The sequence below is a fragment of the Melospiza georgiana genome, chromosome 1, assembly GCF_028018845.1.
Source record: "Melospiza georgiana isolate bMelGeo1 chromosome 1, bMelGeo1.pri, whole genome shotgun sequence".
Lineage (NCBI taxonomy): Eukaryota > Metazoa > Chordata > Aves > Passeriformes > Passerellidae > Melospiza > Melospiza georgiana.
In genome coordinates, this window is record NC_080430.1 from 50,202,668 (window position 1) to 50,346,846 (window position 144,179).

At 39.0% G+C, this 144,179-nt stretch overlaps 3 protein-coding genes across 7 annotated transcripts in view; 1 reads left to right on the forward strand and 2 right to left on the reverse strand.

The window, feature by feature from the left end:
• The first annotated feature begins 19,352 nt into the window (after positions 1-19,352).
• EZH2 (enhancer of zeste 2 polycomb repressive complex 2 subunit) lies at positions 19,353-49,782 on the forward strand. Of its 4 annotated transcripts, none has more exons than XM_058022860.1 (19): positions 19,353-19,621; positions 20,111-20,239; positions 23,046-23,162; positions 25,217-25,355; positions 27,521-27,664; positions 28,220-28,322; positions 28,935-29,098; positions 35,640-35,731; positions 36,661-36,901; positions 37,979-38,148; positions 38,528-38,622; positions 44,198-44,238; positions 45,421-45,546; positions 45,910-46,088; positions 46,937-47,032; positions 47,617-47,698; positions 48,441-48,521; positions 48,634-48,718; positions 49,441-49,782. In XM_058022860.1, exons 1-19 carry the CDS (start codon positions 19,505-19,507, stop codon positions 49,499-49,501), a joined length of 2,262 nt encoding a protein of 753 aa, XP_057878843.1. In that variant the 5' UTR covers positions 19,353-19,504; the 3' UTR covers positions 49,502-49,782. The 4 variants fall into 4 exon arrangements, with proteins under 4 accessions (XP_057878843.1, XP_057878850.1, XP_057878858.1 ...); XM_058022867.1 differs by having other exon boundaries at positions 25,217-25,337; XM_058022875.1 differs by having other exon boundaries at positions 20,111-20,212.
• A 1,911-nt stretch (positions 49,783-51,693) lies between these two features.
• CUL1 (cullin 1) lies at positions 51,694-103,800 on the reverse strand. Of its 2 annotated transcripts, XM_058030133.1 has the most exons (22): positions 103,750-103,800; positions 88,574-88,866; positions 76,173-76,347; positions 75,325-75,492; positions 74,177-74,227; positions 73,173-73,263; positions 72,314-72,477; positions 68,906-69,068; positions 65,193-65,323; positions 62,347-62,454; positions 62,138-62,244; positions 60,954-61,002; positions 60,426-60,557; positions 59,773-59,890; positions 58,773-58,849; positions 57,887-58,018; positions 56,993-57,085; positions 55,785-55,832; positions 55,607-55,689; positions 54,047-54,152; positions 53,204-53,317; positions 51,694-52,327 (listed from the first exon to the last, which is right to left on the reverse strand). In XM_058030133.1, the coding sequence occupies exons 2-22, from the start codon at positions 88,711-88,713 to the stop codon at positions 52,247-52,249; spliced, it is 2,331 nt and encodes a 776-aa protein (XP_057886116.1). In that variant the 5' UTR covers positions 88,714-88,866; positions 103,750-103,800; the 3' UTR covers positions 51,694-52,246. The 2 variants fall into 2 exon arrangements, with proteins under 2 accessions (XP_057886116.1, XP_057886106.1); XM_058030123.1 differs by lacking the exon at positions 51,694-52,327 and having other exon boundaries at positions 53,105-53,317.
• Positions 103,801-138,377: 34,577 nt separating this feature from the next.
• The window catches only part of CNTNAP2 (contactin associated protein 2), a 1,020,353-nt gene continuing 1,014,551 nt past the window's right edge, over positions 138,378-144,179 (reverse strand). Inside the window, exon 24 of the mRNA XM_058040331.1 lies at positions 138,378-144,179. This exon is cut by the window's right edge and continues 4,800 nt beyond it. The gene's annotated coding sequence lies outside the window, so the exon portion shown is untranslated.

Consider the following 144,179-nt stretch of genomic DNA (forward strand, 5'->3'; position numbering starts at 1 on the left):
TTTATTGGAGCAAGAGAAAAGTTTTTCATTTTTAAAGCTGGAAGTTCAGATTCTTGTTCTCTCTGATGAGAAGCATTTAACAGTTTGGAGAAGCTACTTTAGTTGTAGCAGGATAGGTTTGTCTTTGCTTAAGTCTAGCAACTCCAGTTTCAGCTATTGTGAGTTTGGTTCTTACTAATACAGATTTCAGTGAAGAGTTTTTACCAGCACGTTTAGTGTAATCTTCACATCTAAGTGGGGATTTTTCTCAAAGATAGGTTAATATTTTTTTAGGGCTGGCACATTCAGATTCTTTACCCAATTCATAAAAATGTAAAGGTCATTCTTTGTCCCCAATGTCTATATCAAATTGAGAGTCTGGGGAATGTTTTTTTTTTGTGGCAACAATAAAGCATCTGCAGAAGGGTGAGTATTACTTGTACATAGTATAGTAGAACTAGTCTCACTAGTGATTATTAAAATGTGAATATTTGAAAGCTACTAAGTCTTTAGAAAACACACTGCCAGTATTTTAGGAGATGTGGCTCAAAAGTTTTCTGTGATGCGTTGAATGTTTTTAAGAGCTAGTACTTTACAAAGTACTGGATAAAAAAGTCACATTTCTTGTTCAGGAGTTTCCTTTACAAGAAAAAAAAAAGGAAAAATATTTTTTTCCTTCCTCCACCTCCATGAGAAATGAAAGTAACAATTAAAGTTAAACAACCTGTGCAGAAATCTGTGACAGTCGAATGTTCCGTGAGATGCCAACTGCTATTTTTGTCTGGAACTTTGGAAGGATTCAAGACTTTAAGTTAGAAGAAAAATTGGGAAAAACTTTCAGGTTCTTTCAGAGATTTTTTTAATATGTAATTCACCTTGAAAAGTGGCAGACACTGGAAATCTGCACCTTCAAATAGTCAGAGAATGTCACCTCTCAGTTTAAAATGAGCTGAAGTGGTATGTGTAAGCTTAGGCCAGAGACTTGAAATTCAAGCTCAACTTTTTTCCCCCCTGCTGTGTTTTTTTCCTTTCTTCCTAAAACTGCCAACAAGCTGAAATATGGTGATTTCTTTGAAGACATGCTTTCAAATTGGTTTGTGTTTGTTCTGTAACACTGCAACCTTCATGGGTGAGATGTAAATGTTCCTGTGCTCCTTCTTACCTGCAAGGAAACTTTGGCTTAGGGAGAAGGGAATTTTTGTAGTGTATTAATTGTGTGCATGGGCTGTATTAGATATGGAGAGAGTGCAAACCCCCATCTGTAAAGAGGCTTATGTCAGAATAAACTACATCTAGAATCCAGTGCAGGCCAACGGTGCTCCCAGGAAAGCTGGTGCCCTCTAAAATTCCTCTTGCAATTAGTCAAAAGAAGTGTTCTGTCTCATTCACGAGACAGTTCAGCTTCTGTAGCTGTAGAGATCATGGATGCCTTTTAGTAAGTTCACAGCTGTAATGGTAAAACTGAATAGCAATTTTAGATGATGGTTCTATATTCATGTGATTGAACAGTGAGAGTTGTTTTTAAAAATGGCTGCAATCCTGACAGAAGGCACATTTAATAAATGTCTGCTTTTCGTTTTGTTTGAGGATAAGTGCTGTGGAAAAACTGTAGTGTTGTCTGTAATCTGGAAGTTCTGTAATTTTTCTGTTAATACTTACAGATGGATCTTAGGTGACTTGAGGAAAAGTATCTGTGAAGCTTTAGGGGGAATAACGTTTTCCCCAGCAGGGATGCTGAAAAATCTCAGGAACAGAACCAGAACCTGGCCTTTGCTAAGCAAGGAAGTTCACTGAGTCGATAAAGTAATTTTGGCAGTATTACTTATCCAAGCAAAATTCACTTTACCCGAACCCGATATTTTAAAGAGTGAAGGAAATGCATATGGTGAATACAATTCTTAATGATTTGATGGAGGCGTTTGCATAACACTTACATTAACGAATGAGACCACTGTTAACAGGAGCTGTAGGACAGTAACAGGAGGTTTATTTTAAAGTTGAAGCTGCTTCCAGCCTTCTGTTCCTTCCGTCAGCAAGGTCCATGGGGAGCTGTGCTGGGCCTGTTGAGGTGGTGTCTGATTGAAGACAGCGTCTGTAAATGTATCTCTCTATAAATGTATCTACACATTTAACACCTAAGTGTATGACTTGTACGACTGTTCTGGAGTGGCTAAGTCAGTCTTTAAATGCATGAGTTACTCCTGCACTGACATAGTTTAAGGAATCATTTTAGTTAAAGTAGCTCTATGTCTGCGAGGAGAACAGTGAGGCAAACTAAAATCTTGTAAAAATGTACCCAAACCAGCAAAACCTTGTATGAATTGTATGCAGAAAAGAGAGGGGTGCTTCACAGGGGAATGGTGACAACACTTGTTACAAGTTAGTCAAAAGCTCAGGTTTATTTTTTAGCTGAGTATATGCCCAAGGGTTTTGTTGAGCTAAAGATTAGAAGGAAAACAATGTACAGAATTACTAAGCAGGTATTCTATCTGTTCTCACAGAGATCAGTTAAAGACTTTGGGATGATAGTGTGTAGGTCTATTTATGGATGAGGTGAAACTAAAAATAAAATTTATTGAGAGCTGGTTCTATTGTGCTCCAAGCAAGAAACAGGGAAGTTTTAGAAAACATGCTGCTTTCTGTAACTGATAGTAATAGGCAGTTTGGTTATACACCTAGATTTCCACTAAGATTGAGTCAGGCTGTGGACTTGGTTCTGAATTCAAAGGTAAAGTAATACTACTAAACTTGAGTAGAGGCAACTATTAAGAAGAAGAGTGAAAGGTGTAATTTGCATATAAAATTGACAAATTAAGCTTTCTTAAAAATACTAAAAAATAAAGGAATTTTAAAATATATAATTATTTAGCCACATGTTTGTAAATTGATTGCAATTTTAAAATATTGGGAGAGAAGAGGATGTCTATTAATGTCCTTGCTGTGTCCACAAAAAAAACCCAATAATCAAACAACACTCACCCTCAAATTAGTGTGGGTCATGCTCTTATTTAAGAAAGCTTTTGACTACCTGGCTGAAGCTTGGACATAGGATTTTTCATTTATTGTGCCTCTACTCTGTTTGTAAAAACTGCTGTTGACTTGGAATGATTTATAATGCATTCTCTGCTTCCTATCTAGTGGTAAAATCAGTAGTACTCTTAAAGTAAGAAGGCCATTTGGACATTTAGATACATACTGTGCGTGATCTGAATGCTGTGGATAAAAATAACAGTGTAACGATGTGAGGGGATCAGCACAGTGTTGTCATTTGCTTGAAAATGTGATGTAGTACTTCCAAAGCTTCTAATTGGGGTATATATATGTGATTTCAGTAGCAAATGAGGTAAAACTGGTGTCTTACTGTGTGCAAATAAAGACTTCCTTGATACACAATTACAGAATACTCCAGAATTTGCTATTAGTTTTCTTTTTTTGTATATACATATGGTGCCTGCTTGAATAACATTGTGTGTGTAATTATGCCAGCAAAGTAGTACAAATTGCAGTTCACATCCTAGGCCTTTTTGGATATGAACTGAAAATAAATCTTTACAGGAGGGTATGATTTCTTTATATTTTTAAATTGTTTTTTTGATCTAGAACCAGGCCTATTTCCCTTGTCAGTTATTTGTTGTATCTGGCTCCTTTCCATTCTGCCTTTTACATGGTTAGTTCAGTTTTTCCTGCCATGCATTCTCTATTCACAGCCTGCACGTTCGGTTTAAATCCCAAAGCCATCAGATGTAATTTAAAGAAACAAAGTATTTGAAAGGAAGGAAACTCAAATCTTATAACTCATATATAATTTTAATTTTTTGAAATGTGTGCTGGTTTCCTTTCTGTGTTTCTTAGCATGAGTGGATCTGGCAAACTTTATATTTTTGGTGTGTAGTCTGATTTCGTTTTTACTAATAAGAAAAAATTCTAGAGCTGGAATTAATTTTGCTGCTTCTGTAAGAAGTCGTATGGATGTGTGTTACAGAGACTTGATTTACCCGTGGAACTGTACCATGGCAAATTAAAGGATTGAAGTCGGTATTGTTGTCTCTTTTTTAGTGTTACAGTATATAACCAGGACAGTGTAAATTGTGTCCTTTGTGATAACTTCTTCCTGTTGTATGGCCACTAGTTTGTGCCACGTTTCTAGTGAGTATTTATTACCAGTGTGTTTAGTGCAAAGCTAAATCCAGTAAGTACTGGGGGAAGAGGTCGACAGACATTGTTTTATTCTTAACCTAGTTTAACTATTCATGGTGGTTAAACTATGTTAAGAATAAAACAATGTATGTACACGGTTGCTTTGAAGTGGGGAGATACAAGGTCCCAAGACCTTATTTAGTATTTGCAGTTCTCTTCCACAGCCTAAGGGAGATGTTTTCTTTTTCACTGAAGGGTGGTGGAGGTTTTGGGGGTTGCATGTTGGGTTTTTTTCCTTTTACCTTTTTTCTGTGTTTTTTTCCAAGATAAACTGTTTCTAATTCATTTTCTGTTTTAAGTCAAGCTTCTGGAAAAGTAGTATCTGTGGGTTTTTTTCCTTTTTAAGCAACATCTAATATAATGTGCAGGTGGATTTATTGCTGTATACCTAACAGAATAAGAATGCCATACATTAAACCCAGTTATTTTGGGAAATTTTAAATTATTGTTTTTAAAATAACTCTTACGGTTACTTTCATCATTTGAAGCTCGTTTTGGAATTATACAGGCAAATAGCAAATACTAGTTCAGCTTCAATTTGCCAGACTGCTCTACAGTAAATTCTGTGTACGTGGAAGTATAATGTCTTTCAAAGTTAAGCTTTTAGGCTATTTGCCTAAGCAGGGAAGGAGTATGGAATAACTATTGAACCCGAATTGTTGTGCATCAGGGTTTTTCCTGTGGTGTGTGCGTGTTGCTTTTGCAAGTATGGGTTGAACAGAAGAACCTGTGGCTATTTTAGTTTATAGAGTACAAAAGGTGTGTCCACAAAACAAGTTCAGGTGGAATAGACTATGCTCTTCAAATTCTCATCATAAATTATTTTGCCTGTGGAGACATGTCTTAAGTGTTCCTAGCAAATGTTACTTTTTCTGCCAGATTTATCCAGGATATCAAAAAGCTAAATTTTTAAGAGTTGGAGGTGTTAGGCAACAGAGGTTAATTGGAATGTGTGTGGGAGTCATCTAACTCCTCTGGGTGTCTGTGAATGAGTGTGAAAAGAGAAATTCTGGAGGTATGCATTTGAGCAACTCAAAGGTGAAGCTCAAGTTTTATACATAAAAACTCTTTCTCCTGACAAATAGCCAGGCTTGGTTTGCTGTGAGGAACGTGGGGTGGTTTTAATTGTGACTTATAAAAAATATGATCAAATTTGGGCTTGAAACTTTTTGTTGCTGCGGTGCTGCTTGGAGTTTTAAAATGTTTTATTTGTTTTTTTGAGCCAAATAATCTTACTCATCCATGCAAATGTTAGAAATATTTATAGATGCAGATATCCAAGTGAAAAGCAAGTAGTTGCATTACCTGGTGCATGGTGTAAGGCTCACGTTGCCCAAAGTGAAGTGAGATATCTTACTGCCAATTTGGTTAAGTCTTTAATATAAAATATTTGGTTATGGTCTCCCTGTTTTCTCTTTCCCCTCCCCCCACCCGAGTGGACAAGTACTTGAACTTCTTGTTTTTATTTCCAAACCGGTATTTTTCTAAAAGTATCAAATGTTGAAATACGCTGGAAGAAAGTGGTAATGGAGGGAATTCAGAAGTTTTTTTCTTTTAAATGGGTTACTCTTACTCTTTAAGTGGTATTCAGTAATGATTTAATGTCTGTTTTTACTTCTCTAAATCCTGAAGTGGGGACACAGAAAGATTTTTTTGAAGGGAAGAATAGCTTTGAAAGTTGCAGGCTTGCTTATACAGATAGAACACTCCAGTATGGATTTATGCTTTTCTTTTAAGGACTATCTGAAAACAAATTATGTTCTGTTACTTTTTGTATTCTGCTGTTGGATTTATTTAGGGAAATGTATTGAAAAACTAATTATTTGTATTGAAATCTTGTTTTCTTATAAACAGACATAACATTTTTGTTTTTCTCTACTGAAGAGAATGAAACTGGGAAGAATCCATACCAGCGTTTCTTAAAGAGTAAATGTTCTAAATGAAGAACTCCCACAAAATGAGATAATGTCAAAATAAATCTGAAGACAGTGTGCTATTTGGAAAAAAGAAGTCATCAAATTGATGCTCTTCTTCCTTGTCTCAGAGAAAATCTGAAATAAACTTGATTTCTAGACCAGTGCTGTTGTGGGATCTTGCTCAGGCACTTCATGTTTAATCAACCTATAATTAGTTACAAAAACTTTCAAAATTAATGGGGGTTTTGTCATGATCAGATGAGTTCTTGTGGGTTTTCCTAATGATTGTTATTTGAATTTCTGAAGCAGATTGTTTAAGATTATTTTGTATGTTAAGGAACATGAATTTGATTATTTTCTGAAATGCTTCTGGAAGATCAAGAGTTACTTGTAAACTCTGAGCTGCGAAGTTTTTAACATGCTGGCAGATAGAGTAAGGGGTGTTGAATACTGGCAGTTGCTTTGCTTTATTAGTTTTCTAATGCAGAAAAATAGAAGATTCTCAGTTAAAAAGAGCAAGAAGATAAATTAAGATTTTTCATGTTTTTCCAGGAAGCAAAAGGGAGTGAAGGACCATTTCTTTCTATTTAATATCCAAGAGCTTATTGAAGCTTCATTCTTTCCTTTCTTTCTTCCTTGTCTGAAGGAGTTTTTAGTATCTGCCTGGTCAGTATATAGTAATGACAGAAACTCCTGAGAGGATTTTAATGCAACATAGTGTTAAACTGTGTTAGGGGAGAAAGCAGGAAACAAAATGCTGTAGCAGGCAAACTAACATTTATAATTAGAAAAAATCAGATGGGGAGCATCACTGAGGAAAATGTGAATTCTGTGAGCCCTCGAGCTGACATGTTTCCCTCCTGTCTTGTGTGTCAGTAAAACTGAACTACTCTGACTTAATAGGTGAGGAGAGCACTTACAAAAATAAGTGGTATGAACTGAGCACATCCAGAAACTGATCTGCAGACCTAGGCATTTAGTACTGTCACAAGGAGCTGAAAATTGGAAGGCCTAAGGCCATGGCTCAGTGTCCTTAGGTGGGGCCAGAATGGCTGGATGCTCACTTTCTGCAGTCAAAAGCAGCAAGATATTTTCAGCCAGAGAACTTTCTTGCCTCTGTCAATGGCTGCAAAAACGCTCCTGCTGTCAGGAGGGAAATGATAGCACAGGTGCAAGTAAAAGGGCTTCTTTTTGTAGCAATGCCAGCATAAAGTAGGGGTGATGCTTGAAAGTCAGAGCTGGCAGGTTTTGTCTGATATGTTTGGGCAGTAATGAGGAGCTGTGTTTGGAGAGATTACTTCAACTGTTAAAAACAGACTGGAAACAGTAATTGATGAAGGAAAGTATGTGTTATGATCTAGGCAAGCCTAAGTCAGGAGTTAAATACGTGGAGGGCAAACAGGTGCTCCTACCAAATCTGAGCTAATATCTAAGAGAGGAGCATTCTCTAGCTGTACACATCTAGGTGTACAGTGCAGGATTGTAGCTGCTGTAAAATGCTGTATGTAATTGTGTTACATGCTGGAGCAGAGAGCAGTGACAGCGAGTCTTTGGAATGGTGGTTGGCTGCAGTGGCATTGCTTGGTAGGGGCTGCTCTCTGTTGGCACATCAGTGTCTGCAGCCCTAAGTGGTGTTTCTCCCTAGTAATTTGCTTTTTAATGACTTTCCCAATCTCTTTAAGGTTTTTATTTTTCATAGAATATATGTCCATGCTGAAGTTTTTCATTGTGCCAGAGCACTCGTAGTCCTTCATGAAACTGTTGCAGAACATATATGTAACTTAGTGGACAGTAAACCATGTCACATTTGATTCATGTTTACCATTTGCATCAGAAGTTCTTGTAGAGTATGTATGCAGAAGGGTTCATCAGCCTTGTTATCACAAGAAGGCTAAAAATCAACCATTTAGAGGAAATTCTGACATGCTGCTTAGCTCAGATTCAAGGTATTACCTATGTTATAATATTTTAATAACCCCTCCAGTGGTAACTAGTTTTGGTTTGGGAAATAATCCTGCAAGTAAAAATATAGTCATTAACATAGTTAATAAGTTAGTTTCATGGCAGTACTACTGCAAATAAGTAGTTTAATTGGATTAAATATGCCATGAAACTGTACTCTTCGTTCACTGAGATAGCCACTTGTACACAGCTGTAAGAGAAAAGGCTGTGCATAGTCATTTTGTGTATCATAGATGAAGGCAGCACGTCATGACCAGGTGTGAAATTGCCACAAAATGGGGATTTTTTTTTTTTCTATAAGCCTGTTTTAAAATTAGCTGAAATTCTTACTCAAAAGATACAGGAAATCATCTCATTAGTATCCTGAAATATGAATTGGTGGCTATTAACTTAAAGAGCTAGTGGGGTAGTAACAAGGCCCCAAAAAACACTGTGTTTGGGAAGAAATAATTGAGGTGGCACACATTTAATCATATTTTGGGGAAGCAAATCATAGAATAGTTGCTTATTGTGAATGGGTCTACCACTTGACTTACTTAGTGATTTCTTCTAGAATATGTGTAAGGAAAAAAAAATGTGGAAAAAAGCCAAAACAAACCCTGAACCAGAAGACAACCAACCATTTACTATACCAGGGTAGAGATCAGCCTTCTGATCTTAAGTATGTCAAGTGAAAACTAAGGCTGTAGTCACTTAAATGGCAGAAAGTAAAAGGTCTAAAAAAAGTGACACTTCAAAGGCACAAAGATTGGTCTGTAAGAGAAGCAGAGCCCCATTAGGACATGAACACAACTAATTTGAAAATAACAGCCCTTATATGTGGTCTTTTATTTATTTTAAACATAATGTTCAGTTTAAGCATTCTAGTTAGACTGCTTTCTTAATTAGTGAAGAGTTTTCCAATCTTTTTAAATTACAGTTTCAGAGAGAGAGCTGAAAGTTCTAACTGTACTGTTAACCAGATAAGGCATCTTTGAAATGAACCAACACATGGAATAGTAGTGGGAAGGAGTGTGTGAACTAGCTAATTGATGGAGTTTTTTTTAATGTTTCTACTGATTATAAGAATCAGTGATTGTACACCAAACCCAAGAGTTTAGTCTAATTAAGCTCTTAAGCATTTTAATTCACAAATTATTGTTCCTTTAATGGTAGTGTTTTTCACATTGTGTCTGTAACAGATTGAAATACTGAGAGTGTTAGTGCTCATTGTTTTCATCTTTTGAATATTAACTGAAATTTAAGAGGCAAACAAACTCCCTGGCGTGAGCTTTAGAAATAGTGTGGTCCTGGTTTTGAGATGGTGGGCCCAGCTGAGAGATATATTGACTTGTAGAATGGTCTTAGATCTAGAAGTCCTCTGAAATAATATTTTCCAGACCACTTTTAAAATGTTTTCAAGAGTGGAGATTCTGACACCTCTGTTTAATACATTTCTATGCTGGACCACACTCACTGGGAAGAATTTTCTTGCTATATTAAAATGAAATCCCTTACTGAGTCCTGTCTGTTGTCTCTTGTATTTTCATTTTAGCATAGATTAGCATGTTTCAGTAGAAGAGCTAGAACAGTGCTCAAATTCTGCGATTGTCTGGGTTTAGCTCTGATTTGTATAAGAAAGCAAGTTATCCAGGGAGTTAATTCCATTATGTAGTGGTTGAAATTCTCGGAGTGACTTGTTCAATTTTGATAAGGCCCAGAAACAGACAGAAGCATGACACATTCTTAAGAGTGTGCTCAGGAGTTTGGGGAGCTTACATGTGATATTCTGAAAGAATATTTGTAGGAATAAATAGAATGTGCCTTGAAGCCTTTGCCTTGTGCTAATACTCGTTGAGTGGCTGTAGTGGGATGTGGAATGTATGTGGCAGAACACAATTGAAGGAACCTACACCAGCTTTTCATCTGTCTTGCACTGGCAAGTGATGTAGACAAGCTGGCTGCTATTGTTTGCCACTGACTGCATCTTTTCAGAGCAATCTTTCGTTGATCAAGAGATAGCAGGAAGCAGCTTCTTGAAAGCTACTCCTGCAGAAGTAGTTAACGCATTAACTGCATTGATTGTGCAAAGTGCTGTAAAGAACAAAAAACTACCCAGTGTGAATGATATGTTTTACATGGTGTGGAAGACAAATCTTCTAGTCTAAGACAAGTGGATGATACGTTGGAATGGTTTGCTTGCTTTGAAGAGGAGAGGTTTTTTTCTGCTTTCCCTTGACTCTGGTTTCATGGTTCCGCTTCTTCCTTGCCAGTTTGGATATTTATGATGCCAGCATGAACAGCTTTGGTCCAGTTAGAAAACTGTGCTTTTGAGTGCAGAAAATAGGTAATTTGAAGTAACTGATCAGCACAATCAAACTTACCATATTTGCTATGTAAAATCTGTCTGAGATGCTGAGGTAGTGTAGACAGACAATGGAGAGAGGAAATAAATGCCATTTTAAGGTCCCACTTCCTTTTCTGCTTCTAGTTGAGCAGTACACTAGGATGTATTTGTTACCGGCTTCCAAAAGCAAACAGGTAAGTGTATGTACTGTTTAGTTTTGCTTGAAATGTTGTTCTTCAAAGTGAAATTCTGTTAGGTAATTACTAATAAGCTAGTAACCATTGTTTATACAGGAAGGAAAAAGTACACTGGCCTTGGATTTAACAGCAATTTCAGTGGAGGCAAAATCTTCAGGTTGGTGGTACATAACCCCACAATATTGTAGTGACAGAGTATTGTAAAAGGGATTCTACTAACTGAAGTGTATTTTAGTGTTGCAAATAGTAATTACAAGTAAATAGCTGTCACAATAATAGGAGCTTACTTGTAATGAGACTGCTTATAATAAAAGCAGGACTATTTATAGCAGCAGACCACCTGCTTTTGGAGCTGCCATATTACCTGGAAAGCCTATAGCCAGCATCAGTCTGTGTTGGTGTGAGGGCTGACACTAAAATGTCTTGGATGTGGTTGTTACCCATGCTGCAGAACAGGTTTTTAATTCTGCTTGCAAGCCGGGGGTTTTCTGCTAATTTGAGGAGGAAAAAGGAAATATTCTGAATTTTCACAGTCATTGTTCCTCAGTTTGGGACTGTTGATGTTCTCTTCCTTCCATCAGATTAGTTAGTTAATAGTTTTGTCTTTGATAATAGCCTGTAGAAGTTTCCATCTCCTGAGTGATCAAGAACATTCTTGCAGAACATGTGATCTTGTCAGAACCGATCATGAGTGCTTTGTTAACCTACACCATCCACAACCACTGATGTCTGTCAGAGTGAGGAAAACGAGATGAAATGTTTGGAGTTACCTGCTTAGGTCAGTTAAGTGATCCTTTTCTTTTAGATACTCCCAAAGAGAACCTGTACTGGTTAAGCCTTTGTAGGTAGGTACAAGCTGCTGGCCTTTATCTGCCCAAAGAGTGGCACGGCTGGCATGGATGGCTTAATAAATGCTTCCTGTTTCTGTTTTTTAAGAGTAATTTTTCTGTCCCAGTAAAACTGAGTATCAGAGGGATGGCATGGTTTCACAAACGCTTGTGTTGAAGCCTGAGCTGTTGCCCTCTCCTGTTTTAGTTCCTTGCATCTTGTTTCTGCCCCTATGTTGCCCCTCTGTCCCTCATGTGGATTCAAGAATTCATGGCTTGAACACATTGAACAAATCCGTGGCTGCTGAACAAACCAGCATGTGGAGCTGGTTTTGTTGGAAAAATGTATTTAAAAACCAAGTATGCTCATTTTCTGGACTGTTCAGACATATTTTTTTTTTCCCTGCCTGACCTAGTTTGATTACAGAATCATAAGCACTTAAGCACTCACAGCAGAGAAGGCTGTGTAGAAGTTGCAATGAGTGACCATTGATACAGTGGACAGATGATGTCTTTTCCAGGTCAAACTGACACCAAATAGCATTTGAGGAAGTTGAACTGATGGTAGCATTTGATGTAAGTTATTTCTTGAAATTTAAACTGCCTTTAATGACATAGTACTTCAGCATATGGAATAACAACATGATATAAATTTAATACATAAGCATATTTAGGTATTTCCTATTTAAAAATAGGTTGAACTGTACTACAGACTTAAAATACCACATTTCTGTGATATAAAATAGTGAAAACACACTACAGTTTACTCCCATCTATTTCTCTGATTATTTCTGTAAAAGATTAAATGTGCTGTAGTTATTTTTGTAAAATATTTATTAATAAACTGTATTAATCCTTCCTATGTTGTATTTCAGAGATTTTTCTTACTTGGTCTAGTTTGGGCTCTGAAATACCCAAGTTGACAGTGGCCTTGGGAATATTTTTCTTCCCATGGAAATGAGAATGTGGTATTTTACATAGATAAGTTTGAAAGAAAACCATGTTTTGTTTTGCTTTAGAAAATCCAGAAAGCAGAGTGGCAACTATAAAACTTCTGGTCATATCTTTTTTTGTGTTTGCTGTAATAGCACAGGTAAAAAGCCCTTTGAGTTTCTGTGAGTGTCATTTCCCCCTCACCCACCTACAGCTTGCATAACTTAATGTGGAAAGACTTAGCAGCTCTGAAATCACAACTGAACAGTTTTTCTTATTTAATCCAAAAAAAGAATATTGGGATTTGAACATTTTTTTTTTCTATGAATCTCGCTGTGCTATTAAAAAAGTTTGATATAAATGTAGAAGACAGATCTGGTAGATGAAAGCATTAATTTATAATTTATTTTCAAGTTAGTTGTTTTTTTTTTTAAGTCTGGCTATATGTATGTGTTTTATTGGTTTGTTGTTTTTTGTTTTTTTTTTTTTTCAGGTGCTTGGTAGATGTAGTTAGAGTGTTGGAAACTGTTTACTCTGGAAAGATTTAGGATAGGTTCATGGACTGTATTATCTTGTTTTGGCATTTAGGGTACTTGAAACAGAATACTAAAAGGAAATTTTTAAGTTTCTAAGCAGTAAAGTTTAGTTTAACATATCTGAAAAATAGCTAGCTGCATTTGAACAATCATTTTATTGTGTTGTGCTGTGTAAAATCCTGTAACAAAAAGATTATATTAGTACTTTATGAGGTGGTTTGGTAAAGTTAAAAACTTCAGGTCTTAAGCTTAACTCATTGAATTTTGATACTTGAAATGCATTCTTAATGGGGGTATTTGGATTTTTTCCTTTTTTCTAGCAAGTACTGAATTTTTCTGCAGGCTTGTGGAAAAATGTTGTTAATCCCTTCTGTTGCTAAAATTCTGCATTTTTGGGTTGAATGTGAAAATTCAACCCAAATGTCCTAAATTCTGCTGCCCAAGTAAAATTTTTTTCTGGTTTGTGAATAAGCATAGAAGGGTGTGATGGGGTGTGGTTGGTTTTCTTTGGTTTGTTTTTTTTCCCTTTACGTTCTTTAGTTGCTTGAAAGAGTTATGTATTGGCTTCAGGTAGGGTTTATTATATAATAATTTGTCCATTAGTAAGATTGCATAAGCTCAGGCTGAAAGACTTGTATGCTGTCTGGATCTGATAACAGCTTACAGCTAAAGAGCATGCCTGCCACTCCAGAGCACGCTGATGTATGAAACCAGTGCCCGTTTGTGGTTTCACTGCCTGCTCTAGTTTTTCTCTACTGTTGGCCTGATTTTCTCTAAAATTCTTCCTGCTTTATAGTTGTGCAGAGGATGCCACAGCTGTGGATGGGATCGTGAAACTCATCTGTGTTTCTGAAAACAAGTGTAATCGTGAGTTTTTGTTTATCCTTAGTCAGTTGTATCGAGTTAATGAGCTGTACTGGGGTGAAAAATAAAGAGTTAGGAAGGGTGGGATGATGGTGAGGTGCCATTGCTGCTGAGGAAGTTACTTTGTGAGGACCTTCATGATATAGTGTTGACTGTAAGTGAGTGAGGGTGTAGCATTTGAAATGCCAGCTCCTGGAGCCAGTGCAGGCTTTTCCAGCCAGTGGCAGTAGGTCACTGTGCACAGGGCTCCAGTGGGCAGTGCCAAAGGAGAGCTGGAAGGGAGATGAAGCAGCACTGTGGTGTCATCCATTGGGCTGGCTCCTGCACTTAAATACATTCCTTTGGACCTCAGCTTCTGAGTGTGGATGCTTTTTTGGCTTTGTGGGAGATAGAAACAGTACTTCTCCCCTGCCTGCCCATGCCCCATCTGAATTATTTTATACCTTCATTACTCCAGGCATCAAACAACCCCATAATTACTTAATTCATTATTCTATTTGCATCAGATTTCAAATACAGTTTCTCCACTGGGTTTTATGTTCTCCTCCAACCTCAGTGTCCCCTCACCTCCTGCACTGAAACTGGTGGTTAAGAGTGCTCTGAAGTACTGTATTATATTACCATATATTTAAAGTATGTAAATAACCTTATGAGTGTAGATTAATTCACAAAAAAGAACTTGTAAATTATACTGTACTGTGCAAAATATGTTTTGATTCATAAATATCTCCAAATAGGGATCCTGAGTAGTGGGAAGATAATGTAATATTCCTACAGTTTAAAATACTGTGTAATATTAAGCACAATTACAAACTAATAGTGTTTTTTTAAAAGGGCAGGCCCCCTCATTTGTTCTCCCATGCTTCTTAGTTGAAATTTTTCATTAATTTATCTTTTCCCCTGAAATTTGGCGTGGTAGCCAGAGGAGCTTAAATATAGTTTTTGACAGCTGTATGACTGTTTGAATAGACTGCCTAATTTAGAGAATTATCTGTGTGCTTGTCTGTCACTGATGGATATTGCCAAAATGATCAAAGAAAAATAGGACGTTGTTTTTAAATAAGGCTATTTCTATGTTCTGTAGGCAAAACAGGAGCAATTTGAGCTGAAATTGTTCTACACTTCTTTGTCTCATTGTGAATCCTAGATGTATTGTATACAATTTGTCTGCTGAAAGTAAAAGTTGTCTGATCTAAGCTTATAGGCATGAATTTTCTTAAAAACTTACTGTAAAGATGTGGGTCTTGTACAGAATTATGAAATGCTCAGCAGGGCTTCTTTAAAAAACAAATGTATATGCTTTAGGATGCTCCCATTTTTTGGTTTTCATTTCCAGCTATGCAAGTATGAGTGGAAACTGAAAAGAACACCTATGTCTTTGTTTCTATTTTCTTGTAGGTTTTTCTTTTAAATTTGTGTTTAGCTGGCTTTAGTAAGTCTCATTCCTAGTACCCCCTTATTGTTCTCCTTAAGAGAACAATTGTTATATTTTGTACATTGTGGGGGTCTGGAATAGCATTGGTCCTCTTGTTAGTATAATTCTCTCCTTTTTTGTCATGGCATTGGGGTGATTTTCCAGTTGGAATGAGACAGCCCACAGCATTCTCTCTTCTGCAGAGAGGGTCCAGGGAGTTATGGCAGTGTTTCCTTCCTTACTGTGAGCGATGCCAGGTGAGATCTCTCCGGGTTAGCTGAGGTTGTGCATGGAAGTCATGGAGCACTTTGGGAGAAGAGCTTTCTCTAGAAACAGTATCACTGCTGTGGAGTTGTGCTTGCTTTCTTTGTATCTCTTCTGCAGAGGCAATACTCTGCCCGTAAATAACTTACTTGGCTGCTACATAGTTTTTTTCTTTTCTTTTTTTTTGGATAGAACTTCTCAGGACTTGGCTCTTTGGCGGTTAGATGGTTTCTCTGGACCATTTTAATCAAAAGGATTTAAAAAAAATGGGAAAGAATAAGATTTTAAAACAATACAAACAACTGATGGGATTCAGAAGGGGAAATGGGAACGGAGAAGAGGGACAAGGCCTAAGGGCTCTCAGAGTCGGACCATTGCGCTAAGATAATCAGTATCATGTTTTATTTATTAAATGGAAACTGTTTCAAACTGTGCTGTCTTTAGACAGACTTAACTATTCTCAGACAGATGGGATTTAGCTTGTGCCACTTCGGCTCCCGTAGGGAGTATTCTGAAACTTTATGTGGAAAGTTGGCTAGTTCTGACAAATTGATCTTAACATTCACTAGCTTCTCTGCTCTGCAGTCCTAGCCGGGACTCCCACACAGTGTAGTTTAAGGAAAATGTGAAAGGTTTTTGTCTTACCTAGCAAAGTGGGAATGGTGTAGTCTGTTCCAGTTCAGAGTAGTTTCACCAGTTCCACTGGTGTTTATGTGCACAAGAAAGCGATTTGGGAGAGGTTCGTCTTGCACACAGGCTCTAGGCAAGCAGACCACTAGTGGGCTTGAGACAGCAGCTACAACCCTGAACTTGCCCCAGAGATTATGTTGGTGTTTCCCTGAAGTCTTTTAATTCTCCAAATTACTTTTGCTTTTGGGGATGGGAAGTAGGTATAGAACCCTGCTTTCATATTTCTTGGCTTTTGTTCCCCAACACTGGCTGTCCTTGCCTGTGAAACTTCTTATCCCTGTTTCTCAGGTCTAGCTTCTTAAATTTAAAGTTTTGGGGACAACTGATGTGAGAAATCATCGATGGCATTTGTCTGTAGTCCTAATGTGAAGATTATCAATAGCAGCATGAGAATTAACTCTGTGAATATGCTCTTCCTGCCCTGCCCCCTGCCTTGGTTTATTTTTATTCTGTATTTTCTTCTGAGATTTGGGACACAAAACCAATTGTCTCCTACCACAGTACATGTGTTAGCAACACAGTAATTCTACTTTGGTTATGTTAGACTGCCAAAAACATACAAACATGGTTCACTTGGTTCTCTGCTGCTCAGAGACCGGTAATATATTAATTTTGACAATCCCTGAACATTTTTTACAAACATGCATCCAAGACACTTTTTTCCCTCCTAGATATCATTTTTCTATACTCTCTGTGCATATGCTTCTTTCCACCAAGTGCTTTTTCTCTTATTATGTACTTACCATTTAAGATGTAGTTTCTAATTTGTTTATACACATTGGACTTTAATGTATAATGTATATCCCACTGACTGTTGCACATTACCATTTTGGCTTTATGTAGGAGAACTTTTTCTTCCTGTAACTTGATGTAAGCAACAGTGCAGATTTTTTCATTTTCTATCACATGTTATTTGGTGCCTTGACCATTAGATTGTCTGTGCTGTACCCCAGATACCAACTTGAAACTAGTGCAAGAGGAGAGTATTCTTAAAAGTTATGTGTGTTTTAAGATGAATAACCTGAGTGTAAGTTAGGCTGTTTTGAAAGGAAGTACTAATCTTAATAAGTATTACTTTGTTACCATTTTAATACAACAGGTAGCAATGATGTTCATTACTGGGAAATTGAATAGATTGGTTTTGTTTTTTTAAATGGGGTTGTATTTCTCTCAGGTCTTTTTGGGACTGTACTTAAGTTGTGTGAAAGAAAGATGGAAATTCTGTTGGGTTTGTCTGTTTGTTGTTTTTTAATCCAATTATATGTGACTTCTGTATAGATCTGCTTCTGATGAGCAGGACTTATCTGGCAATCTAATTTCAGTTAAGAAAGCTTTTTTTTAAAGCTGGAGCCATTTGTTATTATCCAGGAAACTAGAATAAGAAGAGCTGTGGTTGGGGCAGTATTAGAGTAAGTAAATGTAATTTGTGTTTCAGTTTTATGGCCTATATTATTTCAGTATCATCAGCTGAGCTTTCATTTATCTTTTGAGTTCATTGATGTTTTTTCCATGTCTTTTGGCTAAATCGTAACTGAAGCAATTTTGATGTTCTGTACTGTTACAAATTGAGGTTGTCTGTTATTTAATGGTACTTATTTGATGTCTAATTTATTTCCAGTTAACGGGTTGTTTTTCAGTATCTTTATTTTGCCTAGTTTAGTATATGATTCAGTGTTTTTTCTATACTTCATAATGCTTTTATGCTGCTCTTTAATCAGTATCATAGTGCACTTTGAATCACTGATTATCTTGTCTGTGTTCAAACATGAATGGCCTAGGATTATTTTTTTAAGTATAATTTTATTTTTTTATCTTTTGTAACCGCTAGGTTTGTGGTGAATGAGGTACAGGTGGGTTTTACTTGCTGTCTTGTGCATGGGAGCAGGATAACTGTGTTTGATGCTTTGTTCTAGATTTATCTCCCCGTGGTGAGATAAATGTCCTCACCCTCTGTCTAGTCAGGTGCATCATGTAATTATTTGTATCCTGTGTCTTCTTTCCTCAAAGGATGTTTTCCATTATTTGGGTTGGAAATTCTGCTATGTGTTTGTCAATTATTTTTTCATCCTAAATCTAAAACCCCAGCATTTTTTATTGCAAAATATTAGTTCAAATCTTATTAAGTCTTGCATGAAAATGGGTTCAGGCTTTTATAGACTTACTACCTTTTTGTTCACTGTAAATGAATGCATAGTCTTGAGAATAAACAGGTTCTGTATTGATTTCTCCCTCTCATCATCATCATCATGAAGTCTGGTAGAACTCAACTCTGACCTCCACAGAACTGCTGAAGATAGAGCAGTGAGCTTCCAGTAACTTGGACAAAGCAGTGCTTATGACTGTTAGGGGAGCTCTAGTGTGTGCCATGAAGGTAGCACTGGGCATTGCATTTGAGGCCAAAGATGACACCTCTATTCATGTTGACATGCCTTGATAACTGGAAGGGCTGGAATTGTTTCTGCCCAAACTGATCATGCTTGTTTGAGAATGTTTTAGCCCTGGGCAACTGGATGGTTCAGCCTTTCAGTCCATGTGAGTGATATTTTGAGCTATTCAGTGAAATATTGTAGGTTTTACAATGCAGCTCTTGAGAAGAAGCCAGTCTTTGATGTAGTGGTTTGGTTTCAGGATGCTGTCAAAATAGTCATTGCCAGCATAGCTGTAGCATACGGTCCTTGATTTTGAAAAATACGGAGCAGATTGGCATATTCTAACAAGGCATTTGGATTATAACATAAAAATACAACTTCATTGCCAACAGTCCCGTAATGTAAAAATGAACCACTTGGCACTAGGAGGATGATCAGTAAAGTGGAATCAGTGGGCAGCTTGTGGTCTTATAGAATACTTGAGAAAAGAGCAAAGTCTCTTATTCTGACTGTTTCAGAACTCGTTGCCTGAATTTCTACAATTTTTTCATGCTTGAGTGACTGACTGGGGGGGACTGAGTACTCCTTGGGTACCTCTGTACTTGAGGTCAACTCCAGAAGTCTGTTGTAGGAGTTGGTGAGTTAGTAAAGACGACCCTTCCTGCGAGGAGGAAAAGGTTTGTCCGCTGTGAACATGGTTCTCCAGAAGTTAATTTACAAGGCTGCTTGGAATCTGGATTTGTTCCCCTTCACCCTTTTAAATCCATCAGATACCTTTTTGTATAGAGGCATTAGAAGTGCAAATGTGAAGGGTCTACTGATTTGCAATTAAAATTACTGTTTTCTGGTGCCTATCACTTAGATATGTTTTCCTTTTTTTCTCTTGGAATGGGATGGTATTGCAAGTGTGTGATTGAAAGGAATTAGATAGGAAAGATATGAAAGGAATGTTGCTTTCCTATCTAATTTCTGTAAGCAGTGGTGTCAGATTTGGTAATACAAACATGCTGGTGTCTCTTGTAGGATAATCATGGGTCAAACCGGAAAAAAATCTGAGAAGGGACCAATTTGTTGGAGAAAACGTGTAAAATCAGAATATATGAGACTGAGGCAGCTCAAGAGGTTCCGACGTGCCGATGAAGTAAAGGTAATTTATCTTTTGCTTCTATTGCTTATTAAGTTTTACAAGTATTGATTATTTTCTGTAGTATGTGTCCTACAGTTAACACTTGCTATAACAATTTCATTGACTACTTTGTCAACCTACTGAGAGCTTGTCTTCACTCTGTGGTCTTATAAACATGTATGATACATTTATATGTGATTGGGTCAGGAATGTTAAGTATCAGAAGAGGTTGTGGAGAGCTAATATGGCAACTTCTTTAGCTGCATACTCTTTCAAATTTAGAATTTAGTTCTATGCTAAATGTGTGACTCTCTAGTTGTGAGAACATAGTACGAATTGAAGAAAGAGATAATGAACTATATTGAACTTCACTGATTTTAAACTAAATTTGTATGTTTTGAGCACTTTTGTTTGTCTTAACATGTCTGGTTAAATGTCAGAATGCCTTAAGATGCTAGCAGATGAATTTAGAGTCTTTGATTTATTTATAATGTTGTGGTTAATTTTTAGAGTATGTTTAATTCTAATCGTCAGAAGATACTGGAAAGAACTGAAATCTTAAATCAAGAATGGAAACAACGTAGGATACAGCCTGTCCACATCATGACTTCTGTGAGCTCATTGCGCGGGACCAGGGAGGTTGGTTAACATGTGTTGTGGTAATTCCACTTACAAGGTTGTTAGCACGTTTTCATTTTATTACTGCAAAGTTGGCTGTTCTTTATATTTTTTTTTTCAGCATGATATGACTTGGCAGCTCAATGTGTTTTGTATGAGTGTCTTAACGGATTTATTTGTTGTGTACTTTGATCATATGACTTCTACAAAGGAATAAATATGTAGCAGGCTACCTGGCTTTGAATGACACAAAAAAGTTAAACTTCTTTACTTCTGATAATGATTGGACCATACCTCAGCATCCTTTAATAAAACTGTTCTGTCTCCGTGGTACTGGGAGTTTACTCTTGCTCCTGTTTGAGTTAGATTAATGAATTTTTGTGTTGCACAAGCAGACTGGGTGCTAAATTTGGGAAAAGCATTTCCATAGTTGTGGCATAATTTGAGCTAAATGCCTAAACCTAAAATGGTTTCCACAGAATTGGTAAGGTTGAAAGGGACCACTGGATGTCATCCAGTGCAGCTTTCCTGGTCAAGCAGAGTCATCCTAGAGCTTGTTACTCAGGATTGTGTTCTGTGTTGTGGTAACTTCAACAGTGATTAAATCCCATTCCAGCTCTCTATATTCATCCCAGCTTAATTTACCTTATTTTAAAGTTGCTCTTTAGGCACTTCTTCACACTTAAAAAGTTTAAAGGTGTTTGTAATAATCTGAAAAATGAATTCTTTTCAGTAGCAGGAGAATGAAAAGACTTTTCCGTGAATAGGTTAAAAAAAAGCAAACCAAAGAACTTCATCTGCAAATAAACTTGCAGTTTCTTTTCCTTAAAATTTCAGTGGAGAACTGGGGAGTGGGAGTGTGTCACAGAGGTGCATTTGTGTGCATGCATGTTCAAATGCAAGGAGGAGAGGACCTTGGTGTGTTATCTTTTAAATGTGCTTGAATATGCAATTGCTCATGTACAGCTCTATAGCTATTGTGTGGAATCAGAACTGATAATAATTGACACAGGTACACATCCAATTTTAACTTTTTTTTGTTAGTAGAAGGTTTTTCTTTTTTCTTTTCTTTCAAGAGTGGTGTTCACTATTCTTTATGTTAATTTCCTGCCTGTATTGATAGAGCACACTAATTACTACATTCAATCCAGTCTCTGTCTCATGAATCAGAACTCTAATGCTTCATTTAAGGTTGCCATAATTTATAGTGAGAGAAGTGAGATGAAAAAAATGCTGGGGACTTTAAAATATTACTTTAAAATCTTCTTTTCTTAATATACTGAATTTCTTCAGAGTTGTGTAAGACACTGGCTAGAAATAGAAAGGTTGTGTGAGAGCCTTCCTGTGTTTGGTGAAGAGTGCAGGGCATTGCTGGTGACAGTGACAGTCAGCATCAAGTGGAGACCACCACATGCCCTGTGCAGGCCCACCAGACATCAACCTGAGTTCCATACCAGGACAACAGAGCAGTGTAACTGAGGCTTAGTACCAAACTGAGGCACTTTGACGTAGCCCATTTGTCAGCCTGAGACTTCTAGTTCCAAAGATAAAAGTAATTAATTCTTCTACTTTTGTATTTTGCTTTAAAAATACATGAAAAATATGCTAGGTGGCTGCTAGCTAGAAAATTAAACATTAACCTGAAATGGGAACGAAGCAGTAGCATAGGATGGTGTCTAGAATATTAATATACACAGCAGAAATCTAATTTCATTTGCTGCAGATTAAAAAGAAAAGAAATAAATCTGGCTTGTGTCATTCTGCCGGGGTACTGTCTCTGTATATTGTTTGTTACATTACTTTGTGTATTTCTTTAGAAATGTGAAGCTCTGTTCATCTTTCCTTTCTGGAAAGGAGAAAGATCTTTTGTCTCCACTTCCTTTTTTCCTTTCAGGTAGCTATGATAGCTGTTCTAAACTTTGTTTTACCTACCTCCAAATCTTCTCTGTTGTACTTCCCCAAGCTTTTTCTGTTCCTGTCTGCTTTTACTTGTAACTTTTTTCCCAGAGCTCTTCATACTGCAGTCCAAGTATTTGAGAAAAGTTGATCTCTGTTTGTTAGCCGTTGATTATTAGATGCAAGAATAACCTAATTGTTGTCTGTATTTCTATGGATTGTTTATCCTTTGAAGGCTACATAAATCTCTGAATATCCAAAACAGAAGTCCTGTAGCTGAAAAATTCATTGGTGTATCCAGAGTTACATACAAAGAGTTAATTTTCATTTTTCCTTTGCAAGCAGTGAGCATAATGAAAGACTTGAGGATAGGATAAACAGACAATAATTGGGAAACAAGGCAGGAATTAAAAAGACATATGGAGTTTTTATTTATATAAGGTGTCTTGCTAGCATTAAAGTAAAATCTTATTTATTTTTATAACATAAATAATACATGATTTCTGCAGTGTATTGACCTGAAGCCAGGGGAATTCACTTGCCCCTCAGATGGTCTGAGTGAATACACTAACATCAGTGTAGCAGCAGCAACAGGTACTAAATCTGTTTTGAGATACCAAACCTAATTTGTATTGTAGGTCGAATAGTCTGAGTAAAATACTATCACAGCCACTTAATAATAAGTGGAAGAATGCCATCATGATCTATTAATGAATGTATTGACATAGAAATAATTATTGAGGTTCTTTTCTCTTGCTAAAACCATTTTTCCTATTATGCCTCGAAAAATGGATGTATTTTTCAAAGGTTGATATGGCTCATTTTGAGAAACTCTTTGAATTTTGTACATTGTAGAGTGTTCTGTGATTTATATTTGTTTGGTTTTTTCCTGACGTTGCTGTGTAAGTGTAACTTCAACTTCTTATTTCAGTGCTCTGTTACCAGTGACATTGATTTTCCAAAACAAGTCATCCCACTGAAGACTCTCAATGCTGTTGCTTCTGTGCCTATAATGTACTCTTGGTCTCCCCTTCAACAGAACTTTATGGTAAGTTTAAACAAGTGTAGGGATAAGAAAGGTATGGAGAAAAGGGAGGTGTTAATTTTAGAAGTATGCCAGCTAAATCTATTGCCAATTACCTTCCCTACTTGAGGTATTGCTAATAGGGCAGTGATCATCAGAAATAAGCTCCTCTAAATAAAATAAATAGAAAGGTAACTTTGCCAATTGAATCTCTGTCCTCAATGTACCTAAGTATCTCCAAAATCTTGCTTTAAAGTTTATTTATCTTTGCTGTAAAAAAGTTTATTTAACTCAGGTGACCTATTGTCTTTTGTGACCATTAACAAATGTAGTTTTATTTGAACGTATCAAATTAGTGTAGTGAGAAATGTTTTCTGAGGGATATGAATGCTTTACTGTAAGGCAATCAACCAACATATTTGTAACAGAATAGTAATTATTGTGGAATAAAGGGAACTAAGTCACAGAATCACAGAATTTTCAAGACTGGAAGAGACCTATAAGATCATCTAGTCCAGCCGATGTTCTAACTGTTCAACTAGATCATGGCAGCAAGTGCCACATCCAGTCTTTTTTTGAATTCTTCAAGGGATGATGCCTCCACCACCTCACTGGGTAAATGATTCCAGTTTCTGACCACTCTTTCTGTGAAGTATTTCCTTCTTACTTCTAACTTGCATCTAGCTTGACGCAACTTGAGACTGTGTCCTCTTGTTCTATCCGTTGTCGCCCGGAGAAAGAGGCCGACCCCCAGCTCAGCACAGGCACCCTTCAGGAAGTTGTAGAGAGTGATGAGGTCACCCCTTAGTCTCCTTTTCTCCAGGCTGAACAACCCCAGCTCCCTCAGTCACTCTTCATATGGCTTGTGTTCCAAGCCCTTTATTAGTTTCGTTGCCCTCCTCTGGACACGCTCAAGTAACTCGACGTCCCTCCTAAAGTGAGGGGCCCAGAACTGGATGCAATACTCCAAGTGAGGCCTCACCAGTGCCGAGTACAGGGGAAGAATGACCTCTCTGTTCCTGCTGGCCACTCCATTTCTGATACTGGCCACGATGGCATTGGCCCTCTTGGCTACCTGGGCACACTGCTGGCTCATATTCAATCGACTGTCAACTATTTCAAGTCCTGAAATAGTCTCCCCAATCTTGGTCATTCTCATATCTGAGTATGCCTTTTTTTTTTTTCAGATTAATTTCACTGTGTGCAGAAGCCATAGCATTAGATTTCTGATATAGGTATTTGACTTTTTGAAAAGCTTAGCTTATTGCAAGTCTTTGTCACACTATTTTGTATGTGACCACCTTTGCTGACTAGTTATTTTGGTAATAATTATTATGAAGTGGTTTAAACAACAGTTTTTTGTCAGTGTGCATACACAGTTTTTTCACACCTTTTTCTCCTTGCTTTCAATTCAATAGTGTTTGGATATTTTGGATGGGTACAGAGTCATGATCAGCAGGAAAATTTATTTTTTTAACAATAGAAGGTTCTTTTGTAGTATTGGAAGATGCAGCTGAGTATCAAAGTTCATAAATTCTATTGATAAAACATGGGAGTATTAATGCATTTAGTCTATATGCCATCAAGAAAAGGGACAGTGGAGTTCAGATTAAATTTTCAGGCATGTTTCTCTGTTTGCTCTTTAGGCAACTTTAATTTAGAGTCTTTTTGTACCATATTTTCTTTTCTCTGGCCAAACAATGAAAGGGTGGTTCCCATTGTGCTTTCCTACATTACTGTAAGAGAGAGCTGAGAGAGGACAAATGAATTTACCAAATGCAAGCTTCCCAAAGCCAGATAACTTAATGAGTTTCCATATTAGAAACTTCTCGGAAATGCTCTGCTAACCTTAAGATTAGGAGCTAGTGTTAATATTTTGAGCCAGCCACCAAGAATGCAAAAAATTGTTGAAAGTCATTGAGAGTTTTGTTTTGTTTTTCTAGTTAATGGTAAATGTGCTAAAGCAGTGAAGCTATTTTACTGTTGTAGGCAGATTCCTCTAGATAGTGAAAAACAACGCAGAAATGGTCACTTGACAACACAATTTAAAGTGGTTTGATTATCACTATTGTTCCTAGGTAGAGGATGAAACTGTTTTACATAACATTCCGTATATGGGAGATGAAGTGCTTGACCAGGATGGTACTTTTATTGAAGAACTGATCAAGAATTATGATGGGAAAGTGCATGGAGACAGAGGTGAGCCCAAACACTCAGGTATACTAATCATTTCTTCCTATATAAATTATTGCTATAGTGTTGCTTAAGGCCTGATGTGTGATTGTTGCAGAAGTTGTAGAGATACTACTGTATTGTGTAAACATTGGGTATAACAGGCTTCCTTATTTAAATGTTTTGTTCTGCATTTTCATTAGGCTGAAAAGTTTTAAGCAGTAGTGTGGAGAAATTAAGCACATTAACTTTTTCCTTATGCCATACAGTGATTGTTGGCATTCAGTTTTGTGCTCAGAGCATTGGAATATGATATTGTGATGTATGTATGTATCCTGCTTAGCAGAAAGTGGCAGGATGATTATGCAAAACTCTGATAATGACAACATTTGCAAATGTGATTCAACAGAGTAACCTCTTGTAGGTTTGCGGGGTTTTATTTCCTTCTTTTCTTTAAGAACTTGGTAGCTATTTAAAAACCCCCTCTCTGTAAATCAGCTTATAGAGAAAAGTTGTATCCTTCTGTTGGTACAGAAGCATTACATGTATTTATTCTGAGGTGTAGTTTATCTGTTCTCCTGTGTGGGAGCTGGGCTACCTGCAGTGTAATATCTGTCCCTCACTTTGCTAAAGTCTCAGTGAAGTGGTGACTTTTCACTTGCTCTGGGCTCCCTCAGAACTGGCTTATACAAGCCTCAACTTCCCTTGTAGAGCCTTCTCTTGACTACTGTGATTCCCCCTTCTCAGAGATATTACCCACACACTCCACCCTTCTCTCAAACAGAGAATTAACTTCTTAAAATGAATCATATTCCTGTTAATGCTGATGCATTTGAGAAAGAGAACCACACTTTTTGAGTTGATTGTGTACCGTTCATGAAGTTAAACCTGTGCTTCAATAATAAATGCTACTCAGCCCTACTAGACTTGTTAATGTCCTCAGTATAGCTAGTGCCTTTGTATTTCATAAAAAACATGGAATGTTTCATGGGTTTTGGCCTTTGGATATTTTTAAACATTTCCTGATTGCTGATTTCCCTGTCAGAGCACTGGTTATGTCAAAATGATGACATTACTACTAAATGTCTTCTATTATTGATTTAATTTATTATTAAATGAGTTTAGCTTTAAAATTAATCCTGTTTGAGCATCCTGAGATGCAAGTTTATGATGGCAATTACTGTTATTATGGGTTCTCCATAATATGTAAAATATGTTAGAGGTAAAGAGACTAAAAGAAGTCTCCCAATAACTACTATTGTGTGACTGTAATTAAATGTAAATACTGTGGGAATCTCTAATCCAGAGGCATTCCCATGTAAGAGTCAGAATTCTAAACTAGCTCTGTAATTGCACTTTTGGGAGACAATTTATACTAAGCTGTGTCTGTATATTAAGAGTCTGTTTAAAACATCTGAGTGGTATTTTCATTGTCTTCATAGTAATAAAAGTCTTATTTTCTGTCAAGTTATTTTGACATGCAAACCCAGTCCAGGTTCAAAAGGACGGTAATAAGCACTACAGTTCCCACACAGTTCATGTTTGTTGCCTTTTTTTCTTTTTTTGTAAAAATAGTCTCTTGTCAGCACTAACTATGATTTTTCCTTTGTACAGAAATGTTTTGCAATCTGAATGTCAAAACAGAATATAATCTAATAAATAGATATATAAAATTCAGTTTTCTCTTGAAGTTTTTGTATATAAATGTATTCTTTTTTTATCACCCAGTTAGGGGGGGTCTATTGTGGGAAGTAGATGCTAAGGAACAATCAACCAAAAATCTCTCTGGAGATTCCTTAGCTGACTAAGGATTAGTTTATAGACTGTTAGCATGCGTTTCCAGACTGGCTTAACCCTAACCATGTTGGAACTGGGATTCTGGCATAACATCTCTTAAATAATGTAGCTGGTAGTATTTTTTTATCTTACAAGGAAGAGAGCTTTATATATGTACGTAGCACATGGAGTTGGGAAAAAACAAAAGTGATAATTTTTCTTCTTTCATTCCCTCTTGTTAGTCTAAGGAATGAATAATGAGCTTTTTTTAACTGGTCTTGGTTTATACACTGCTATTTAAGAGGGGAAAACTACGAAATTGCTTTTCATAAATGACAGCCTTTGCCTTAGTTTAATTAAAATGTAGGGAGTATTAAAAATACCTGATATACACCTTGTGTTTTTTGTTTATTCCCACTTTTGCTGGATTTCAGAATGTGGATTTATCAATGATGAAATATTTGTTGAGTTGGTCAATGCCCTTGGTCAATATAGTGATGATGAAGATGATGATGATGGAGATGACAATCCTGATGAAAGAGATGACAAGCAAAAAGATCGGGAAGGTAACAGGATGGGTATGTCTGTCTGCAGACTTTAGAAATGAAACCTAAAACATTTTGTTTAACCATTCAATAAATTTGTTCAAACCCATCTTCCTATGTGATAAGGTTTAAGGTGTAAAGTAGCATAATTTTCATAATTTCCTTTGTCATTTAGTTCAAAATTTCTATTGAGAACACCACGAGAGGCACTTTTGCCAATTTTTGTTCATTGGCATACTGAGACAGTCAAATGCACCCAAAATCAGTCAGGTATCTGTCTAATAAATGCTTTGGTACTCCTCAGTAAATGATGTATCATTATTCTAAAGCAGGCAGAGTTCTGAATTTCCATCTCCATCTGCTGGTGAAATAATGGTTTCTCTGAATTTTACTAGTAGATTTTTCTCATGAGGAAAGATCACTTAACACAGTTAAAATTGTAAGTGATTTGTAAATAAAAATATTTATTTCCTTTTTACATAAGAATTTTGGTGAACACCTCCTTTCTCTGAACACCTTCTTGAGGTAGCAAAGAAGCAGAAATATATTTATTTTTTTTGTTTTCCAAATTTTTTGCTTCCTTGACAGAGAAAGAAACCCACCCACCTCGGAGATTTCCTTCTGACAAGATATTTGAAGCCATTTCCTCAATGTTTCCAGACAAGGGTACAGCAGAAGAATTGAAAGAGAAGTAAGAATGTATTTCTTACAGTATATTGCTGTGTTGCTTTATGAATCAAAGATTCCTTATAAAATAAATCCTTCAGTAAATATTGGTTGATTAGGAATGGTTCCCCTTGCAGCTAGTTCTGTGGCATTTGTGTAACTTCTGCAGGTGACACTGAAAGGGATTTGGCTCTTTCCCCCAGGTCAAACAATACAGAAGTTTTGTTTATTAGCCTTCCCTTTAAAATACTGAACTGTGGGTCCTTATATGTCTCTAATCTGTTATTTTTTGAGGTGGTAAAATAAAAGCTACTGCTAAAAAAACAATCTTATCTCCATTGTGGATGATACTATGATGATGATACTGTGATGATGATACTACTCCTTTTTAATAATACTATGTACAGGGTCTTGTTGGTCTGAAAACAAATGCATTATTTCCTAGTCAATTTGTATGAATGAGTATGGAATTAATAATTTGTTATGTCACTAACAGATTGTTGGCCTTTTTAGCTGACACATTTCTTAGGGGTTTTTGAAGTTGTCATTGAAAATGCAGAGTGGTACTGGAATAAAAACCACTTTTGTTTAAAAAAAATTATATTCAATAAATAACTTCTATTATTTTGCTTTAAAGATACAAAGAACTCACTGAGCAGCAGCTTCCTGGAGCTCTTCCTCCTGAGTGCACACCGAACATAGATGGACCAAATGCTAAATCTGTTCAGAGGGAGCAAAGCCTGCACTCCTTTCACACACTCTTCTGTAGGCGCTGTTTTAAATACGATTGCTTCTTGCATCGTAAGTACCTTTCAAGTGTGCTCCTAAATGTCTGTCTTTCTTTTTTGTAAGTCAGGAGACTTAAAAGTACCATAAGATCCCATGCAGAAGGAAGGAAAGAGAAGAAATAATAAAAGCAGGAATATCCCTAAAGTTGATGAAAACAGCTTGTCCAGGTTGACATTATTTTGCAGTGGAAATTATACCTCAGAAAACTGAATGGACCTGTGTGGGTAGTTTGTTATCCCTTCTGCATTTAGGACTTTGTATAGAATTCCTGACTTGGACTAAATCTGTAACATCACTTCTCTTTTTATATAGTCTGCAGGAAAATGTCTTTGTTTTCTACTATTGTTTGTGTTACGCTTTCTCAGTTTGTGCATGGAGAAAGGGATGTATTTTTCTATTAAAAAAATTGGTTATTTATCAGACTTGCTTAATTTTCCACTAGGGAGAGTGAGCACTCATGAACAGTTTTCTCTTTTATTCTGCCATGTTACTTTTTAGCCACATTAGTTGTACTTGGTTATTTGAAGAATTGTTTCAGAGTTGAGTTTTAGAAATTGTGATGTCTTTTTCCCAGAACTGCTTTCATGTTGCCCCATTGTTTTGGGCCAACAAGCTGACAAGAGCTTAACAGTGATGTTGGCTTTCACTTGCAAAGTGTGAAGAGATTCTGAAGTGCTACTTGAGACAATTTTTCTGGACAGAGCTAAATGTAAAGGGGAAACTAACAGCCAATACGAACTGGTTTCAACTTGTAACAGTAAACTGTGATGCCCTCTATACCAAATTAATTTTTGCTTTTGACTTAGCTGTTCATTTGCATGTTCCACTGTGAGTGCTCATGCATGTTCATTTGGGAATCCTTGTGCTTTGTCAGCAGCTCCTCATCCAGCACACATGCAATCTGCCTGTGTTTGTACTCCACACTGAAGGCTTTGCACAGTGCTGCTGCTTTTTCATATCCCTTGGTTGCCTTTCACTTTGAGGAGGAATTGGAGTTGTTCTCAGATGGTGAGGAGGGGAGAAGCTTTTCACTTTCCCGGTTCCTTTAGTACTTGAGCATTTTGGAGTTAGGTCTGTTAGTTTCACTTTCTCCTTATATTCTGTTGACAGGCCTTGCTAGAAAATACAAAATAAAAAATAAAAGGAAGCTGTTACTTCTGCATAATGTTCAAGAACAGTAAGTTTTTGGAGTAAGCTGCTGCCTTGACCCAGCCAGCTTCAACACAGTGTGTTCTGCAAAGCTGTAGGTCTTGTGATGTCTTAGTTGCCTGGACACTGATTCCAAGAAGTGCTGTGTGTAGTCTGTAGGACAGGGAAGTGAAGCTGTGTGCTGATTGTTGGCAATCAGTTTGTCTGGCAGGGGTTTTAGGAGTTCTTGACCCTCTCAATAGTCTAGCAGAGAGATTGGGTGCCAATTTTGATTAAGTCAACAAAAAGCATTGTCTGGACATAGTGAGGACAGGCTTACTCTAGCAGCACCTCTGAAGACTTCAGATGTTTCTGCTGCGGTGATTTTAGGCATTATTCTCAATGATTTTATAAATTTTTAGTTTTTCAGTAGGGATGGTTGCTCCTCTAAAGCACACACACATTTCACTACTCTATTTCGTTAATCTATGTAGATTTGCCTCTCATGGTCATTTTTGCAGACTGATAGAAATACAACTGAAAGGTTTTGCTGACTACCTGTTGGGTACCTGCTATTTTACCAGACCACAGTTTTGAGGCACCAATTCTGAGAGACTTTTTTTAATAAAAGTGCTGTGAAGAATGTGTTCACAGTCTTGGACTTTTTGTCAAGTTCTTGGGTGAGAATGTCCACAGCTGTGTCACTGCTTGAAGGACCTCAGCTCTCATACCAGCAGCATCCTTTAAGCCAGAAGCCCTGTGCCTTCTTTCTCTGTGTTCATAATCTTGAGATAGAAGACAAAGTGTTTATACTAAAATATTGCCTAAGTTCTTGTTGCTGGTGACTTTTGATATGTCCCTTAAGCAAGTTGCAGTTCTTTCCAAAGTGGTGTATGTCCAAGGCTTTATTTAAACTGTTCCTCCTACTTTAAAGAGCCCAAACTTTAAATCATCCCTTCAGGATTTCAGGGCCATGACAGAAAGAGGGGTGCATAGCACTTTCACTGTGGAAGCATTTAGGACTTACCTTTGTGTCAGGTGTAGGGTACAATGAGTGGCTATGACAGTGCTCTTTGTGACAGCCTGTGCAGCTCATTAGTTGTCCCTGATGATGATGTAGCAGTTGTCCCTGATGATGATGTGTTTGATACATAACCACTGCAAAGAGATCTCTGACCTTCACTGTGTGGGCTCAACGCTGGACCCTGAATGTCATAAACTGATGCTTCAGTTGCCACTTCCTGAAAACATACCCAAATTCCACTGCAACAATGACTGCTCACTGCTTTGGATGCATTGCTTCCTTTTCCTTTTGTTTGTAGTTACACCAAGGAAAGAGGATTGTTTGCTGTCTGCGTGTCTGTCTGTCTGCGTGTCTGTCTAGAGCACAGAATTTTTTTGTTAAAAACCGAGAGAGTCAGTTGTTTGGCCTCTTTGTTTTCTGTGAAATTTTAAGACTGTTGGTCAAAATTCACCCAGCTCATAGCTTGGAATAAGTAACTCATCAAAAAAAAAAAAAAAAAAGAATGCTTTGGTTATTGGAAGGCTGCACTACCAATTTTCAGTGTCTCTGCAACAATTTAACTTTTATCACATTTCTACAGTTGCCTCTATGTTCTGTTTCATGCACTTGCCAAGTGCTGTGGGATGATGTCCTGGCTTCTGCAGATGACATTTTTGATGAATTACTTTGGTAATGTGATGGGCTACAGTGATCACATTGGTACTTTGAAAGGTGTAAATTTCTGGAGAAGGAATAGAGAACTAAAAGATAATACAGGAATTCTATTAGGTCTGCTTTTGCTTTTTGTATTTCCCCCTCTTAGGTTCCATTTTTGTTAAGATTAGTTAACAATTAGTTATTTTGTGGAGTTTCCAATCTTTGTTCTAGAGCATTTGAGTTAAATATAGGAAAAGTTATCATTAGATTTTTAACATGTCAAGTCCCCTTGACGACCTGGCAATCCCTTTATGTGCAGGTGATGACATAACTGAAAAAACTTGTGTACTTGTGGACTTCATTTGCTGACAGCAAGGAATTATGCCTAAATGTCTGGACTAACAAAGAATTTAGAAGAAGGAAAAATATCAGGTAGGGAGAATTTCCCAAATAGCTTGACTATGAAGCAAATGTACATTTCAGGCTAAACTGTTGCCTGTGTACTTTCACATTATTGAAAATGAGAGTTGAGCCTATTGGGGATGAGACAGATAATAAATCTCAAAGACAGAAAACATGCTCAGAGACACCATTTTAGAATGATTTCTCTTAAGGAAATCATTAAAGAAATGCAGACTTTAGGTGTTAGGAAATTCTACAAAATTTTCTGTGATTTTTCTTTTGAAAAAGATTACTACTGATATTTTTAAATATCATAATGCAGTGATACAAATAGTTTTATTCTTGTTCTGGGTCCTTTCTTTATAACAACCCTCCCAAAAAATACCTCACAATAGAGGTGGTAGATTTTGACTGTAGTTGTCCTTACTGTACCATGTTGGGTGTTTTTTAAATAGTTGAACAAAGATATGATTCTAATTTTAAGTATCATATGTAGTCTATTTTTGAGGTCTCATGAGTTAAAAAATAAAAATAAAGGTTGGTTTGTTTCATTCTATTACAAGTTAAGCATTTCTTCATTTTCTGAAGGAAAACAGTTTTTAAAAAACCACTCATTTTAGGACCTTGCACAAATTAATTTGTGAGAGAAATTATTGTATCTGCAAGTGACATGTAAAAAGAATAGATTTGATTTCTGTACATTGCAGCAATCTGGTATAGATCATGGCTAGCAAATGTCTAAGTGTTCTTTTGCATTGCTGAAAAATTATTTTCCTTGTGGTATGAAGAGAAGGTAAAACAGTTAAGTGGAAAAAAATCTTGAATGAAATGGTATACTGTGCAAATTTAAAGATGCAGTGTTGAAAAACATGAGAGTTTTCCCCTTCACTTTCGGGTAAATGGCTCCCATCATCTCATTGTTTCTTAAAAGATGGAAAAGAGTGAAATAACTTGGCATTAAATTGCATGGTTTCTTGTTACTGTAACAAAGTGTAACATATTTTACCTACAGAATACATGAACACTTGAAGGATATGTGAAACATGAGAAGTGGCGTGGCAATGAAAGCTTTTAACTAATCTGGAGGAAGAAAGAGCACTAATGGCAACAATATACATAAATTACATTCCTATACTTGTTGTAAATAATTTTCCCATATCAATATGCCCATATATAGCAAATTAAAGCTTTTTTGTGTTTCCAGATTTATAAAATATAACATATTTGTCTGGAGAATGGGATGCAATATTTACTTATTGTTACTTTTATTTTATTTGTACCATTTTAAGAAAGCCTTGCAAGAGTACACTGCTTTCCTGGGGGGTTCCCACCTGCTGCTATCATTAATACAGGCACAATATTATAGAAATTATGATTTGATTTTTCAACTCACCCCCCTTTATGGGAGGGAAACATGAAGTGTTTCCAAAGTTCCAAGATGGAACTGGTCACCCTTCCCACTGCTGCCAAAGCAGGTGTTTTGCAGAGCTATGCTGCACACCAGGCCACTGAAATGAAGTTTGCTTTTGATAGCCTTGTCTGGGAAGACATGAGCTCTGCCCACATGCTTTAACAGGGATGGAAGTGCATTTAAAAAGTGGAGTCTTTAAAGCTCAGTGGACATAGAGAGAGAAGCCTCCAGCGTGATCTGGAAATAAAATGAATAGCAAATGGCTTAATGAAGGAGATGTGTGCAGTGGTGGTGTAGAACAGCCCTTTTAGATTAATATGGGGAGGAGGGGAGGGATTTCTTCTTTAATTTTGAACATATTTGCCCTTTTTATTCACTGAATTTTTATAACCTTCACTGTAAGTTACAGTTACCCAACTGCAGATGCTGTAAAACTGCAGCATAAGTGCTTCTGCATAGTTTGGAAATTGCACTTTTGAAGTTGAGCATCTTTTCTGGGCCTTTGTGGAGCATTAGCAAACAGCTAGCACTGAGTATTCTCTTCTTTTTAAAATTTCAGTCCATTCTTCATTTCTGTTCCTTGCAGTTCTGTATGCCACTGTTTACACATTTAGAAGGAAAAAGTATTGATATCTATCTCTCTCTCTCCCTCTCTCTCTGAAAATCAAAGTATTTTTTCCTTGAGCACAGACAAGTTGTTTTTAAAAAGACAATTGCAGAAAACTAATGATAGTATCTCAAAAAGCTCCTAATACAATGTGGGAGCATGAATGTATGAGTTTTGATGAGAGTCTAGTGGCAGGTTTTCCAGGCTTCAGAAGAGCTCTGTAAGGGGTACAGAGAAGCTCCCAAGACTTCCAGAAAGCTGTGAGAAGTCAGTCTCCCTGAAAACACCCTGCTGGGAGACAGGGGTTGCCAGTGAGGGGAGCTGGCTCTGGCAAAGAGAGTGGGTAGGAAACTGCCCTCCTGTTACCAAGGTGCTGGTGTTGCATGTGTACCATACCCAGCTCTGCTCCCCTCTGAGTCACTGTTCTGCAGCTCTTTCAGAGCTGTACAGACTCCCTCAGATACAGGAGCAGACGCTTCTCTGCAAGGTGCAGACTTGGCTCACTTATCCAGTGACTGTGCAATGCTAACTTGTTTTTACCCTGCAGCTGGGATACAGGAACTGAATTCTTATATCCTGCCAGCTTAGCTGGAGTGCTGATAAACTAATAGAGCAAAAATGCTTATGTGTCCTTCTCACTGATGAAAATGTAAAGTGGGTCCTATTACCTTTCCAAAGGGTGCATTTTTTGACAAGATAGAAATATAACAACTGAATTTTGCACATTGAAGTGATGATCATTAATAGGAGAAGCCCTGAATAATTCTGCTTAACATAACAACAAAGTAAAGTCTGTTCTTTTGTTGGAAAGGGTGATACACCAAATCTTCCTTGATACACGAAACAAATGTGATGACTGTCTTTGTTGATGAAAAGGGCAGAATGGCTTTCAAGTGGAAGAGGATAGATGTACATTTGATGTAAGGAAGATATTCTTCACCATGAGAGAAGTGAGACAGTGGAACTGGTTGGCCAGAGAAGCTGTGGCTGCCTCATCCCTGACAATGTTCAAGGCAAGGCTAGATGGGGTTTAATCAGCCTGGTCTAGTGGAAAGTGTCCCTGCCCATAGCAGAGAGGAGTTGATTTTTGAGGTCCCTTCCAACCCAAACTATTCCATGATATGTGAAACTTACCTGTGTGCTGTCTCTGTGTATTTAAGTGGTAAGTCATATGTCACTACATTGGATTTATTTTATTATTTATTTATTTGTTTATTCTCTTTATTAGTATTTTATTCTGGTTTTAGTAAAGTCTTGCTAACTTTGTGTTTTGGTTAGAGTTTGAGGTTACATATTTAATATATTTTATATGAAAACTAAAAAATGTGATGTTTTGATTCAACAGCATTCCATGCAACTCCCAATACTTATAAGCGAAAGAATACAGAAACAGCATTAGATAATAAGCCTTGTGGACCTCACTGTTACCAGCATCTGGTAAGATAATTTTATATGTCACAATTCACTGAGTGCTAGTGCTGGCTGCAGTATAGGGGGATGCTTAAACTAAGGGCATGCTGGATCTAGGATAGTGCATCTGCTTGTGGGCCATTTGCAGTCAAGTATGTTACCTTCAGCTGCTGCAAGAGAAAGAGTTTAACTTTCAATCATCTTAAGTAGGAATACTTGTAGGTGTAGCCTGAGATATTTGTAGGGAAAAAATATTACTATCCCCTAATAATGGTCTTGCTGCTATTCTGTCCAGTCCAGTCAAGGAACTGCAGACTTCACTCTTGTAAATTGTATCACAACTCAAAATTATAAAGGTTTTTTTAGTTTGCCAAAGGCTAATTTCCTTTTGGGACTTGTGTTCCTAAGAAGCACTAGGATGGAAATAAATAAAATGAAATCTTTAGTAATATAATTTCAAATCTCTCTCATAATTCCCCTAAATGTTTTAGTATGAGAAACTATGCAATTGTCCCATCTGAAAACTTGCTACATTTTATCGTTCCCCTTTTCACCAGAAAGCAAGTTACCAATGCTTGCATTTTAAAAAATGCAGAGCACAAATTGTCGAAGTGCCATGTGCAAGAAGAGTTCTTGTGTTTTTATGGGTGTTTTCTGTGGGAAATTCAAATTTATTTCTGTCGTCTGGGAAAATAGAAATTTACTACTGAATTATTTTTCTCTTGGCAGCCAAAGTAAAAGGTGAACCAAAATACTGACATGAGTGCTTTGTAAGTGCAGATGTTTTTCATGGTAGCATCAAAAGTACTCGTGTTCACGGCTGGCGTGCCTTTAACTGGAACTTTGGTGCACGTAGAACAGTGGGAAGTTCCTCAGGATGCAAACAGGAGGTGTTCTCTCACAAGTGGAACCCCTTCTGGGTTTCTGTGCTGTAAACTGTGCTGTTTTGTGTCCAGGAGGGCGCGAAGGAGTTTGCGGCCGCGCTGACGGCGGAGCGCATCAAGACGCCGCCCAAGCGCCCCGGCGGGCGGCGGCGGGGCCGGCTGCCCAACAACACCAGCAGGCCCAGCACGCCCACCATCAACGTGCTGGAGTCCAAGGACACCGACAGCGACCGCGAGGCCGGCACCGAAACCGGCGGGGAGAACAACGACAAGGAGGAGGAAGAAAAGAAAGATGAAACTTCCAGTTCCTCTGGTAAGGCTGGTCAGTGCTGCTTCCTTCCATGAGCCGCCGTGCTTGAGAGGGTGAACAGAACCAAAACTACAAAAAAACCAATGATACAAAAATAAAAAAGCCAAAACAAGTCAAGCCGTGCAATCCTAGAAAATGTGTGTTTGGAATGTATGGAACTGAGTGAGAAGACAGAATAATATGAGTGTCTTGGCTTGGAAAGACAGGTGCCTGCTAAGGAAGGCAGGAGCCTCCCCTGAAATGGAGAAAATGAACCCTCCCTCCTCTAAATTGCTATAAATTTTAAATTAAGAGGCTCTCAGGCAACAAAAATTATGGGAGCAGGAAATAACAGTTCTTTAATAGGGAAGGAAAGGATAAAATAAACAATGCAGTAAAACAAAAACAACACTGATAGAGTCAGAAACACAACCTGACACCCTGTTGGTCAGGGTGCTGGTAGCAGTCCAGTTGGAATTGTGGCTGCAGTCCTCCTGCAGTGTCAGGTGTGGTTCTGTTGGAGCAGGTATCCTGTAGAAGGGTGTAGTTTTCCTTGAAGATCCAGTGGAAGAGGCAGCTGTTCCTCTGGGAAATCCAGTGGAGAATCTGTGCTGGTGTTCCAGAATCTCCAGATTATATCCAGGTAGGAATGCTTGGCTCCTCCCTCTGGGCAGAGCATCTCACAAGGGGGATGCTATAGTTCTTATCAGTCATGCAGTGACATTCAATAGCTTGTTATCAGCAGATGTCCCCTCCCCAGGGAGGAGTGATTGTGGTCACTCAGAGAGAGGCAAAGAAAGCTGCCCACCTGACAAAAGACAATTGCCATACAGATGGTAATAGAATACATCTTGCCTTGCAGTCTGGAACAATGAGTTTAATCAAACTGTAAGAGAAAGTCTGCATTGTCTCAATTTACATATAGGCCATTAGTTTGAGTAGCTGCTGTTAGCTTCTGTATGAGGCATGTGAAAATGTTTGTTTTTTCTGGCACTTGGGAAGCAACAAAAAACCTGGGATATTTTTTAACTGCAGTTAATCATAATGTGAAGGGCAAAGTAAATTTTGATACATAGCCTTACTCTCAATTATTTGTTACAGAAGCAAATTCTAGGTGTCAAACACCAATAAAGATGAAGCCAAATATTGAGCCTCCAGAGAACGTGGAATGGAGTGGTGCAGAAGCTTCAATGTTTAGAGTTCTTATTGGCACCTACTATGACAACTTCTGTGCAATTGCCAGACTGATTGGGACCAAAACGTGCAGACAGGTAAGCAGGGAAGATACTTGCTAAGGGTCAAAGTGATTTACTTTTAAAGTTAAAGTATACAAATACTAGTATTGATTACTAAAAGGGAAAATAATTAATTTTCTTGCTTTTCCCAAGAATGCTATGATCCAGAATTCATACCACAAATACATAGAAGTTAGTTTTAAAAACTGTTTTAAAATTAAATTTACAGGAGGTTTAAATTAGAGTATCAGTTCTTAAATGACAAAAATAATCAACTTTAAATGTATTGAAAAGAGACTATGACTGGATATAATCTGTAAGTTGTTGGTTGGAGGAAATCATACTAACTTAGAATATGAGCAACTTTGTACTAGTGAGAGATTTATCGTGGATGTGTTATGGTATCTCTTGTTAGGTGTATGAGTTTAGAGTAAAGGAATCTAGTATTATTGCACCAGTCCCTGCTGAAGATGTTGATACTCCTCCCAGAAAGAAGAAAAGGAAACACAGGTAAATCTGTTACTAAATACCCTTAGCATAACAATAAACTGGAGATACAGGGGTTCAGAACGGAAAGTATTTTGAAAGAAAATTGTGCAACTCTTCTTTTGCTTCGAAAACCCAAAGTTGCAGCAATAAATCAAAGTGGTGTTTTAGTTTTAGACAAAATCTTACTGCACTGCCAACTATAACCTTCCTCTTCTCTTCTTTCCCTTTCCTTTCTAAGTTCTTTAACAGCCAGGTGTATTGATGCAAGTTTTCAAAACTCTGTTTGGATTAGAAATCACCTATGCAGCTTGTTGCAACATTCAACATAATGTAGAATAATTATTTTTTACAACAATAAACGTTAAATTCAGGAGTGTTTCAATAGGATTGAGTAATGATTATATGATATTTTAAAAATAAAACTGATGTTTTTTTAATGATGAAATGTATTCTAGCAAGCTTCAGATAGCAAGCTAGTAGGATTGCCTTCTTTTTCTTTAGGAGGGACTATTCCTTTGTTGCACCCCAGTTTCATTAGCACCTAGAACACCAACTAAAGAGCTAGGTTAACAAGTTATTATTTGAGGTGAAGCTGCAATGAAGAACAAATTATTATCTGACACAATTTCTGTTGAAATTGCAAAACTTTGTGGCTATTGTCTGTCAATGAAATGCATTTTTCTTTTAGAATTCTGAATTGGAGAATGCAGCTCTGCATTGATTATTTTTATTTTGAGAGATAACACAAGAGATTAAAAGCTGACTGAAAATTAGCAAAAACATTTCTTTAGCAAGCAATAAGCACACATTTTCCCATATAATTTCCTATTTCTCCCTTTAACTTCCCTTATTCTCCCTCAAGTTTGTCCTTCCAGTTCTTGTCCCATCAATTCTTGTTGTTTCTGTCTTAGCTTGTCTACTTATTATTTCCAGGCCTAGTGAAATTCCTGAACTGGTTCAAAGCTCCTGTTGACGTGGAGTAGAATATTTCTGCTTTGTAGGGTAGAGGCAGGCAACGTGAGCTGGGAAAAGACTGAGTGAGCATCTGGAAAAGATTTTGTTCTCAGCAAAAGCTATTGATTTTTATGCCTTGGCACAGTTTTCAAGTGTTTGGGCATTTGGTGGGCTTGGCTGTTTAAATTTAGGTTATTAGCCATGGTGCAAGTTTGGAATATGTAGCTGAAAATTGGCTTGCTGTCAGATTGACACAAATTGCTATAAGAATGGTGCCACCACATCTACTTAAAAGAACAGCTAAAAGGTTCAAATGTATTTTTGCAGCTGAAATGGATTGTATGATTACCAGGCTGACATTGTTTTGGAAGAATTCTCAGAGTTTTTTTAGTTTAGGAGTTTTATTTCCCAAGTAAATGAAAGCACGCTCCATTGCATGGGGTTTCTTGACTTTATTTGCTTTTTTATTAGTTGCCAATATAAAAACTTTATTGGTAGCAATTTAGTTTTGAAATGTCCTCTAAGTCTTTAAACTCTCATTGAAGGAAGGAGATAATTTTACAAATATAATGTCCGAGAATATGTGGCAATCAAGCTGTCTCCATCCTTCTATGGCAGTAGCCTTTTTAAAAAGGAAAGCAGTTTAGCCTGCTTACATCCTGCTGTTGAAGTTCTCCTGCAATCAGCAATTGGGACAACCATCTGGAAATCTTCCTCTGTTTCTTATCTTCCCTTTTCCCCTTTAACCTTTTCCCCTTTAACCTTTTCCCCTTTAACCTTTTCCCCTTTAACCTTTTCCCTTTTCCCTTGCAGGGCTCTTACCTGTCTGCAGGTTGTCCATGTGTGCATGTGGCTTTGAGCTAAAGCAGCATCACCAGAGAGAAAAGCAGCAGCAAAAAGCTGCTTTTGCTGGCCTCTTGTAACCAATCTGAGAGCAGATAAAGTCTTTGCTTGCACAATTTTGCCTATTTCCCATATCATCTTGGTGCTCTATGAGCATACTGAGCAACTAGCTGGCGAGACTGCACCCCTCTTGGATAATGAAATGTCTTGTCTCCCTCCTTGCTGTGACATTTTTGTTGAGATAGCTGTAATAAGGCTGATCAGGGGGAGAAGACAACTTCTAATATAGCTATTTTTTGGAGAACCAGTAAGTGTCAAAGCCTGGCCTGTGTATAAGATTAAGCTGTTATTTTGAGAAAACTCTTTGATGAGAAGTGAGTGCTTTGCATAGAAGCCAGTAAAAAACCTGAATGAAGAAAGAATTCTGAAAAGCATGGGTGTATGCTGGAGGAGAGTGTACTTCAGTGCTGTTCATTCTTTCATGTGTATATTTTTCTTCCATTGCTGGGAGCTGAGTTGAGTTTGCTTTAACTAATCAGCACTCCTTCCTCTATTTTGGTACTGATTTTAAAGCTGCTTCTTTATTATTTTGGTTTTCCTCTTTGCCCTCATCCCCTATTCAGAGGCCACTTAGTAATTTTATGTGAAAATATTTTATTTTTTCCCCCCACTTTCTCATTTTCCTTCTCCTTCTGCTGGACTGCTGTTCACTGCATGTGTTTGAATAGCTTATGTAGTTCTGCCAAGAGTTCAGGATGCCTTTTTGTAGGGATTTAAAGTCTCAGTGTTATCAGGCAAAAGGTGCACTAAGGCATTGGCACAGATATTCTGATGTGCTGCCTGGTTGGAAGGCTGAGTCTTGGAGTGCTGGGGAGGCTGTGGATAAGGTGATCTGGGAGACTGAAGTCTTTGAGTGATGCCAGAAAATCAAACACTGCAAAGACTCAACTACATATTTGACATAATTGGCATGTATTTTGAATTTTTAATGCTCTTTCTGATAGCAGAATATTCCTGTGCAAAGCAAGAGATGCTGGAGCAGCTTCTTCCAAAGGGTGTTTTTAGTGCTGGCTTGGCTGCCACTGCTGCTGCCCGGAGCCACTGGCAAAGTTTAGAGGTCTAGTAGGTTGTTAGGAGAGAGGAACAGTATCTTTGACAGCTGCTGTCATGATGCTTCTGGGAACGCTTGTTTTCTAAGCTGGCTCTCCTGCAGATGTCAGCAACCAAATGCACAAATCCACTGGCTTGCTTGGGAACTTGCTATGGAGTTTCCAGTTGGCTTTTTGTAATGAAGCTTCAAGTTGTGAGTGCTGTCTCAACTTTGTCCTTTCCTTGCCTTTGCTTTCTGCTGCATGGGACCAGGCCTTGCCTTTTGCTCCTGTTTGAGATGCAGATTTATATAGAGCAGATACAAAAATGACTCTGCCTTTAGTGTAGTGCTTGCTCAGGCTCCAGCTTTGTGTGCTAACCGGGGGAACTCGAGCACTTTGTGGCAGTTTTTTGGAAGTTACAAGGCAGTGAATACTCTTGGATAGTGCCAGTCCAAACTCCTGTTGGTCAGTGCTGGCAGCCTGTTGTCTTGTGTCACTGCCCACAGGTTCTGCTGCCACTGTGTCTCCAGCCCCCCTCTTCCTCCTGTGACAGAAGTCTCTCCAGAAGAGGGACAGAGCACATGGATGCCTTTCCCCTTGTGACTGCCCCTGGAGTTTTCCTTCTGCTTTGACTTGTTACTATTAATGCTTTCTTGATGTGTATGCACATTTGTGTGCTTTTAAAGTATTAGGAGAGTGCTTACCTTAGGAGAAAAAGTGAAGCTGCTAATTGCTAATGAAAGAGTATTTTAACAATACTCTGGCCACAGAATGCTTTTAAGAGTTTGCTGTGCTGGTAGGTTCTTATTATCTTGGAGTGACAGACAAGTTTCTGTGAAAGACTTGTTCAAAAATATGGTATGTTACATTTTCCAAATACCAGGCAGACAAGAAAGAAAGTAGTTTGGTGTGCATAAGAGTAATTTAAGTCAAAATTGCACTCCTTTCAGTCATATGGGAAGTGTCCTCTTGCAGGGTCAATGTCTCATAATTCATAAATATATGTTGGTAGCCTTTTCTTCTAGAGTGAATCACTCTTAATAGGAATGTCATCTATTTATTACAGTACTCTGTAATTCTGGGTTTCTTCTTTCCTCTCAGCCTTAGTTACTTGGACAAGTCTGCCTTTGTGGGTTTCTAACTTGTATGGGCTCCTTCAGTGCTTGTAAGAAAATTGGTTATTGAGTTAAATCTCATAGTAATGCTTTAGAAGGGCAATTTTATAGAGAATCTTATTTATCTGAAGCTGTTGGAGGGCACTGCACACCATTTAGTTGAAGTAAAAGCTGCTATGCTTTTATGAAAGAAGTAGCAGCTAAAAAGTCCTATTTAAGTAGTTACAGTGGGAGATATTTTTTCAGAGTGCAAACTTCTGAGGAGTGTTGCATTCACTGAAAGGCAGAATAGCTTTTGTAGGGTTCTGTGCTGGGGATCTTTTAGTACCTGTGCTCATGAGTGTTTTGGGCAGCTCAGTAAATCTGCAGAAAGTGAGGTTGCTTGATGCAGCTGGCAATGTATTATTTGGCCAGGGAATGAGGCTTCTCCCATATTGTCTTCATGTTGTTACATGATATACTAAGGAAGTCCAAGAAGTATAAACTTTAAAAATCCTTAATCTAATTTTTTTGTTATGTATGTTCACTAAAATAAAAGTCGTAACTAAAATGCATAGAATTAAGTTAAAAATGAAACAATGGATTTCTCCTTTAATTTTAAGGCTACTGAAATGAAAAGTCTGGTTTTCCTTTTGGTACTAAAGGTCCAGACAGGTGCTTTTGCTTGATTGTTTCTGACAGACCATTTATGGAATAGCTGACATTCCCTGGCCAAAGAGCTTGCAATCTGAAATGGATACAAAATAAAGGGGCAAATGTAACTTGGAAGAACTTTCAAGTACAGTGAATGCTAACCAAAAAGCAAGTTACTCTTAAAAAAACACAGCAAAGCAACAAACACAAACAATAAAATCCACCACACAACAAGAACACCACTTCTGGCAAAGATGTGCTTGGCTGAGCTGCCTGAGAAAGGGGACACTGAAGGAAAACTAAGGACATGAGAGAAAGGAGTGTGGGCTGTGAGGCAGAAGGGGAAAGGCTCAGTGCAGCACCACCAGCCAGGACAGCTGGGGAAAAATGTCCAGCCAGAAGGAATACTGAGGTGTCCCATCAGTGTGGCTGTGCCAGGCAGGCACTCTGTCCTGTCGGGTACTTGGAGCTCCTCAGGTGAAGGGTGGGACCTGGCTGTGATCTGTAGGAGACGCCCAGAGTGGTGCTGGGGCCAAGCCCTGTGCAGCTGCCCCATTTCTGTGCCCCTGTTCAGGCATGCCCCTCCACATCTGCAGCTTCATACCCTTCCCTTGCTGCTGCTCCTGCCTGCCAGAAGCAGCTCCAGCACCTGCTCTTGGCAGGGCTTCCTTCAGGGGCAGCTGAGTTCCAGCATCTCTGGCTGGGCTGGGTGGGGACAGCTCCTCTGAGCAATGCTGGGGCTGCAGGAATGGTGGGGAGAGGGGGAGCAGCTGCAGAGCTCTGATCTTGGCCAGCCCCAGACTGGGACAGGTTCTGCTGCAGCCCCTCTGACTCGTGTGCACTTAGCAGCTGTTCATGTCTCCAGAAACTTTCCCATCTTAAGCAAGATGCAGCTGCCTTTCCCAGCCCACTGCAGGAGGAGTTCCTGTCAACCTTCTTGTTTGTTTTGTGTTTTTGCAGGTTGTGGGCTGCTCATTGCAGAAAGATACAGCTGAAAAAGGGTTAGCATCTTTCCATTCAATTTATGTCCTGAACTTTTAAGATTCTACTATTGCTTTTTTCTGTTTTGGTTGTTTCTGGGGGGGGGGCTGGTTATTTGTTTTGTTTTTTTTTTTAATGTTAGGCAATTATGTATATTCCATGGGGAGCCAGAAATTTTAGGAGAATGAAAATTAAAAACGTAAACTCTCACTTACATGTATTGTAGGGACAAAAGGTACTCTTTGGGTTAAATAGCTGGGAGAGCTCTGTATAATTCCATAAAAAGGAAAGGAAGCTGAGTTTACTGTCTTTTCAGTATGGCTTCATTGAAGCACAGGTAAAAATGGTATTAAGGGTAAGAGCTGCAGTAAAAAGTGCCTTTTTTTTGTAAGCCAGTTTAATTTAGAAATAGTTCTCTGGAAAGTTGTTGAGAATCGTTGGGACTTCTGGCAACATAAATAATTGATCTGTTTGTCTCTCTCATTTTTTGTTGCTGATTGCTAGCTTGAGCATTTTTATAAATTTACAAATTCATGCAAACTCAAAACAAGCTCAAGAGTATTAATAGCAAAAATAATTTATATAGAACCAAATTCTCCTAGCTACTGTATAGGTAAAGCTCTAGACTTGTCCCTGGTAGTTCCTTTCTTGCTTAGAAGACTTCAGCATTATCTGTACTGGAAAATTGACTTGGGAAAACACAGTGGTATAGTAATCATAATAATAATAATAATAATGATAATAATGATAATAATGGAATTACATTGCCAGTGGTACCTGTTTGAAAGTTGACTGCTGTTCCACATAAAAATTGCTTTCAGTATTTAAGCAAATTTACTTTGCTGAATAATATCAGTGCTATTCCAAAACATGTTCAGACAGGAAATGATACCATTGTGGTTTTGTTTCTCGGTTTTCCACATAAGCAGCTTTCAGCTCTGAGTACTCAAAGCAGCTGAGCAGTGGCAGAATGAGGTGCACTAGGAAGGCAGCTAATGGTGTAAAACACCTCACTAATATTACAGTTCTGGTTTTGTGTCTTTTGGGTTTTCAACTCCACTTGTCGTGGTTTGGGTTTTTTGTTCATGTTTGGGCTTTCTTAGTTAAATGACTAAAATGGCATTTCTAGCTTAGAGTGAGGGGAACTGTATGTTGTTTGTCTGCAACTTTCAACTTTACAAAATGTTGCTATTTTTATTCAGATGGGTCATCGAATCACGTTTACAACTATCAGCCATGTGATCACCCACGTCAGCCTTGTGATAGCTCATGCCCATGTGTAATTGCTCAAAACTTCTGTGAGAAGTTTTGTCAGTGCAGCTCAGAATGTAAGTAAAACATTTAAAAGTTATCCATAAACTTTTCTCACTGTCCACCATGAGCTCTGTACTACCAGTCTGTCTGTGCTGCAGGCAGTTACAGGAGCAGCAAATTGTGTCCAACAGTGTGAGCATGTTCACTTTAATTTGGCCCTTGTAATTGGCCCTTGCATGAAGTCAGAAACAGCCTTCAGAGCTGAAATTGAGGAGGAGTTATTAAAATCAGGGAAGGAAAGAATTTGCAGTACTCCTGAAAGCAGATATCAGTGGCTGTGTTACCAATATTCTGATACACTCTAATCTGCACAGTCTTAGTTTTACACTGTATATTTTCATATTTGCTGTTTTTCTTTTCCACCCATTCCTTTGTAGGCCAAAATCGTTTTCCTGGGTGTCGTTGTAAAGCACAGTGCAACACCAAGCAGTGCCCCTGTTACCTGGCTGTCCGTGAGTGTGACCCTGACCTCTGCCTCACCTGTGGAGCAGCTGACCACTGGGACAGCAAAAATGTTTCTTGCAAGAACTGCAGCATTCAGAGAGGATCCAAAAAAGTACGTCCAGAGTTACACAGCTGCAGGCCTGTTGGCTGGGGCTAGAGGTGTTCTTATATTTTCAAGCCAGAGAATGGAATTTCTTTGCCTTCATACTTTCAAACTGGAAAAGAAATAAAACCCCAAACCAAACAGCAAGGAAAGGAGTGGTAACTTGTTAGCTTGCTCTTGTGCTGCTGTTAAGTCTATTTACATTTTGTCATGTACCAATTAGTGTGTTCTGTGCAGCAGAGCAGCAGAATATCTCCTTTTCCCTGTTCAGGCTTTGCTTCTTAATTGCAAATAGGCTGCTGTTTTAAGGAGCTCAACAGTCTTTCCCCAGATCAGCATAAAGAAGTTTATCCCAGAGTTTCTTTCTTCAGTTGTTGATTCTAAGGTATAAACTTGTATGCAGTCTACTAAAGTCTTGAAAGCCCATTCAGTTCTGGCAAATAAATCAATAAGCCAAAGTTTATTTCTACTCTCGAATGTCTTCTCACAAAATAGTTGATTACTGAGCTAATGAGTGATGGGCTCCTGGCTGCAGACCTTTTGAGGCTGAAGTCTTTAGTAAATGAATTTTTATGTAACCCCCTCATTTCAAGGTGTCTTGGGGTGGTTAAACTAAAATTTTTTGTAGTTTTCAAATACTTGGTCATTTTTCTTTTACATATGTCTTCTGATTCACAAGCTGTAATTTTAGTGTGTGTTTGATCATTAGAAGACTCTGGATTTGTCTGCATTCCTGGAGTTCCAACATGCATTTCACTAAGTGATACAACTAAGTGATACAAAACAAAATGGAAAGAAAAACTGAACTCAAATCTAAGTCAGGCATATCAAAACTTCTTGGTATTTCTATTCCACAGCACTTACTATTGGCACCTTCAGATGTGGCAGGCTGGGGAATTTTTATCAAAGATCCTGTACAGAAGAATGAATTCATCTCTGAATACTGTGGTGAGGTAAGGATGGAGAACACTGGATATGAGCTTAGTTGGTGAAGTTCTGCACTGACAGGGACCAACCATGGGTGCCATTGTCTGTGACCTGGTACAGGCTGTGACTGCTGTCACTCCTCAGATCCCAGGAGCTACACAATTGAAATGTCACAAAACTTTTGAAACAGGTTCTTGTGAGAAGGAGGGGCTGGAATGTCCTTTTTATCTTAGATGGAATTTCAGTTCAGACATGCTTGGAATTTGGTGGCAAATTATTTAGTATTGTACTGAAAGTCAGTAGGAGCTTTTGCTAAGCTGTATTCTGCAGCAATAAAACCCTGAGTCCGGTATGCAGCCCTGATTTTGAGAGGAGAAGCAATTCTTGCTTTTCTTCTGCTCTGAAAGAGTTTGTGTGCTAAAAGCAAAGCATGGATGTTTGCTAAGTGCAGAATGCTTGCTGTAAACAACACTTTAGGAATACTTTAAATCCCAGAGAATAGAAAAACTCCCACCTGTCTTTCAAAAGGCTGGGGAGGGGCTGACATTAAGCTGCTGTGGTTACACAGTGGAGGAGTGCTTCTCTCTTTTACAAGTGGTGTTTCTTTCAGATTATCTCTCAGGATGAGGCAGACAGAAGAGGAAAAGTGTACGACAAATACATGTGCAGCTTTCTGTTTAACTTGAATAATGGTATGTATGCATTAGTTGCAACCCTTGGCAGCATAAGTAAAGTGTGTATGCTTAGCATTTTGTTCAGCCCTGTTCTTCTGCAGCCAGCAGGTAACAATGAGAACTTATTTCCACACATCTTTCTCTATCAGTGTGTGGATTCATCCTGCTGATAGCTAGTCTTTGGGATTTTTTTCTCTAAATGCTGGTCAGCTAGATGTAGTGATGAGCCTGTTGTACAAGAGGAGTAGAACTTCATGGAGTAAAATTATGTGCAGACATTAAGTAGACTAAAGAATGTAAAAAGCGTTGTCTGAAGTAATTTTACTGAATTAAATAATCAGTAATTTATGATGGTAATTGTGTTGGGGGAAAAAAAGCCACATATGGTATGTAACTTACAGACTGCACTGTGTCAAGCATAAAATACTGGAAAATAGTTGAAATGAGGAAAAAAACCCTGCTGCTTTATGTTAGTGTTGGCTTAGCATATTTATGGAGCTTGTCCTTGTGGAATAAAGGTAGAGAAGCTTTAGTGAGAAGCCAAGGTGGTGCCACTGTGGCAGGAGGTAAAGGAAAAGCACCATGTGGAACAGCAGAGTTCAGCTGTTGTAGGGTGGTGGGCCAGCTCTTCCATGGGGAAGATGTGCAGTCTTCTCCAGCTGCTAAGATCCAAGCACACTAGGTGTTAAAATCACAAATGTGTTTGTAGGTGACCCATCCAACATTTGTGGGGTTTGTTGTTTTTTTCTGCCCCCCCTAGATTTTGTGGTTGATGCAACACGCAAGGGCAACAAAATTAGATTTGCAAACCATTCAGTAAATCCCAACTGCTATGCAAAAGGTAAGTTTCACATTTACTTGCTTTTCATCAATGTATGAAATACTGTGAGATATTTCTTTAACATGCATTTTATCAGTATTTGTACTAACATAGCTAATTTCTTTTAAAACAGTTATGATGGTTAATGGTGATCACAGAATAGGAATATTTGCTAAAAGAGCCATTCAGACTGGTGAAGAACTGTTCTTTGACTACAGGTGGGTAGATGGATTTCAGGTGGGATTAGCTTTCAGTATCTGCACAGCTCAGAGTTAATTCCTGTGCCTGCCTGGGCCCTGCAGCTGAGAAGCAGCACTCCCCACACTGCTTTTGTCAAGCCAGATGCCATAGCAAGACTGATTTGAGCAATGCAGCTGGTTAAGAGCCTGCAAACTTGGAAAAGCAGCTTGTGTAGAGAAAAGTGTAGTGACAAATGGGGACAGACTTTCTCTGGTTGGGTTACCTTGGTAGCAGCACAAGTTAACTCCCCCATCATTCAGAAATAGGCAAGAATTTCAGAGAATGAAATTTCAGAATTCCTACAGACAAATGCTTGCTAAGAATGTGTCCTTACTGTCCCCTACAATCATCTTACTTGGCAAAAACTAAGCTGTCCACTGGCAATACTGTGTAGGTCAGTCTGGAGAAATGCAGTTGCTTTCCAGTACTGAAAATGAACATCAGGACTGTGAGAGTCAAGGTGAAAAAGAATGGAATTTTAGTGATTTGTCTCCTTTGATCAAACACATCTGAAAGTAGTTTCTTGTGGGTCAGCAGTGTTATGCACCTGCAAATTCACACAAGGAGGAAACACCCCAGCTGGTGAGGAAATGTTGGGAAATATGAGTATTCCAGGCTGTGGTGCCATTCTGTCAGAACAATGAAGCTGAAATGTTCCATGATACTGGCTTTTTGTGATTTTGGTTTTTTTTAATTTCAGATATAGCCAAGCTGATGCCCTTAAGTATGTGGGCATTGAAAGAGAAATGGAAATCCCTTGACACCAGCTACCTCTTCTTTTAAACAAACAGCTGCCTTATCTTCAGGAATTTCTAGTACTGTGGGCAATTTTAGAAAAATACAAATGATGCAATTTGAAATTCTGTATTTGCAAAGTACTGTAACAGTAATTTATAGTAATGAATTTTAAAAAAACCAACTTTTTATTGCCTTCTCACCAGCTGCAAAGTGTTTTGTACCTAGGAACTTTTGCAATAATGTGGTGTGGTACATTTTTCAACCTTGAATAAAGGATACTTGAACTTCTTCATTTTTACTGGAATTGAGTTGGAATTTTGTGTCAGCCCCTTGAGAAAGCAATGTGAATTTAACGTGTAACTTCTGTGCAAAGGCAGCTCCATACTTGTCTCCTTCTGTTACTCTGGGTTTAAGATCAGTGTGAAGATGGAAACAGTGTGGATGGCAGTCAGGTGATTGGTGCTGCAGTGCCTGAGTGAGACAGGGGTGGTCTTGCAGTTTCTCAGCTCCCTTGGATGCAGCCACATCCAAGTTCTCTGGAGGAATGGTTGCAGCCCAGAAACTCCTGCAATTGCCAGAGTAGCTGTGATTTCTGTGACAAACACTGCTTTCAAGACAAAGCTGTGGCACAAGGTGCCCTCACTGTGGCTTCTCTGAAGCACCAAAGTGAATGATAAATACAACAGTAACTACACCTGTGTTAAAGAGTTAAGAGATGCAGAAGAGAAATGCACAGTTTTCATCCAGAAACATTTGCACTGCAGTTAGATAGTACAGGGCTACCACATTTATTTCTTACTTGCCTAGTGGATGGAACTCTAGCTTGTGATGTAGAATACAATGCTCAGGTCACATCAGCTGGAGTGGGAGGGCAGGCACAGGGTGGCATTATTGCCACACTGAGTCCATGAATTCCTGTCCATGGTGACCAGTTACCTGCTGCACTGAGGGGGCTCCAAGCCTGGGGCTGAGTTCAGCTCTTCCTGTTTCCACACTCCATGTACAGCAGGCAGCTGCCACATGCCCTCCACCTTGGTGGTGGCCCAAGTAAGAACTAAGAGCTGATGAGGAAAAGAACAGTCCAAAAGTAAAAACCTGATTTTCTCCCTCGGGTAGAGCACAGCTCCTGCTCTGAAGGATGCACAGTACACAAAGCACTGCTTTAACCACCCAAGGGCTTTGAAAGGCAGCTCAGAGCAGGTGATTTCAGGCCTTCCAACTAAGAAAGGAGTTCAGGCTGCTTCTTTGTCATTATAGCACACACATCCTGCTAAAGAAATCTATTAGCCCTGAACTTTCTGCAAGAAGGGTTTACAAAAACAAAACAGCATCTTAGGGGAAAAAAAAAAAAGAGGCATCACTAGTTCCATTCTTCTAAATTTCCAAAAGCAACTTTGAGCAGCAAGATGCTTCTATTGCCCCAATGGCAGTCTTTAGTTCTTTCAGAACAGAAATAGCAAGCATACAAAATCTCAAGTGCAGATGACACCCCTCTCCTAGTACTGCTCAGGTTTTTTTTTTAACCCAGAGTTCAACTGTAACCATTTCCCTCAAGAGAGAAACATTAGCAACACAAAACCTGGCTCCTTTCCTGCGAGAAGAAACAGTGAACAAAATCACAGTTTGCATCAAGGGTAAAATGGCTACAGAAGTTCTTTTCACGATGAAGATTAGAAAATATAGATTACCAATAGTGAGAGCTGGGAGGATGGCAGCATTGTGCTTGTAGCATATGGAATGCCAATACTCATTTCATAAAATGTTGTGAGAAGAATGGAATGAGGCCTGGTCAATCAAGGTATGTCTAGTAACACTTAGAAGTATTTTAATTCCCATCACAGGTTAGATTTAATGGGAATTTTTCTTCAGGAACACACTCAATTTTCTGCTCCACTCCAGTCAAAGAAATGGGCAGCCTAAACTTCCTTTGTTCTCGGCAGCATTTATGCAAGGGTGATGTACTTTATAGCACAAAGAGCAATATTAAAACCAGCTCCAAGTTCAGATGACCAAGCATTGCCACAAATATTTTGAGCATTTTCTGTTCTGCATATCTTGTGAAATCATCACAAATTTCTTTTATTTTCAAAGCACAGACATTTCCTCTTCAAAAAGAAGTAACATGCACAGATAATGACAGATGACAGTACCTTCGTAGAACAAGATGTTCTTAAAGCACCAGAAAATGGGGAGGAAAAGCAAGACGAATTTCTAATAGCTTTCATAACCATTATACCTTTTATTTACATTTAGAAAGATAAGTCATGAAACTTAAAACAATAAAACCAAATGCAACTTGTACAGAAATCTTTTAAATTTTTTTTATTATTTATCACACATTAAAAAATGAAACACACTATACAAATGGTTTTTCATAGCAGATTACACATGGGTCCATTCAGACTCGCTCTCCAAGTGCTGCCAACATGTATAAGTGCTGCCTGTGATGGCAGCTGTTTATCATATAGCCAATGTATTGATTTAAATGCAGTAGCATGCAACCCTTAAATGAGAAGGGTCTGATTCCTTTCTGTTCTTAAATTAGGTTAAATGGCATTGGTGTCCATATTTACATACTTGAAATGTATCAATCCTGAGCAGTTCTGATGTAAATCTGAGACTGGCTGATGGAGTCCTGGTCTCAGTCATTAAAAAGGGAGGTCCAAATGGCAGCAGGGTGGCTGCTATGAAGTTCTGTCGCTTTCATTCTTTCCATCACATACCTACTTGCCGAGTGTCACACAGTCAGGTCATTGCTAATAAAAATGCTAAGCCAAGTAACTGTAGGTGTCCTTCTCACCATCTACACGTTCCAAGTATTCCTTCTCAATGAGGATGTCGATGCATTTCTGTGGGAGGAACAGAACAGAGGTAAGCTGTGGGACACAGGCATAAAAGCCCCTCTGGGGATGTTCCAAACTTTGATTTTGACCCCCCAAGGGAGTTCCCTGGCAAACAGGATGGGAATAGGCAAAGGACACAAACCACAGCAGTTCACTCTCTTCTTTGTGACCACATCCAAGCGGAAGGCTTTGCTAATCCACTAAACTGAACTGCACTTACTGGATGTCATTCCAGGGGTGTGATTGGGAAATCATCAGCATGCTGAACAACTTCATAGTAAGACAGCAAATAAAGAACTACACCAAGGTGCAGAGAGCTTATGTAAGGTCATGAAAGAGCAGCAGCAGCAGTGAGGGACTCTCTGTGTAACTGCCCTGGTGCCAGTTTATGCAACTGCTCTCACTGCCTGTCCTTTGCCTCACCTACCCCTTGGTTGTGGATATAAAAACTGCTGGTGAGCTCACTTAAACTGATGAAGAAGTTAATATACATAAATGAATAATTAATATAATCAATATAATTATGAGTAAATAATTAAATACAATGCCCCTTTCCCCAACATTTTTACTGTAAAGGAAAGCAGGAAACAGGAACAAAAGGTAAGCCTGGATCAAGGGCAATGGTAAGCTGACACTGATGTAAAAAGACACAATCCAGCGACTATTTCACCACCACTGCCAACAACGTGAAACACGGATAGTACCCTAAGAGAAATGCAATGTGTCTTCTTAAAATATTTCCTACTTGCAACTCCAAAAAATCTGTCCTTGCCCATCCCATCTCCATAGCTTTCCTTTTTAATTCAGAAGCAAGTGTTTTGTCTGTGTAGATATCCTCCTCACCTCCTGGAATCCAGGTTCAGAGATGTGGGTCTCACATACCTTAATTACAGGAACTCGTGGCTTGAACCTTGAGGACAGCTGTGTTAGCACTTCTCCAAGCAGTTGCTGGTGTTTTAGAACCTTCCTCATTTTCATGATTCTCACAATAGCAGCCTGCACAGCAAAGTTGGGAAGGTGTGTTTAGGAGCACAGTACCTGTCCCTCTGTGGAAAGCCATTTCACTCCCCTAGGTGATGTCTGCCCCTGCAGAAGCACCACCACCACCACCTCGAGCACCAGACAGGAGAAGCTTTGCCCAGTGTCAGCCACTCACACAGACTTCAAGGACTCAGAGTCTCCACAGCACACAGGCATCAAAAGTGGTTTTGACACATGAATTTTTAGAACTGTGCTTACAGTCAGTCAGTCATAATAATAATAGCACCAACTGGTAACAAGAGCCACACAAAACTGCTTGTGTAGCAAAAAGTCTTCTTTATATATTTAACCTTACTGTGACACTGTCTTAGTGGTACTTCTGTATTTCCTTCCCCTGCCTCTCAAGTGGATTCCAAATGAACTGATGTAAAACCAATGCTGATTTCATACTACCTGGGTATTATTATTTTTTTACTATTCAGTTTTCATCAAGGACAAGGTCTGGTGAATGTGTATTCAACGAAGCCAAACACTCATCAACATCAGGTAGGAAGAGTGCCTTCCTCCAGTTTCTACTACAGACGCAAATCACCTTTAAGAATATTTTAAATACATTTTTTTGAACTCTAATGTAGTTAGAGCATGTTGTCTTCTAGTAAAAATTAGGAAAACCCTACAGTAAGCTTCATAAATTATTACACACATGTGATTGAGTTCATGACAGCATTCTGCAATAAAACTCACCTGAATCAGTAGTTTCCTGTCTTCCTCTATATTTTTGTGTGTAGTTTCTTGCTCCTGCTTCTGTTCAGTCTTCATTGGCACATTGATGTTTACCCTTAATTTTTTGCTGTAAAGAAAAGCAGAAGTTAATGAACAATTAGACTGTTTAAAAACCTAAGAAACAGAAAAAACATCAAACAAAACCCAACTCCAAAATAAAAGCCACAGCACCATGATTACTTTACAACAATACAGGACTTTGGCTCTTCTGAAAACCTGAGATGCTCTTATTCAAGTTAAAAAAGATTAAAATAAAAATAAAGAATGCCCACAACCAACCAATGAAACAAACTAACTTTCTGGTATCTCACAGCTTACTGAATCCATCCTAGTGATCTGTGTAACTAGCACTGTACAGTTACACTGTATTCAAAATATTTCTGTGTGTGGTAAGAAGTTTGGAGTCAGTGAAGGGGACAAAGGAAGGCAATGGAAACAGAATCTGATTTACAAAATTTCTGATTTACAGACAGGATTCTGACTATAATGTGGAGAAATCTGTTTGTTCTGTGGAACTGAGCTCTGCCTTTCTTTCACAGGCTCCCTGGCACTGACAGCTGTGCTGAGGTGAGCCCACTGCCACACGTGGCCACTCAAGACAAGGTCCTGTGTCACAAGTGGGGAGCAAACCTCAGCACCAGAGCACCAGGGAGCACAGGGCTCTGCTCAGCCTGTTTGTTAGCTGCACTGTTATTTATTTAGCACAGTGCTCTCCATCATAAATAGAGAAGCAGCTGCTGCACAATGCAGCAACCCTGAGCTGTTTCCATCACTGCATTAATGCAACAGACCATGAATTCTCAAACCTTTAATTTGGTAAAGGGGGATAGAAAGCAGATAAAGGGTGAAGTACAAGGAAAGGTTTTAAAATGTTTCTTTCACCTGAGACCTTATCTTCACGAAGCACTGAACTCCTCACTGAATTTATGTGTGTTTATATCTATGCTCTGGTAAGCATGATAAGAAGTACCACAGTGCTGTAAACAGCTTAAAATACAACACTGCTTAAAGTAAGTAATAAAACCTACTGAAAATTGTGTTTATTAAGTCTTCAAATCACTGTATACACCGTGGTTATAAAACAAGCCTGATCTTCTCATGTTAGCAGTAGTGGATGAACATTTATGCCTTTGACCTTTGTGGGTCACTGGACACTACTGTAACCTTATAAAATATCATGGATTTGCTGAGTGCTTGTGAGTAACATCTTGGCAAAATGGCAGCACTTGAATGAACTACTCAAGAACTGGACAAAAATTGAGGAACAAAAAGGACATATGAAAATACATCAGGCCTTGACTTTTTAATGACTTTATGACAAAGTCAAAGCCTAAGAGCTGAAATCACACCCATCTCCCACCACTCATGAGCCCTCTCCCTTAATGCTGGTACATATTGGATCTACATTTGAATTGGCACTTGAACCCCAAAGCTTTCATCCCAAGTATATTAGGTTTCACCCAGATTTTGAAAGCAGAGGAGGATGCTACTCATTACATCTAAGTGATTCATGCTGCTTACTTTTTGTAACCAAGATACAGTTTTATTAAAGTATCTGGTTTTAACTCCACTTCATCAACATTTGCATTTTCATCTTCCAAAACCTGCAATAAATAAACAAACAAGTAAATAAATAAATAAATAGTCTAACATATTTCACTGTATGTTAAGCAGGTCATGAGAAAGCAAGAGTACTTACAAGCAATTTTGATTTCAACAGTATCTGTAGAACTTGTGCCAAGATATCCTACAAAATTATAGAAAACATTATCAGTACAGATAGACAGCACCTTTGTCTAACTTAAAAACTTGAACAAGAATGAACATATTTAGACTAAGAACTAATGAGTGCAGAACACTGCAAAATGAGGGGGCAAGAAAAAGCAGTAAGAAATAACACCCAAAAAGGACATTGCTTTATGACGTATCCCCCCTTGTGGTTGGTCAAATATAATAAAATTCTTGAGAAATACTAATTCCAAACAAGAGATCTTTCCAGTTGCTGCTTTAGGAACTATTTTGAAAGCAGACTTATATGCCTAAGAAATAATTTTTCCCAAACCATGCAAATATATATACCATGGCAAGCTTAAACTTCAGAAAGCAAGCACTCTCTGCTTTCTGATTAACATATTTTTGTTTTAACAGGGATCAGTTCTGGTTGCTGTTGCTGGTTGCTCACTCAGAAGGCTACTGGCAATATTTTGTGCAGGCCTGCAAAGCTGCTCTTTTACTACAGTCTGTAATAAATGGCAACCCCCTAAGACTTCTGGGTTGCTGTAATCCATCAGCAACAATAATTTCTAGGTATGCATTTCTAGAAGTAAAGATCCTACTGAAGAGGAATACCTAACTTTCCAGAAGTCAGAGCAGACTTGATTCAAACCTACTGCTAAAGGTCAAATAAATGTCAAATTGTGGGCCATAAAGCCTGCTTGGGAAGAAAAGGAGGGAACCTTTTCCACAGGAGAGAGCTGGTCAATGAACTGCAGATTTACTATGTTCATGTAAAAAAGCCTTGAGATATAAAAGAATGACAGATGCATAGATCAATCATTTAAGGAAAATGCTGGTTTTGCTAAAATGTTGTCTTTTAACATTACAATGTATGCATTGAAACACTGAAAACTTCTACCCAGAGCTCAGCAGGAAGCTAGACAATTCACTCCAGTCATGAGCAGGAATGTACATGCACTAAGACTCATCAGAAGACCAGGCAGTTATGACTACAGGAAAGTAAACCAGGAAAGTGAATTGACCAAGAATAGAGCACATCTGTCTCCTTTGGGACAGAAGCTGGTTCTGGCTCCAAACATGTGTAATCCAAATTTCTTATGATAGCAGGAAGAGCCCTGAAGACCAAAACACTTGCTCACAAGAGTGTGGTAAAACATGGAAAGTCACTACCATTTTTATTTGAGTACTGTCTGTCAGCTGCTGCACAGTGTAGGCATCTTCTGTGTTGTACTGCAGTAAAATTGCCATCTGGAATGTGGATGCCTGACAAATCCAAAAACAAAGAACACAGGGGAGAGGGGGGAAATCAAAAAATGAGAACTTACAAACACTTTCTGAATTTGAACAGCCTGAAACACACCAGCTAAACACACACACTGGAATATTTGGACAACAGAGAATACCCAAGTGGTGCTAATTACAAAAAAAGAATCAAATGTTGCTTTTACAACCAGAACTCCCCCTTCCAGCATTATCTAAACAAAAACCCCAGGATTAGAATCATTTAGCATGCTTCAGACACTCCATCAAATTGTCTATTATGGCATCAAAGCATTATCCTTGTATTTGCCAATATAGTTTTAAGTTGTTTTCCTCTGTCACTCCAACTCTTGCCCATTTAATCTGCACTATACCCAATACAGACTGCTGAATTCATCCTCACAACCCTCCCAACTCCAGCAGAATAATGAAACCATATTTATACACCATGCAGCTCTCAGTAACTGATCCATCTCTATCATCACAGGGTTAATCTATGATGACAAGGTCAAAGTCTGACACTATCTTGTTTCTTCTCCCATCTACTTTTTGAGAGAAAGCAGACAGGAAAGTATAAGCAGCATGAGATCCTAGGCAAAGAGGCTGCATTTATCTCAGAAAATGCATTTCAGTACCTGTTTAAACCACAGGTGATGTGTTCCATTTCCTAAGTCAATTTTAAACACAGATCTTTAGTATCAGTATAGTAAATAAAATAAATATATATAAAGGTTCTACTGGCTGCATGCACTCCTCTGAAAACAGCCATCACCAAGTGTTTCTATTGGTATGACTTGTCCTTACCTGTAATGTGTATCTATTTTTGAAACAGTTGGTAACCAATTCCCCTTTGGACAGCTGATACAACCATGTTAATTTTCTTCCACTGTGACGACTGGCATAAAATGCAGTAAATCTCTGATAGCTCCGTTCTAACTGTATAAAAACATGAGTAACAAACAAACAAATAAATAAATAAAGTATTATCTACCTTCCTTTACCATTACTAGAACATGTTATGGAATCAGATCTGATCACCCTCAACCACCATGTTGTCTAAATAGCCTGAATGGAAACTCAAAGTATTCAAATTTGGCAGACTGGATGAAAAATTTCTCTCTGTTATAAATTTCTCCTTTAAAATATCATTAACAGTACAAATGTAAACAGCATTTAAGGTTCATTCTTCCCTTTATGAAACATTAAGCATGGCTAGAAAAGCAATTTGTTTTAACCACCTTCATCCTCCAGGAAACAGCATTAAATTTATTTCTCATGTTAAATATTCATGTCTTTTTTCTGGATAAGCACTCAGCAGAAAACTGATTATAATATCTAAAGATTTTACTGGGCAAAGCTGAAGCAATGGTATGAAAAGGTTTCTTAAATTACACAAACCCAGAAAAATGTACTAACAAAGATTTGCTTTAGTTGCTGTTGAATATTTTGAAGAAAGATTCATTAACCAGGGAGTTTTCATGGGAAAGATACGAAAACACAGATTTCACACAGCTCCCTCCTACTACCTTATCCAATTATCTTGTGCCAAATATCCTCAGGCCAAATAGGCAAATATCAGAGACATTTACAGTCCTCTCTGATACACAGCAGAATGGAAGGAGACAGCCTTGTAAAATAATTTCTCTCAGGATCATTCCATGCTCAGATAATCCAAGAGCAAGTGCCTCACCTCAGATGGCAGAGCAAATGTGCAGGACTGCTGGAACGGCCACGATCCAGAGCTCAGCACCTGGATGCTGAAATCCACTGGAAGACAGGAGAAGAGGATCAGCTGCATTATCCCACTTTCTCCTAACTCCCTCTTCACACACAGTCCCAGTTCTTACACAGACATGTTTCTGATTCATGGTCAAACTAACACGGTAAAAAATCATTAAGCACTATTTTATTTTTGTCAGAGCATAACCAAAGCTGTTCATGAGAGATGTCCTTGCAGTTGGAGAGCTTTAGATTTACTGTTACAGGCACTCAATCTTCTCTTATTTGGAGAAGTTATTATTCTGTTTCTATCCCTACAAAATGTGTTACAATTTTCCCACTTCGATGTTAAAAGAGAAAGTGTTCATCATCACTCCACAATACACAACTGCAAGAACAGACCTTCACACCTATACTTGTAAGGTATTTTGGTCAAGTCAAAATACAAACAATACAAAAACTAAGTAAAATTTAAACCCGATGATACCCAACTCTAATTGTAATCCAAGAAATATTTATCAACTCTTGACAGAATTTGGTTCAACGTGCTTCAGTTGAAAAGGAAAGCATAAAAAGGTGACAGGGGCATCTAACAACCTGGAAAACAACATCCTTAATACTTTCACATAAGTCTAAGTATTAAACAGTTAAAAATCAAAACTGTTTAAAGAAAAACATCTCTCCAATCAAGCATAAGAAAAGGGAAAAAAAAGACGAGACAGTATTCAACTTAATTTAGTTATGTACCTAAAGGTGAGCTCTAAAATCAGGAGGAGGCTACTCAGAAAACACATAAAGAGCTACTGGAAGACAAAGAACAGACCTAGAATTTAAACATCCCAGCTATCATGGTCAGCACTCTAATTTGTGGCAATATGAGTAAGTCATATATTTCCCTCACACGCTTAGTTCTGCAGCAATAAGAGGAAGCTAAACTATGCAATAGTAACTTAGGTAAAGGTGCTACTTACAATCTAATGGTTCTGAATTGGTCAGGTGCTTTTTAAACTGCTCATTCAAATCCTTGCTTACACCAATGTCTTGGAACATCCGCTGCAGCTTGGAGGTATACTCAAAACCACAAGCTTGCTGCATTTAAAAGCACAGATACGTCAGCAAGACATATATTGGACATTGGCTAATGAAAAGAACAAAGGGTTGGAACTTATTTCCTAAACAGAAGATGAACAAAGTTCCATATTTCCCTTCCTTAAAGTGCCCATCCCCCCTGGAATATGAGCTTTACCTGCCATTGAAAACTGACAAAAATTTTGTTTAAAGATTAAGCAAAACACAATGAAAGACTACTCAAAGGGTAGTCAACTGTATTTTGCTTAACTCTGCCTAAATATGGTTAATGAATTATGGTTAATGAGTACTTTTCAGTACTCATTCCCTTGAATAATTAAATCTGTGTCATTCATTTGGCTAAGAATAATAAAGCTTAGCTCCATCAGGCATGCACTAGAAGTTCCTATGATTTAAAAAAACAAACAAAAAACCATAGGTTGTGTATTTTTCTGTGTATAAAAATAAACAAATGAAAGGATGCATGTCAATGCTTTCCAAAACAGTGTGAAGATCTGCAAGGCAATAAATCACGGGACAGTCATGGAATACTCACTTTTAGTTTGGAGATCATGCTTGCCTCAGCATCATCACTAGCACTGTTTTGATGCACAAGTCTCTTTGCCAGCATTTTAGCATAGAATTTTTGAAACACATCTTTATCCTCAATGTACTTGAAGACAACCATCTGGAAAAGCCAAGATAATTTGTAAGGGAAAAATATTTAAACATTTGTCTTGAAAAAGATGTAGCAGGAACTACTTGATTTGCACCTAAATTTTAAAGATTGGGAGGGTTTTTTTTGGCTTTTTTGAGAGAGGGTGGAGGAACTGGTGGTGCTTGCTTTAAATATGAATACTATTTTAAAACAAGAACTGTATATTCCACATGTAGAGCATATTACATATATGTGAATATATAATGATATAAAAAGATGTCATGGAAATGATACATTTTATATGCATATATGGATTAAGCAAAAGCCTAACTTCAATATAGCCACTTTAAATCTGTCATAAAGAGTTTTTTAATAAACAAAATAAAATAACTTTTTATATTTTGTATGTATTTATAGACATCTTACCACTTGATTGAGTGTATCTTCCAATTCTGCTTCTTCTGGATTCTTTGAGCTGTAATTAAAGAAGTGCCATTTTTAATGAGTCCGAAACCAGTAGAATTAAACCAACATATGGATGCATATGGAAGCTTCAGAAATCAAAGAATGCAAACTTGAGTAGTTCTGGGATCAAAGGCTCTTTGAAGAGAAAACAATGCAATGAAGTGAACAGTTCACTGCTCCACCTGTCAGCAATTCTGAGGTTCCCAAATGTCACAGGCTGAAGTCTTGGACCATGACTTGCTTGGGACTTGCTGGTAGCCTGGTATTTTTCAGGATTTATGAGCTTAAACATGGACCTCTCTCTTCCTGCTGCTAGATGCTATCTTTATTTCTTATCTTGGGTAGTACAGTGAGAAGAAAACAGCTCACAGAGCTAGGACTTGACTGGGTAAAAGTTCAGGTGGCACCACATTGCCACATTGTCTTCCTCCATATCATGTTTGCCCACCAGGCAGACCCCAAATCTACCCTGCACACAGTCAGTATTTGTAAAGGAGAAAATAAACCCTTTGCTGAATGAAGGAGGAGATGGGAAAGAGAAAAGTGAGCAAGTTCTCCCATTTTTGGGTTGTTTGGTGGTGGCTTTTTTCCCTCTGCCAAAACGACTAGAAATGGAACAAAACTGACACCAATCCAGTATGAACTGAACTGATACCAACTCAGGGTATGAGCTGCTGAATCATTTAAAGCCAAATACCTTGAATTAAAATATGAACTATGAAAGGTTAGAAAGCAGTTTTTCTCCTCAATTTCTGCCCAGATAGAAGAAGGTATAGAAAAAACAAAAGGAGGGAAGCAACAGTTTTAATGGAAAAAGGGAATGTGCATCTCTTTACAAGATACAACGCAATTTAAGTTTTTCAGTTAAAAAAACCCTACCTCCTTCAGTTTTACTGAAAAACAAAAACTTAAGATTCCTATAAGGCAAGAAAGGTTTGCTTATTTCCTCCACTTTTCCTTAAAAAAAATACCAAACAACACAACCTTCAGGAATGGTCCCACCGAAATTTTTGTATCCAGAATTTGATAAAATTAATTTCTTGCAAAGTCAAATTGTGCTTCTGAAGACAGTATAAAACTTCATAGGCTACAACCTTTAAAAATAAAAGCCAGCATGAAATAATCATTTGTCTTTGAGGACATACCTTTTCTTTAGTAAAGAGTCACAGTATCGTGCCAGTAGCTCTGGGGATTTACTGGATGATTGAGCCATTTTTGTTACTGCATTATTATTTATAAATCGACCACAAGCCTATAAATCACAAAAGACAGTGAAATTTTGGGACACAATTTTTTTTATTTTGCATGGAAAAAAAACCAAACAAGTCCAGCATCTGCCACTACATGCACTTACTTTGTCTAGTGCAGCCACGAAGCCAGCGTCATTGTTGAATGCAGACATGACTAAAGCGTTGTACTTCTTATGGACATCCAACACTGTCTGTACATACATTTTTGGATCCTGCAATAAGGAGAGACTGGATTTTGCAACCTGCTGACTTTCTGCTTTCTACTTCCTCCAAAATGGAGCTATTCACTGATCCCAGAGAATTTGTGTAGAGAAAGTCTATGATGTATTAGAAACATTTTGAAGGTAAACCAGTACCCAGACTAGTTCAGGTCTTATGTCCAGGACTGACTCATGTTACTGCAAGCTTTCATTTACAGCAACCAAAGTGCAGAGTGTACCACATCACACAAAAGACAACAAAGTATTTACTCAACCCTGAAAACATTTTCAAAGACTTAAACTTATTTCAAGTCACTCTTGAGAGAGATGGACAATTATAAAGTGGCAGCTGCTATAGAGGAAAATCTCTGTAGTAAGAATGTGACTGGTGTATATCCAGTAGGTACAACTTAGTACAGACACCTCAGTCATTGGCAGCTCTTAAAAACTATGTGCTCAGCACCCAGTGGCAGCCAGATGCCAATAAACATCAAGCTTACTGTACTCAGACTAAGCTCTTTGTGCAGTTACTGATCTTTGCTTCTTAATAAAGACAGACTGGAGTCAAGGAGTAGGGACAATGATGGGCAAGTAAATCATCAGGCACACAGGACAGCTACTACACAACAGGCTGGAAGTCTTCCAGCCTGTTGTGTAGTAGCCTAAAAAAGGCTCGAAGTCTTCAATTTGGAGATCAGAAGGTTTTGTTGGCTAGAAGTGGAGGAATATGGCAGGGTTTTATCAGGATCCTGAAAAACATTTCCTGTTGTCACTGAAGACAGACACAGGCTACCATGGACCACCACTCTCATGCCATGCTTGAGACGAAGAACTGAGATTATTGAGAGCTTCTGAGATAAGGAATGCAAGTGGATTTGAAGGACATTCAGAAAAGTACTGATTACAAGGACTAAAAAAACCAACAAACAAAAGGCACAAAGAGCAGCCAATTTTCTGACTGAAAAGCAGTCTTGTTAATACAGTAAACAGAGACTAGAGCACAACTCCTTCTGCACTGAAGTCTAAAACAGGTGAAATGAGACAGGCTGGTATGACTATTTCTCTGCACTGACTACAGAGAAAGTGAGAAGCATTTGTTCACTTGATTATCTGTTTAGATGCAGTACAGGTAAATGAGGTTGGGAAGAATCAATCCTAAGTGTGACAGAGGACTAACAATGCCATGATGAACAGCAATACAGTGGTGTGTGGGATATTGCAAGAAAAGGCAAGACGGTTCCCAAGGGTAACAGCCAGAGATACTGCTGTGAAAATGAAGAACAAATGTGTGGAATAAGGAATGAAAGAGAAAGAAGTGGAAATAAGAAAAAGTGTCAGAGGCTGGAAGAGTTTTGTAAATGGTTGGAGTCAACTAATACATGCAAATCTTGGACCTCCTCTCTCTGAAAGATGAAATAATTCCTGGAGAAAGAGCTTTCATTTTTTCTGGTGGCCTAATTCTTCAAGGCCTAAGCAGGAAAAAACATCAAGAGTGAGTACCACTAGGGGATGTGCAAAGCATGGAGTAGATCTGATCTCAAAATTCACAGAGACACCTACAAATGAAACTGAAGATTCCTGAACTTGCTTCAAGATTACTTTATGATTCATAAAAGATCAACACTGCTAAAAAGCTGTGCACTTGAAACGACAGAAATGAATAACAGACACTATACCCTTCAATACAGATTACTGCTTTAGTATGAAGCTATTTTAAGAACTTCTCAGGAAAGCAGTAAGTTAAAATAAACTTTGTCAAAAATCAAAGTCAATCATAGAATCATAGTGTTTAGGGACCCACAAGGATCACCAAAGTCCAACCCCTGGCTCTGCACAGGATCACCCTGAGAATCACAGTAATGATGGTATTATCAGTGACAATGCCTGAGAGCATTTGCAAAGTGCTTCTTGAATTCCACTTTAAATAAAATTTGGCAGAATCTATATTCTATCCTGATCTTGCTTTGTGCAGTGTTTCACTCTTTCTTTTCCCCTGGAAAACATCATATTGTGCATAGAGCAGAAGGCTGGCAAAGGGTTTAAACAACTTCATGTTGCCAAGATGCAACCCTAATCAATACAGAATCAAGTTTGAAATTACAGTTATGGGATAAAAATTGAAAAAGCAGCCTTTCCAAAGATCTGATCTCCTCCTTATATTGTGACCTTTCCAACCATTTCAGTTCCTTCTTCTTCTTCTATTTCTCATGCTTTTCCAAACAGAATAAAGACATTATCAAAAAACTCAAACCAACAGAAACTTTCTCTAGATAGTCCCATCCAAGTCAGAATTCCTTAAGATGATGAAATAAATGACAGTTGACTGGAGATAATGCTTCTTGAAACAGTGGACTTTCAGGTGCACTTGTATTGTAAGTGTTGGGTGCTGTATTTGCACAGTCAACTTTCCAAGCAGCATGACAGAGAGCAAAATCTCAGAAGGAAACTCACCTTCCCTCTCAAAACCAAACCAAAACCAAACCAAAACCAAACCAAAAATCCCCACAACCCACCCAAACCAAATGAAAACAAAAAACACACCCCAAAGACCCCCAAAATTTAAAGAGTAGAAACAGAGCGATGCAAATTTTGTTTTAAACCTTCTACTAACATATGAGAATTGCCAAGTCCTTACAAATTAAATTAGTGAGAGGGAAAACAAACAAACTGGAAGTTGTATCAGGAAGCATTCACTGTCCCCTAATGTAAAAGCGGCAGCACACAGAGACTTGTTTTGATGGGATACTTGCATTTAGTGCAGCTTCTCCACATTTCTCAATTGCAGCTAGACCCTGATTATGAATGTGAGTTTCCAAAAGTTTTTTCAGCTCTCCAAGGCCATCCTGGATTCGAGATACAAGGTTATACATGCGACCCAAGTCTGTAAAAGACAAAAAAAAAAAAGGAAAGCTAACATCTCCCATCTGTACTGCCTATTACCTCAATTTCTCATTTACAAGCTGTCAATAGGAGCTAAACATCCATTGTCAACAAAAACACATATGCAACTGCTCCTGTTAAAAGCCAGAAAAAACAACAGTAAACAATTGTACAGCAAATCTTTGCACTTACCTGGAAAGCTAACACTAGTTAAAGAGAAAACAACCTGTTATACTAGGATCTACTTTTTACCTTCACAATGCAACAAATCTCAAGAATAAAAACCTAGCATTTGAATGGTAGAAAAATTACTTCTGATTTTTAGTTTTTGCAGTTTTAAAGCAATGATTTAAAAATGGTGTTAAACCTCTCTTATTTAAGTAACATTTTGAGGTGCTGCCATGAATTTGAGACTCTTATTAATGTTACTGCTGGCTGTGCTACGAGTATAACACTTTCCAGCTGACCACTGTTCTTTAAATCTTATTCTGAACAGGTCAGTTCTCAGATATCTAACATTACTTGTAGCCCTTTGCATATTAACACTCTTACTTTGGGCAGCATCAGTGGTAACAGTTGGGAATTTAATGCAAAATGTTGATACAACCTTAGCAGGTAAACTGAAACATTATAAATCAAATTTCCTTCAATAAAGCACTGTCAGTAAAAGACATCTCTTCAAAAAAGGAACAACTTTAAATGACTGATTACCAGTAGTAATAATTGTATCTAAAAGAAAAAGAGGTTTTGAAAAGCATTACAATAGAACCAATGAAGGTAAAACTGCATGTCATTTCACATATGTTAGGGCTTCATATTAAAATCTCACCAGTTTTCAGCCAAGACTTTCCAAATCAATTAGCAATTTTGGAAAGTCTAATACTGAAGAGAATTTTGGTTTTTATTATTTAGTTTCAAAGGATAGATACTTTGTATTTTCTGAGAGTAGAATTCTTCCAAAAAAAAAGCAAACATTGAATTGGCCATAAACCAGGTCCACAAACCTGCCAGTCACCTCTTGCAATCTTGGCCTCACTGAACAGGCACTCCAGTCAAACAGTAAACAATCAAGATTATTTACTGTAAACTAAGGAGGATATTTCACCTTGTGGAACACATGGAAAGGTTGATAGCTCTTCCCAGGTGCAAGGACTTCTCTGAAGGGCTTGTGAGCAATTTATTACACCAGAGGATTATCAGATTAAACAAAACAGAGCAATCAATGAGCTGGTGCTCTACCTAACTCTGAAACACAACACAGAGTTTGATACCTTCTAATACTGAAGGGATGACAGTTCAGTTAGGTTTCTGTATAACACTTTCCTTTCCTTAAAACTTTGTCAAACTTAATCTTGCAGATTTGAAAATGAAACCTTTTTTTTTTTCTCTGTGAAAAACCATGATTGCAACCTGATGTTAACTTTTATAAGAACATATGAATAACTCACAGAATTTTAGAAAAAAGGTAGGAAACTAATGCCATGCATAGATACAACAAGCTGCTGCTGTATTTACCCACAAACAAGTGTTCACAGGTTGGTTTACAAGAATGTCTGTGTTAGGGGAAATAAGGCAGAGATGCTACAAAGTCTCATGGAAGATTTGCATGGTAACTCCACCTACATCATTACAGCCTTCTCCCAATAAACCAAATTAATTCCTACAGGTATTCTACTGATGTGAGTATGTAACACATGAAGAATGTGTCCCACAACCTTTATAACCAGTTTATGCATTAATTGCACAATGGATTAAAAAGTTACAGAACACCAACAGGAGTGGCCTGTAATATGATAATCTCAAACACAGTTTGCATGGAAGGACCTCAAAACCAGTGCATTTTCCTTTCAAGAGCAAAACAATAAATATTTTAATAAAGAGCAACCTTTTATTGTAAGTTTAGGATAGTCAAATATAATATGGCTATGCTAGTATATCACAAATTGGAGAATGAACTGATTGCTGTGATTAAAGAGTGAATTATCAGACTGTCACTGAAAATATATTTTCTAATCTTGAAACCTCATGAATCTTAAAAAGGGCAAGGGAACTGCTACAATTTCCATAAGTGAAGCTTGATAACAGAAGAAAAAATATTTTGAAAAAGAAGAGAAAAATTAAGCATTTTAGAGAAAGTCTAGTTAATCTTAGAAATAATCCACATGAAACTCAACCCAAAGATACAGAACTAGACAGTGCCCAAGACACAAGATACTTCTTTTCCTTTTTACTCTGACAAACGTATGGAATTGCATCACTATGGTAAGTGATTGTACTAAGGGCTCACATAACCCATGAGCTTGATAAAGTAGGAGGAAAGAATAAAAGTCTGTGAAGGTGTCCTATGCTCAGAAAAAAATTTTTTGTTCTATTGCTATTTCATTTGTCAAAAGTAATTTATTAAGTCATTTCACAAACCAACATCCATTAAAATCTCTTCTAACTATGGAGTAAATATTTATAAACACAAACAACATCTGACAAATACTAGTACAGATTATTTACATTTGAATCAGCTAACTTCTGACCTACTAATCATGCTCAATTGCCCTTTTTGATTTCAAAGCATCTTTTCATTATCAACATGACTATTATAGATAGTAATAATTTGTAGTTGCTATTTTAAGAACAATATACAATGAGACAGAGTCATAGTTACAATTTAAAACTCTCAAATGAACAATTTTATCGTTAGTAACTTAACCACAGCATCTCTTTCATTCTGCCCCTTTCAGAAGAGCTATACTGCCATACTCAGACTTGAAATACAGATTTAATTAGTTCCCCAACTGGGAAATCAGAATCATGATTCATCCTTATCGTCTGCATGATCCACAGGAATTAGTTCTGGCTGTTATTTTGTGCTCTCTATAAACTCCTGAAGAAACTAATACAAACCAACACAACTGACAATTCCGTAGAGATACCTAAACTCTGATAATCTTCACTTATTTCAGAGGAAGTGTTGAAGAAGTCCTTATTCTATGGGTTCTCTATGACAATATATTAAGGACCATTTTCACAGCCAAAATTAACTCATCAATTAATAATTTCCACTCTTTCCTTGTGCTCCATATGCAATATTATGTATTTTATATATATTCTATTTTAAAAGCTACTTATTTGCATCTCTTCCTCTTTTAACATTTCTGATACATACTTCTGAACATTTTGGATTTTAAAATTCTCAGTGCTGACTCAGGAAGATCCACAGATTAAACTGAAAGAGCTGGAAAGAGCACTAGTCTGTTTTTCACCTCCCACCTCTCCCACACAAGATTCAGCTCCTGCTGGAAAAATGGCTCAAGTGCTCTTGAAACTATTCCAGCTATGTTAAGAGAAATCAAACTGTTTGATTGTGCTGTTCTGCTTTAATATCTGGGATTGGGGTAGGGTCCTTGAAGCAGTATCATCAGCCATCCTGATTTCATTAAAACCTGCTTGTCCATCAGTTTAGTGACTATCTTCCCTCTTAATCTAATTCCTGAACACAAGACATTTAGCTAGCACCAGATTTTACATTATTCACAATTCATCAGGGAGGAGAGCTCTAAGCCTAAAGGCAGCATTTGAAACTCTTTACCTTCATTTTTGTCAGCGTCCAACAAATTCTGAAACTCTGTATGAAATATCTCCAGATGTTTTTCGATGAGTACTTGCTCACACTTTCGTGCTAACTCATCTTGTGTGCTCTCATGGAGATATACCTGAACTCTACGCTGCTCCTCAAGAAGGCGAGCTTCAGCCTACGGAAACACAGAGATAAACATGAAACCTACAGGGAAGGCAGAACATGAATCCAACAGCAGAAAACAGGTGACTGTTCAGTCAATTCTTCTAGAAAACAACAACAAGAAGCAAACTTCTCTCTAGTCTGGTGTTGTGAACCACCTACTTTAGCAGTTATTTTTCCAGGAATCATAATATACATTTGGAATCGATGTTTATGTTGATGAAAATACAATGTGCTGTTTAAATGGTGGGGGAGAATCACAGCAAAACTGTTTTCCTCTTGCTCGTGAATAAGGAGTTTACAGATGGAAATCTGCTGTCAGAAAAAGAGAAAGCTTCTGACATGAGATGCTGGCAGTTTCAGGATCAGCAAGCTCTCCAGCTACAGAGGTAGTTTTGTTTAAGACAAACATGAATGTATTTCACGGCTCCACAAAACTAAAAGGCAGGAAACTACAATTTAACACTATGCCCATGACAAATTTATTTGAATAGCCTCATCTACATTCTTACACAGAAAAGCTTCCCAATAAACTACAGTCATTTAAATTATACTTGCATTTAATTTGGCATATGAAATGCTACATATGCGTATCTTCCTGGCAAACTAAAATTCTAAATGTCACTCAAGGAACAGAACTTATACTGAAATGTAAAATTGAAATTGTTTACATAACAGTTACCTCTATTTAATTTGCAAAAGTGTTAAGGATTCACATTACAAACCATTTGTAACTGCAGCACATTATTAGGGATAAAGGGTGTATGCCTTCTTATCAGCCCGAATTATTTAAATTAACAACATCATCAAGAAAATGGAATTAAGTTAATTCATTGTCTTAATATGCCAGAGTAACAAGTAAGCATGAAAGATCATATTCTGGACAATAAAAAAGGAACAGCTACACTGCAAGTGCACTGCACCATGCATAGACAGCTTTAAATCATCTAAGTCACTGTTAGCTTCACTTGTTCTGCAATGATTTTACACTTAGGTCTTGTGAAATGGTCCTGGATTACTGTTTCCTAGAACTAAACCAGTACTGATCAAAAAATAGGAAATGAAATCAGTAACTTGAGAAGTGATACAAGCTCCAGCTCCAGAGTACTTGCCAGTTTCTTACCAGTAAGGAATAACAACTTCCTTACTTAGAGGAAATAGCAGCAAATCTTTCTTATGAACACTGGAACTACTTAGCCTGTATTTAACCAATTCTGTATTTCTGTAGTTCAGGAAATTCCACCACTTCTGATGTTGCTTCTTAAAATATCCTTACACTTTCGCTTTTAATGTTAACAGTCAACTCTCATTGTGAGCTCTTCTATGAAAAGAAATATTTACTCTAACTTCATGTTTCCTTATACACTCTGTTTTATTTGGTGTTCGTATACCTCCATTTTCCTTTTAAAATCACATTTCAGAAACAAGGGAAAAATAATTAGTTCACACAACAGTATCTTTACTTTTTCAACTATAAAGATTAAAAGTTCAGTGGAACACTATATTTCAAGGAACAGTCTTAAAAAATACTGACCTTTTTCCCTACATCACATCAGGCTATGCCAACTTTACTCATGAGTTCTGGCCTGAGAAGAAAAATTCACAATCCTTCTAAACTCAGTAAGTCTGCCTACACAACCACATATGCAAATCCCAGCTCTAGTTAAGATTTCATTCATTATTCTACAAGACACTACCACAATTCTCCTGTAACAGGGTAACAGTCATGCTATGCTGGTATGCCCTAGGGTACTCCCAAGGTTTCTTTTTTTTTATTTTGCAATGCTATTTATCACCAGACAGAACTCAAAGTACAGTGCTCCAGTGAAAATGTCAAGTAAGTGTACTAACAGCAGATTACTCTGTTCACAGTTCATGCTTCCAGCAGATTACTTGTAAGATCTTACAGCCACTAGTGTGTAAGGAGATGCCAAGAGTGACGAAATGGCTTCTATGCATCTCCAATATATTAATTTGAGCAGATACATAAGGCTACATGCTTTCCTGCTGAACAGCTTTCCCCTGCTGTCTGCTAACTTTGTATGTGCTTTCAGCTTCAAGCAAAGTAAATTGCTGTTTTGTGGATTTCTGAAGCCTTGAGGATTGTTTGGGGTACTTATCAGTTATTTCTACTTGCCTGTAATCTCTAGTTCTTGAAATAGCAATGACCTTCAGACAGCTTCCTACTGCCCTGTACCAAGGAAGTCTGGATGAGCCAGTCATTCAGGTTCTGAATGACTGAAATTCCTCTTTATACATACATTAGGATGAAAGTTAAAACAAGAACTTGAAAGGGAAGTAGCAAAAAATAATTAATTCAACAACAGAAAAGTAAACATAGGTTGGTCTGGTAATTATTGGGAAACTACTAAAGGCACAATTCCTTTTACTGTGTTATTTCTAGGACCTCCCCTCCAATCTCTTTTTTTTCTTTCTTTTTGGGTAACTAATTGACTTTAATGCCAAGAGTTAAGAAAGGATGTGTTCTGTGGTAAAAAGCATTACGCAAAGAATATTGCAGGGAGGGATGTGTACCTGCACATTACATACGTGAAAAGTTCTCTTATTTTTTAACTAAACTGAAAGGGAATAAAAAAGCAGCAATTCAGGAAGTGAAGAAAAGTACTGGGAATAAAATACATGAAGCAGCACTTCTCCAAGGTGGAAGATGACCTATCTACTACCGGGTCAGTAGGACCGACCTAATAACCTGGCCAGAAATAGCCAATGTTTATCCTGCTTGCCCTTAGTTGCCCTGTCTGGGATCCCCAAAACTAGAGACAAGTTAAGAATTTAAATCTGGCCTCTGTTGATGAGAAGTACTTTGTAGGGGTTCATGACACTAAAATATTTTGAGAGAATTAAAGTTAATTAATGATGTATTTCCTTAGCCAGCTTGCTCAGGAAGGTACTTCAATAAAAGCGTCAACACCCTGTTCCTTGTACAGGAATGGTAAACTTGTGGTATTAAAGCAGAATTATTGTTTTGGTGTCTTGAAGTCTAAAAAAATCTGAAATTATTTTAACTTAATCTTCTGTTTTGACTGTTCAGAAAGTTCCACTGAAAGGTGGTAAGGAGACAAACTTCAGACCAGATAAACAGAGAAGCAACCCACTACAGGGAAAATTAGCTGTTTCTGTAAAATAACCATCATTTTAAGAAACTGACAATAAAAGCCTAGAATTTATATTCCTTTGCCTCTAAAAAATATCTGTATCCAGAAAAATAAAAATCACAAAGCAGATTAAGTAATTTACCTTCTTCATGTACTCTGTGACTGGGTTCTGTTGCAAGAATTCAGTACTTTCTCGTGTATAAAATCTCTCTGTGTCAGCAAGAAACTGAGATTCAAAGGATTCTTTATAGACAGTTAATGTAGGTCCTTTTGCAAATGCATCATCTTCATTCAGCCCCAGTTCCACTAAAGGAAAAAAACACAATCAAACAAAAAAGACCAAGAAATAAAAAAATTGGTTGTAATGGTCTCCTGCAAATAAACAAGGACACTCCTAACTTAGATAAAAGCAATCAATTGGGACTGCATCAGCCACCAAAAAAGTACATTGATTTTGCATTTTAAAACTATCAGCACAAGACATTACTAATGTCAACTACACTTTTAGATACATTTCTTAAATGTAGGATTGTAGGGTTTGGAAAACTTCACCATTTCAAATGCTAGTTCAAATTCTCCTTTCATTTTTCCCTCTTACGAGTTCCAGATTACATGCTTTTGCTTTTATTGATGAAACTAGTCAGTAATTTGGATGGCAATGCTCTCAGTATTATACAAAAGGGAAAAATCAACCCCACTCTGCTATGCAAACTACCATCCTTCCCCACTTCCAGATTTAGCTCCTTAATAACTGATCTGTAAATGATGAACACTCTTGTCTATCAGTTGCACTCTCAAGTTTCACAAATACAGTATAATCATCTGTTATGGTATAAAGTATCAGTCAAATGTGAAGTTAAACAATACAGAACTGCATTTACATTACTGTAAAAAAGTCTTTACTGGACATATGAAGAGGTGGGATATTCTGGGCTCTGATAAGGTACACAAATTTATTTATTTTTAAGAAAGTAACAGAATCTTAAAGAAATCACATTTACCATAGGATTGTACAACTCCACTGATCAGCCTTGTATTGATAGTTTCACCATTTCTTTCCTTTTCAATCAATTTCAACACTGCATTTGTTACCTTAGAAAACAGGGATTAAAAGTTAAGTCAAGCACAGAGAAAGCAGCTGGTAGATCAAGCACCATACTTAATTAGGAGTCTATTTCCATGTTCAAGAAAAGTCAGGTACCTTGAGAACAACATTTAAGTGAACATAAAGTTCCTACAGAGAATGATACTCCTTTAAGTTATACAACATAATTACAGTCTGATTAGTGGTAAGGTGTAGATGTATATTAAGTTGCTTAGTATTCTTTTTCTTTAATTTCAAAAGAACACCTTCAAAGCCAAACTTCTCTTTTTGTTTATATGTGAAATACAAAACACTGTAGCAAGACCTGAGCTAACCACCTGTTCTTTGGACAAGTAATCTGCTGCAACCACTTCATCATGAACTACTGATAAGAAGTGAAATCAACCTACACATGTACCTAAGAATTGTGATGGAATGCCTGGTTTTGTATTGTGCTGATTCACTAATTTTAAACACTTAGCTGACCTGAGCCTCCCAGGCATCAGTGTAAATTTAACAACTCACAGTAAAATCCCAGCCTGTCCCTATTTGCTCCCATCCAATCTTCACTCCCAAACCTTAAGACATGACTGTCATCAGCCTGTACTCCTGCCTAGCTTAGTACCACTGAAATGGCTACTTCAAGTCCCCTTAGCTTTAAAAAAAAAAAGCCAAGGGTCCTCTCAGCAGAGAGATAACAGAACAGTCTTGGTATCAAGGTTTAATCACACACACAAAGGCTTATTCCTTCAAATATCTATCTTTTTTTAGTATCACAAAGGAGAAGCAGAAGGCTCCATTTTATTTTCCAGGTCTGCGCACGCCCCCATCCCCCCAGGCTCCCTGAAGCAGTTACTTACAATATATGAAATTAACCCTATAAAATAACACTATAGTTGTAATATATTAATATACACATACCTGCTTATTTAATGGCCTGAATAAACAGTCTCTCCAGGTCACCAAGGCAAGCTAGAAGTAAAAGAAGGGAGAAGGAAGATGGAATGAAGAAAATATTTACATATATACATATACATGTAGGGTAATTCCCTTTAAGGAAAGCTGGTGTAGTATGCAAACTAATGAGAACTTCTAAAACTCTATTTTGGCACACACATTTCTCAAGCAATGAGACTGTTTCACATTAAAATTACAACTGGGTTTACCACTACCTTTACTATGTTGTTCCTTTTTCTAGCAGAGGATCCACTGCCAGCTCTGGAAACTAACAAAAGTGTGTTTAACAAAGTCACTAACAAGACTGACTTTGAAAACACACAGCTTTTTTTGTTGGCAGTTTCCAAGCTGACATAGTCCCTTAGCATTAGGCTACTAAAGTCAAGAGGAAAGGAAGTAAGGATATCAACTGTTTTTCTACCATATGCAGAATTACGAAGTGAAGCAGGAAAATAGAACAGCACTTTCCTAATGCTTTACCAGTAAGGACAATAATTATCCTATATTTAAAAAAAAATCTTTTAGTTATCTGGGATACAGAAGTACTGTTAAGTTCTTATTTATATTACTTCACACTGCAAAAAAATTATCAAGATCACATATCAATCTTTCAGAACTGCACCAAAATAACTTACACTACAAACCAAATGTTGTCTGAATCTTAGCAGCTTGGATGCAAAAAAATTTGTAGAAATGTCTTGAATTCAGAAAAAAAATATTATTTACTGCTTCATTTGGTGTTTGAAAAGCTTAGCTGAATTTTAAGTGGGATGACAAGGCCATGCTGAGGCACACAGATAACACCAAGCAGCAAATTCAGACATTTCAAGCATTCAGACAACCCTCAACAGCCTACTGCTGAAGTTCCAATACATACAGGCAGATTAAACATAAAAATAATACAAGGCAGATCAAACATCTCACAGATGCAGACATTGGAATTTTTACAAATCTACTGAGGTAGGAGTAGGGAAAGAAGGGAGAATGCCACCTTGTCCACTTCTACAGAATGTCTATGAACCTCCTACAAGATTCAAGGAGTGATCTATAGAATGATAATGCAAACATGGCAGATGGAATGGACAAATCACTCAGTTCAAAAAGCTACTTACTGAATAAATTTCATATATTCCTTTACGACCTTCATCACACTCACGACGAACCCAATGTCGATTGAGGTAGGCACATATCCCATTCAATACTTTGCTTGAAAACCTATAATCTTCCCACTGTTGAGTGTAGAATTTCAGCACACTCTCATCCATCAAATCTTCACCATCCTGAAATGACAAGTTTGTTAGTGCTGTTGTGTCATTTTAAGCTACAACCAAGACATATCAGGGTATACAAACTGACTCTGTAATAAACCCACACCATGCAATGTATTTACAGGAAACACACTGCTAATACATTTAGTTCTACATTAGTAAAGCACAAAGCCAGTATGAGATTTTGAAATTAAAAGGCTGGGAAAAAAATGCATAGCACAGATGAAGCTCCAGAAGACACCCGTGTCCCTCTGGATGCAAGACAACATCCAGCTCTATTAGTAGTTTATTTATTAAACTAAAATAAAGGCTACCATCATGCATTTTCAACATGACACGCACCCATTTTTTCAGCATTCCTAATATGCTGGTTAATTGCTTGGAAAGCCTAGCTATTCTTGTTCAAGTGCAGGACAGCTTCAGATGTCATGTAACATTATTTCCATAAAACACAGGAATGTTGTTTTGGCTTGAAGAGGAAAAGCAGCTCACAGGTGCAAGCTTAGGGACTGATCTAGGTCTGAGGTAAGGCCAACAAAACATCCTAATGGCTACGGAGACAAAAGCACCTTTTAAGATAATCCAGTTTACTTCTAGTGGCTGCATACACCTCTAGTCTTATTGATATAGCTTTTCTTCTCACCCCAGTTCATGTTACTACAAGTGCAGATCGATCTCATACCCCATCTTACCTTAAGGAGATTAGTCAAGTAGTTCTTCAGAAATTCTTTTAGCCGTTTGTACAATTCCAAGCCAACAAACTGAGCACCTCCAGGTGTCTGGCCCTTTTTTGATTTAGAAGGAGGTACTCCAGCTCCCCGTGCTTGATTAGATTGGTGTACACTGGTACAGTAGTTATAAACATGACTGACAGGAAAGTTAAGGAATACATTTGCCATCATAAGGTTAAAAATAAAATTAAAAAACAATGCTAATTTTAATAAGCTATTATTTATACAACTGTGAATTATTTAAACATAATGCATTACAAGATGCACTAGCCTACATCAAATCAAATCACAGCTAAGAAAATTAAGTAATTTTCAGCAGAATTATCTGCAGAAAAATTCTGTCAGACTGAGAGCACTGCAAGTACTGATCCCAACGTTAAATTAATTTAACGCTTACTTAACAAGACCATCAAGAAAACAAAGCAGTGGAATTTGCCGATAAGATTATTTAAATGGAATTTATTTGATCTACTATATTGGTCTTCTATAAATACATAAGCTTTCATTTGAACTGAAAGCAATTTCAATACTAGCCTCAAGCAACACTCAGTAGTTGAAAACACAAGAGAATACTTTTGCATTCTTTCAAATACTAGTCTCTATAAAAGATTTGGCCACTTAAGATTGGCACACAGGACGAACCTGGAAAACAGTAATGGTGAGACACACACATTTAAATGCACACCATAAGATGAGAGTAACTAAAATCCAATTATAGGCTACAAGCTAATCCCAAAATTTTAGTGTAAAATCACAGTTATAGAATTGTTTAGATCAGAAAAGACTTCTGAGTCCAACCATTAATATAGCACCACCAAGTCCACCACTAAGCCTTTTCCCTAATCACCCTAAGGGTCTTTATATACCTCCAGAGACACTGATTCCACCACCTATCTGGGCACATCATTCCAATGCAGGACAACACTTACAGTAAAGAAAGTTTTCCTAATATCCAATCTACATCTCCTCTGATGCAACTTAGGGCCATTTCCTCTTGTTCTGTTGCTTATTACATGGGTGAAGGGCATGACCCTCACCTTGCTACAGCCTCCTTGCAGGTAGTTGTAGAGAGCAACGAGGTCCCTCCGAGCCTCCTTTTCTCCAGGCTAAACACCCCCAGCTCCCTCAGCCTCTCCTCATCAGCCTTGAGTTCCAGACCTTCCCCCAGCTCTGCTGCCCCTCTCCGAACGCACTCCAGCCCCTCAATGTCCTTCCTGTTGGGAGAAGCCCAGAACTGGACACTGGATTTGAGGTGCTAAGTATAGCAGGACCATCACTGCCCTGGTGCTGCTGGCCACACTATTGCTGATACAGGCCAGGATGCCATTGGCCTTTTTGGCCACCTGGGTGCATGCTGGCTCATGTCCACAGCTGGTAGAGCAGCACCCCCAGGTGCTTTTCCATGGAGCAGCTTTGCAGCCACTCTTCCCCCAAGCTGCAGCACTGCCTGGGTTGTGGCTGAAGTGCAGGACCCAGCACTTGGCTTTGCTGAACCTCGGGCCTCAGCTCACTGGTCCTGCCTCTCTGGGCACCCTTGCAGAGCAGATCCCCCACACACTCCAGCAGATCAGCATCCTCAGCCAAGTCTGTGTGCCTTGCCAAATCACTGAGGGTGCACTTGATCCCCTCGTCTCAGGCACTGCTGAACAGAACTGGCTCCAGCCCTTGGAAAGAAGGTTTGTGACTGCCTGCCTGCTTGCTGCCTTGCTGCATGCATTCATACAAATGCACTTGGTTGGGCTGTTGATCCCACCATCTTTTTTTTTGGCTAGAAGCCCTAGTTCCTATGTGACCAGGTGATTCTGTGGTTTCTAACATAGGGTACCTTTTTCCTTGCCGCCACGCGGATCTCCATTGCTTACCTCCACTGAGATATCAGACTGAAGGACCTCACTAGCATACCATCCCTCAAACACTGGCATGCTGCCTCCCTGTTTTATCCCTTTTCTTTTCAAACCTCTCTACAGAAGACCTGGTAACTCTGGTACCTGCAAAGATACGTTTCCCTTTTTGAGACAGGTGTACAATGTCTGTCACCAGCAGGTCTGATGTCATATAAACCCAGCACTAGGTTGTTTAAAAAAAAAATAAAATTGCCACTGACACCAGGCTCAGAGCCAAGTATTGATCTGCCAGCTCTTCCTGTTTATTCCTTCATCATTTCTTGGAACTAGAAAGAGAAAGATGTGAAAACTACTTCAGCTTCTGATCTCTTAACCAGTCATCCCAAGTCCCTGAAGTCTCTTCATTACCTTTAGAGTTCTTGTTGCAACTTCACTGCTGTCTATCTGAAAAGTCTGAGAATTGTCCCAGGGTAGGAAGTCTGCTCTTTACATCTTTAAGCCAGGTATCAGAGATGCAGAAGATGACCCTAGCAAGTGGCAGCAATATTTTTTCCTCTTATACTACTACAGTCTGGCAGACTTCTTGTAACTGTTAATGTATAGCATTTCAAGAACACATTCTGTTCTCTGATCTAAAAAACTCAAATATTCAGGATTCTTCCAAAGTAATAAGTGGAAGTCATATTGTCCCAAACACTTCAAATAAGAAGGCATCCTTAAAGAAGCTGCATTCTACAAGCAAGCAAAATAAACCAGCTAAGTACCACCTGAACTCATTGAGAACTCAGATCTGACAATAAAAATCACCCTAGTGACTCACAAACAACAATCAGCCAAAAGGAATGAAGCTACTGAGCACTCACTCCTCTACTGCCAGTCCAAGGACAGGCTTTTGAGTCACATCCTTGTTAGAAAACAGTGTATTAACCAATCCAGAATGTTTAATTTGGCTTTGTGTTTTCACTAAGTTGGAAAAGACCTTCAAGATCCAGTCCTACCCATGTCCTAACACCTCAACTAAACCATGGCACCCAATACCACATCCAGGAATGGTGACCCCACCACCACCCAGCTTTAACCACTAGACAGGTTTTCTCCATAGCACACCATGAACTAGGAAATTCATATGTTGCAGAGACTTGACTTTTATCTTTCCCTTCACAAAGCCCAGCACAATAAAATGGCAAGACATCAGCATAAATAAATATCAAGAAAATGATAAACCACAAATATATGATGCATTATAGTCATTATAAACAGATTTGCTTCTAAGTGGTAAAGCTCAAGAATTGTCTCCAAATATCCAGTTAACTTCCTTGCAATAATTTTATAAAACACTTCATAGACAAAACACACCCTTAAACTGGGTTTAATGATCAGAGTATCCTGCATGCCACCAGGAACAAAGCTCAGGGTCTTCACATCAAACTGCATGGAAAGCATGCTCACAGTCTATATTTACATGCTTGTTTAGAAAGTCATTGCATTCTGTGCAAAGAAGTAATGCTCTTTGCCTAAGATTAACCCTTTTTGAAAATATACAGTGTATGTTTATTTCTTATCTGTTACCTCATCCAGATGCCAACTAAGTAAATTTCTCACTATGTCAACCAACAACATAAAGACTTCATTTGTATTGAATTGAAGCAATTCAACTTTTAATCAGCCTCTTATCTCTATCAGCCACTAATTTCCTGAACATTAATGATTTCTTCCACCTTCTAATCATTTGTTTGGTCAAATTCCCTGGCACTGCTGCTACTTTTACTATCTACACTTTGATTTCAGAATTCTCTGTTCAAGTGAAGAACAAGACACAGCACAACCATTTTCGTCTAGATATGCAACTTACTTTCTTGCCACAAACAAAAAAAGCAGGTTTACCTGACAGGTTAATTTTAAAATAGCTAATACATAAATTTCTCTAAATTGTTTATGGAAAACCTCTCCTGATACTAGGAAATTAGGGCTGATTCATAAATACCCCCTTGACAGTCCTGTCGTCTCCTTCCCCTCTCTTATCCCAAATGGCTTTGAGCAAGCCTGAAAATAGGAAGACTGTCCAGATGATGGGTAATTCTTGCAGTTTTGAGAGTACTGCCTGACAAAAACATTTTATTCATCTCTACAAACAATCAAAACAGCCTTCAAAAAAATAAAAGGCCAAGATTAGAAGACATAAGCCTTTTTCTTACCCTATATATTTTACTGTTAAACCCAGGATTCATTGTAAAGTAAACACAGAGACTGAGACCTTTTGTCCATGTCTGACAGTAATCACCTCAGAGCTGCAACAAAAGTAATTCCAGTAATGCTCATCTTTACCTTTTATTCTGGCTTGAGATTTGCTAGTCAAAGGGTCCATCCAAGACAGCACTGTTGAAGTGCTCTAGTTTCATAGTTCCATACAAGTCAAACTGAAGTTAGTTTGCAAGTGTAACTCTTTGACATATTCTACATAAAGCATGCTCTCTCACACTTTGTTTACAATCTGTCCCCCCATCTGCTAGAGCCAGCAACTGACAGAAAGACTGACATATTCAAAACAAAATCAGATTTGTGCTGCTTACAGCAAAGTGTATGACAGTCCATCTGAGAATCACAAGGGGAATGCTATGAAAAGAATTCCTAGCTGCAGAAAGCAATAAATAAATCCCTCAATGCATGGTGGGCTGGAAGCTACATACATACGCAAACAGCTACCAGGAAACATTTTTGGGGGTGTTTGCACTATTCTGTATGGCAATTTGCATACCATAACAAGCAGAGAACTTAATTCATCAATAGAAAATTTTGAACCAGAGTGAAGCTGTGCTGATCCTCAAGCTTCAGGCTGCTAAACTTCAGATTTGGCCCAGCAGACAAACCACCTACAGGAGGAAGAGATCAACATCAATTTCCTCTAACCTCTACATCTTCCATAAAGTGAAGGAGAAATTTAATTTAGTTGTCTAAAATAAATTTGAGGTAGAAAACTGCAAGAAAGTTTATAAAATAATTCAGCATTGTGCTGTTGCAAGATGAAAAATCTTTTTCAGAACTTTATTCTCCTCCAAAAGTCTTCAAAACAAAATATAGCCAAAGACAAATTAATTTTACCACCTCTGTCACCAATATAATTTACACTACTTTTGACAGCCTTGGCTCTGTTTCTAAAGATAGGCAACAGGAAAAAAAAATCCCGTGCTGCCACACCCTAATGGATTTAAGGCCTTGTACCAGATCACTTCCACTGGAGGAAAGGGTCCTGACACACAACCCAGCTGGAGGGCTTCCTTGCCACCTGGTTTCCAGCAGCATGGGGGCTCATGCAGACAGGCAGTCATGAGGACTGGGGAAGGAACCAACACTACAGCCAGTGGTGGTCCCTCGCCCCAGACCCTTTGGTGAGCACATCTGAACTTCTGTGCCCCCACTGGGGAAGTGAAACAGGCTCTTTCAGCAGCACTGCATGCATTTTTTGAGCAAGTATACCAACAAAACACAAGCTAGAGCAGGCCATGGTCAATTCTAATCTACCCTCTCCTCTCAAAAAGTACCAAAATAATCCATACAGGTTTTATACTCTGAAAGCAACTGCAAACCAAAATTATATATGAAAAATTATCAGTTGTGTGATTCAACACACAACAAGAAAGCACTCAGACACTACAATGATGAGTATACATCATTCAGTTTTGCATAAATCTTGTAGTTTTTAAAAGAAAATAGTTCTGCTGAGGTACTAACTGGTTCATCTTTCACCTGCACAGCCAGACCCTCAGAGTTCTTTAATTTTGCTATGAAAAATTACCATAACTGGAAGAAGTGTGAGGGACAGGTATGTAAAATTAAAGGAACTGAAAGGGAAGCAGAATTAAAAGAACACAGCAGAAAACTAAAGCGCAGAGATGCCCACAATAACACAAGCCAAACAACTGTCCAATCACAATTTCTCTCATTACTTCTAGTCTCTTTATTACAAAGATCAGTTTTAGGCATAAATTTGCTATTTCCCAGACCTTAAGCAGAAATAATTTCAGGCTCAGTAGCTGGCCTGAAGGACTAAATAGAGATTAATTCCACTTTTGTAAAAAATCTGTATTTTCCTAGATTACACCAAAGGCATGTAAGAACATCAGATAGAGAACTACTGCAAACACTGACAGGAAAATTGCTAGGGATGGCTACAGAAGCTTTGTATTATTGTAGAACCACTTCTAATACAAACAACACAGCTTATTATATTTACTAAAGAACAGCTTTACATATTTTCTTCAAAATTAAAGCCATTCAAGTCCTGTTGAAATCCAGAAGTTTAGGCTGGACATAAGAGGAGAGAAGCTAAGAGAAGTAGAACATGCCTACATGAATATAATGTTTTGTGAGTCAAACTGATGAAGGAAATTTACATGAGTTTTTGAAATTATAAGGTTGTAAAAAACCAATCACTTTTAGAACAAGTGCTTTGAACACTCACTTTAGCTTTGTGAGGAGCAGCAGTAAAACAAGCACCCCAGAAACCTTCATTCTTTTCAAGGAGGTATCAGAAAGAGATTTTATCTATGTTCAGCTCATCATCCAGTAAATAAGGGTTACCCTCACAGCACAATTCAGAGAAAGCTGACAAAATTAAGAGCTTGTATCCAACCCCACACATTTACCACTTGTGATTAAGTTTCAATTGATATATTTTGATACATGGATACATTTAAGTCTTTAGATTTGACACAACTCTCAGCTAAATCACTCCATTTTAGACAACCCATTTTACTCAGGGAAGGACTGAGGCAAGACATTGAGAAGCTATTACAGCATCAGCCATGCAGCTGCTATGAAAATCCAGGCATAACTCAGCTCAAACAGGTTTCTACAAGTCTGAGATCAGAGACACTTTCAGCAAAAGCCATCTGAAGACTAATAGATAACTTCTTGTTTCTCTCTCCACAGCATAAACTCAAGTGCATCACAGAGAAGCGCTGAGTTACAAGGAAAACACAAAATTTCAAAGCCAAATGCAAAAACAAAGTGTACAGTTTTTATGCCAGGGAGTGTATGAACCTCCATAACTGAGGCTGCTTTTAAATTTCTTTCTTTGCATTGACAGAGGTTGGTTCTGAACAGAGTATTATTGGTTACTATAAAAAGCAAGTAGAACAGCAAGCAGTCATTGTGGAAGAGTGCATAAAGAAAGGGAACGATTGCACAAATATAAACATATTCTGCCCTTCTTTCAAACTGAAGATGCAATCTTTGTAAATACACACAAATGCATACAATTATATGTACCTTTCCACACAAGAAAAGGTCTATTATGTACCCTTTGAACATGCCAACAAATACATTTACTTCTGCCTTCGTGTTTCACACAAGCACTAACTGGAACATGAGAAGTCCTGTGAAATGGGATATTAAATATATGCAGGACTAAGACTAGCAGACAGAAGAGGCTGCCTCGATGTATCCAAAGTGACCTTAGACAATTTGACCTTGAAGTGAAAGGATGGCTTAGAGTGATTGAATCTTAAGAGAAACCGGAACAGTATCTGAGATGTAAATGAGAAGTGCATGCCCTAACACCTCAGTATCTGTTCTGCATAGAAAGAGCATAATAATCTGTGCAGAAAGAAAAAAACAAGAACATACCGTGCTGCCTGGTAACAACAGATTCATGTGATTAGAAAATGAAATATTTTCACAGTTTTAATATGCATCTGCTGATCTAAAATCCTACTAAAATACAGGAATTCAACAAGGAAAAAAGATTGCAATAGAAGCAACTACAAAAGCTCTTGGCAAAGGATGCCAGGAAAAGGGCTTAATGGTTTTGCTTTTTTCTTGGTCAACATATACTACTGGTGCTGAATCTACTCACAGAGAGAAAAAAAAGTTAAATATATTTACACTTTCTATTTTATGAACAGACAGAATATCCTGAGTCATCTGGTAATTTTGAAGTGCAAGCACACTACACTTTATTTAATGTTCAACGCAGTATTTTCCTATATCAGTTGCTAATATGTGAGGAAAAAAAATCCCATTTTATAAAATTATTACAGTAACCTTTTCTGATATACAATTACTTACATTTGATCCAATAATTATTCAGTAGCCACTGCTTTGTTAAAATAAGTGAACAAAATTGAATCAAAATAAGCAATGATTTTTCATAAAATAATGAAATGTGACAGAACAGCATAGCCTTTACCTATCCTTGACAAACTTCAACTCATTATTTTGAAAATATTTACAAATGAGGGCTAATAATATAAGAAACACATTTTTAAGATCCAATTTATTGGTGTAAGACTTGAGCAAATTTTAAGTCACAATAAATTCAGTCATTTTCTTCAAATTTCCACATACGACCTATAAGATAATGATGCCAATCAACTACTCAAAGGTAATCAAGGAACCTGTTGAAATCAGTAGTGTAATTTTATGTCTGTAACATTGAAAGACCTTGAAAGCCAATCTGAACCCTGCAATCTGGACATTGCAACTTATATCTTAGTTGAACAACCACATCATACCTTCCACAGTATTATGAACTCTTCTTATCAATGACAACATTTTAAGATATCCTCATGCAGATATAAATCTCATCTGTTGTAAATTAATAACAACTGGACTCTTTAAACTCATCTTATTTTTCTCAAATTTTCTTTAAATATTAAATTTGGACAAAAAGATTAATCTGTTCTGTATGGGCATAAATTAAGTAGATTGTTTAAGAGAATCCCTAAAAATGCTTCTCAGGTTATGTTTTGTAAATCAAGGCAGTGAAAGCGTGAGTTTATGTTAAATATTTGGCATTTCAAAGAGTCCACACATACTAGAGAGAAGCACACCACAAACCTTTCCATTCACCAATGCTATCTGAAAATTGTTGATGTGTGCTTCTGAACAAAAGTAAGTATTATAGCAAAGCTACTCAGCTCTTTGTCTAAGTCACTGTGAAAAATTATACTACTTTGATACAGTGCAGCAAGGTTTTCTGTCATTTTAGTACCTGGCCTGAGAATCTTCTTAAGATACATGAAACAAGAAAAGGAACAAACCCCTTTCATTCTCTCCATTGAGTTTCAATGCAAATGTCCAGCAAACCCCCATTCATTCTCTCATACCATGAGGTTTGAGGAAAATAAATTGCAGGCTCACTATACAATTAGTTTGAAAAATGGACTTCACTTGCTGCCAAAAGAGAAGAAAATAGCACAAGATGTATGAATATTTTATCACTGCCAAATGGAGTTAAGAAGAGGTGGCTATAAAGACAAGTGACCTACAGCACTATAAATAAGTTGAGTAAGAATAATTCTAGTAAACCAAGTAATAGGTTTTCAACCAACAATTCAAAACAGAAACTCAAAACTTGCTATACAGAAATACAGTTCTCTCTCTACAGTCTCTTACAGACTAACTGAAGTTTCCTCCAAACAGACTAAATGCCACCAGGAGATGTTCTGTAAACACATACCCCTAAAAACTGACTTTTACAAGCAAGTCCTGTGGATCACAGCCTCCAAACTAATAATCACTAAATGGAAAACAGGGTGAATAGGCCCTTCCCTCACAATATTTAGGTCTATTGTTTCTAGAAATTGAGTTAATTTTATTGGCTATTTCTCTTTTTGGCATAAAGTCAATGTTTGACATGTAATTCTGAGCTAGCTTGTAATACTGTTGTCAGATGATGTTAATTACTGTTATAGGAACAACTAGGCTCTTCAGTACTAGAAATTACATAATATCTAGGTAAGGAACAGAAAAACATTTATATTTCATTTTCAAGAATCTCACACATGGGGGGAAAAAATGAAACACCAAAACAACAAACTGCACAAGAAGGAAATACATGATCATCTGATCTCACAAAAAAAGGTACCTTGCAGTTAAAAGCACAAATAAATCTAAATGACAAGAAGTATGGATGAGGAACTTGGTAATCACCATTCAGAAAAAAAATTTTTCATCACCTCTTCAATATTCAGATCTAAAAAATAATCTTGGAATAATCATCATGTTTCTGCTCCCACTGAAATGAAGGGGAAAAAACCCACCTTAAGCACAGGCTTCAGCCTGTACTCAAGAGATGAATTTACTGCTTCACAAAGAGACCCTCTGAACAAAGAAAACAAGTGCAGGTGTGACAGAGGTCTGAAATGCTAGAATTGCATAACTATTCTAATTATTTTCCAGAGGGACTTGACCGAGGCACAACAAAATCTTCTACATCTCCAATCAATTTTGATTGAAAATTGATAGCAGATATAGGACTGAATAGGATATAGGACAGATATAGGACTTGCTTATATGCACAGCTCCCCTCTTATAAATTAAAGGGATGAAATGAAATCCACTTCAGGAGGAATATCCTGACAAGAAAAAAAAAGGGGGGGTGGATGGGGAAAGAGAAAGAGGACAAAAGAGGATGAGGAAAGACTAAACTGTCAATTATCAAGACATTCTTGTAAGTACAGCTGATCTTCAGACCAATTACAGCTGCAACTGAAACTCAACTGCAGCTGTTCTGCTTTCCAAACTAAGCTGGTTGATAAGCAAAGCTTCCTGAAATAAACATCTACCCAACTACAAGACTTGCTGTACACAAAGACTGGGCAAATATGTCACAGTTACTGCTTTGAACGGGGCGTAATCTTTTAAGCACAACTTTTGAACACATGTACTTGGTATAGAATGCGAAATGCATTGCTATCTTCACAGGAGATTAAATACACAGCCTAACCAGTATCAAATATTGTGAGTTATCTAACTATTATGTCCAAAAACTTGGACAAAAATCCAAGCTGACCACCAAAATTACCCCCTAAATAAATTCACTGAAGAAATTAACATAAACAGTCCTTATTTTCGTACCAACAATTCCTCAAAGCAGAAGCAAGGAAGAAATGAGTAACTAATAGAGAGCTTATCCTTTTTACAGCTTCATTCTGAGCATCTTTGAGAACATCAGGAGAGGAAAAAAGCCCATGTTTAACCATTACAGTCAGTACTTAGTCTTCAGCTGTCCTGCTTAACAGAGCTCCTGAACAAGAATATATTAAAGGCACTCAGAAGAAAAGACTCTCAGAGCTTCTACCGCATGTCAAATTTCCATCAGACATTCAACTTTCACAGAGTTGTTTCACTGAGTCAAAACCAACATTGAACCTAGTGCTGCAAGAAATCACTAATTTTAAATCTTAGGAAAAGTACTGACCCTATACAAATGTTATTTCATCTTCCCACTGCTTTTAAAGAAGTATCCTAGAAACACTCAGCAGTCTGCTCAGGGCTTCTCCCACCACAGCCTGGAGCATGGATTCTGCAGGCACAGATAGAAAAGCTTGCACGTTGATGCTAAGACTACATTTTCTACCTCCTTAGAAAGTCCAGGGAACTACAGAATTGACTGGCTTATAGCCTTCAAGCTCCTCTTTTATAAAAGCTCTGTCCTTTCAAAAAAATTATTACAGACTAAAATTTTACATGCTGCAATTCCAAAGCAGTGCCAGCAACAGCTACAGACATTAGTTCAGAATAATAACTTCATTAAAAAAACCCAACTCTAAATACTGATAGAGAAAAGCAGCTGAACTAAATGATATGAAATGTATTCAGTTATCATTTCTATCAAATGTACAGCAAAGTGTGTAGACCACCACATTTTTAAGCAGTGCTGACTTTACTGAGAAATACAAGCTTACAAGAGTCAAGGCAGAACAAAAGATGCAAAACAAAGGTCATGGAACCCATTTACATGGCACCTTATAGGCGAAATAAAGAATAATTTCCTTTCTAAAATAAAGTCAAACACCTAAGCTGTAATACAACAAGAGACATATTTCTCCTACATATTGGTTTGGAAAAATCCTTATACACTACCTGACAGAAACAAGTTTCCTACAATCTTCCACACAGTACCTCAGTGCATTTGAACAAGGAGGTTAACCCCCTTCCAGCAGCTTATAACAACAATCAGAATGTATTTTCCAGAGATGCTGGAAAATAACTCTCCAATGCAAGCTAGGAGTTAAAGCAAAATCCACTGGTGACATTCTCACTCCAGCTGGAAAATTACATAATCAAGTCAAGAGTAAAGTATTACACAGAGAATGACAATTGAAAAACTTCCAGGTAACTGGACATGATTATCAGTAAGACCTGAAGCCTAATGCCAGAGACTAACAGAAAAACAAAAAGGAATTTCTGTTTTCTTTGTGTGCATTGTGGACTCAAAATTCAACCTAATAATAAAATCTCTTTAAACATGTGCTGTATTAAAGATAACAGTAATCAAACCTGAAATACAGAGGTAGCCTTAATAATTATGGAAGCCAGTTTTCCAGATAACAGAATGTTCCTGCTATTTGCCAGTAATATTAAATAGAAAGGGCCAATCTTCAAAACAAAACCATGCATTCTTAAAAGCCATTAAGTGAAATAGTTATGGAGCAATTTTCTGTCTAAAAAAGTAAAAAGCTATCTGTAATCTACCAGCAGTGAAAGGACTAGCTATCATAGGCACTAGGATACGTGTAGAGTTCCATGTATCTGGATTTTGCCATACTTTGTCTGGTGTAAACCTGTTGAATTCCAGCTCTTAGGTCATCCCATATCTGGTCAAGACCAATCTGTTTAAGTCCATGCGGGTTCTGACTCCTATTCGATGACATTTTGTATTTCCTGTAAAGTCTTCCAGTGCAGCAGCCTGAGCTCTTGTTATTCCTCCATCAGAATCACAAGTCAAGTAACATTCTAAACTCAGTTGCAGCAACTCAGCAAGATATTCTTTATGCACAAAAAGTGATGTTTCCCAGGAGGATAACCTGCAATAGGAAAAGAAAACATACACGTTATATGACAGTCTAAATTTATCCACACTAAAGACGCAAAATTTATTATTTCATTGAAATAGTCGTTTACACAGATGAGAAATCCATCTTGAGATGTGAAGTACTAAAACCAAGGAACATAATTTAGCAATTCACCACAAAATGAGACAGTTAGTATCCAGAGTTATCCAAGGGCTGTAGGTACTTAGATCAGTGCAGCTGACAACAAAACTCTAATACTAACAACAAAACATAACAGCAAAAAGCTTTCCAAGCAGCAGACACTATCTACCAGCAAGTGTAAATAGCTCCTCCCCATTCAACAGTAAAACTCCAGTACTTCTGAGCAACTCTGGGTTCTGTGGTAGCTCATTGTTTAGCAAACACCCTTATGGGTATCAAAGATTCACCAGAAGATGCTACAAACAACTTTTACTTCAGTTATCAATAACTCTTCCAATCTTGTACTATTACAGGCAACCTGAAAGCCAAGGCATTTTGGTAGCAGAGAATTTTTCTATCTGGCAAGCATAGGCTTACATTTATTTCTTTGCTATGTAGAAGAACACCACTTCCTTCAATGGCATTTTACCAGCAAGAGAACATACAGTCAATAATGGTGGGAAGAAAAGAACTACTAATAGGAGTACACAGAATAAATATTGAATGAATTGTGAATGAAACAATCAGAAAGTAAGAAAATGCACTACTCCCATGAGTTTTAAGTGCACAAATTTCAGGACATAGTGAAATGATGGCTACCAATTCATCAGCCTCATGTTATTATGGTGAAGGAACACATTCACCTGGAAAGGTCCACTGAAAACTTCAAGCAGAGATGATCCATTTTTACATAAGTCCCTAAAAATATACAGTTGTAATTTTAACATGTCTTATCCTCCAAAGCAACAAAATTAAGAACATATCAGAAAATGACAATGTTAAAAATCAGCCCACAAATAAGAGAGATGTACTGAGGACCAACTTAATCTTACTGTCTTCCCATTCATATAGGGAGCCTGTAAGAAAGACAAAGACTTTTTACTGGTAACTCTAGTTACAGGAGAAGGGTCAATGGTTTTAAATTAAAATAGGGTAGATTCAGAGTGGATATAAGGAGGAAATTCTTAACTGTGAGGGTGGTGGTGAGACACTGGAACAAGCTGCCCAGTAAAGCTGTTGGATGCCTGGTGTTTAAGGCCATGTTGAAAGGAGCTTTGAGCAACCTGATCTAATGGATGGTGTCTCTGCCCAAGACAAGGAGAATAGACTAGATGATTCCTTCCAGCCCAAACCACTCTGTCATTCTGCACCCTAGAGCTCACTGACTGGAATACTCAAACCATAGTGAAACATTATGGCTTTCCATTTTTCTACAGACAATACAACTTTATGATAAATCTGTCATCCAAGGTTCATATGAGCCCTTCCATAATTTCAAGAAAATATAGGCTGAGATCAAATAAACCCCATTATTTGTTCTTAGTCTCTGAGCAGCAGAAAATAAAATATATTCTACAGTTATGTCATAGGTGTTTGTCACAGCCACTTCTAGGCTATTCCATGTTACACTAGGCTTTGCAGAGTTTTGAAAATTAAGTATTCTGTTATACCCTCCTTGACTTCCACCCAGTTATCTGAAGTTCTCTTCTGCCTTTTCTCCTGAACCCTAGAAAGACCAACTGAGATAGAGACATTTTTTCATTTTTTTCGGTCAGTGACTGTCTTACTACAGTAACACAGAGATTACCTATCCTCACAGCCCTTTGCTTTCCCATTACCCATACACATTTCAATCTCCAATCTAAGTAAAACCACCGAGAAGTATTTTTATTATGTGAGTCTCAGCAACAAGTACTGTCTCATTTTAATCTGACATACAATTGATTATGTAGCTAGATTTATTTTTTACAGGGGAAACAGTTACTCAGAGGATTAGGTGGAAAAGCAAGAATTCAATCAATATACATCTTAGAAAACACACACCTAAAATTCAACCCTGCCATTTTTGTTTCTCTAATCACAGCAAGCTAGTTATTAAAGGCATACAACAATCATGCATCATAATGCTGAAGAGCAATCTAGATCATACCTTGCTTGTATTTAACTTCTTTAATTTCTGGAAACCGAACCTGCTGCAGTACTACTGACAATGGACTTTCAGGACTGAGCAACAAAAGCCAGGAAGAACAAAGGTCCACGAGTGGCCATTCACCTCCACTGAGGGAAATATTCTGTGTATGTTACACACCCACAGTCTTGGACTGTGATCCTAAGTCAGCATTGCAATAAAAGCAAGAAAATGAATTCCATGTCTACAATCCAGGAGAGCAGAAACACTTTGATTTCTTAGATCTGGTACTAAAGGAGACATGGTTCTGAATCTCTAATGCCACAAAAACTGCCGTACATTTAGAATTAACTGTCACTTGCTTATTAATCTGCCAATACACATTTTGGTGTACCTAACACAAAATACTTAACTGCTGTATAAGAGCTTCTAACAAAAGCCCAACACCTTGCTAGCTAGCAGAAATCATAACCAGCAGATGTTGAGTTTCCCCTTCTATGATGATGGAAATATTTAACTCTCCTCTCTAACTAAACATCTCCTAGTTTTATGTACCCTGGTGCATCTATGAATACTACCTATTCCCAGAATCTTTTCAACTCAAGGTGTTCCTCATTCACCCTCCCTTTCCCCTAAAGGAAACCTCTGTATTTAAGTCAAGATGTAGCTATTAAAAATGCTATGAAAAAGAACTTAATCTTTTTTTCACATGCAGTCCACTATATAAAAATATTATTTATAAGTCATAATTCCACTGCAATTGACACTACCTCACTATCCTCTGGTTGGCATTCAATTTGAATTTTGCAAGTAAACACATGAATACAGATTGACAGTACCATCTTGCTAACTTCCTAGACTCAAACAATTTACTTCTTCCAGTTAATTACTACTTAATATTAATCAGAAAATAGAGCAATAGAAGAATAATTCTATAAGCCACTATCAATTTCTTCCAGATTTATTTTATGTGCAAAAAAATAGAAAGGCAATTATTAATATATTACTTTAACAAGAACAGAATTTCAATTGCATATTTATGAAAAGAACTATCCATACTTAGTGGTTAAACTAAACTATGGTATTAAATTTATAGGAAGAGCAGGGGTAACACAAGGCTTTGTTACTTGGCACAGTTGTTATTATACACAAACATTTGATATCCTATTTCACGTGAAAAGTGCTCTTATTTGATTCACACACAAAAACCCTTTCCAACAATTCTCAAAGGTCAAATCAAGTCCACAGCACTTATACTGCATCTCTTCACCCAACATCCCAATTGCTACAAAGAGGGAGAAAGAGTTCCTAAGGCAGATTTCTCAGTGCCCAGACTGCACTGCCTGAATTAAAACCTCACCATTAAGTCATGACCTTTAAATCAGTGAGGTCTCTCCCTTGCAAAGTGCTCTTGGCAGGACTGTGCACAAGCTGCTCTTGAACTGACCATCACTGAGCTTTCTGCCCTAACAGATCAGACTTGCTGCTGACCTGCTTCAAGGATAAAATCAGCTACCTGAGTTGCAACATCCACTCTGCAGCTTTGGACCAGAGAACCCAACCTTCATTATGGCTTCAGGAGCAGCCATATTTGCATGAGAAATATCACCCCTACAATATATGTTTCCAGACAATATATGCACCATTTGATGCAGCAGGATGATAGTGTTCAATGCCAGCCAATCTTTCAACCCTGCACTCAAGTACTGCAATTAAAACAGTCCAAACAAAAGAGGTAACACTTTTGCCAAAACTTTAAAACAGCCTTGAAGGACTTAAATGTTACTCCCACGTTTTCATTACTTAGGGACACACATCATGATAGATAAACATGATATGCAAAGAAACACATTGCATTAGAAAATACTGGGCTTGTTTTTATTGATAATCTAATAATAGTCTTTTTTAGATATCCCATCTCTTTGGAAAATAATGTGCATGCTGGAAGAGGCCTTCAGGAAAATGTGAAAATTAACCCATCTTTTATCTAAAAAACGTAATGGATCCCACCACTTTTCAGCATCCCAAGCCATCTGCTGGAGTAAACACCTGATTTTTACATCCTAACACAACACAACTTTCAGCTTTACAGCCGCAAGGCCTGTGCATCACCTGTTGTTCTCCCACAACCCCTTATTTCTAAATTACATACTTCAAGATAGTTTACTTCAGTAATTACAGATAGAATTTGAACTTGTCAGCTTCTTGCACAGTAAGAACTCAGAGGTTCAGAGCAAGGTTTCCCAGCTGATGCAAGAGCCCAGATAACACTGTTTTAAAGATGCAATAAAGAGGCACAACCTCTAGACTTATTTTATCTCTTGTCTAACTTCATATATGAGGATGTTGAGCAGCATGAGTTTAAGTGACCAGAGTTAATCCCACTACACCCAAACCCATTTGGGAAGAGAAGCCAGTTTCACTAATAAGCTATGGTGGAACAGATGTCACTAAAAATAAGTTTAGAAACTTCATAATGCTGAAGGTTTTGAAGTATCTTGACTTCAGCTGATGTGTTAGCATTATGAGCTCTACACTGTAACATTGCTTAGTTGAGCCATAGTCCTGCATGCAACATTATATAGCACTCCCATTTCTGTCCAGAATTATTTTAGGCCACTAAATATAAAGGCTATGAGCTAGGTAGACAATTTATGCACTTCACATGACACAATTCTTAAAGCAAGACTAGGAACAAGGATAATGTCCTTAGCACTTCACATGCTACAAATGTGTAATTAATCAACATCTTGAGAATTTGCCTATAGCAGACATTTTCACTGTGCCCCCACAAAATGACACTATTGTAAAAAATGGTTATTCTACAAATCAATACCAGAAGAGAAATACTACAATACCAGAAGAGAAATACTAGAATTTTTTCTCCCTTTTCAACAAAGATATTTAATAGACAAATGACAAAAATTACAATGTTCAGTTCCTCTGTATTATTACGAAACACTGAGCTACATGTAGTGTGAAAAGCTTTAGCTCATCTTATTTTCAAGGAAGTTAAATTCAGTTCATTATGAGAAAAAACAGATGTATGCATGCACTCATCCCTTCCAAAACTTGTCTTTGGGTGGTAAAAAATTCTGTACAGCACTTAAAAAAAATGCAGCAGCAAGAGTGTGTAATTTGGCAGTAATTTAAGACCAAGTTGTGTAAATTTGGTGTAAATTTTGGGTGGTTAATCCTGTACCTCCCTAATGATGACTTCATTTTGGGCTCCAATGTTCTCCCCACGCCCCCTCCTCTGTGTTTTACAGCTCTGATCAATGATATCTAAAGCACTGTAATTAATACACTCCTACATTACTTCATGTGCCAATGATACAGTTGCCAGCTGAACAAATAAAACAAAGCCTGGACATGTTCTTCACAGCTAGAGAAACTCTAAAATTCAATTTTATGTTCAAATTTAAACACAATATATGTAAGTAACTTGGAATTGCAGTTTTCACACTTTCCTAATTTACTTAAATTATCCATTACTGTCTTCACTAAAAGCCTTTTTAACTCATGTGGTTTATCTGTATGCTTGAACACAAGGATTTTTCTAAAATATCAATAACTATTCATTAGAATAAAAACAAGAAACTTGGAGTGTGCCACTTTTTCTCTTTGCCTATTCTTTTACTGGCTCTTTAATATTATTTCTTCCTTACAGCTTTACCTTTGTCTTCTTGAACAAACAACCCCAGCAGCGTTTGACAGGTATCTCCCTACCATAATGCCACAGCTAATACAAAAAAACCCAAACAACCCACACCATACTCCAACATATACATGCTGCCTCATGAACAAAGAGTAGATCTAGACTCAATAAGGTTTGCTGCCATATTCTACCCGAGCCAACCCTCCCTTCTGCAACTCCAGCCAAAGTAAACACTGGTCAATATTTAGAATCCCACAAACAATAGGTTTTATGGTTGTTTTACTGCATCAACATCAATTTGGAAAACGGTGCAAGGGACTACATCCTTAAGTACTACATAGGTAAAACATTTCAAGTTTTGGTTGGCCATCTTCAGAGAGAGTTCACTTTGCTGTTGATGAAATAATCCTTATGCAGAAAGTTTGCAGATTGCTCCTAAACTGAATGTGCTTTCTAACCTAAGGTCTTGCATATTCCTGTGTCAAAACCAGGACACAGACCCTACAGTATTTTTTAACTGAACAGTTAATGTGCTTCATAGCTTCTTCAAACACTCAGTTTTACATCTTGGAAAAAGGAATGCTGAAGATTAGGAAAAGAACAAAAAAATCAAGTCAAGATATGGGTGCAGTGAAGAGAAGGAAGAAAATTGTACAGAAGTGTAGTGGGTTTGTGTGGCAGGGGGGCTACAGGGGTGACTTCTGTAAGAAGCTGGCTGTAGCTTCCCCCAAAGTCCAAGACAGCCAATGCCAGCCAGCTCCAGGATGGATCTACCACTGGCCAAGGCTGTGCCAACCAGAGATGGCAGTAACATATTAAGAAGGAAAATAAATTATTGCACAGATGCAATTGCACTCAGAGAAGAGAGGAATGAGAATATGTGAGAGAAACCCTGCAGACACCAAGGTCAATGGAGGATGGGGCACCAGAGCAGAGATTGCCCTGCAGCCTGTGAAGACCATGGTCAAACAGCCGTGCCCCTGCAGCCCATAGGGGACCACAGGGATGCAGAGACCCACTCACAGACCACAGGGGTGCAAACTTCACCTGCAGCCCATGGAGGAGACACATGTTAGAGCAGGTGGATGCCTGAAAGGAGGCTGTGAGCTCATGGGAATCCCAAGCTGGAGCAGGTTTCCTAGCAGGACTTATGACCCTGTGAGGAACCCATGCTGGAGCAGGCTGCACCTGAAGGACTGCACCCTGTGGAAAGAGACCCACATCAAAGAAGAGCTGCAGCCCACGGGAAGGACTGATGCAAGATAAGTTTGTGGAAAACTGACCCCCATGGGAAGATCCCATGTCAGAGCAGGGGAAGGACTCTTCTCCCTGTGCAGTGGCAGAAACAGCCTGTGGTGAATTCACCATACCTCAGCCTCTGCCTCCCTGTGCTGCTGGTGGGGAGCAGGACAGAGAAGTGGGGGGAAGGTCTTTTAAAAATTTGTTTTACTTTTCATTAACTTGCTCTGGTTTTGATTAATAATAGATTCAATTTATATGCCCAAGACCAGTCTGTTTTGCCCATGATAGTAATCAATGAGAGATCTGTCCCTGTCCTTATCTCAACCCATGAGCCTTTCATTGTATTTTTCCTCCTCTGTCTACTTGAGGGGAGCGATGGAGGGGCTTTGGTGGATACCTGGCATGCAACTAGGGTCAAACCAGCACAGTAAGATAAAGAGCCTTGAGTATTCCCACTTTCTCTCTGGCATTTATCATACAGACGATACAACCTGCCTAAACCCAAACAAAAACCAAAATAAACAAGAAAGCAAAAGACTAAACAAAGCCCAATGAAACCCAAATAAACATAAATAATGAAGGACAATGCACATGAAGATGCACTTCTTGAATCAGTCAGGAAGATGCAGAAAAGGAAAATGAGGGAGGACAAGCCATGAAAATTGCTAGATACCCCATGTTCCAAGCAAAAGACAGAGTAACCTTGTCTCCTTAGAAAGGGAAAAAACCCCACAAAAAACCCCCAACCAAACACCACCGCAAAAAGCCACAAAAACAAAACAACAGCAGCAAGGAGTTAAATCCAATGCAATTCAGAAAGAAAAAACACAGAAGGGCTGGAAACACTGAAATACCTTGGGCCAGTTCAGAGACCTTAATGATCCTGCAAGGACAATTCTTACTCATAACTGTTTTCCCAAAAGACTTTACCAGACATCAAAACTTCAACTAAATCCAACTTAATAAGTTAAAACATCATAATCCTGCTGATCTCCACCAAGAAAACAGTGTTGTCTTACAGCTTGCTTCAGACACAGCATGCCCTCCACCAGAACATCCAGGGCAAGCCTCTGAATTCTAACACAAATACCCCAAAATTATAGCATAACTCAATGCACCACAACATAGACTTTCACACTGCCCTGTTAAAGACACAAATAGGAATTTTCACCTGCAATAATATTTCCACAGTTTTTCCATGCTCTTGGAAGGCAGCAGTTCTTACCAATAACTAAAAAAAAACCATTAACATGTTGCTAACAAGCAAAAACCAATTCTGGCTGGAATCTCTTACCAACAGCTTGCTAATTTTACAACTTCTTTCCTCTTATTATTTGTGCAAGAGCTCAATTGATCAAGGCAATACAGTTTGCCACTTCAATTTATAAATAAAGATGACGGTCACACTGATTAATCTTGCAAACAATCTGATATTTTCAGACATTTGAATGTACTACAAGAGTACAGCTTAAATACTGAGGAGTTTCCTCCCAGAATCACCTTCATACTAATGTTTCATTCTGAAGTGACAAATAATCAAGGACTGTTGCAGTTACTTACATTCATTTCCTGCATGTGACAAAATCACGACCTGTGAAAGCCGCTCCCTCTTTATTTTCTTTTCTTTTTTTTACATTGTGTTCACATTAAGTGCATGGATATATGTGCCAGTGATCTTGATTCCTACTGTGGTGTAATGCTGCAAACACTGTTGGCAATGAACAGCACACCTCTCATATATTTCATTCTAGATGCCTAAACACAGTCAGCCCAGAAAAGAAAGACAGCTTTCTCATTAAAATCTAGAAAGGGATTTGTATGTAATTCTTCTGGTTCAACTACAAAGTCTGAATGCTAGCAGCCTTAACTTACAGTAAAGAATTTATACCTCACAAAAAGTTAGTTCTGTTTAAATTTAGTATCATTTCAGCAAATTATTAATCAGTTTTGATCTCTAATGACTGCAACAGGCACCCTTGGTATACAAGTGAAGCAATTTAACTTAATTTTGTAAAAGTTAAAATTGCCACACATCCCTAACACCCACATTTAAATCCTCCTTCTTTTTGATTAAGCTTGCACCATTAAGTTTTAAAGCTAAGCCTGCATTAGAATCTAACAAAATCAATTTAAGTACTTAGGGATATAAACTTTTATACAACTCCTATTAGTGACAGCATCCTAGTATAGGCACACTTTCAGAAACAACAAAACTTCTTCAAAGTAATCTCTGAAAAAAAGAGTAAGAGAACAGTCTTTTTTCTTTAAAAAAAGCAAACATTCTAAAAAAGCATTTTCAGTTGTACAGTGAAAAGTTTATCCTTTGGCTACCCAGAAGCAAGCAGAGCATTTGCCCATGAAATGATTACCATGAAAAGCAAGACGAAAAGACTAAGAGCTAACAAACTATGAACTATTTTCTAAAATTCTCTTTTTTCCCCTAATTCAGTCCACCAAACTTTAGATAAAACTTCCAAGTGACAGTCTCCACCCCCAGTGAGACTAGAGGAGCTTGCAAATTTACATATGAAATTAAGTTTAAATTACAGAGCAAAACAGGGTGAACTAAGGTCACACCACCAGCCTTAGTTCTGAATTCTCATCCACATTAAGATATTGTCCAGCCTGAAACACAGAGGAACAAAAAGCCAAGTTACATCAATTGCATATTAAAAATATAAGAAGTCTCTGATTTCAGTTATGGCTGAAAGTGCCTTACTAATAACCCAACATTTTGCACCTCCCTGCTTCAAAATTTAAAACTTCACTTTTTTTTCTACTGTGTATATTAATGAATCAAATACATCCGGGTCCCAGTAGCAAAGCCACCAGTCTCCAATAAAATAGGAGAAGCATGTGCATGTCTTCAAAAGATAAGTACATTATCAGAGCAGAGTGAGGAGCTCTCTGCACTGCAGGAACTTTCCATCACCATGATCCTCACCATCCTACATGTAAATCCATTTCTTCTGCTCAATAACACCAAGCTTGAAACATACAGCAACACAAACTAGAGCAAATCTAATGAAATCCAAAGACAGAGCAGAATTTTATATCAACTTTAGTTATTCCTAATTTAAAGAAAAACAGAAGTCAATGGTATTGAACTGATATTCACATCTAGTGCATAACTACAAAGATATCAGAGAAAAGGTGTTTTCTTAATCCTTTCTTCTTAGTCCTGCTGCCAAGCAATGCCTTGTATTCACTAGACCAAACTAAAGCAGGGAACCTTTTGATTCCAAAACCAGAACAATCCGAAGGGGAAGAAAGGGAAATAATATAAATTTTTTTCCCTTAGATTTTGGAAGAACATCACATTGAAGTTCCACTGCTTATTCAAGAACCATGAAACAATTTGGGTTGAAAGGCACCTTTAAACATCACCTAGTAACCACCCCTCTGCCACAGACAAACATCTTGCACTAGATCAGGATGCTCAAAGAGCCATCCAACCTGGCCTTGAACACTGCTAGAAATGGGGTTACACACACAACTTCTCTGGTTAACCTGTTGCAATGCCTCACCACCCACCAAAGTAATGAATTCCTTCTTTATAACCATTTTAAATCCATCCTCTTTCCATTTAAAATTTATGTCCTTTGTCCTGCCACTACAGGCCTTTGTATAAAGTCTCTCTCCATCTTCCTCATAATCCCCCTTCTTTATACACTGAATGAAAGCCTCAATAAGGTCACCCTGGAACCTTCTCTTCTCCAGGCTGAACAACCCCAACTCTCTCAGCTACAGGAGAGGTGTTCCATCACTGATCACTTCTGAGGCCCTCCCTGGGTCTGCTCCAATAACTGCAGGTTTTTCTTGTGCTGGATGCCCCAGAGCTGGATGCAGTGCTCCAGGTAAGAGCCACCAGAGAACAGAACAGACAGCGAGAATCACCTGCTTCTTTTTACAAGTTCAGGATACTTCTGGCAAAGAAAGTAGCGAAATTTTGGAGAGAAAGAGATACCAAGTCTGGCAAAAATTTACATATGACTCCACACCCATTCCTTGAGGTGAAAAATGAAATTACTGTTTTTCTATTTTCACAGTAGCCTTCATTAATTTTTCTAAGGTTCGTAGTTAAAGAAGGAGTTGAAAAACACTACATTAAATAAAGTGGAATGTAATCAACGTTTGGTTCAGTTAAAAAAAATATGTATTTGACTTGTATCATTTATAAGAAGAGGTAAGGCAGCAACAGGAAGAGGTTCTCTCTTGTGACATCAGAGATTCTGTGGGTAAAGAGAAAACTGACAGAGAACTACCCACTGGGACACAGATCATTTCCTAAAGCAGAGCTCTTTCCAGAAGCTGGGATAACACAAGGAGTGTTTAAATCTGTGGTTACATTAAAGACTACAAGTTACAGCACTACAGCAGGGCACATCAGCTCAGAGCAATTTTATTACCAAGTCATTTAGTCATGTCTGTAACAAGTCTGGACTGCAGCGCTGTAGAAACATGAACAGCCAATCTGTTCCTGTTCTAGTAGTTCTTCTACTGAAAAACCTACAACTCCTACAATAAAACAGTAAGTTACTCATGTGGACAAACTCATCATGTCTCTGTAATTTTGCCAATAATTATATTTTCTTACTGAAAATTCTCCTATATCAAGCAAGGGAAACTCGATGGTCTCCATAACAAACCAAAAAAATAGCTGTTTAAGTCTGCATGCTGAATAGATTATAGTTTGTAACCAGCAACCACTTCTTTGTTGGTTCCAGCAACCACTTCTTACATGGAGATAAGCTTGAAAAATACAGTTAACTAAAACTTTCCTATTAGTGTACTCTTACCTAAAAAACATGCTAGCACCTAAGTATTCAATTTAAAATGAGATCATGCATTCCTAAAGCACACGCAGAACTTCCAAGGCCAAGTTTTCCATACTCTTCTTTCTTCCAGGTCTGTGCAGCAGGAAGACTGCACCAAGCTGCAGGGTGCTATGACTGCCTGTGCACATCCTCCAGATATCCCATCCAAGTGGGACATCTGTCCTGTTTTCCTTGTGATGCACAGAGACAGACCCTGTTGGATAGCACAGGAAGTACAGCAGCAGAGTTGGTAACACACTGACCTCTGACTAGGAAATTCCTCACTTCAAGCTCATAATACAAATTTTTGATGTTGAGAGTGGTGTAAGTGCAAAAGGAGCATCTTTAAAGCTGTTTAATTCACTAGAATTTTGATTAACTAAAAAAAAAATCAAACTGCAGTGGCAAGAGAAAAGATTCCAGGTATTTCCAATCCACTGGCACCGGGGATATGACTCATCATTAAGTTAGGCCCAACTGAAATAACTGTAACTACACAAAACTAGGCACTATCTAAGAACCACAACAGATGAAAAGCAGTACTCTGAGATGTTAACACATAAGTTGTAAGATAATTCTTGAGTACCTGAGAACTTTCTCTAAGGATTCACTATTGTTTCATAATAATACATCTAAAATCCAAGAGCTTGCACCAAGACTACAAATAAGCTAAATCAAAAAAGAGGCACCCTCAAAGCAGCATCCAAATGAGGGTGTGCATGCATTTATCTTAAATGAATTTAGTTTATTTAATAAAGCAATAAAGCAATGTGATTTTCTCACGCCAATGCTTCGAGCAACTGGCCCAAGTTTTAATGCCAATTCAAACCAGTGTACAAAGGAGCAAGGTGGAAGAAGAATCATTTTGCTAAACCACCACCACTACTTTTTTCAGCCAAACACATATGCTTAATTTAGGTGCCCAACCTAAGACTATTTTCTATGTGATCCCTGGATAAGCAATGGAAAGTTTCCTCCAGACATGCTGTTAATGCAAGGCACTGAACTGGGATTCTGAGTCAGGTGCACAAATTAATCCTGAGATCAAATATGCTCACCATGCCTTCATGGGGCAAGTGTGTCCAGTGCTTAAACTGCACCTCAAATGTGGTCATGAGGTGACTTTGAAATGCAACCAATCTTAAGAACCAAAGCAACTAAGACAGACACAAAATAAGAAGTTGAACAACAAATGCTGAAAACAAGAAGCTACAGAGCAGATGTAAAAGACTTCTTTCTAGTCAAGTCACCATCAGAAACACAAAGTGCTGATGCCACACAGACAGGTAATCATAAACATACAACATTACAGCAGTTCACTGTGAGTAAAAACTATGTACTGTGGTACCTGCATAGTATCTTGCTACTTCCCCAAAGAGGAGGCATCCCAAATATACTCCATTTCAACTAAGCACTAATTCACAATATGGTATTACAAACATTATTTAGCCTAATTCAAGCTATGTAGCCACCAGGTCTGGCCCCATGGACTATTCCTCCCAGTCCTGCCAAAAGGATTTCCAGTAGAGAATTTTTTCTCCCTGAGTAGCATCAGGGCATGTGTCTGTATTAGGGCTGAGGTACGTGATTATATATGAACACATATACCAAGGGAAAAGTTGCTGAAGAAGTCAGTAAAAAAATCAAAACAAAATAAGGTAAAACAAGTAATTAATCTCTGCCCTTTCAGTGTTTAACTCTATGCCAGCTGAAACCAGAACACAAGTATTCAGATAACCTAGGGTAAAATTCCTTTCTCCTCAAAGGCATAGCTAGAGGATTTAAATACGAAATGGGGGAGACAGCATATGAATCTACAGAGGAAAGGAGTATGGGCAAAGAAAAAAAAAAGAGTATTAGGTGAGATCACAAAGAAGGTTTTAATGACAGGAAAGTAAGATCAGAAGGGAAAAAAAACATGAAGAAGGAAATGGTTACTGGGCAGAAGAAAACTGGAAGGGGAAAGGTAATGGAGGGGTAATGGCAGTGCTGGAATATAACTTCAAAAGGAAACAAGAAGGATGAGGAAAGGATTCCAATCAGGACACACTTAGCTTGCATTGGCAAAGTTACAGGGAAACAAATGAGCTGGTTATTTGAAACAAAAAAATGCAAGACTAGTCATCTGGATGGAGACAATAAGTACACAGACAAACAAAAGGTTACGGGGGCACCTTCTCTGCTAAGGCCACAACAGTAGGTGGCAACAAGGGGAAGCCTGGCGCACACTCCTTGAGAGCAAGAGAAACCTAGAGAAGTTGACCGAGATGAACTATGGCAAAAATCCCCCAGCCACAATGGTACTGAGAGCACAAGGGAATGTCTCTAGGTACAACCAAAAAGCTCCTAGACAGACCTGAGTATCACTAGGGCTCTGGGGATTGCTGGCATGAACAGGGTGAAACGAAGCAGCACAGGAAAGGACAGGGAGGACAGAGAGCAGGTGAACTCCCCAGAACAGTGCCCGGTGAGGTTACGGACAAAAGCTCACAGGGAAAAAAGAGGGCAGAGGCGTGGGAGGAGCAGGGCCTGGGATGGCTGGGGTGGGCAGTCCCGGGGCCGAGGGGGGCACAGCGAGGGCTGCGGGAGGACGGGCCCGAGGTCTGAGAGCCGCCGGGGCGGGACGGAAAGGCTGGGGCAGCCACCGAGGCGCCCTGGCCATGCGAGGGCCGCGGTCACGGGGGAAGGACGGGGACGAAGGCAGGGAGCGGGCAGCCCCCGGCGGCCGGGCAGATCCTGCGGGCCCGGGCGGCCAGCGGGGCGCTCCCGCACCCCGACGGGGGCGAAGCGTTCCGAGTGCGCAGCTCGCGGCCTCCCCGCTCCGGCCCGGCCCGCGGCTCCGGGGCCGGATCCACGAGCGGGCCGGGCAGCCACCACCGCCGCCCCCGCGCTCCGGGGCCGGCAGCGCGCCCGGGAGAAGAAAGGCGGGCGGGCGGGCCGGGCCCGACCGCCCCTTCCCCCGTTCCCCGCGGCGTGACTCAGTGCCGGGTCCCGCGCCGCCGCCTTCGCGTCCTGCCGGGCCGGGCCGGGCCGGGCCGGGCCGGGCCAGGCCTCGCTGCGACACAACGCCGCGGCCTCCCTGCACTCACCAGCATCGCGCGTCCCGCAGAGTCAGGGCCACGTCCGCCCGCCCCTTCCGCCTCCGCCGGGCCCGGATCCGCCGCCGCCGCCTCCCCCCGGCGCGGCCCGGGGATCGCGGAGGCGCCGCCCCTCGCAGCCGCCCCGCCCCGGCTCACGGCGGGCGGGGAACCGGGGCTGCAGCTGCCCGCGCCGGCAGGGCCCGGTGGGGCTGGGCCTCGGCCTCGGCCTCCGGCGGAGCCTGCCCGCCCGCATGAGCCGCTCGGCGGGAGAGGCCGGCCGGCTGGCCGCCATCTCCTTGGCTGCCGGGCCCTGCCCTGCCCGAGGGGTTGTTGCTCCGACCTCTCCCCAAGTTAGTCCAGTGCCAGAAGAACTGAAGGATGAGCTGAAAGACTTGGGAGTGATGGTTGATGAAAAACTCAACGTGAGCCGGCAGGTGTGCGCTCGCAAGCCAAAAAGCCAGTCGAACCTGGACTGCATCAAAAGCAGAAATGGGCCGGCAGGGCGAGGGAGGTAATTCTGGGCCTTTACTCTTTGATGAGACCCCAGCTGGAGTGCGGTGTACAGTTGAGGGGTCCCCAGCATCAGAAGGACATGCAGCTGTTGGAGCAAGCTGAAAGGAGGCCTCGAAGCTGATAAAAGGACTGGAACACCTGCCCCATGAACACAGGCTAACAAAGCTGTGGCTGTTCAGCCTGGAGAAGAGGAGGTCGTGTGGAGACCTCAGCAACCTTCCAGTATCTGAAGAATCCTAGAGGAAAGCTGGAGAGGGGCTCTTTGTCAGGAACTGTAGTGATAAGACACAGAGTACTTAGATACAAATTCAACAAGGCAATTTTAAGTTAGATATTTGGAAGAAGTTCTTCACTGTGAGCGTGGTGAGGTGCTGGAACAAGGGAGTAAGTTGTCCAGGGAGGTTGCGGATGCCCCAGTGTTTAAGGCAGTGTTTAAGGCCAGGGAAATGTCCCTGCGCATGTCAGGGGGTGTTGAGACTAGATGATCTTTAAGGTCCATTCCAAACCCTTAACATTCTATGATTCCATATGTTTCAGGATGACATTAGACATGGTAAGACTTTCCTTCATCCATAGCTAAGCAGCTGCTTCTGTATTTATGAGAAACACAGGTTTCTAAAGTGTTCTGGGCACCGTGAATGGCACCACACCAAGTCTGGGAGCCCAAATGGATGGTACAGTTGTGAGTTAATAGTGTGTCTTTGTCAAGCGAGTGTTAAACCAAACTGTGAAGGTGCTCTGAGTTACTCACATCAGGAATCATTGCCTCTAAGTGCATGAACATTGCCTTGAAAACTTTGATTAAAGTGTGGCTTTTGTGAGAGCATAGAAATCTTTCTGTGAGTTTCAGAGTAGTAAGAAGACAACTTGGAAACAACACTGCAGAGAGGAGAAGAGGGTAGAAATTGAAAGAAAGGAAATGACATTGTTCAGCGGTGAGTTGCTTAGCAGATGTATGATGGTATTTGGTCTGACTTTTTGAGGGATACAGAGTTACATGGACCTGTTTGTAGTCTGCAAACAAGTTAAAGCAGAGCTACCTACTAGATAACTTAAATCTATGATAATAAAACATAAGCCTCCTAGCAAATTTTCATCACTTATATGTGGATTGGAAGTGGGGCAGTTATTTTTTCTTTCTAAGAGTATCAAACTGATGATACAAAATCATACCAAACTTAGGACAGATTTCAGAAAAGTAGTATTTTGGAATCAGTTCTGTCTTGTTTATTCCTGAAGACTGGAATTATATTGCTGGAGCAGTGTTGTGAAGAAAAAAAACAAAGTTTGTAAAAGATGTTATAAAAAGTACTTATCCTGTATACTAGTATCAGCAGTTAAACCTGTGAAATTCAGCAGCTTCATGGGAAAGGAAGGAGAAATGGGGAAGCAATAGGAAGAAGCAGAAGATTTCTTTTCTTTGCAAAATGCTTCACTTGCATTCTGGTCCTACCTGCTGTTCACCTTTTCTGAAAATTGGCCTTCTCAAAGCTAATGCTCCTTAGTCATGTTGGTGCTGGAAAAATTATTTCCCTGTATAATAATGCCTTCCCATGGCCCAGCCTACTGAAGTGGACACAAGCAAAGGCAGTGACAAAGCTCTTCCAATGAAACAGTGCTGACTAAGGAGCACTGTCTGAAGAACTGGTTTAATGTGTAGCAGGGACACTGTCTCAGTCAGCTGGGTGGCATCATGACGCTTACATTTTGCTTATGTAGGTGTACTTTGCAAATGCCATTCCTGGGCATGACTGAATTTCTGGTTTGCTGACATACATGAGTTGTAGTAGAGGACAGTTTGTGTGAGTTGGCATCAGCGTGGCTAGTTCTGCGTGGTGTGTTCAACACTGGGACAGTGAGGGCAAACAGAATAGTCTGTGGGGGACAGGAGCCAAATCCAAAGGAGGGTGGTCTGATCATGAAAAATAAGAACTGATTTTTCAGTCTTGGAAAGTTAGGTTTTGGTTCTGTATTTTACAGCAATTGTCTTTGCAAGAGGTAAAGGCATCATTGTTTTAAAGCCTAAAACAAGGGGACACTAGAGCTATAGATAGGAAGAAAACTGAAAGAGAAATGACAGGAAGGGAACAAACTAAGGGGAGAAGGAAGACCTGAATTGGCACCATCTAAAATGTATTTTTTTTTTTAGGTTTGTGATTAACTGCAGTACAAGCCTGAGATTTGACAGTTTGGAATATCAAAATTTGTTTATCTTTTTCCCCAGGGCTGCATTATGATTTGTGCTCACTTTATAGAGGCAAGGCACAGTTCTCTGATTTTATTCATGGTAGTGGTAGCTGAGTTGACACTCTGAAAAGGTAGGCTATCAAAAAAGCTTCACTAAACAATTTGGACATGATGCATAACATGGCTCCTTCATACATCCATTGAAAGAATTCCAACAGCAGGGTAAGTGATCACAGAGAGAAAAGGGAGCTGAATGCAAGGAATTGAATGCCAAAATACCTGTTACCAAATTACTCATAGCAGAATGGCTCATGCATTTTAAATTGTCCAATGGAATTTATGTACTTTGCGTGAAAGGAGAGAAGTTTCCCCTAGAGACTGAGGCAGCCAGAATTTCAAAGAAAGACTTCATGAGAGAAATCCAGACTTTTTTTTTTACTAAAATGAATTTGCAGTGCTGCTGAGAGGGGCCTGTTTTCAATATAACTTGCAGGTCTCACACTTGTTGCATCAGCAGTGAATCAGCATACACTAAGCAAGAAAATTATCCTGACAATGTTTGCTGTCAGTTTAAGTAGGTAGCTCTCTCAGCAAAGAAGAAAAGCCTGAGTCATTCAAAGACACAGAGTTGCAGCAGCTGCTAGTTTATTATTACTGTCAGGAGTCTGAGCTGATTTGGGGGGATACTTTCCCTGCTATCATGTGCAGTGATGGTCTGAAAACAGTAATTAATTATATCACCCCCTCCATGCAGCCAGGAGGACAGAATTGGTATAGGCAGGGTAGATGACAACCAGATTTGGTAAAGGTTTCCTGGCTGTATTGAACATCTCTTGCTTTTTCTGGCAGATTTGTTTTCCTTGGTGTTTTGGTAAAGAATGTTTGGCTAAGCTCCTAAGTGGTAGTTCCCCATTTAAATGCTTCATTCCTGGTTTTGAGTTGGGCCCAGTGTGCTCCCTAGCTCTGAGAGCCTCTGTTTTTGAGCTAGTGAGAGGCTGCAGGCATGTTTTTCCTCTTACTGTTTCTTGAAAGGGTTGCAAACTAAGATACAGGAAATAAAAACCAACATGTTTGGGAAAGGGATATATAGTTCTGTACAGTATGTGAGCACACTACCAATTTCTTCAGCTTTTTTGTTGAGTAGAAAATTTGAGTTTCAGGATTTTCCATGATTGCTTGTGAATCAGTCTTGGGCTCAGTCTGTCATGCACATTTGTATAAAGTAGCTGAGAAGAGATATCTTCTGTGCTTCCAAATTCAAGGGTGCCCAAAAGAATCTGTGAATGACAGATGATATTCCACTGCTCTGCTGCTTCTTGTGCTGTGAACCTTTGTGGGAAGGTGGAAAACATTTTGCAGAGATCAAATTGTTCTTCACAAAGGCCAGTCCCTGCATGTGTCAGACAGGTAGTGCCAGGCTCCTGTATGGAATAACAAGGCAGCCAAGGAGCATTCACAAACATGGCAACCTTTGGTTAATCTGCTCCTTTTATAAGCACAGGTCAATGTTTTTATTGTCAAGCACTCTGGCTGTATTACCAGCAGGAACAATACAATGTGTGTACAAATGTGTGTACAGAGGGCACATGACCAGCTCTCCTTAAGCCTTCTGGTTTTTTTCTGTTCTCTGACAGGTTGTCTGTCACCTGGACGATTGATTTTTTTAGGGGTTCACAGCAATCTGAATTCCAGCATTAGAGCAGAGAAGAGGAACATAGGAAAGAAAAGTTGAGTTAGAAGGGAGCTACAACCATATTTTTCTCCCATGAGCACTTTGGCCTAATCACTTCCAACAGTTCTGACCTCAAATTGGGATGTGGAGATATTATGCAGAATAGGATCACAAGAAGTGAAGCATCATTGCTCATCCAGAGCAAAGAATATTAATGTCTCTTTAGGCAGAAGGTGAGCAACTAGTCACCTTGTTCTCAACTTTAGGATAATTAAATTCCAAAATGGAGAGTGTTTGTTCATACATCTGAAGGCACACATGATAAAAAGAAGATGGTGGTAGTTTTTTTGTTTGTTTGTTTGGGTTGTTGTTGTTTTGTTTTGTTTTTTTCTTTGCAGTAATTTCTAGAATACAAGCTTTCAATCAAAAATGGTCTCCTGTTAATGCCTCTGCTATCTGCTGTGGCAAATAATGCACTGATCCACTGCCTTTTCTTTTTCCATCCTGTCCTTCATTGGGCTGAAGATTTCTCTTGGGCCTGAGATCCAGGACTTGGCATTGGTTTAACTCGTTAAAGCTCTTTCTTTGTAGGAGTTTTTACAGACTGAAAGACAACCTTGGTTATGCTTCTTTTTTTTTTTCTTTTTTAAATTTTGAGTAGCAGCTAATCTGCTGCTAATGTAGCAGAACTCTGTTTCATTGATCTTTAGTAAAGCTAATATTCCTTTTGTTTGTTTTCTGTGGTTATTTGATATTTTGTGATGATGAACAGGCGGTTGTCCACAGATACAGCATGTGTAATGAAGGACATTGATGTTCTGTATGAACATTTTTCATAAAGGAACACTGCTCTTTGGGCTTAACTTGTTTCTCACTATATTTTTACCTGAGGGAGGGAGAACAAGGAAGAGCAGTGTCACAGGAGCAAGCCAGAACTCAGCTTTTCACACTCAGCAAATTCAAAGCAAGAGTTTATCCTTACTGCATTCTTCCTCAGGCTGAAACTTCAGACCTTCCAAGGCTCACTCTCCTTGGTTTGAGCCCACTGAGATGCTTCACAGGACACATTCTCTTGTAGGGTATTTAGATTCTCTCTGATCAGCATTGGGTCTAACCTCTGTACACAGAATTCCTAAAAGCAGGAAGGTCTAGTAAGGAGCATGGCAGGAGATTTTTCGTAGTGTATTTAAATACTGACCAGCTTCTGATTTTTCCTTCAGTGCCATGATACTTTAGAGTTTATGTGCTTAAGTCTTATGATTTAGGTCTTGTAGGGGTTTTTAGTAAGAAAATAGGTGGAGAAAATATTTGTATGCTGACTTCTCACTAGCTTGACAGGTAAACCTAGTGACTTGTAATATATTAAATATATGGGTACAGATTGCAAGAGGGAACTTTGAGTGAGGTATTAGGAAAAAGTTCTTTACTTTCAGGGTGATGAGGTGCTGGGTTGCCGAGGGAGATTTGTGCATGTCTCAACCCTGGCAGTGTTCAAGGCCAGGTTGGATAAGGCCTGGAGCAACCTGGTCTTGTGGCAATTGTCCCTACCTATGGCAATGGGGTTGGGAGTAGATGGTCTTTAAGGTTCCTTCCAATCCCTTAACATTCTGATTCTGAAACAATTCCTAAGAGAACGATTTGTAGTAAGTTAATGTGTTATCTGTACGTGTCAGTGCATGGCATCAATGTAAGATGAATGTTGGCAGGAATGGTAAGAAGACAGGTGGTTTGTGTGGTCAGGAAATCAGATGATACCTGAAAAGGTGTCTGAAATGTCGCCTTTGCCACAGAAATCTCTGCAAGTCCCTGCTTTTGATATTTGTGTTGTGGGTCTGTGGGTACCTGTGACAGTGGCAGGAGCTCCAGCACCTCCTGGGGTTCTACAGGCTTTGGAGATTGCTCTTTCCATGAAAAGACCCTTGCTGTGGGACTGACAGGCTCACAGACATGTCAGCCAGTGCCAGAGGACACCGGTCCTTCACCTGGCACTGCAAAACTCAGCAGTGCTTCCCTTTCCTGAACATGCAATGTATTTCTCTAACGCAGAGATTTCAGTCCTTTGCCTCTTTTCCCCCATGGCCTGGCTCTTCTCCCAGCAAGGCGGGTTACTATTTCTTGAGCCTTTACTTCTAGGGTTGATCCTTCCCTTTCAGTACCAATTCAGGACCTCTCAGGAATTGGAAACCAGCTGCTCCTTCATGGCTTCTGTTTGCTGCCTTTGCTTATGAACAACTCTTGCAAGAGCTGCTGCTGCTGCAGCTTCCTCCAGCTTTGCCTGGATGCAGCTCTGCTGTCGCCAGCTGATCCTCAGCACAGGCCCTCCATTGCACTCACCAGTGCTGCTGGAGTGTGAGGTTTGTTTGCACCAGCTCAGGAACTCACTGGAGGGATAGATACAGGCACAGGTGTAGATGTGTGCTTGTGTGCCTGCATCTTTTCTTCCTGGTTGTTTCTAAGAGATCATTATGCTTGTTTTGTACCAGGAGTGGGCAGAGGCAGTAGCATTTTCTGCCGCTGTTTTCAATGTGAATAATGGTGTTTTGCCTAAAAGAACAGTTTGTTCAGACAGACACAAGTGTTTCCTCATTTCATATAGGAATCCATCCATCTTCAGTAGCTTACACCAACATCTCCAATGACACACTGGCTGGCTATCCCTTTTCCCTCATAGACCACTCAAGAAATAAACCTTATGGAGGAGAGACCAACAGTCCTTATGCATTCCAAGGGTGTGAACAAACTTGCTGGGGTGATATGTTCTCAAAGTCACAATCTCTACCCTCTGTACAGGACCCTTTCCTTCAGTGAGATTTATCTGAAGTCTTTTAAACTGATCTACAGAACTGAGTTCGTTATTTGTTTTCCTTGAGTGTTGCAGGGAAAACCTGTTCAGTCCACATGACTTAAGGCAAATGGGATCTGAGTGCTTTACTGATCTGTCAACAACATGAAATTAAGCAGCAATCAGTGAAGTGTGTTGCATTTGAGATCAGCAGTAGTAACACAACAGGTAAACTCCCAAACTAGACATATACTCATGTTAATGAGCACCAGACTATTTCTAAACCCCTTCTATAACAAAAGCAGAAGAGATTTCTGAAGTGCTCCAAGCTTTCCATAGGAAAGATGTGGATTGTGTGAAGCCCTGGTGAGAACTCATTTATAGCCATGATATAAATTCCTTTCTTTAAATAGTCTGGATGTCCAGATGAATTTACAGGTATGCCTTGCAGCTGCACACAATGCATGGCCTCCAAGGGCAGGGATGGCCTCCTGACCACAGGGACTTGGTCTCTAGATTTTAAAGGTTCAGTAAAGTCAAAACCTTGAATTAATTTGCTTTATTGAGGTAATATAATCACTAAATGTCCAAAAATAGTTTATGTGATTCTTGTCTAGATCAGACAGATTTTAGTGATTTGCCTAATGAGAGCTGCCAAAATGCCTTAAATGTGCCTTAGAAGTCTGAGAAAAACCTGATTAATCTTTATAGCTTGAAGACCTATTCTTCTGGCTAATAGCAACTACCATCACATCATTGCAAGAAAGTGGTAGACTTAAACTCAGTACAGCAAGTAATGTTTTATCCTAATTCTCTTGTTTTTTTTCAGAGTGAAGTACACAAAATCCAGATAGTAACAGATGATGTACATTTTTTCTTAAAATGGTAAATTACAAGTCAATTTTGAAGGAATTAAAATTGCTGTTGCAAAATAAGCCAAGTACATTGTGTTGTTTATGACTGATGCTCTTAGTTATTTGTCATTATGTTTGCTTTTTTAATTCAACAATATACGGAGGATTTTGTGCATATCATTGCAAAATTAGCCCACTTCACTGGATAATAAATGCTCTTATCTCTTTGCTAAACAAAAGACTACATAAAATGAATAATAGTAGTATTAGTATGGGAAAAATCTAGTGCTCCAAAAAGCCATTGTAAGTACACTTGAGCAATAATTACAGTCAACAATGCCTCCACTCCTTGAAACTTATCATAGAAATTGTGATAGCACTAAACTTGATTAAAATCTGGGACAGTTTAGAATGCCATCTACTTAGAGTCATTACCAAAACACATCTACCCCCATTAGAAATAAACACACAAAAAAAGCCCCAAAAGCTGAAAATGTGCTCATTTTCCTCTGGTTTTGTATTTTGGTTTCTGGAAACAAGGTATTCCCACATAATAATAATGATGATGATGATGATTATGACTGCACCTATCTGTATGAGCCTCATGGACTTCAGTTATACAAAACAGCAAGACAACAAAACAAAATGCTTTGTCAAATGCTACTTGTAGTGTTTGGGCTCGGATGCCGTATCCAGGGTAAGTGTTATGCCACTACACACACCCCTCAGCACTATGCAGGTCAGTTTTTAACTCCTGTTAGCTTTCTTTTTTTCTGCTGAAGATACAAAATAGCATAAATGTTGACCTTTTAACACAAGCTTGGCAATATGCTTGGGAGGGATTACTTATCTTTAAAATCATGGCAATTTTGTTACCTCAGAGTGTGAGACTGATGGTCAGAAAGTACACTACCCCCACCTCTGCACCAGTTAAGGCTATCAGTCAAGATCACGCTATGTCAGTAAGGAAAATAATGGTAAATAATACCAGTGATTCCCAAGGCAACTAATCCCTGGGGGACAACATATGAAAACATTGGAAATAATTCTAATGACATCAAAGTCAGTAAATCATGCAGGTGCTTTGTACACCCTCACAGTACACACAGTTCACAAGCTGTAGAGTTATAGGCCAAACACAGACCAGTTGCTGGACTGCAGACATTTTTCCTCTGTTCTTACAGTAAATTTGATACTGATCCTTTTGTTTCCATTCTGTGTGAGATGACTTGATAAGCTGCGACTAATAATTACCAAGATGCTCTAGACAGTGCGTGCTGGTCTTGCTGCTTGGGGTTTTGGGGTTTTTTTGTGTTTCCATGTTCCAGAAATGTGGCCTATGGATTTTCTAAGAATATTTACCATGCTTTAGAACACATAAGTGAATAAAATGTTAAGTGTGACAAAATTTTTCATGTGAATAATTTTGGTTTTGCCAACTATTTGACATTAATGTCATTGGCCAATGTCTGGTAGTAGTTGATGCATCACTGGAGTCAAGCTCCACCACAAAGCTTCTATGTCCTCAAGCAGGGCAGAAGCTTCTGAACAAAGCTTCTATGTACTCAAGCAGGGCAGCTGGTGAAAATATGTTTGAGATGCTAAATATCACTCCTCTTTGACACAAATGTGAACAACTTTCAATTTGAAACATCCTGAATACCAATTGCTTACTATTGGAAAGGCAACCAAGATTTATTTCAGTAGCAGAAGACTACCATTGCCAATAGGCTCTACTATTACAGAAATCTCCAGAACAGCTATTACTGTCCATATGAAGTACACACAGAGAGATTTTTAAGAGTGAATCTACGTTCTTGCACCTTATTTTACTGAAGTATTGTTAGTTATTGATCTGGTTTTCAAAATATTCAGAAGCTAGCAGAACTATTAGTTAATACTTAAACTAATCTCTAGTGAGCCAAAAATTTTCATTTGCTCAGTAAGTGACTCAATCCCTGTCATTAAAGCCTCTATTACTTTGGAACTGTGATCTGTTCTCACTTTACTTCTGATTAAACAAACAGTAAAATTACCCTAACTTAGTAAAATGATTCATATATCAGTTGTTTTTTTTCAAAGCAATACTGATCTCCCTTATAAAAATCATGTAAAGTCAAGTGTCTCCTATTTTGTAATGACCCCTCAATTTTTATGGATTTAAGGAGTGCTATGACAGTATTATTTCTGTAACTGTCTTATATTAGCCTCATTCCTCCTTGTTAAGATTTTGAGAATCTACTTAAAGGTAGGAGTTACAGACCTCTGCAGATCTTCCCCTATTGAGTTTGGGTGGGCATTTTTGCAGAGCATTACAAATTACTTAGTGATGCTTGAGTCCTGGCTGCTTCACATTGCTGAGGGTGCTCAGAAGGCTTGTGTGGTGTGATCTTCTTCAAGGACATATGGTGGCTGTTGTTTTTCTTTGCTGTCCCTGACATTTCTACCCTCCAAAGTTCCAGGTGTCAACAATCATTCTCATTAAACTCTTGCTAAATAAAAGCTGTAAATGCAGCAATGGGAGGAGATGATGGGTAGGTGCTGAGCTCTGTCCCCAGCACAAGGCATAGTCCCTGTGTGCCATTAGGCAGTGAGTAATCTGCATATGTGTGGGGGCATGTGGTGAAGAAATGGGACTCCCTCCCTCTCTGTTACTCCCATGTGCTGGTTATTAGGATATTTTCACCAAAGAGGTCATTAATGGGCAAGTGTTGCTCTATTGGAACTCAGTGGGGCCCAGAATAGATGGTGCCTGTGCTTCCAAAGATAGTGGATTGGTTGAGGGGGAGGAAAGGAACCTTTCAATAATGATATCTTAACAAGCATAGTTTCTATTTCAGGATAGCTAGAGGGGTTTGAAATGCCCCACTTTTAAGCTGGAAGTATACTGTATAGCATAGAACAACTCTTCAGAGCTGAGTTAGGTATATTGCCTCATATTTGTGCAGCCAAACTGCATATAGATTGACTTTTAGAGGTGCTGAGGAAATCTAAGTTTCTATGCCTGCTGTTGGTTTTCAGCACTGAAGGAGCTTTATAGAAGTGCCAAACAATTATGGCTCCAAGTTTGAAAATGTGATCCTTTATAAAAAGCACAGAAACTTTTCAAGATTATTCTTGCATGACTTCATGAGCATAGTCCTTGGTTGCAGTGTGCTCCATATAGCTGTTGTGCCTTTTCAGCTCTGAGTATTGCTGGTGGAAAGTGCAAAATTCTATGAAGCAAGTTTTTATAGCAGCTCATGATGAATTGAAAAGACTTGATTTCTCTTAGGGGAGTGAGCCAGAGAAAAACTGATCAGTGAAAGAGTTGAATACATAGTGCTAGTTGCAGGTGCAGTCTGAATTTCTGCAGTATACATATAAAATACCAAAAGTATTTGCAGAAATATTGTCTAACAGAAAGCAATCAGCTGGTCTGATTGAAGCCATCAACATACCAGAATAAACCAATAGCAGGAACATCACGGCAACTAAAAAAGCATGTTAACATTGCTGTTTAATTTATAAGATCCTGACAAGAGAGAATCTAGGAATCATTCAGTCATAATTTTTTGCAATTCTCTTCAAAGTGCATCCATGTTGTAGGGAGGTACTATTTTTGTAAGAAACTGTAAGAGGCACTGAAATTTTAAGATCCTGTTTTTCACAACTAAAGATGAAGGCAAGTACACAGGGAGATTTCCCAAAACACATGGGTTCCAAGCCCCTCATGCATTAAAAGAGAAGTTAGGCATGGACATGGTGTTAAAAATACTATCTGAATTGTGATTTGCAAGTTGAAATAGATAAATTCCTTTTCAAAAGCCTGCAGGAACTGATTCCCTTCCTCTCATTTCTTTCTTTACTAGCTCTACAGAATTTGCTCTGGGGAAAAAAAAATAGAAAATCCTTCAGTACTGAAAGCATTTGAAAAAAATATGGTGAATCAGAGGAAAAATGTATTGCAACCATTGGCAAGTGATGTTCTGGTAGATGGAGGCAGCACAGAGAATAGGACATACTGAAGTAACACAGAACTGTCCCTTTCCCTGAATTGTAACACGCTCCCAGCTGGACAGAGATGGGCAGGGAGCTGGTATTTAACATCACAGGCCTTTCAGTACCTCATGCAGCACCAGGAGCCGTTCACTGCCTGTGTGTTGAGATGTTGATCAGAAGCCAATACTCATGAACTTAACAAGCACAACCTGTGCAGAGATTACTAGATGCAGGCATGCTTTCAGCAAGGACTCAGGTACTTTGTGAATTGAGGTTATTCTCCATTCTATAGCTGTTAATGAACTGGGCAAGTTTTCAACCTCTGTTCCAAACAGTGATTGCTGAGAATTTTAGGTAAACAAGTGCCAGTGAAAGCTGAGTGTAGGTGCAGTACAGGAGAGACAGGCACCTTACTTTCATGCTGCTAAAATAATGTAAAACCCACTGACCCTGTCCAACAATGGAGGTGCTCGAGCCCTGCTCTTCTCCTAGCCTGTTCTAGCTCTGTGAAATGGCATCAAAGCCAGGAATAGGAAGGACAATTTCTCACCAGAACAGGACAGATATTGTTGGCTCTGAAGTCACCCCCATTTTTTGTTTTCATGGGCAACTTTAAGCCTTCTTCACTTGGTTATGAACTCTGGCTCTTGTGCTGGGTCTAGCAAAGTCAGACAAGAAAACAGTGACATCTGGACATGCCCAGGGAAATGAAATGCCCAGAGAAATAAATATGCCCAGGGAAATAAATAGGCCCAAGGAAGAAATTTGTTTGAGACAGAAGAAGATGAAAAACTATAATATTATCTCAGAAAAATCCTGTTCCTGCATTAGTATTATATTGAATATTAGCATTAAAATGATATAGTAATATTATTGCATTAATAAGGTCAAGTTTCTGCATTTTTAAGAACATGTTTAAAAGTTATTGAATTTTTTGTTGCATAGTAATCACAGAATCTGATGCAATTGCTTTATAATATTGCAAGATTCATAGGTACTGAACAGTGAGGATTTTATCTCTGGAAAGCTGAGGAGTCCCAAAGCCATTACAGCTAAACTGTGTAGTAATCATGACTTTTTAAATAAGGGCCGATGTCTTTCTGTGTAACTTTCTCAGTCTTTGCATTTCTATCATTTAAAAAGCAATATAAATCACCACAAATATTCCCTTTTTCCCTCTCTCCATTTTCTTTTGTCTTTCTTTACTAATCTTTCTATTTCATGACCTCATTTTTTTTTCCATTTAAATCCTAAATGTTTTAATATGCTATGTGACATTTTCTGTTAAAAAGCAAAGCAAAGCAAAACAACAAAACTAGTTCTGGCCATTTGTCCTTGATTTTCTGGATATTTTTCATTTCTGAAATTTTCTTCTTTGGTATTTCATTGCTCTTATGAAATTTGAAATTAACCTTTTGCATTTCGCTCATTCATATTTATCTTTTCCAGTTATCAGTGTCTTCTTTTTACTGCCTCTTTAGTCTTCCTAACTTGTTTAACTCTGTCTTCTGTCTGGTTCACCTTTGAGAATCATGAATGATAACACTCAGAACACAACAGAAAATGTTCAGGTTGACTTCAAAGACTGAAAGACAATCCTTGGAACATGAAAAAGGGAAGATATCATTGGTGTGAAGGATAGGCTCAGGAGACAGTTTCAATTGATCAAAAAGTCCTTGATCTTGGAGAACCACAAGCAGAAGATTAGCAATATACAAATTTAATGCATGTTCTTATTAATGCCTTTCGTGAATCAGGTTAATACCTGTAGCTCTATTCTACAATTAAACACAGACAAGAAATATCCTATTCCTGGTCCTAAACTTGATATTCATCTAGGCTTTATAAGCTTATATAACATTTCTCAAGGGCAAATTTCATCAAAACAGTGAACAAGGTTTACAAAGATGAATTTCTAATTGTGCTGAGATGTATCTCAATTTAGTAACCTAAAAGAAAAACAGCAGCCTGATTATCAGAATTATTGAGTACCCACAGTTTTTGCATAGCTTATATGCAGCAACTAAACTCAGTGGCTCTGGCGAACAGACCAACTTTATTAGAGTTTCTAAAGTCAGGCCACTGGTTTTGAAACATTTATTTGCAGGAGGTTGGTACAAGTTGCATAGAAAACCTGGCAGAGCCATCATTCAGATCTCGGGTTTCCAGATGTCAACTCTGTTCATTAATCATGGGTCATCCTTGGGTTTTTTAAATACACATAGTGCAATGATACTATGGTAGTCTTACAAAATACAAACAGGCAAATAATTTTGTATGTGGCATGCCCAAGTTTTCATAGAGTGTCTCTGTCATAAGCTCTGCTTCATCTTGCATTCCTGCAGACATATCATTACAGAAGCTAGAGTAACATATCTGGCAGAGGCCTATAAGGATGTGGCTAGGTCTGTTTACAGGTTGCCTCCATATCATCTGAAATCTGGATTAAGTCTATGCATACACAATAACCTCTTTTGGCAGTGCCTATAGCTGGCATCATTAACTCCTTCAAATTCCTTCCCAGATCTCAAAAACACAGTGAAGAGATCATGTCCTTTTATGAAAGGCAAAAGTGAGGTCTAGAGAAGTGGGGTGGTTATTTTGATCTGAACCTGCTTGCCCTGCTGCTGCTGGGCAGGTCTTTGGCCATGGTGCCTGATCTCAGCAGGATGACTGCCTGGATAAAGGTGAGTGGCAGCAGCAGGAAAGAGGCCAGTATGGAAGCAGGAAAGCTCAGTCAGGACTCACCTGCCTTTGATGTTGCAGCCTCAGGAGAAGAGGTGCAGCATTTCTGGGGTTCAGCTGGGACCTGTGTGAAGCCTACCTATGGAAAAGGAGGGAGAGAGGCAGCAGAGGTTGTATCCTTGCTGTTCAACGATGACATGTCCACTAGCAGCTGTGGGGTGGAAAGGAGGAGCAGACCCAACCTGAGCTGATTAAGCTGTTCAGGGGGATTGAGACTGCAGGAGTGAGACTGAAAAAAAGACTAACAGGTCAAAATAGCATCCTCTTAATTTTAGCTGGCTTTCTAATCAGATTTGCTGTAGAACAGAAAGAACACATTCACTGCTTGGGATTACCTTAAATCAGTTAAAATAATGCTTAGAAAATACTACAAAAGATGCTTAAAGAAATTGAATTGTTCACCTGCAAGATTCCTGTCTGTTTTTATCTTTTACAGTGATTTCTGCATTGTGATTTAGAAATGGAAAATAATGGATTTGATGTGATTTAGATAAGGAAAATTATTAGCATAAGTTATATCCAACAGCTATGAGGATAAAACTGATTGCTGTTCTGGGGTGCTTGTTTTTATTAGCAGGAGTATTTTGTAACAACCCAAGCATCCTAAGCAGGGCCGATGCTGGGGATGCTATCATACCCAGGTAACGTGGGACAGACTATGACTGTGATCTGATTGCCACTCTAAGCCTTGGCTTAGGCCATGACTTAGATGTTGTGGCTTTGGTTTTGCTCCCCCTATCTGGAATGTTGCAAATAGGAATAAAATTAATCTTATAAATTCAAATAAAAGCTAACATAGAAATACCGAGGTCCTAAAGATATTTTATATATATATGTATATATATATACATTTCATACAGTCTTTCATGAACATTTTTGTCCCCACAAGGCATGCTCCAGCTCACCAGGAAGGTCACAGCTGGCTTCTTCAAGAAGAAGATTGGTTTGTTCTTGGCTGTTTCCTCATAGATATCAACATTTCAATAAGCTCGTGTTTAACAGATTTGCAGACAAACTTTTTTCTTCCCCTTTGCCCTTTCCTTCCCTGCCCAGCTGCTGCTTTCACTTCACAGCAGACATGGTGCTATGTCCCCAGTTGGAAATGGGAAGTAAAATGACCATTTTAAAGAGATGAAACACCCACATACTAGACTGTCTCCAAACCTCTGTGCCCCACAGTAGTACTGAGACATTGGCAGTGCCAGCTTTTCCAGCTGCTTGGTGTCTCTAGGTCAAGTCTGGCTCAGCAGAAGAGATTGCACTGCCACCCATGGTGAATGGTGACCTATGACAGGCAATAACCTGGTATGCACATCTATTTTAATAGATCTGGAAAGCTCCTCAAGTGAAACAGCTCAGGGAGAGGGAATATATTCCAGATTTTTTTAAATGGTTCTCATTCTTGAGGTTTTGCTATATCCAAAACTGACCCTTTCAGTTCCCCAATTTTAATGGCATATGTTGTAAGCACCTATGAATCTGATCCCGAGGAAGAAGACAAAAGGAAAACACACTCATAAAACAGAGAATAAGTTAATGCCTAAGCAGTTTAAATAAATGCCATGTTAAAATAAGCAATTTCAGGTATCATTCTCATGGAAAAGTTTTTAAAGAGTTCAATGAAACTGTAACAGTGTTACCTCAGTAATAATTGAGTTAATTTCTTCTCAGTATAGCAAATCTTTTGAACATAAAAATGTCTCCTCACATTTCTAAGGCAAGATCAATAAAACTTAAAAAAAAAGAAAAAAAAATAACCTCACCTACACAGCTCTCAAGCTCTCAAATTAAAAAGAAAAAAAAAGAGAATTTTTTATCTTCATTGCACAAAGACTTTGAAACACATTTGCCTAGAAAATAACATAGTCAATTCATCCAGTCAGTTGCACAAGTCAGGTAAGTCCAGTCCTTTATATGATGAGTGCACCAGAAGGTATTAGCAGAAATGAACATGCCCCAATTAGAGTTTAGAGTACAATGAAAGCTCTTGATGGTGACACTTTTTATCACAGAGCCTTAAGTTCCTTAAGTGTATTTCAAGGTGCTCTAGAAGTTTCTATGTTCATGTTTTAGTTGCATTTAGGAACAGACACCGTTTAATTTTTTTTTCCAGTTAATTTGTTCAAGAATCACTGCTACTTAAGTTTGTATAAATATCCGTACAGTTATTAATTTAAAAAACTGCAAAAGACTTTATATATTGTTTTTATTGTTAGCAAATACTTTGTAACATATACTTTTCAGATTAAAAAAAAAAAAACAAACCAACCTGTCATCCTTAGTGTCATTATTTTTATTCAATCTGAAGATTATTGACTTCCACACCTTAAACCAGGTGGACATGCTCCATGATGCACAACTGGGTACTGGAAATCTTCTTTCTTCATGTCACTTACAGATACTGACACAGGAAGGGAAACTACAAAAAGTATTCTGATGAAAATAATATATTAAAAGTCTTCCTGTTGACATAGGGACTGGAGTGAATCAAAGTCACTGCCCTTAAAATGCTGTCAGAAATGTAACTGGCTAAAAAACCATGAGCCATTGCTCTGTTAAAGCAGAACAATTTGGGGAGGAATATTTTCAAGTCTCCATACTTTATATTTGGTTGTAATTTACTTTAATTTCATCATTTAACAAATGCTACGAAATGGAAGTAATGACCTCAGGTATGTGTCCAGCCAGCCCCTGGACTAAGGGGATACTGGCTGCTGCTGTGGCTAAGATCAGCTCCATGGATATCCTTTCACTGTCTCTTTCCTGACTTCTGACTGGAGACCTGTCCCCTACAACTGTTAGGACCTATAAAAGGTCTTATTTGCTCCATAAATTCATCTTACTTCCTATCTAGGAAGATAAGCTGTGGGCTTTTTTTTCTCATTTATCCAGAAGGATGAATTCTCAACAACAAGTATAGGTGAAAGGTGAAAAAAAAAAGCAATTTTCATGGTGCTCCCAATGCAAGAGTTGCTTCTTAGGATACTTTGTAAAATAAAACAAATCAGCAGCAATGTTGATAAAATAAATGTTAATTTTACATATAGGGCAATTATTTTCAATTCTAGATGCAGGGACAGACTGTGATATTTTTCAGACAGAGACATGGGTGTGGGTATATGTGTAGTTATCAGTTAATCATTTTTTCAAAGTATTTTTCAGTCTGCCATGAAAGAACAGAAGATGAACAGAAAGATGATCAGCAGGGAAAGGCAAACATGGTCTGACTTCCAGCTGTTTCTTGTAATAGCAACTGTTGGTCAGATGCAAGTAATATATCTGTATTTTGCACATGCAGTTTCACAGAGACAAGTAGAATATTTTTGTTTTAATTCTCTCAGAGCATAATCTCCATTCTGGTCTGGTCAGAGTCCCTAAATGCAATTCAGGTAAGTACAAATCATAAAGATTTTTTGTTAAAGTTATGTATGTATGTATGTATGTATGTATGTATGTATGTATGTATGTATTTATTTGTTTGTTTGTTTGTTGTAGGGGGATATCCCAGAAGTATGTTATTATATTTCTTCTTCTGAGATAGAAGGAATAATGAAGTCTTTCATCTCCTTGGGTAAATTCTTTGGTCTGGCAACAGGAATCAAGAACTTCTGCTCACCCTTCAAGTACTCTGCACAGCAAATACTTGCCTTCAGAATGAAGTAGCATCAGTACCAGGTGTTTTCAGGTCATCGTGTGCTGCAGAGGACAAGAAGAAAATCCAACCCATGGGCCATTCTGCAACCCTCTTCCACTTTTCCTGGCTTTGTTGACACGAGCTAGAGCATATACCTATAAAACATGGACCCTGTTTGCAAAATCCGTCATGGTCTCTCTTTGGTTACTGCTGCTTGGAAGAAGTAAACAGTTTTCCCAAACCCACAGGAAGCTTCTCCATGAGGAATCCAGGGCTGGGTGAGAAATCAGAGGCATTTTGCTGATGTCTATTGTTCTGTTGGCAACTCATTGTTGCTTCATCGTTCATGCTATGTTTAACTGTGGTTTATACATGCATACAGAGAAACTACCCTTAAAATTACCTTAGAACAGTAAGCACATGGCTGGCTGTGTTATTGAGAAACAGATTGGATTAGCAGCAGTGTCATTTGGTTAAAATGAAGCAATAGGACTGATGCAAAGTACTAGCTTAAGATATTACCAGCAGTTCTGAAAACAAAACTTGACTGTGCTAAGAAAACCGAAAGTCTGGGAGTAATATTTTTACAGTGGGCCAGACTTCCCTGCATTGCATCTTCTGGCTGAGCAAAAGCTGGCTTTGAGGGTCTGTAATAGGAATATTGCAATCTCCAGAGCACTGTCCTACAAAGTGTTTTTTTCATCACTGAGTATGATACATTGCTTTTGTTTATGAGATCTTTTCCTTATAAATATTTGACTGAAATAGTCCATTCTGTACCCAATTTTTGTGTACATGTGCAAGTGCCCAAGTCTTCCTGCACATGTACACACAGAGATATGTTCTATGCACACACGAGGACACACACAAGCTCACATTATAGACACATACTTAGAATCACATATGGTTTGGGTTGGAAGGAGCCTTAAAGCTCATCTAGTTCCAACCCCCCTGCCATGAGCAGGGACAACTTCTGCTAGAGCAGGTTGCTCAAAGCCCCATCTGGTCTGCACTTCTGGTGGTGTTTTGGCCCAAATATGTTGCTGAGGAACTCCATGGTGTTACAGTATAAGTGAAGGTACAATTTAACAAGAGAAGCCAAGCTGATGAGAGAACGTCATGGGTCACAGCTTGGGCATTGATGGAGATTAGGCATGCTGTAGATTAGCTGAAAATTGTCCAAGTGCCAGGAGTGCCTGCTGTGGAAACTAAAACCCTTCCATAAAAATATGGCACTACCTCTTGTTTGCTTCCAGGAGATCCTTATCAACAGCCCTGGTCTAATGTACTTATCAAGATTACCACACATTAGAAAAATAGCCATCAGACCATGGCTGAACTACCGTGGTATTTGCCCAGGGGGTTTGCTCATGCATCATTACAAAGTTTAAATAAAAGTCTAAGAGAGGATGCACATTGTTCACAACCTTTTCTGAAACTTTTTCAAACTGTTCGGAAAGTAAAAACAGCCTGATAACTTCTACACCAGCCCATCTTTCTAACCTCAAAGGCACAATTTGCAGAAGAGTTATCTTTACAGAATAAACTAGAAAAGAAGCACTCCCAGGTAGCTGATATAATCAGGACAAAATATCCTTGCAGTTCCTGAAATGCAGAAGGCAAGTTACTGTCTGCTTTAGATCTTGTCTTCAAAACATTATATATTTCCTTTTCAATCACAACCCATTCCCATAGGAAAGCACAGAGGGGATGAACTTTGTGCAAAAGTTGACTTTCTGTTGTGACAGTGCATGTGGGTCCTGTACCTTCCCTAAAGCTGATCCATCCAGAACTGAAAAGCATTTTATTTCTCAGAAAGACTGGTCCAGTAAAAGAAGGCATGTTTGGCCGATACATGGTGAAAAAAACTGATTCTACAACTTTATGGACATTTCTGATATAGTCAACCATCAAAGAAGCATTAAAATAGAATAAGTATCTCTATAAATAATGTAATATGATGTAGCACTACATAACATAGCAGAATCAGAGTATTATATTCATACCATATAATATGTAATGTAATATGTGGTACATGTGGTATTCAATATGCTGTATATCATACACATCTTCTATTGCATACTATAGATATGTAAGTGTGTATATGTAATATGTATAGATATACATATTTAATGGCAGAATCAGTTTTGATTAACCCAGTGGACCTATCACTCCTGCCCACATCCCTCTTTTCCTGGCAGTGCTTCATTTTCATAATGACTGGCAAGAGCTTTTGGTGCTATAAGTGTGAATTCAGCTATGCACTTGTGATATATTGCAGGAAAATTTCTAATACTTTCAGTAATATTAAAAAAATACACTTCTAAATGAACTTTTCTGCTAATTTTACATGTCTGTATTAGCAGTATAACTGGAAAATAAACCCCATCCTAGAGTCACTTAAAAATATTCAGGGATTATCAGGTACATGTATGAAAGCTAAATCAGGTATTTTTTCTACAGCTTATTAGATCTACAGTTTATAGTACTTGCTTTTAATGATTGTAATGCTTTATTTTTAATCCTAATACTAGCACTTAACCTCCATCCTGTAAATTCTCTTAATTGTTTGAGGGCAGAGGAAAAGTCCTTTGAATGTAAGACAAGCATGGCACCTTTAAAAGCCAAGCTGCAGAAGAAATAATTGAATTTAGCAGGAGCTACAGTTTCTAAATTATTGTGTGGTAAATCACAAAAACCCCATGACAGCTGCTCAATAATTCATTCTTTGACTGCATCCACATAGCACACGAAATATTTAGTTCATGAGATGGCAACAATATCTTGTGATCTTTGTAGAAATACAGTCTAAACTTACATAGTTGGAAATAATTTACAGGCTTTGGAAAACTGGCATTGCAGAATAACTATGCTATAGATTTAAAAAAATAGTAGAAGTATCTGTGCAGAGGCAGGATTTGAGTTTAATCTCAAATCCCTCTCACTTCTCTGTATGTTCCTCTGAGTCCCAGGTCAGCTAACCAGGTCATCACCCAGGTGAGTGGTGATGCTACCTGTAATGCAACCTGTAAGTTCAGGATGACTGTAAAGCTTTGATACCCTCTAAAATTATTAAATTATCATAGTTATGAAATGATTACAATGCTTTTGTGGAGGCTGGTGTATATTTACCTTCTGCATGAGTAAGAGAGTGTCTTTATTAACTCTCAGTCCTGTATACTTAGGCAAGGACGCTGAACTCTGACTGCATTCTTATCATGCTTTTTGTTGTTAATAGCCATGCTCCAGACCAAAATAAGCCCTTAGCTACACCCAAACACCTTTGCTCTCTGTGTTAGCTTTGCACACACCCTGGCTGAACCTGCACTGGGGCAATTGCTTGCAATTTTCCTGAGGAGCCGCAGGAGAAAGTCAATGCCCAGCTTAACTTTGCCATTAAAAGCAAATGTGTGATTTAGGTGTGATTTACATGCTCTAGAAGCAGAGCAGTTGCTGAAAATTTTTGTCTTGTTATTTTACATGGTTGAACACAGGATAAATCCTCACTTCTGGACAAATTTTGGCATTACCCTAATCGATTCTCACTGCTCTGCTTATGTAAATCAGTCATCACAACCAGTTCAACCAGTCCCTTGAGACATCCCTTTACATATGGAAGCGAGAGTCTGTCGGTGCATTTCCACATCAATTAAATAATGCTCTGGTCAGTCTCTCAGCTCACTTGCCATGCTCTCACCTACCATGACTGCCTTGCTCTGCCACCTTGCCCAGGGCTGGATCTTGAAAACAAGATTCATCTGAAGATGACCTCAGACTGCACTTTGGTTGTACTGTGCAAGCCGAGAACATAAAATGCAATTGCTCATTTCCACAGCCATCAGAGCAATTGCTTGCTTGCTGGCTAATTTTGTCCAAGTTTCTCTGATTGCTGGAGAGAAAAGATAATAAGTATAAATAAGTATATTTTGTGCTTGGTGACCTGCTTGATGAGACGCATTTGAAACTACAACTTCCTTGTGCTGGAGGTGAGAGCATGGTGGAGTAGGGGATGAAACAGCTCTGCAAATATTTGATATCACTCCTTTCTGCAAGAAAAGGTGATGGTTGGAGAGGATAAGCTGAATTTGATAGTTCATTAAAGCTTCCTAATATAGAAGTGTTTTAGAAGGCCTGGGGATGAATAAAAGGAAAAAAAAAAATAAGGAAAGCCAAGGAAATGGGCTTGGGCATATGCTGGGCCTGAGTGTGGCTGATGCTTTGGACATGACGACTCATCAGCACATTCATCAATCATTTGTAGAAATCTGCTCAAGGTTCCAAATATTTTATGTCATGCTGTGGATATCCCCCAGGCTGGGGACAGCTGTGTCAGGACAGCCCAGGAGTTCAGGGTAGGTAACTTCATAACTCCATGCAAAACATCATGTGGATGTGCCCAATAACTTGATTGCTGCTGGTAACCAGTTTATCTGTGTTAATGGCTGCTCTAGGTATGTCTGCACATACTGCCCTGAAGGTAAATAGGAGAATAAGAGGGCTAAAGGTAGGAAGAGGAAAGCTGGAAGCAGCATAAAATCCACTGGGGATTTTTTAAAAAATGAATTTATGGTTTCAGAGACCTCTGTTGATTATATGACAGAATATTTCCCACTGAGGTGTTACTATTTGATCCTGCCCACTTGGTGGGAGCATTTTTGTTTCCTTTATGCCACCAAAAGACTTAAGTCTTCATATTCCACTTGCACTTATTTATATCAACTGCCTTGGACACTTTTTCTTTTCTTTTACTTTACTTCTCATTTGGTTCTCTAGTGTCGCTGTTGAGTAAGAAATGACACAGACTCACCAAAGGGCTGGTTTGCACAGCATCTCAGCTTTACTTTGGATTCCCCTTTTTATACATTGTACTGATACAGATAGACCTGATTGGTCAATTGATCAATACATTTCACCTGATTGGCTAATTAACAAAATGCCTTTCTTAGAAAAAATCTTTGAGAAAAACAAGAAATCAGAGAGTAGGAAAACAACACCTACAGGTTGTTTATAATAATAAGCTATCATTGTTTATCTTCAACTCCTAAAGTCTCACAAGCCAATTCTGGAAAAACTTACCTAGTTTTCTTGCTCTCTGACTAGGTTGTCACATCCTCGCTCTAGAGCAACAGAACTTGTCTCCCTAAGGTTTAACAAAAGATAACTCCTTGGTGTCTCAGAAAAAATCTAAATGGCAATTGCAGGAAAGCATTATAGAACAGCAACTCAGATTGTGTTATGTTCCTGTTTATGTTACTATTGTCAGTGGGGCAGAGCACTTCTAAACACACCTAATCTGCATATTCATCTCCATGGCCCATTAGGGCAAGTCAAGGAAGAGTCAGCCATACCATTGATTATTGGTCTGAGGAACTCAGGGACAACAGACCCTATAACTAAGGATGTCCTTCTGAGCCAAAACAAGCAAGTAAAGCTTTCATTCCCTCAGGATAGCTGAAAGCAATCAAAAGGTGCATGTTGTGACAAGCACCCAGCAGCTCAATCAATGTGTGCACAGGATAGTGGATAAGGGTTCATTAGTAATTTTTAGATGGTTCAGAGAATGGCTTACTTCCTTGAGAGGTCCCTCTTCTTCTTCCCTACCATTGCAGGCTTCCATCATCAACTCAGACACCAAATACTCTTGGGACAGGAAAAATAACATGGTGGCAATTCCATCCATAGGTACTTGTGGCCCCTGGCCCACTCTGTGCATCTTCAAATGATGCGTACAAAATGCCAAATGAACCCCTCAGAAGATACCACCTGAGGGACACAAGATTTCTCTCATCCAGGCTGGTTTTCCTCCTGTTGTAGCCAGCTTCTACCAGTGGTAGAGCTTCAGTGTCAAGCCTGTAAAGAATTCACTGCTTAAGCTGCTACTTTCTTTCCCATCACTTGAGTGCCAATGTACCATAATCAAGAAAGCAGCACTTGGAGCGGCAGAGGGTAATTGCTGGAATGAATCATCGTGGGGTAATTCTGGGGGAACCATTTCCACCTTTTCAAGCTGTGAGTGTAGTGGGGGCAAACAGAAAAAAACAAACCCCAAACAACCTGCCAGTGCAAGTTTCCATATAGTTCTGTGTGTGCAAATACCAGGTTTTTGTAAACTGACAGCTTCTGAAAAGTTCTTGGGACTTTAAGACAAGCTGAATTTTCTGCCTTCATGGCTTTACTGAGGAAGGGGAAAAAGACCTTCTCCCAACTATAAAAGTCTTAAATCCTACTAGATTTCAGACCTGAGTGCATTTTGCTGTGTTTTATCACGCCTTATCAATTATTTTGATGAAAAGTTTTCTTTCCCCACAAGAGGCAATGTAATCTGCTGCTTGGATGCCCTGGCACTTGTCCCAGCAGCCCTGCAGGTGTTGTGGGAGGAGGTGAGCTTCCCCTTGGTGGGGACAAGCTGTGCTTGGTGCTTCCACATGCTCCTGGCAGAAAAGCAGCTTGTGGTTTGACAGAAAGGGCCTTGTGCTCTTCCCCAGCACCAACAACCAGCCTGACGCAGCAGGCATGTGTGGTGGCAAGGGACTGCAAAGAGATGTGCAGGTCTGGAAAGAGTGTGAAACATGGGGATATTCAGCTCAGAAAGTGGGTCCTTCATTTTTCCTCCCCATTAATAAGGCTTCTGTATATATGATCACAGCGTCAGAAGTCTGGTTCTCTGGCTGCTGCTCCTGTCTTGTCAAGCTTTTCACTTTTCACAGCCTGTACAGAAACATCTGACTGTGAAATCTCTGACTAACACCTTATTTTTTGGGTACACAGTGCCATCTAGCCCCTGACTAAATAAGTTAGAGAAGGATTTTCAGAGTTCCTGAAATGCTGTTCATTTTACAGGAAAAGCTGCAGGAACAGCTACTGTTCAGACCAACATCCAAGCCTTGCTGCACTTTCCTCCTGTCCATAACCCATCCAATCCCATCATCTGCTGGCTTGACTTCTACTTCTTGCAGGTTATCTGCAGAAAGCTCCTTAAAGTTCCTTTATCTCTGTAGCTGGCATGTCACTTCAGCTAGTGGCACACATTTGACCAAAACCAAGCGCTTCACCTGCTTGGATGCCCCTTCCTACCTGACTTCACATTCCCACCTTTTAATCCTCCTCCTAGGACTGTTACCAGCCTATTCCAAGGGATTAGCTGGCATGCTCTGGTGGCTGGCCAGACAGCAGTTGTAATCAGCAAACAGCTTGAAGCCTGTTACATCTCTCAAAAAAAAATAGTCCATGTCTTCTCAGCATGCAGCAGATAATCATCAGGGTGACGGCCTGTGGCCTTGTCATGGTGTGGAGCTGACTAGATGTCCTGGCAACTGAAGCAAGAAACCAGCAGAGGAAGGCAAAGGAGGGTCTTGCCACTTGTTGCCACCAATCCTGTGCCTTCCTGCAGCAGCCCAGGAAAGGCTGCCACCCAGCAGGGATGCTCCTACTGTGGGCAATGCCTTGGGCACCTTCCCCACAGCACTCTGCTTCTCTGCTGGAGTCCCTAAGTGGGAGAGTCTACCCTTCCCACTGGAGCAGCCATGACTGTTGCAAAATCTGGGAGACCTGCCCTGCTAAGCACCTAAAGAAATTTTTATTATCAGGACACTGAACCTGGTGAGGATTTTTTATGCCTGGGCAGATGTCAGTGGACTTTTGTAACATTTTTCTTCCAGAGATTTTCAGTGACAAAACTCCATTTAATGGAAACCGAACCTTGTCAAGAAAATGCTGTTTTGAATGAAGCTGGCTTGCTTGGAAAATATTTTGAATGTCAAATTCTGCCTAACTGAGAAAGTTTCCTTTCTGCCATTCTTTGATGAGGAATGTAGTTAGCATTAGTATCTGACATCAGCTATTAACTCCTGGATTAACATTTACTGAGGTAAACGGGGCAGTTCACACATCTCATCTAAATGAGGATGTGTGAAAAAATCAGGCTGGCCCTAGCTACAAGCTAATCATGCTGGTGAGTGCTGGTGCTGGTTAGCAGCTTCACTGAGGTGCCATTTCCTACCCTCCATCCAGTAGCCCTGCCAGACACTCCTTGCCTGGGAGACCAGCTTTGCCACCACACGTGCCTGGTGTGTCAGGCTGGTTGTTGGTGCTGGGGAAGAGCACGAGGCCCACAGGCCCTTTCTGTCACAAGACAGAAGGCCCTTTGCTGCACAAGAGGTTCTTGGTCACATGTGAAGTCTTCATTATTCCTCAAGTCAAATAAACTTTGGTCTGGATACTCACTACGTTTTCTAGGGGTTGGTACAACTGAGGGTAGCAGATTTTCTCCTACCCTTTCTAAAAGTGGGAAGGCACAAACTCACAAAGGGCTGCCTACATAAAGCCTGTCCTGCTTGGTCTTTGCTTTCCCATCTCCTGTTTTATTTTACTTTTCTGGACTCCCGAATTAACTCCTTGGAAACCCTGCTGTTTTGATAAGGTCCAGATTTATTATCTTAGAGTTCCTAAATGTGGCAGCCCTATTGCACATGCAACATGCCTGGGCCTGAGTGGACCAGTTCTCCTCCAGGAATGAATATGCTATCCAGATTACAGTACTATGTTCTTTGGGCTGGCAGGATGAGATAAAGTGGTTATTTATGTTCTACAGTATCATGGGAAAAAGGGAAAACATCTGCATCTTAGTAGCATTGTTTCAAAAATCATATTTTACGGACTCTAAGATACTAAATCTGGACCCATCATGATTCAATAACAGCATGTGATGCTTCTGATATGACTGGCATTTAGTTATTTTTTCAACAATTGCTTATGTAAGAGCAACTATATGAAATGTATGTACTTTGAACAGAGGACTCAGAGTATGCTGATTTAATACACAGTGATCCAAGCTTTCCAGTTAGGGTGGTAAAGGACATTTTAAGATCCTACTTTTTGTAAGGATACAGGCAACGGGCAACATACAAAGATTTCCTTCTCTTTACTGGAAGTGTTTGGTAGTAGCACCCTCCTTATATGTCAGTGTGGAGTATTTCACACAGGTGGCTCATGATCTTGTACCATCACAGCTGCAAGAAGAAATGTGTAACAACTACTGAAAGTACTCCAGGTCAGGTGAAAAGTCACTCAGTGCCCAGCTTGAGCTAGTCTGAAAAAACTCAGTCCACAGAAAGGCATTTAGTGGTGCTTTAACATGTGAACAGATATTACACAAGATGCATTTATACAGGTTTCAGTTTGTCATTTGCAGACAGGCAGCACCAACTGCAGCGCAACACCCTGGAAACCCCAGTAGGTTTTTCTTCCAGCCAACAAGGGAAGAAGGAAGAAGGTGTAATGATACTGTGACAAGCTTCAGAACTGTGAGTGACTGGGGAAGAGTAATGGGGCCATAGAGGCAATTTATGGTCTTTAGGCTTGGCTGCAACCTGCTATTTGAGCAGCGTGCCAAACAGCAACCCTGAAGCCTTCGCTTTCACATCTGTGCTTTCAGACACCCAATGTCTTGTATGCTGTAGGTGTGCCATCCCACAAAGCACATCAGTGCCAGTTTCAGCTTGCCTTGAGATGATAAACTGGAAAGTAACCTGAGAACAAAAGAAAAAAATTGTTTTCAACTTTGTTGACAGGAGAGCTGTGGCACTGCTGGGAGTGCTGGCCCCTGTAGCAGATCTCCCACCTTTTAGATCTAAGAAGAATCTGAAATTGTCTGAGACGCCTGAAGTCTTCGTATCATAAAGGCATCTTTGTGCAGGAAGCCATATCCAGCACTCAAATTTGCCGTGCTTACACATGCAACTTGTTCTTGTGAGCAGTAGATGGCACTCTTTGGATTAAATTGCTCTAAGAAATTTTTATATTGATAAAAACAGGCACACACGCACACACAGACAGGGAGAGAGAGATTTTTTTCAGAAAAATAGATACCACAAAAATCTGTTTATCTGAAATTTTACTTTAGGCACCATTAAAAAAAAGCCCAAACAAAGTGAGAAAGAAAAAAGTCTAATCTAGTTTCCAGGATTTTGCCATTGCACTGCATGATTTCCAATGTTTCCATCTCTCTTTTTAACTCCTTAGTGTAAACAGACACCTTGTCTTTCCATCTTGCCTTCCAATAACACCTTTCAAGGCTGCTAAATTACCTGCACAGATGAACATCCAGTGCCAGCATGAGAACCAGCCTTTCTTACAGCTTTTCCCCAACACGTTCCCAGTATAATAATGGGATGGGATGATAATTTTTCTCCTACTCTTTTTAAAAGTGGGAAGGCACAAACTCACAAAGGGCTGCCTACATAAAGCCTGTCCTGCTTGGTCTTTGCTTTCCCATCTCCTGTTTTATTTTACTTTTCTGGACTCCCCAGTGAACTCCTTGGAGGCCCTGCTGTTTTGAGAAGGTCCAGGGGAACTCCAAACTTCAACCCTTGCTCTCTGTGCTCATAGAGGAGCACTGTCCTTGTTAGAAATCATAGAAAAATAAATAGTGTGTTGCTTTTGCCTGGCTTTATATGTTTTGTGCTGTATTGTTTTGTTGGTTTTGGTTTTATTTTTTTTTAAATTTCATTTTCATTCCTGAAATTCTCTTTTAAGGAGCTTTTCTGAATTCACAGCAGAATTCCACCTGTGGAGCCTTATGACTCTGCTGAGGTCGTTGACATGATGAGATATGCAACTGATGCACTGTAATTCCTGTAAATCCAAAGAGCAGATGGCCAGCCCAGTTAATTTCTTTCTGTAGTAGAAATTTCTGTGGATTTCTCTAGGAACTGCTGTGCAGTAATACAGCAATGAATATTTGTGTGACAGGGTTAGGGAAAACCCTAATCTGACACGACAGCAAGTCCTTTATGCACTTTGGGGATAGCAGGGTGCCAGCCACACTGTGTCTGTGCTGGGGAGGCAAAGATTGTCATGGCAGCTCATAGAATAACCAACTTGGCATCTTCTTTCACTCACACCTACACCAGGTCACCAACACTCTGATTCAGGTGCTCCCTTCTACAGCAGGAAGTATTTTGGAAGAAAATGATTCATGATGTTTCTTTAGAAGCAGGATCTCTTTGAGGCTTTGCTGGCAGTTTGAAACCACAGTTCTGTCACGTGGATTTATAGAGAGGTAAAACCATTGAAAAGAGAAGCTGACCAGTATGTTTTATATACTGGGTTTTACCTCTTTTCTCCTTACCAACCCTTGTAGGAGATGGGAAGAAAGAGGACTATGTCCTAGATCATAGCCATAAAGTGCATAAAAGATAATACTCAGATGCTGTTAGCAAATTAACTTATGATGGTTATTTTGTTACTGGAAGCTTTTAAAATACTTTCAGTTCAGACTATTTTCTTAAAACAGCTTTAATTATTTTATCCCCCAATTCTTCAGATTCCAGTAATAAAATGCAATTCCCGACAGAAGTCCAAAATGCCATTGCTGCTCCACCATAAATCTCAAGGGCATCCTCTGCATCAAATGGAAGTATTAATGCAAGAAGTGTGATGTAGAGAACAAGCTGGTAATGTTTACTGAGGCTGAGTCCCTAGTGACAATACCAATCATTAGCACTAGAATCCTACCATTTGGACAATATGAGGTGTCCAGTGGCACCCAAAGCCTCCAAAACTGATTCCAGATATTTTGGCATTTCTGTCTTATCTTCCCTGTCCTTTTTCAAACCTTTCTTATGTCTTGTTGTATCACGCTCAGTGCTCCTCCTGAAATTGAAAAATGCCTTACACAATGTCCTAGGTTGACTATATGTTGCTTTTATCCCCAATAGTCTTGTTCTGTTTATGCTGAATAATAAGTTTTGCACCTTTAAGACTTGTTCCAGAGAGTGGAGGGGGGAAAAAAAATTTACCCTGGACCAGGACACACTGCCATCCACAGCAACCTCTTCACCCAGGAAAATGGCTGCCATTGTGTTTTCCCATCCTTGATGCCCTTAAAAATGAAATTATATTAACAACTTGGGCTCACCTTGCCTTCCATCCTTGTCTCTCTCTGACCATGAGCTGCTGGCTGCACTGTCTGTGATAAGTGCTACTCTTCCATCCTCTGTGCTGCCTTCCCTTCTTTCCCCTGTCTCTGCCTGCCAGATGTCATTAATCACATTTGTGACAGGCCACAATAAGACTTTTCCCCATTCTTTTAGCTCAAGTCCCTACCTGTGTCTCCTTGGTGTAGCCAGCACTGAATTTCCCTAAAAGCAGTTCAGGTATGTAGAAAAGAAGGAAGATATAATGGTCCTTCACAGACTTTTCCCCCCTCCAACCCTTTTCCCTTGGGTAATTCAGTCCCTGCTGTGACACTGTGAGTGAGTTGTGATTGCATGCTTCATCCCAAAATCAACTGTACAAGTAGCAGGAGAGGAAAAAAAGGAAAAAAAAAGTCAATGCAATTTATTGCAATTTATTGCAATGCATCAGAGTAATTCTTCTTTCTGTCAGAATGAAAGAGTCCTTGTGGACTTCACAAATGAGAGAAAAGTGGGAAGGTGAAAGGAGGGCAGTCTAGAAATTTGTTCTGGACTAAGGAAAACACCTTGCTAGGTCTGAAAGTCCTAACACTGGTCAAAGAACCCATTGCCCTTCTGCATGGTGCAGTGGCCTGGGCTGGTGCCTTGTTAACCATCCTTTGAGCAGCTCTGGCCTTGGCTGCTCTGGGAGCAGATGCAGTTGCACCCTCAGCTCACAGAGGTGTGTTTGCAGCTGCTGTAGTTCATTCACTGCCAAGTGAGTCATGGGAAGCCAGCAGCCAAAACCTCCATCCTACTCCAAAGGCATAACTGCTGTATGGGAAAGGGAGCAGCCAGCCTCACTGGGGCTGAGCTAGAATTGGCACCAACTGAGCAGAGAAAAATGCATTTTTGCATATCAACAGTATCACTGTCCATCTGCAAACCCTTCTTCTGGGTGGCAGGAAGTGTCAGCAAGGTTTTGGCCTATTTGCTTCCATTCTGTTGTCTACCTGCAGGCACAGCCCCATTTCAAGTTGCTGTGTGATGAGATTTCAAGATGCTGTGTCGAGATGACCCCGAGGCATCACAAAGTCTCTTTTTCCCATCCCCGAGACCAAAGAAGAAGTTGAGATTCCTCAGCTCTGGTTCTCAAGGTTGTTTATTTTCTCTTATCTAATACATTGTCTTTCTGGCCCACTGAGGTCTGTCTGGCAGGTTGGTTTGTGCCACACTGACTGCCTTGGGGCAGTGGTTTTTTTTTTATACTAAAAATTACATGTACCTTATTCACAATAATTTTCCAATGCCTATCACCTATGTTAGACAGTTTGTCTCTACTCTAGACCAATCCAAAAGTGCCACCATCACAGCAGAAAATGGAGGACAAGAAGGAGAAAGACAGGACACACCCAGACTCCTCCATCTTGCCTCCTGAACCCCCATTCTAAAAACCCCAAAATTCTACTTTTCCACCCTGTAATAAATTCACTATCATTCTACTCAAACTGTTGTTGCTTGTAACTCCTCACAGAAAGTTGGTAATTGTTTTTTCCAAGGGCTAAAATTGAGGGCACAGGTGTCTTTTACTCTGTGCCAAGGTCTCTGAGCCCCCTGCCAGGGTCTCGAGTCCTCCAGGGCAGCCAGAGGGATGTCCTGGGTTCTGACAGCCATGATGCTACTGCTGTGGTGGGGACTGGGTATGACTGCCATTTCCTTCCCTGAAAAAAAAAAAAAAAAAAAAAAAGAAGGAAAAACCAAACCAAACTGTGCCCCTACCAAAAGAAAAAAATAAAAATTCTACAGCTTGAATCCCTGACTTTCTTTGTCTTCTTTCAGCAGAGTAGAAAGTATTTCACCCAAATCCCTTACACACAAAAGTAGCGCTTTCACTTCACTTCTTATCCAGCTAAATGCGCGGGCACCTGCAAATGGGGAAAAGGCCAGTAATGGTGAGCTGCCTACAACGTCCCATCATGAAACAAGTGAAGGATTTGGAGATTAACAGGCTTACCCAGCACAATGCTGCAGAGGGATATCCTGTCTCATTGACTTCTGAGGCTTCGTGTTTGATAGGATTTAAAATGCTTCTTTGCTATATTCCCTATAAATCAAATCAAGCAGCTAAATCCCTTGGTTCTACCCTTCCCTTCACTGTATCCTGCTAAGACATTTAGCAGTTTGAACCTGCTGTATCTATGCAGCTCTTTGCCTCATCTTAGTGATCAAACCATCAGTAAAGAGGATGTGGGAACCCTTTTTTTCCAGCTAGTGAAGATTCCCTTCCTAACGCTCCTGGAATAAAAACCAAGCTGACCTCCCTAGAGGAGCAGGCACTGCAATGATGCATTTTCAGCATTGACAAACTTCATGCCTGTTGGAAGAAAGAGGAGTAGCTGAAACTCATTCAGGATCTTCAGGGTTTCCAACTGTGTCCTCTAAAGACAGAAGATGAGGTGCATTGTTTGCAGTTTGGGGAGAAGTAGTGTTCAATCTGCTGTGTGCTTGAGGATACTAATGAAATGGAGAGGTACAAAACACTGGGAGAGGCATGAGGGAGTGGCACAAAGTCTGGCAGGATAAACAAAGCTGTCAGAGTTGCTCTTTTTCTCTCCTCCTGGGGCTTTTGACTCCACAAACCCCTACAGGGCACTGCTGTACTTGAGGGATTCAGACAAGAGTGGCCATCAAAATGAGATAAACCCCTCCTCTGGGAGGAGACTGCTGAAGAAATACATCATGAAACATCACAGATGTAAGTAATCCATGAGAATGGAAAGGTTTGGAGAGGTCAAGTGCCTCTGGCTTTTCTTGGTTTACATGGGATCAGGACCCTGGGGTAGCAGTGCCTACAGCTCTTCCTTGATGTGAATATACCAAAGGTGCTTTTCCATCACATAGGTTTAATCTAAAACCAAACTAGCACAAGGGAATTTCTGAAAACAAAGAAAAGCAAGACAAAACAGTCTCTCAGCTTTGATGGGTGATTCAGAGGAGAAACAAAGCAGGTCTTTCCCTGGTCTGCCTTGGCTTCCTAGGCCAGCCCCTTTCTTCCATCCTTGCTCTCAGTTCAATGACTTTCCAGCCCCTCCTGGGCTGCAGCAAAATTAACAAAGGCTCTGTCAGGGCCCTAGGAAAAGTCTTTCTTTCTGCCATCCCTACAGCTTGTTGTCTCTCTCTTCCTCCAGCAAGCCTTCCAGCCCTGGTCTGTCCTGCCTCTCCCTGCTTTGAACTCCTTGGATAGGTCACCTCACACAGGCCCCCCTGCCCCTGTCCCCCAAAGGCTGCTGCTGCTGCTCAGGCTGGAGCTGGCAGGGTCAGGCAGCCTGCAGCCATGCTGCTGGGGGCTGTCTTTGAGCAGGGACAAAAATCAGAGTGTCTGTCTGCCTGCCTCTCATGCAAGGAATGTGACTCTCCATGAACAGTGATAGACGAGGGAGTCACGGAAAAAAAATAATTCTCTAGTGCAGGATCAAGCTACAAATCTTGTTAGGTGGTGATGGGAAGTATCAGTCAGAAGTCAAATCACACAGGGCTGCAGATTTATCTGGCTATCAAGGATGTGCAGTCTGTCCTCAGTGTAGCGTTACAAAATGCAGTGATCCCTGTGGGCACGTGCAGGGATATAATTGGAACTGTGCAGAACACAAATTAGATTGGAGAGATTTCTTTTGCATCTCTGCTTTAAGTCATGGTGAGGTTGTTTCATTAGCAAGCAGACATAAAGAAAAACTCCCCTTCTTGCTCAGTTGCTGGTGGGTTTTTAAAATTAAATAGCACAGCAATTCACAGTTTTGAAAGGACTAGAGCTGTGAGGAGATCTCACTTGTTCTGCACAAGCACATGGCAGGTAGATTTGAAAGAAATGACTACACATATAAAAATACCTCAGGCCCCAAAAGTCCAGCCTGTGGCACACCAGCTCTTGCCCTGAAGGGACCTAAAGATTCCTTAGATCTTTGCCCCATTAAATAATCAATATCTGCATGTGCATTGGTCTGAATTCTTTCTATTGATGTTATGAAAACATCTGTAAAAAATCTCAAGCCAGTCAGTTGGGTAACCAACCACTTTTGCTTCCAAAAGAACCTGGCTCCAAATTATTCAGAAATAAAGATTCACCTGTTCTCTCCATGGAGTCACTGTGCACAGAAATCTGAAGAGCCCTCTGCACTCTATCTCAGGCTCTTATACACAGTCTGAGTATTTTTTCTGGGTATTTTATTGTTTTTTTATTTTATTTTATTTTGTTTTTTTTTTTTTTTTTTTTTTTTTTTTTTTTTTTTTTTTTTGTTTTTGTTTTTGTGTTAAATGAAGATGTCAAATATTCCAAAGGAACCACACACGTACACACACACACAAAAAAAACCACTCCTCATCTGGCAAGGCTCTTTTAATGTTGTACTTTTACCAAACCACAGTACATACTTCAAATAAGGCCTAACAGATTATACTCTTTATAAATTTACAAACAGTTTATTCTCCTTAAAGAGATCATATTACTTTTATCAGTCTTGTGTATTTCAATGAATTATATGTTTATTCAAGCATAACATAGCAAATGTAGCCATAAATCTTTTAGACTAAGTGTCTATAACAGAGGAATCTCAGATACACTATACTTTCAGATTAGGATGTTTTTTAATATACACATTTTTGTTTAGTTAGGGTAACCATCATCTCCTGGTTATGCGTCCCATGGGAAAATTGTGCTCAAGAAAGAAACCTGTGGGCTAGAGTAACTGCAAACAGAGAAGGTCTTGGTTCACCTGACAGGAAATTGGGCCAGCTTTGTAGGCACATAACCCTGGGATTGGCTTTCCACCTGGATTGGAGGGAAGGGGTGAGAGGCTGCTTTTGCTTTCCCAATAGCTAATGGCCCTGGTCTTTTCCTGGGTACAGACTGCTCCACAGCAGCAGGAACTAGATCAGTAAGAAAGGACAACTGCATTTCCATCCCTAAGCAACAACCCAGGTTATTGAGAGCTGGCTGGCTGGTAGAGATTAATTACTCAGATGTGGCATAAAAACAGTACTTAAAAAAAAAAGAAAAAAAGGAAGTAAAAGAAGAAAGCAAGAAAAATGACCTGCTTCTGTAACAATTTTCACAATCTTTTGCTACTGCTGTGTACATGAATCTAATTCTGAACCATCATTCTTGTCCTAGTCTCTGCTGATCCCTTTTTCTGCTCACAAGGCAATACCCATAAAACAGCAACTAGCAGTTGCTAGTTTGCTATCTTGTCAAGCAAAGCCAGCAGAGTACCTCACTATGCTGTGAAACCCCCAACAGACTGCTAAAGAAACTGTGTTTTGAGGACCTCACACTGAGCAACATCAGAGGCTGTGCAAGGCAGGTGTTTCTGAAGTGTTGTATGGCACCAATGGCTTCAAACCTTCTCTCAAAGACTGAGAAAGAGGTTCCTGCTTGAGCCCAATATATCCCTGCCAGAGAACCAGTGAGGAAAGAAAAAAACCCAACACTGAGACAAAACCCAAATCCAAACCATGCAAATTATAGTTGAATAATAAAAACCAAAATCCAAGCCCGTACCCAAAGTGTCCCTTGCAACAGAGACAGCTGATTGCTTTCTAAACTGCAGAACCAGCCATTTCTGTAGCTCTTAAATAACAAGTTTGGCAATAGTTACCATGCACAAAGTAAAGGCCACTTATAAAACATCTCCATAAAAATATCTATTTATCTCTATATCTCTATTTATATATGTCAGTAAGAAGCATCAGACTGAGCACAGCCCAAGCACTCCATGATGGGGGGGAAATCTATTTAATCTCCATGAAATTAAGCACTCTTAGTTAAGATTGGCATCCACATGTAGGATTAAGTCAGTACAGGTAATTTCCATCAGGCTTCTCTTAATTAGCACTAGTCAAACAGGGTAGCAGAATTGCTGGGGAGCTGAAGCCTCTCAGGAACATTGTGCCAAATCATGCTGTTGTGTCAGAGGAACTCCCTGGACTCTGGCTGCTCAATGTGTGAGTCAGCTCATTAGGACTGAAGATAATTTATGTGATACCTGCCCAGCCAGCCCACTGATGAGTCTTGATCCACTGGAGAGCAGAGGAAAGTTCCCCTTTGCTCATGTGTGACTGAGACTGACCATGCAAAGCAGATCTGTGGAAAGGCAGTTCTCTGTGCTTCAGAGTTAATAGCAACCAAGTGATGCCTTAGCCTTCTTTATTCAAGTGACTCTGATCCCTTCTCTTAAGCAGCTGGAGCTTCAAAAGATCAGATACAGTGCAGGAGTTACAATAGGGTGAGTGTAGTGTCTCAGGTGTTCCACATACAGAAGCACTTTTCCCCCTCAGAGATGCTGATCCAATGAAAATAAAATTATTTAATAACCAGTGTTGAGAGTTTTCTTGGATGTGTTCATAACAGAAACCCGTAGGAGTGCTGACTTTTTGGCCTTGTTGAGCTTGTGGACCTTTAACACTCCAAGAGACTAAAATCACTAGAAGATTTTATAATATAATTTTTTGGTGTCCTACTTTGGAAATTTCCAGCAGTCTTGTATAGCTGCTACAAAAGCACAAGGGAAGTTGATGGCTGAGAGCTCAATCTGACATCTTGTGGCCCTAAGAAAAATAGATGCTAGCTTTTGCCAGGCATTAATTTCATTATTGATATCTCTTGGGAAAATTTGAACCAAGCAATAGAAAGTAACCATGCTGAATGGAATGAAGTGCAGCTGCCTAATTTTCAGACTCCCTCTGCCAGGCAATGCTGGGATTTTGGAACAGATACAAACAAGTTATAAAATAATGCCGCAGACGGCAGAAACCAAACTTGCACTTTCAGTCACTGAGTACCGTGAGCAGATAAAAGCCTACTGCAAATATAAAAGATGACAGGAATGGAGTGGCCATAACCCTTCCACAACAATGATTACATTTTAGGAAAGTGAAAGGCTTCACCTTGGTCAATGTAGCAAGCATGACTGGGAAGGAGTTTAAAGGTGACAGTAAAAGGCAGTAAATTTGTCAGCGAGAGGGAACACTTCTAAACAGAAGAGATGTGAAAAAACCCAGAACTGTCAGCAATTTTCTTTCCTTGGAGTAATGGGTAGAGAGAGGTTTGGAAAAAAGGAAACATTAGATGTCTACACAGATCTTACTCCTTACTCTTACCAGGAACTGTGCAGTGAAAGGGACTTTACATTTTGTTTCAGAGTGTGCAGCAAAGGCACTTCCTCTTTGTTACCTTGCCCTCTTGTAGTAGTTTATGCTCCAGGGATAAAGGTCTCAGTGCAAGACAAAAACTCTGCAGACAGACCTTGATTTTGCAACAGAAATAACTTACAGCTAGCTGCTGATACTGTGTCCAGTGTTTTATGATGGCAAACCATAGATCTATTTCTAAACATTTGCCCAAAGGAGTTTTTCAAGACAAAGCAGGGCTATTTGTTCAGCTTGTGAAGGATTTATTGCCCAAGGTGGCAAGGTCAGACTCCTTCAGTGACACACACACTGTAAGCACGAGAATGTGCACTTCAGAGAGCAAACATTAGCATACAGGGGATGGCTACCTTGTCTTTATTCAGCCAAGTTTATCTTCCATACTTCCACACAGACTTGGCTAGCTGCTCCATTGCTAACCAAAGCCATGATGAAATGAAGGAGAGGTGTTAGGCTGGGAATGCCCCAAATGAAGCCTGCTTCCACCTGACCTAAATAATCTAAATTTACTGTTTTCTGGCTGATTCAAGAGTTTGCAGCCTTGCTCCAGTGACTCTATCTGCCTTAAAGAGCCTGTTAGCCTACTATCCTGGAAATAGAGTCAGTGGGGAAAAAATCATTATGACTGGACAGGATGCTAGATTATCTCATCTAGGTTCCCTTTCCCACAAAATGTTGGACTATAAGGTGTTTTGTGGTCCCTTTCAATCTGTGATGTTCAATAAGATGGGGAAAGGTGACAAAAGACAGGAACAGGCAGCAACACATCTGAGACCAGTCTTCTAGAGCAGGTAGAAGAGCTTGGGTCTTGTGACCCTTTACTCTCACCAGCAGCCTAGAGCAGCTTGTTTAAGTTTGACATCTTCAGCTGTACACTTGCAACAGCCTATTTCAAAGCATGTGCAAGAGGGAACACAGATATTTTGGCCAAAAAGGCAATGAACACATGGCAATATACAACTGGCCACAGCACTGTACCTACTCCAAGCTGCTGACTGGAGGGCAAGGAACTCTTTCTAGTAAAATTTCTTTTTTTGCATGCTAAACATTCCCTTAAATGGTCTCACCTATAGTGTCTGTGAATTCCAGTTATTTACATTTCTCACCTGTCCGAAAATGTAATCTCCCCACCTTCTCAATAAAAGAGAATTTCTTAGAGCAGCTCTGTGCTAGAATTCGGAATGCTAGTTGTTGAATATTATCAGTATAGATACCTCTGCATTATAACACTTGATATGGTGATAGTGCATCTCTGACCTTTGGAGACAGCAGAATCAAAGCTATGGAATCTGAGGAAATAACAATTTGCTCTTCCTTAATACACTATTACATACCAAGTGAGAACATTAATCTATGGCAAAACTAAAGGTACACACTTTTATGTTTGTTGTTTAATCCAGATGGTCTTCCTTAAGGGAACAACAGCAGCAGGAGCACAAACAGACGTTATTGGAAGCTGCTGAATCACAGAAGAAGCAGGATGTACTAAATTTGTTATTTGCTTATACGTATATTTCCCAAGTATGTCTTACCCCCTGAAGAGGTTCTGGTTGTGCTTAAATATTGTTCAACTTTGCTCACATGCTATTTTGAAAATAGGAGATTAGTGAAAAGAAATACTTCTCTGTGAAAGAACCTGTGGATACCAAATATTTTTTAAAGTAAGTGGCTTTTTAAAAAAGACTTCTTGTGTAAAAAAGCCACAAATTGGCCCCTTTTCTTCCTGATTCTTACGCTGTTGGCATAATAAGGGTTTTGAGCATAGTGCCTCAAGAAAAATCTGCTTAGATGTGAAAGTCAGAGTTAAAAGAACTGTGTTACAGATTGTTAAATAACTGCTTTTCCATTATCAGGTCCAAATCTTGTCTCATTTGAGGCACCATATGTGCCTGCTACTGTAGGGCACAGCCTGAGTTTATCTTAAAAATCACACTTAATTTCAAGAGCAAGTGATTTTGCTAGCACTGCAGACTCATGGATTTGGAGCAAGTTTGGTATCTTATTCACCCACATCATGGCAGCATTGCCCAAGTGGTGCAGACATCATATCCTGAACAGCCTCGGGTTTTGGAGGTGCAGGTGCACACCCACATGGCTGCAGTGAGATGTGTGGCAGCAGAAGGGAGCAAAGACTCTTTGTGTCACAATGTTCAAGTATCAGTCAGGCTTTAAACTTGAACCTTCACTCCCATCTCTTGGTCCTAGAGCTTTTCTATAGAAATGAGAAATACTCCTGCATAAAACGTGCCTCTCCTTCTAGGGGTTTCAACAGTCAGCACAAAAGAATGGTCAGAACCTGGTCTGACCTCCCTCTGAACACAGTGGCCCAGCAGGACTTTGCCACTGTTATATTCCACAAAGGAAGTTAAGGTCTTGGATGGATCCAGGGATCTGGTGGGTGGTTAAGGCAATGAATGCTCTAGACAGAGCAACAGTGCCTCTGACTCAGGTGGTTGTTGCACTGATGCTTTGCCTAGGTTTCACACTCTCCTATTCAAGTGCATTTAACACAGTTCTTTTATAAAATGCTTCGCGTCATAAAAATATTTTAAAGCCTGATAAAGTAGTTTATTAAAAGGAACAGACACAAGTCTGTTGAGCTGGGCATACATTGTTCTTGATGGTTTCAATAAAAGGCTCTCATTCATGAAAGAAAAGACAGAGTTATGATAGAAAAGGAAGGCAAACAACCCACACTCAGTCATTTGTAGTATGCAACCCTTGTTAGGCTGGCAATGCCACAGAATTTACAATAACAAATTTGTTTGAAAGCAAACTGCTTGCTGCTACCTGCAAAGTGATCAAAAGGGAAAAAGCAGAAAGGCAGTCATTAAATTTCTATCCAAACCCGGCTCTCAGACTCTCTACCCACCTCAACATGTACAGATGTACACTTTGTAACAGGTAACACTGATGCAAGAGGAACATACTTGCACTTCAATAAATCTTCCCTGGTTTTAGCACCCTCTCTTCTTAT

Bases quoted from the DNA above. Each gene is read 5' to 3' on its own strand.
- EZH2 (XM_058022860.1), top strand. From the start codon at position 19,505: ATGGGTCAAACCGGAAAAAAATCTGAGAAGGGACCAATTTGTTGGAGA. The intron at 38,149-38,527 runs GTAAGCAGGGAA...ATCTCTTGTTAG, and splicing joins GGACCAAAACGTGCAGACAG to GTGTATGAGTTTAGAGTAAA. The intron at 47,699-48,440 runs GTATGTATGCAT...TGCCCCCCCTAG, and splicing joins TCTGTTTAACTTGAATAATG to ATTTTGTGGTTGATGCAACA.
- CUL1 (XM_058030123.1), bottom strand. From the start codon at position 88,713: ATGTCATCGAATAGGAGTCAGAACCCGCATGGACTTAAACAGATTGGT. The intron at 62,245-62,346 runs GTAAGTGCATGT...TGTGATTTATAG, and splicing joins TCGTGGCTGCACTAGACAAA to GCTTGTGGTCGATTTATAAA. The intron at 60,558-60,953 runs GTAAGATGTCTA...TGGCTTTTCCAG, and splicing joins AAGATACACTCAATCAAGTG to ATGGTTGTCTTCAAGTACAT.